At 41.0% G+C, this 144179-nt stretch overlaps 1 pseudogene; it reads left to right on the top strand.

Moving 5' to 3' along the window:
• The first annotated feature begins 57307 nt into the window (after positions 1 to 57307).
• Positions 57308 to 131859, top strand: LOC119543219 (annotated as a pseudogene).
• Positions 131860 to 144179: the final 12320 nt, after the last annotated feature.

Below are 144179 nucleotides of genomic sequence, written 5' to 3'. Positions count from 1 at the left end.
CAAACTGGGTAGGTGGCTTAAAACACAGATATTTATCTTCTCACAGTTTGGTGGCTAGAAGTCCAAAATCAAAGTGTGGGTGGGGCTGGCTCCAACTGAAGGCTCTGAGGGAGAATCTGTTCCACGCTTCTTTCCTAGCTTCTGGTGGCCCGAAATTCCTCGGCATCCTTTGGCTTGTAGACACATCACTTCAATGTCGGTTTCCATCATCACAAGGCCTTCTCCTCTATGTCTCTGTGTCCACTCCTCTTCTTATAAGGAACCAGTCATTAGATTTAGAGCCCACCTTAATTCCAGATTTCACCTCAAGATCCCTAATTATATCTGCAAAGACCCTATTTCCAAATAAGGTCACATTCTGAGGTTCCAGGCAGACATGAATTGGGGTGGGGGGACCTATTCAACACACGATAGACGATATTCCAGTAAGTTGAGAAATTCATGGACCACTTTTATAGGAAAAACAATTTCTCACATTATCGCTTATTATTCTCTAGACCCCAGCCTCTTGCACAATCTCAGTAAATGTTTGAGGAATGAATGGAGTAGGTGTTTTCTACTCTATTGAGTAGGGCAATTTCTACCCAACATCAAATGCATCAAATCCCCCTATGGGTAACTTGTTTAAATTATAATGTTTCTTAAGTATGAATGCACTGAAAACTAGGAATTAATTCCCTCAGCTTAAAGAATATCTACAACTATACAGTTAAAAGTACTTTTAAAATAAAGACAATAAAAATGGTAAAAAGCAAAACTGTTGAAAATTAACAAAATTATTTGAGCATGGCAGGTGATGCTATGACTCTAAAGGTGATTTCTAAGATCCCTGCGGCCTGAGTCTGTCACGTCACATTGCTATATGTGCATGAGCTGCACAGCTGTCCCAACACTTCCCTCTATTCACAGCCTTTGCCTTTGCTTGCACAGCACTAGGTGACAACTTTGGGTCTTCACACAGAGAGAAGTCTCATTGAATATATACTACATAGGTCTCCATTTTTTTTGCAGGAGTGACAGTTAATACTAAAGTCTCTGCTACGTTGCTATGGCAGGACCGTATTGCCACAAGCATGGCAGCAGAGTGCTTATCATCTTCTAATTATTTAATCAATTTCACAATGCAGCATCTCCCTACTTCAGCTAACTTCAGCCCCTCTTCTGTTCTTCTGTTCTGCAAGCTGCTGAAATGCCTCCCAAATCAAAGTTGGAACCAAGGCCCAAACTGTGCAACATTCAGAGAATCCACATGGAGTTTATGTTCTAAGAGCAACACCTAAGGCAAAAATAAAAGTCTAAATTACTCTTAAAATTTTCCTAAACTGCTAATAAAGCTTGAGATAATGTCTTTGTCTATCCAGCCCATCCTATATAGTAATTATTATTTTTACAGAAGTTTGAGAACCACAGGAATAGACTAAAGAAAATAATGAAAGGAAAGTCCTCAGAAGACATCTGGGCATCCCAAGCATCTCACGTCTCAGAAAACTGCAGTCTCCAAAATTGAATGGGGAAACAGAAAAGAATTCTAGGGTGTTATTGCTCATTGGGGGAATTTATTCCATTCTTTTCTATTATTCTGCTTCCAAACTTAACATGTTTTAGTAAATGTGGTTATGCTGTGATGCCTAAACGAGATAATTGTAGAGTTTCCTCTTGGATAAGTGTAAGTGTGATGCAATTCTCCTGTAAATTTCAGTGTTGCACTGTGGGTTGATTGCTCTTCCTTGTCTAGACCCTGTTGTAAATGGAATCATGTCCACCACAAAGAAATGTTCAAGTCCTAACCTTGGGTCTTGTATTAGTTAGGGTTCTCTAGGGAAACAGAACCAACAAGAGATATCTGTAAATATAAGATTTTTTACAATGTCTCACACAACTGTGAGTATGCACAAGTCCAAATTCCATAGGGCAGGCAGTGAACTGGCAACTCCGATGAAGTGTTCAATGAACTCCTCAGGAGACACTAGCTAGCTGGAGAAAAATAGGCAGATTCTCTCTCTTCTCCTTTAAAAGTCTTCAACTGATTGGATTAAAACAGGCTGATTGAATTCTTCCATGGAGGAAGACATGCCCTTCATTGATGTAATCAGTCACAGATGCAGTCAATTAACAGATGATTTAATAAACCAGCCCCCTGGATTATTAACCAGCCACAAATGTCCTTGCAGAAACAGTTAGGCCAGTGCATGCCTGACCAGACACCTGGACACCATCACCTGGCCAAGTTGACACATAAACCCAACCATCACAGGTCTTGTGAGTATGAACTCATTTGTGCATAAGACCTTCAAAGATCCTATTTGGATGAGGCCATATTGATGCAGGGTGGACCTTAATTCAATTAATTCAATGTGTTGAAATCCTTATAAGCAAAGGAAATTGGGCACGGAAGGAGAAGCCAGAGAAGGAGAAAGAGATTGCCGTGTTATGAAGGCAGAGATACATCTACAAGCCAAGGAAGCCCCTGAATTACTAAAAAACCATCACTAGAATATTACAGACTCCAGGAGAAAGCATGACCTACTGACACCATGATTTTGGACTTTCAGCCTCCAAAACTGTGAAGCAATAAATTCCTGCTGTTTAAGCAAACCAGTTTGTGGTATTTGTCATAGCAGCCCTGGCAAACCAAGACAGTGCCATAATTAACTCATGCCAAAAGATATTTCCCTAAAATCCTCTACTTTTCCCAATAATGTTAATTTTATTGAAATAAAGAGTTTTACATGTACTTACCAAAGGAAAAATGAATCATATTAAAAAATCAAGGACAGCCCCACCCCAATCAAAATAGCACGGTAAAAAGTTTCAAGGCTCTATCCCTCCACAGAAACTTCAAACAACCAGTAAGAAGTGGCAGATGCATCTTTCTCAAAACTCCAGAAAATAGTTAGAGCATTGCAGTAATAGGGTGAGTACTAAGTAAAGAAAAAAGCAGCTTAAAAGTTATAGGATCTCATGGCACTCTGGTGGACCCCCCACCTCATCCCCTCACCAGCATCATGTGGAGACAGCCCACCCTCCCAGTGTGGATCCCTGGTCCCAGTTCCAGAGGGAGTAGAAGAACCCTTGACTCTCGTGCACATACTGGGAGCATGTATGCCTGGCCCAATCTCTGGTGGTGGCCTGAGAGACCAAACCTGAAAAGTCATTGCAGGCTCACTATCCCAGAACATGCCCTGCATGTAAAAGACCGCTCACAAAGCTCTCCTACAGAATACTGTGGGTAAAGTATTCTGGAAAAAAACTTAAGGAACAGACATCTCAGAGTCTAAATTCCAGCACTAACACTTGAAGATATTCTGCCAGTTTGGTTGTATTATGTCCCCCAAAATGCCATTTAAAATTTTATGGGGGCAGATGTACTAGTGTTGATTAGGTTGGAATCCCTTGATTGAGTGTTTCCATGGAGATGTGACTCAATCAAATGTGGTTGAAACATTGATTAAATTATTCCCATGGAGATACGGACCCCACCCATTCCTCATGGGTCTTAATTTAATCACTGGAGTCCTATAAAAGAGCTCACAAACAGAAGGACCTCAGAGCAGCTTAGAGAGACATTTTGGAGACAGCTGTTGAAAGCAGGCTTCTACTGATGCTTTGGAGATACTAGCCCAGAGACTGCACTGAGAAACTAAGCCCAGAGACATTTCAGAATGCCATTGTGAGATGTAAACTGGGAGCAAGAAGATGCCAGCCATGTGCCTTCCCAGCTAACAGAGGTTTCTAGATGCCAATGGCTTTTCTCCAGTGAAGGTATACTCATGTTTATGCCTTGGTTTGGGCTCTTTTATGGCTGCAGAACTATAACTTTGTAACTAAATATGCCCCCTTTATAGAAGCAAATCCATTTCTGGTATTTTTGCATAAAGGCAGCATTAGCAAACCAGAACAAATATCAAAATGTCCAAGTTTCAACAAAATATTACAAACCATACAAAGCAACAGGAAGCAATGACCAAGGCAAAATAAAAGTTTAAAGCATTAGATATCATCAATGAGGAAGATCAGAACTGGGACATTCCAGACAAAGATGTTTTTCAAATGATCCTAAATATGCTCAAAGAGTTAAAGGAAAGCATGGACAAAGAACTAAAGTAAATAATGAAAACTTTAGATGAACAAAAACAGAATATCAATAGAGAGTTGGAAATTATGAAAAGGAACAAAACATAGCTGAAGACCACAGCAACAGATATTAAAAATTCCCTAGAAGGGGTCAACAACATATTGGAACAGGCAGAAGAAAGAATCAGTGATCTTGAAGTTAAGACAATTAACATCATCCAGTCTGAGGAGCAGAAAAAAGAAAGAATAAAGAAATTGAACAGAGACTGAGGAACCTGTGGAGCACCATCAAAATATCAATATATACATTGTGCAAATCCCAGAATAAAGAAAGTAGCAGAGAAAATATTCAAAGAAGTATGGCTTAAGATTTCCCAAATTTACTGAAAGATATGAATATAAACATCCAAGATGCTCAATAAACTCCAAACAGGATAAACCCAAATAGACCCACATTGTGACATATTATAATCAAACTGTCAAATGCCAGAGATAAAGAGAGAATTCTGAAAGCCACAAGAGAGACACAACATGTCACACTTAAGGGGGCCAAAATAGGATTAAATGCCTATTTATCTTTGGAAAGGCAAGATGTAAATGGGATGACATTTTAAATGCTGGAAGCAAAAAAACTGTCAACCATGAATTCTTTATCCAGAAACACTGTCTTTCAAAAGTGAAGGAGGTTCCCCCCTACATGGGACCTGACTCCCAGGGGTGTAAATCTCCCTGGCAATGCAGGATGTGATTCCTGGGGATGAATCTGGATGTGGCATTGTGGGATTGAGAACATCTTCTTGACCAAAAGAGGGATGCAAAATGAAATGAAATAAAGCTTCAGTAGCTGAGAGATTTCAAATGTAATCAAGAGGTCTCTCTGGTGGACATTCTTATGCACTACGTAGATAACACTTTTTAGGTTTTAATGTATTGGAATAGCTAGAAGTAAATACCTGAAACTACCAAACTCCAACCCAGTAGCCTTGACTCTTGAAGATGATTGTATAACAATGTAGATTACAAGGGATGACAGTGTGATTGTGGATCACACTCCCTTTATCCAGTGTATGGATGGATGAGTAGATAAATGGGGACAAAAACTACATGAAAAGTAGGGTGGGATGGGGGAATGATTTACGTGTTCTTTTTTTTATTTTATTTTTTATTCTTATTCTGATTCTTTCTGGTATAAGGAAAATGTTCAAAAATAGATTGGGTGATGAATGCACGACTATATGGTGGTACTGTGAACAGTTGATTGTACACCATGGATGATTGTATGGTATGTGAATATATCTCAATAAAACTGAATTTTTCAAAAAAAGTGAAGGAGGGATTAAGGCATTCCCAGATAAATGAAAACTGAGGGAGTCCATTGCCGCTAGCCCAGCCCCACAAGAGATGCTAAAAGGAGTTCTGCAGGTTGAAGGGAAAGGACACTAGACAATTGAACAAAGCCAGATAAATAAAGAACCCTGAATCTAAAAGCAAATGCATAAAATGTAATGATAATTCAATGTTTTGGACTCATAATGTACAAACATGTAATATATGAAGGTGAGAGGACAGACAGATATAAGAACATAAGTTTTGTTTGCTATTTGTGATGGTTAGATTCATGTGTCAACTTGGCCAGGTGGTGGTGTCCAGGTCTCTGGTCAAGCAAGCACTGGCCTAACCATTACTGCAAGTACATTTGTGGCTGTTTAATAATCAGAAGGCTGGTTTATTAAATCATCAGTCAATTGGCTGCAGCTGTGACAGATTACATCAATGAAGGGGTGTGTCTTCCACAATGAGAGAGTTCAATCAGCTGGATTTAATCAAATCAGTTGAAGACTTTTAAGGGAGAGAGAGAGAGTAAGGACCTTCACTACTTCTTCAGTAGCCAGCAAAGCATTTTCTGAAGAGATCATAGCACACCTTCATCAGAGTTGCCAGTTTGCTACCTGAGGAGTTCATTGAACATCTTCATTGGAGTTGCCAGTTTGCTGCCTGCCCTATGGAATTTGGACTCATGCATCCCCATAGTTGCATGAGACACTTTTATAAAATCTTAGATTTACAGATATCTCTTGTTGATTCTGTTTCCCTAGAGAACCTTAACTAATAAACTATTCAAATTAAATTGATATCAAACCAAATGAGATTTTTATATACTTAGATGTTAAATTTAAGCTCCATGCTAATCACAAAGAAAATAACAGAGAATATGCAAACTCTTCAAGACAGAAAGTACAGTACAGGTTAACAGAGGTGAGATCAGGGCAATGGGAATTAGTGCAAAATGAGTGTAGGGTTACTATTTGGGGTGAAGAGTAAGTTCTAGTAATGGATGGTGGTGAGGGTACAGCAATATTGTGAATGTGATTAATCCCACTGAATTGCAAGCTTGGGAGGACTTGGGATGGGAATAGTTATGTTGTGTGTATGTTTCCACAATTGAGAGAGAGAGAGAGAGAACTAAAGTGACAATGACAATTAAATGGAATACATGATCCTAGATGAGATCTAAGAATGGAGGAGTACATTATTGGAATATAAGAAAAAATTGAATATAGAATGTAAGTTTTATATCAAATTTAAATCTCTCAAACTTAATAAATATACTTAAGGTGGCTACATTAGTGAATATCCTTGTTCTTAGGAAATGTATATGAAAGCACTATGTGTTCAAGGAATGTGATGTGTGAAACCTGCTCTCATATATTAAAAAAATATAATATGTGATGGTTTGAATACAGATGTACCCCCAGAGAATCATGTCCTTAAAATTAATCCATTCCTGTGAGTGAGGACCCAATTTAAACAGGACCTTTTGATGAGACTACTTCAGTTAAGTAGTGGCCCAAGGTGGGCCTTAATCCTCTTATTGGAGTCTGTTATAAATAGGATTAAGACAGAGGAAGAAAGAGAAAGCCACAGGAGCAAGAAACTGAAGGCAATGAAACCCAGAAGAAAAGGGAGAGACCAGCAGACATCACTATGTGTCTTGCCTTGTGGCAAAGGAGTCAAGGATTGCCAGCAGCTAGTCTTCTGGAAGAAAGCATCACTTTGATGATGGCTTGATTTGGGCATTTTTCTCAGCCTCAAAACTACAAGCTAATAAATTCCCAGTGTTGAGCCAACTCATTTCATGGTATCTACTTCAGCAACCTAGCAAACGAGAATAGATTACGGTATCAGGAGTGTGGGGTACTGCTACTGCAAATACCAAAAATGTGGATATGACTTTGGAATTAAGTAATGGGTAGAGGCTGGAAGAATTGTGCAGTGCTTGATAGACAAGGCCTAGATTGCTTTGAAGAGACCATTGGTAGAATCTGGGGGCTAAAGGTACTTCTGATGAGGCCTTACACAAAAATGATGAGTATGTTATCAGAAACTGGAAGAAAGATGACCCTGTTTTAAAGTGGCAGAGAACTTGAAAAAATTGATTTCTAATTTTGGATGAATATGATGAACTTGGATATTTAGCTGAGGTGATGAACTTGGATATTTAGTTGAGGTGATCACCAAGCTAAATGTGGAAAGTGCAGCCTGGTTTCTCCTTGTAGCTTTAAGTAAAATGCAAGAGGAAAGAGATAAGTGAGAACTGAACTATCAGGTACAAAGAAACCAGAAGTTGATGGCTGGGAAAATTCTGAGCTTCCAGAAAATGAGTTGCCTGAGAACAATGCTCCATGTGAGGGTTTAACTGAACATGGAACCAATCAGCCATTTCAGAGGAAGTCAAAATTGGAAATGCAGTAAAACAGGAAGGATTTGTGGAAAATTCTTTTGTCTGATGGTTTGGAATCCTGTGTATTACACACAAAACAAGCAAGTTTTTTGCAAGATCTATCTGAACTGAACCACTGATAGCCTGGACTAAAAGGCACAGAACAGGACAGATTGAAGGGAAAATAATGTCAAAGGCAGAACCATGAAAGCTGAGGTCTGGACCAAAGACCAAGAGAGCAAGCCCACCCATATGTGTGGAAAGGATAACACCCAGCCCTTGGAGAGGACAGGCCTGCCACACCATTGTTCAGGGAGACTGCAGCCACTCCAGTTTTCTCAAGTGCCTGGGCACTGCAGAGAGTCGGGCTGCCACCCCAATGCTTAATGAGGGTGGAGCCTAGATCTGGTCATCCCTCCAATGCTTGAAGCAATTGGAACCTTCACCCCAGTGTTCAGGGAGAGCATGGCCACTGCACAAGCACTTGGAAAGGGTGGAGTTCCCACTTTACCAGGCCTGGGGGACAAAACATCATTCTGTAGACAACTCTCAGACCTTGATGTATAACGGAGTTTCAGGATTGTTTGGAACCCATGACTCCTGTCTTCCTTCCAATTACTACCTATAGGAATGGGAATGCTTATCCTATGTCTGTCCCAAACAGATAACTTGTTCTCTAGGTTTCACAGGTTCACAGAAAGAGGGGAATTATGCTCCAGGGCAGACCACAGCTCTAACCAACTTTGATGAGACTTTGTACTTAGCATTGTTACTGAAATGACTTAAGACTTTGGAGATTTTGTAATGGAATGAATGTATTTGCATATGGAAATAACACATCTTTTTAATGTTCAGAGGGTGGAGTGTGGTGGTTTGAAACTGTATGTAACCCAAAAAATCAAGATCTTAAAGTTAATCCATTCCTGTAGGTGTGGATCCATTGTAAGACCTTTTTTTTTAAACATCAATTTTATTGAAATATATTGACATACTATACAATCCATCCAAAGTGTAAAATCAATGGCTTTTAGTATAATTACAGAGCTGTGTATTTTCATCACCAGTCTACGTTAGAACCTTTTCATTACTCCAAAAAGAAAAAAACCATACCCTTTAGCAGCAACCTCTTAATCCCTTTATCCTTCCCCATCCCTACATAACCACTAATCTAATTCTGTCTCTATGGATTTATTTATATTTACATTTTATATAAATGGAATCATACAATATGTAATACTTTGTGCCTCATTTCTTTCATTTAGCATAAAGTTTTTTAATATTGCTATTTTTAATTAGAGAAGTTGTAGGTTTACAGAAAAGTCATGAAAAAAAACATAATGTTGTATATGCCCACCTATTATTAACACTTTGCATCAGTGTGGTATCTTTGTTACAATTGATGAAAGAATATTAAAATATTACTGTTAACTATAGTCCATAGTTTACATTAGGTGTGTTTTTCCCATATATCACCCTATTATTAACACCTTGTAATAAAGAACATTCTTATAATTGTACTATTTACCACAGTGCATCCTTCACAGCAGAGTTCACTGTGTTATAAGTCCCATGTTTTATCTTCTAACTTTCTTTATAGTACCATACATGTTGCAGAACTTTCCCTTTCAACCACCTTCACAAACATATTTCAGCGCTGTTAATTGCACTCACAATAAGATGCTACCATCACTACTAACAATTTCCAAATATTTACAATCAACCTAAATAGAGATTCTGCACAAATTAGGCATCAGCTCCCAATTCTCTGCCCCCATTCAATCCCCTGGTAACCTATACTCTAGATTCTAACTTCATGAGTTTGGTGGAATTCACCTGTGAAGCCATCTGGTCTTTTGGGGCAGGTGTTTGGTGACTGATTCAATCCCTTTACCTGCAATTGGTCTGTTGACGTCTTCCATTTCTTCTAGAGTCAGCGTAGGTTGTCCGTGTGCTTCTAGCAATCTGTCCAATTCATCTATATTGTCTAATTTGTTGGCATACAGTTGTTCATCATATGCTCTTATGATACTTTTTATTTCTGTGTGGTCAATAGTAATGTTCCCCCTCTCATTTCTGGTTTTATTTACTTGCAACAACTCTTTTTCTGTCAGTCTAGCCAAGGAGTTGTCAACTTTATTGATCTTCTCAAAGAACTAACTTTTGGTTTTATCAGTTTTCTCTATATTTTTTTTAGTCTCAATTTCATTTATTTCTGCTCTAATCATTGTTATTTCTTTCCTTCTGCTTGCTTTGGGCTCAGTTTGCTGTTCTTTTTCTATTTCCTCCAGGTGTGCAGTTAGGTCTTTGATTTTAGTTGTTTCTTCTTTTTTTGATGTAGGTGTTTAGGGCTATAAATTTCCCTGTCAGTTCTGCTTCTGCTGCATTCCATAAGTTTTGATATGTTGTGTTCTTGTTTTCATTCATCTGAGATATTTAGTGATTTCCCTTGCAATTTCTTCTTTGATATATTGATTATTTAAGAGTGCATTGTTTAACCTCCATATTTTTGTAAATATTCCAGTTCTCTGCCTGTTATCAATTTCCAGTTTCATTCCATTTGGTCACAGAAAGTGTTTTGTATAGTTTCAATTTTTTTTTTAATTTATTGACACTTGTTTTGTGGCCCAACATGTAACCTCTCCTGGAGAATGATCCCTGAGCACTTGAGAGGAATGTTATCCTACTGTTTGGGGGTGCAATGTTTTGTATGTCTGTTAGTTCTCGTTCATTTACGTTATTCAAGTTCTCTGTTTCCTTATTGATACTCTGTCTAAGTGTTCTATTTATTGATGAAAGTGGTGTATTGAAGTCTCCAACTGTATTATAGAGACATCTACTTCTCCTTTCAGTTTTGCCCATATTTGCCTCATGTATTTTGGGGCACCAATGGTGCATAAAAATTTATGATTTTTATTTCTTCTTGGTCAACTACCCCTTTTATTAATATACAGTGTGCTTTTTTATTTCATAACAGTTTTGCATTTAAAGTCTATTTTGTCTAATATTAGTATAGCTACCCCAATTCTTTTTTGTTTACTGTTTATGTGGAATATCTTTATCTAACCTTTCACTTGCAATCTATTTGTGTCTCTGAGTCTAAGTTAAGTCTCTTGTAGACAGCATATAGTTGGGTCATACTTTTTTATCCATTCTGTCCATCTGTGTCTTTTTATTTGGAAATTTAATCCATTAACATTTAATGTAATTACTGTAAAGGTAGTACTTACTTCAACCATTTTATCCTTTGGTTTTTATATGTCATATCCTATTTTTAACTCTCTTTTTTACCCTTTTAGTTACCTTTACTGATAATCTTCATTTCTACACTCTACTCCAACACTCCCTCTCCTGTCTTTTCCTTTCAGTCTGCAGAACTCCCTTTAGTATTTCTTGTAGGACTTGTCTCTTGTTGATGAACTCTATGTTTCTGTTTAACTGTGAATATTTTAAAATCTCCCTCATTTTTGAAGGACAGTTTTTCAGGATAAAAAAATCTTGCATGGCAGGTTTTCTCTTTCAATGCTTTAAATATACCATACCATTGCCTTCTCTCCTCCATGGTTTCTGATGAGAAATCAGAATTTACTCCTATTGCAGTTCCCTTGGATGTGATAAATAGCTTTTCTCTTACTGCTTTCAGGATTCTCTTTTTATCATTGGCATCTGACATTCTGATTACTTTGTGTCTTGGAATTGGTCTATTAGGATTTATTGTTTGGAGTACATTGTGTTTCTTAGATGTGTATATTTATATCTCTCATAAAAGTTGGGATATTTTTCAGCCATTATTTCCTGAAATATTCTACCCCCTTTCTTCTTATATTTATATTTATATTATTTAATATAATATAATATTTATATTATTCAAGATTTTAAAATATTCACATTTAAACAGAAACAGAGAGTTCATCAACAAGAGACAAGTCCTACAAGAAATACTAAGAAATACTACCCCCTTTCTTCTCCTTCTGGCATATATGACATATGCATATGCATATGGCAGTGTTTCATGCTGTCATTCAAATACCATTCTTTTCTCTATCTGTTCTCCTATTTATAAGATTTTGATTGCCCTGTCTTCTGATTCTTTCTTCTGTCTGTTCAAATCTGCTGTTTGACAACTTGAGTGCATTTTTAATCTCTTCTATTGTGACCTCCATTCCCATAATTTCTGTTATGTTTCTTTTTATACTTTTAAATTCTTCTTTAGGCTCACCCCTTAATATCCTTAGCTCTTTATCTATATTTTCCTTCATCTCCTTGAGTTAATTTAGGAGATTTGTTTGAACATCTTTCATTAGTTGTTCCAAATTCTGTGTCTCCTCCAAAGTGTTAATTTATTCCTTTGACTGGATCATATATTCCTATTTCTTAGTATGGCTTGTAATTTTCTGCTGATTTCTAGGTATCTGATTATCTTGATGAGTTTACTCTGAAGGCCAGTTTCTTTCTCTTGCCCAGGGTTTTATTTGTGATTGGCTTTGTGTTAAGTCTCCTCTCTGTCACTCAGTTCAACTTATTCTAGGTCTTTAGAATTGCCTGTGTTTAACAGATCAGGTTTTTTCAGCTCTTCTTCATGTGATTCTTGCCCTGGATATGTGGTACAATTTTTAAGATTGTACTATTTGTGCAACTGTTTTTTTCCCCCAGGAGAAGGCTTCCTTTCTTCAGTTCCTTCTCTGGGAATCTTGATCTGGGAATCTCAATCTGTTCTGTTTGGTTTTGTTTTGCTGATTTTTTTTTCCACACTCCTTTCATTGCCTCTAGCTGTTTTTTCCAGGAGTGCAAATTCTGGTAGGAGGAGTTCCCTGAGAGGACTTCCTGATGTATTTCCCAGCCAAAATAGGGCCAGGGACCCACAAAGGGGGTGCAACCATCTCTAAAGAGCCCTGGGGAGGGGGTCAAGAAAGGCACCAAAAGCCTTTTTGATAAGTCCTCAAAGCTTCACTTTCCTGGCCTGCCCAGCAGATTGCATCCTTCAGCAAACTGTACCCCACAGCCCTGGGAGGCACTATGTCTCCAAACCTCTACTGTCTTCACCCTTGTCAGGGGTGGAGTTGAAACAATGGCCATGGAAGGCCCTGTAGGGGCTGACTGAAACTGCAGCTCACAGCCAGGACCCGGTGATCTGAATTCACTGATCAAAAGCCATGATGAGTGCTTGACCATGTCACTGCCCTGTCCCCCCATTCTTGGGGAAGAAGACTTCCAAGTCCTTCTACACTCACAGCAACCAGCCAGGAACTGGACCCTGAGGTGGCCTGTCTATAGAGTGGGGGATGGGCACCAACAGCCTGCAAAGTGAGCTACTCACAGCTCTTTACCACAGTTTCTCAGCCTCTTCTTCCCACTCTTCCCTGGATGAGGGCCTGGATGCTGCCATGGCCTCCAGACTTCCCAAACATTTGTTTCAGGCAATTTCTGCCTGTCCACTAGCTGTTTTGGAGGAGGGGTGAGTTCTGGAGCTCCATATGCTGCCTTTTTTCCCTAGAAGTTCCCATATGTAGTACCTTTTGATGAGACTACTTCAGTTAAGGCATGGCCCAGGGTAGGTCTCAAGCCTCTTACTGGAGTCCTTTATAAACAGGACAAATACAGAGAAAGAGAAAGAAAGCCACAGGGACAAGAAGCTGAAGGCAATTAAACTGGAAAAGAAGGGAAAGAACAGCATATATCACCATGTGCCTTGCCATTTGGCTGAGGAGTCAAAGATCACCAGCAGCCAGTCTTTGGGGAAAAAGTATCACCTTGCTAATGCCTTGATTTGAACATTTTTCTCAGCCTCAAAACTGTGAGCTAATAAATTGCCATTGTTAAGCCAACCCATTTCATGGTATCTGCTTTCAGCAGCCTAAGAAACTAAAACAGATAAAGACAGATGATAAATATATAGATAGATGATAATTTAAAGGACAGATAGATAGATATGATAGATAGATGATGGCTTGATAGACAGGTAGATAGAATGGTGTGACAAAGTTGACAAAACGTTAAAATTGGTGGATCTGTGTATCTGGGTGGGGTGGGGTATCTTGAAGTTCTCCATAAGGGGTTTTATATTATTTTTGCAACTGCCCTGCAAGTTTGAAATTATTTCAAATTAACTTTTTTAAATCAAGGATTGTACACTGTATTCAAAGAATCAGCCTTCCTTTGGGCTAAGGATCAAAAGAAATATACAGCACACAAAAGGGTACCAAGTACAAAGGAAAAAAAGAGAATTCTTGGTTATTAAATAGAGAAACTGAAATAGGTAATCAAACCAAACCAATAATCAGAATATTTGGTCTGCAGAATTTTCCAGAAGACATTTTAACTCCCCACATTTGGGTGCTCTTAAAGCAATATGGTGTCTATAAATGTTCAATTACAAGAACCAAAATGCTTGATTCCATTAAATTCTGCCCTGGTTCTACCCACTCAGCTCTGGCCACCTAACTCAAGTGTAATATTTTTCGTGTATTATCTGCCTTTTCCCCTTCTCCAATTGTTTATATCTGACCGTCCCACTCCCTTCAAGATTGATCTTCCTCCAGCAGCCTCTGTGCCAACATGAAGGCTCCATCCACTCTGGTTTCTCCCCTTAGAAACCTGAAAGTTGTCAATGATGTCTCCTCTGTCCTTTACATCCACATCCAAGCAATCACCAAGGCCTGCTATTTACTCCCAATAGGTCCCCAGATGGCCGCCTCTTCACCTACACTGCCACCATCCTTGTAGGACCCATCAACATCTCCTGCTTGAACAACTGCAATATCCCCCTAACTGCATCCACTCATGCTCCCTAATGATCTGTTCTCTGCACCACAGCCAAAACAATCTTCTGAAAATGCAAATCAATTATGTCCACCTCCTTGAACCTTTTATGTGCTGTTCCTGTCTCCCAGGAGCATGACCAAATCCCCCTCCCCTGGCCTGCCAGGTGTGCTACTCATGATCTGACCCCTGTCAGGTTGACCAGGGTCAGCAGGGGCCACTCTCCTCCACTCACCACATCCGGTGTCTTATACCCTCTAAGCTCCCAGGCTCTGGGGCTTCACAGGAGCTTCACATAACCTCGGCCCTTGATCTGGAGGGCCTAACCCTCCTTGAACATCTGGCCAACTCCATCCTCCTTGCTGTCCTTCATCACAGGAAGCCTGACTGTTCCCCTTGCTACGCCTTCTCACAGGGTGGTGGGCAGGATAGTGACCCCCAGAGATGTCCACACTCTAACCCCAAGAAACTGTCGATGTGTTGCTTTATATGGCAAAAGGGACTGCACAGATGTGATAATGGGTGAGGACCCTGAGATGGGGAATTTATCCTGGATTATCTGGCTGGACCCATTTGAACCACATTCGTCCTTAAAAGCAAAGAACCTTTCCCAGCTGTGATAAAAGAATAAGAGGTGTGAGGCCAGAAGGAGGGTTAGAGGGACACGATACAGCCAGCTTTGAAGAATGGAGGAAGGAGACCAGTCAAGGAACGTGGGCATTCCCAGAAACTGGAAAAGACAGAGAACCTGATTCACCCCTAAAATCCCCAGAAAGAAAATAGCCCTGCTGACATGTTGCTTTTAGTGAGGCCCGTGTCAGGCTTCTGGTCTCTAGAACTTTAAAAGAATAAATTTGAGTTTTTAACCACTAATTTGTGGTAATTTGTTACAGCAGTCACAGGAAACTAATACTGTGTTTGGGGTATTTGTCATCACTATAATATTGGTAATTATTTATTTCATGTGGTGGTGAGAAAAAAAGACTTGAGTCAGAAAGACTCCCTTTCTCCCACTCACCAGCCAATGGGTTTTGGGCAAGTTAACCTAACTCTCTAAGCTTCAATTTCCTGATTTGTGAGAAAGGGACAACAATGCTTACCTCCTTGGGTTGTCAGAATTGAATAAAATAATGCAAATGACGTGCTTACCACAAGGTTGGCACATGGTAAGTACTCAATAAATGTAAGCCACAATTACTATTATGGTGTTATTTATGAAATTATTATTTTCCCCATCAGGTATCAGGTTATAAACTCAGTAGAGATAGTTACCATGCCTTTCTTGCTTATTGCTGTATTTCCAAGGACAAACACAGACCTTGACAGAATAGGTATTCAATGAAAAAATGAATGAATGAATGAGTTCATGTTAACTACTTTAGGTAGCAAGTGTTACAAAGATGCATAATTCACCAAGTAGCTCAACAAACATGTACTGAACAGCTGCTATATATGCTAGGCATTATGCCAACTGCTGATCAATGCAAAGGTTAAAAGGAAATAAAAACTTAACCCTTGCCTTCTACGGGCTTCCAGCAGTCCAGGGTTTTTAAAAAGTACACATAAGGCTACAGCAGAAAACAGCATTGGCTGAGCACCATAAAGGTAACAAAGCCAGGGGATACTCTAGAGATGCAAAAGAGGGAACTGTCTCATCCACCTTGAATGAGGCCAAAAGCCTTGCTGGAGGTAGTGAGGTGTGACTGGGCCTTCGAGTCTGGGAGAGGTTTCCACTGGACAAAAGCAAAGAAGGAGAAACATTCTGGAGGTTGGTAAATAGCATCAGCAAAGGCATCGAGGTGGGCAGTTTAAAGGTGCATTTAGGGGTCATTTGACTCAGCCAAAGAATTAATGGTGGGGAATAGAAGACATAAACCTGCAAGAGTAAGTTTGTGCCCATTTTTAGAGGACTGTGGACTGCACCTTAAAAAACTGGGAGGGTCAATGAAGAAAACAGATCCAAAGAGTAATTAAATGAAGTGAGTATATAAGAAAACGGCAGAATTGGGCTGGACAAACTGTTGCCCTTTCTGATACACCACATATTGACTCAATTCCCAACATTAAAAATTTGGGGGAAATAAATGCTAACACAAGGCTTCAGAAAGATGTTAATCTTTACTTTCCAAACCTCTTTGGAATTTGTTCTTTGCAGGGTGTGCCAGTCTGAATGTATTATGTCCCCCAAAACGCCGTTGTCTTTGATGTAATCTTGTGTGGGCAGATGTATCAGTGTTGATTAGATTGTAATTTGTCAAGTGTTTCCATGGAGATGCGCCCCACCCAACTGTGGGTGATGACTCTGATTGAATAATTTTCATGGAGGTGTTACCCCACCCATTCAGGGTGGTTCTAAATTAAATCACTGGAACCGTATAACTGAGCAGACAAACAGAAGGAACTCAGTGCAGCTGTGAGTGACATTTTGAAGAGAAGCTACAGCCAAGAGGGACACTTTGGAGAATGCACAGAAGCTGAAAGAGTAGCTGCAGCTGAGAAACAGTTTGAAGATGGCCGTTGAAAGCAAACTCTTGCTCTGGAGAAGCTAAGAGAGGACAAACACCCCAAGAGCAACTAAGAGTGACATTATTGAGGAACTGCAGCCTAGAGAAGAACATCCTGGGAGAAAGCCATTTTGAAACCAGAACTTTGGAGCAGACGCCAGCCATGTGCCTTCCCAGCTAACAGAGGTTTTCCGGATGCCATTGGTCATCCTCCAGTGAAGGTACTCAATTGTTGATGCATTATCTTGAACACTTTATGGCCTTAAGACTGTAACTGTGTACCCAAATAAACCCACTTTGTAAAAGCCAATCTATTTCTGGTGTTTTGCATTCCTGCAGCATTAGCAAACTAGAACACAGGGCATAATCTGGATCCTTGACCTTGACCTTGACCTTGTGAGTAACACAGTTCATTTGATTTTCAGCCTGGTTAAAAATCATGGTGCTATCACTGACCCATCTTTACCTGGAAAACGGAAGGTTGGGTAGCTCTTCTTTGGCAGGTTTCCTTGGTGAATCTGCCCAACTAGCCCTCCCAGGGTGGTTAACATTTCAGCCCTAGACTCTCTGGCAGTGAGTGTGGCTTTATTCATTGTGTAGATGTTGACTCAGGGTGTTGAGAGTAGAATGGAGGCTAAGGCACATCCTCAGCCGTCCTTTCCAAGAACCCTGAAATCTTGGTCTGCAAGTGCTAGCCTTCCCAACTGTATAAGAGACCAGCCTCCTTATGAAAGCAAATTCTGTCCCATCTGAAGGTGGCACAGACATGGGACCAAAGCCCGGCCTTGTCCTGGGAATCTCTGGCCTCAAACAGACAGGTGCGAAAGAACTTTCTCTGTCCTTGCTTTGTGATGCCACGCTCCGTTATGAAACATTTACTTCAGAAATGTCATATCAAACTGGAATTTATTTCTATTGCAAAGAGCACTCACATATTTCCCAAATGGTTTCTGAAATCAGTTTTGTGCACTTTTTAAAGTTTTAAACGTTTCCAAACTCTTTTGAAATTGTTGTGATTGATACAGGATTTTAAGTTTAGTATTACCACTCATGTCACATTTCCTCTTGATTGCCAATCTTTTGTAGTATCCTTGATTAGTAAGCCATTTGATTTTATCTTTTTATTAAGGGCCTTTGAATTTAGCCAAATGTTGAAATGATTCATCAATCATAATAACAGACTTCAAAGGGATCAAAGTTAAACTTCGGGATTCTGAAAAGCATACTGGGCAGTCAGTTTCTCATATAATTTCAGGACAAGGAGCTTAGTGGAGAATTTTGCTAAAAATGCCTAATGAATGTGTTAGTCACATCTAGAAATCATCTGTTGTCCACATGTTTGCATTCATATATATAATGTACATTTCATCCAATATCCATTTATTATATAACAAGATATGTTTTAGGTTATTCATTTCCACTAATCCATTCCCTGAGCCTCAGAGGTCACTGTGAAAGAAAATACAGTAAATTCCCTAGGGTGGGAAACATGCCTGACCAAAACCAGAGAAACTGCATAGCACTTAATTCAGGCTTTGTCTAAAGAGACTCCAGTTTGAAAAATACAGTTGAAATCCATAAAACGATTATTTCAAATCAACAATTTAGAAATACTTCTCTATCGTACACATATGAATCCAACCATATGTTTTCAAGTTAACTAAGTGTTGGGCTGGATTAAAATTTTAAGAATACCAAAGAGTGTGGGTATGATGTTAATAATGATTTTAGTAATAATGGCAAATGTTCAAATATACATATATTACCAGAAATAAAGAACTCTCTTTTTGAAATGTAAATTTAAAATACATGGTTTTCCATTGATTCCACCACACTTATCAAGAGACTACTAAATGATGCTATTAAGGAACACAAACATCGGTGGAGCCAGTCCCTGAGGCATCCAAAGTCTCACGGAGAAAATAGATGCCTTGGTACCCAGAAGACTGCTCAGAGCATTATAAATAGCAAAATAGGGGCATAAAAATCACCAAGACTGCAGAAGAAGAGGCAGTCCATCTCACTGGTGGAACCAGGAGGGTCTTCTCAAGGTAGTCCCATCTGAGTTAGGTCTCAAAATGCCAAGTAGGATTTCAACACCCAGAGAAGAAGAACTTAATCAAAAAGAGCATGCCCAAGGGCAAAAAGCACAAATGCCATGGCACAGCAGCACAGCAACTGGTAGTGTAAAGGGAAATGGAAGTTTGGGCATCTAGAGATGGCAGCACCTATTGCCCAAATGGTACATTGGGACCAGATCGTAAAGGGCTCCAGATATCGTGTTAGAGAGTTCAGAAACTTTTCCAAAAAGATTTTGAACAAAAAAGTGCTTTAGAAAGATGAATCTGGTGGTAAGGTATAGGATGGCCAGAAAGGTGGGAGAGAGGAGAGAAAAGGTTCATTAGGAGATGAACGCAATGGCTTACAAGAAAATCATGTGGGCTTAAACTCAGAAGGGACAATGGAGACCAGAAGGAGAACAGATCACACTCAGCTGTAAATCAGCATTTGGTAATTAATATTTGGGGGAAAAAGTGACTCAAAACCTTCTAACTGGGGGTGGTGGAGAGACAGTGATGCAATCAAAGAGGATGGAGAACACAAAGAAGATGGAGATTTTGGGAACAATTAACAATTTTTTGAAGTTTCCTTATAAAAGAGGTGACACCTGGTCTGAGTCTTAAAGTCCTAAAGCTCACTGGCTCAAAAGAAAAAGAAAGGGAGACACTCCAGCAAGAGGGGAAAACAGGGACAAAGCCACAGAGGTGAGAACTCTGTGGTGGTCAGAAAAGGCTGGCCACAGGACTGCGACACAAAGTAGGGCAAGAATAGAAGGAATGGTGAAATGGGGCCAATGTGGGACATGTTTAGGAGGCAAAATCCATAACATCTGACAATCACTCAGATGAAGACGATGAGGAAGACAGGCAGATCAAGAAGGTATCTCGGGTTTCATGCTTAAGTGACCCCTGGGATTTTGCTCCCACCATGTGCAATAAATAGTCATGAAGATGGAGACAAATCAAAGAAGATGATTTATGCCATTTTAGCTGTGCTGAGTTTAAGATACCTGGGAGATACCAGAAAACAATTCCACCAGGAAATATAGATACAGAGCTCAACCTAGGAAAATAAAGACTCAGTATAAAGACAAAGATTTAAGGGGCATTGCTCTTAAATAAAACCATGCATGTAGGTGGTCTCACTTAGGGAGAGCATTAGAGAAAGGGAGCCACACAATGTCTTTCTCCAGACAAAACAACCAAAGACTAAATACAATTTAGATTAAAAGAAGAAATAATCTTATAATATAGTAGTGTCATAAAGACACTTTTGACACCAATGTCAAAAGACTAAATAGAACTAAAGACAACTACGGCAAAGGACAATTAACAGATCCATACCTTAGCATGCTGCTTACTATTCCATTGACCATTTTAATCATCTGGTTGAGCTAAAAATTGTGCTTTTTCTTAAAATCATTAATTCCTACCCATAAATGTGGGATACCTGCAGCGACACATCTAGCTTCTGTTCCCATGACCCCATCAGATCAGGGCCTCCCGCATCCAGCATCCCAATACGGTACAGCTCTGCCGTGTTTTTTAGAACAGATTTGGAAGTGACCATCCAGTGTTCTATCAAAGATGAGAGGGCAATTCACCCTAGGACCATATTAATAAAAGTTTAAGAGTCTAGATGTCCTTTATAACAAAAACTTTAACTTTGGGAAAATAAAAATGTCTTTTACTAGAGCTGGCAAAACAGCACTAAGCTACTTCTCACCTCCAGGGATCTCGTCCACAGACTTTTGCATGTTCCCCTGAGCAGCCCAAAGAGCCCTTTTTATCGAGGCTTGCATACCTGCAGAAAGTGACATCACCTTAAACGGGGGTTCTCTGAGAGCTGACACCACTTTTCACAGAAGCCTGATAAATGCTGGTTGCTCAATCACCTGAAATAGACGTGGCAGCTGAACAGGCTTTGTAGGAACTCTCCTTGCTTGAGCTCTATCAAAAAATAAATGTTCAGAATCTTTTTGTCTTCAGTGCTTAAATGGAACAACTTACGTAACCAAAGTCCATTAGCCTCGTGGGCTGGTTGACCATATCTGTGAAGGTAAAATCCAACAGTAGCCATGGGAAGGCGGCTCTGGGCCCCAAGGCCAAGAAAAGGAGCGACAGGAGGAAAGCACTTCTCGCGTTGCCACCAGTTCACCCTTAGTTCCTGGAGAGAGTGGCTCATTCATGGCTTCCCTGCATTTTCTGTTTCCCCTCCCTCTCCGCCTGCCTGCTGCCCCCTGGGGAGGCTGTGTCCTTCTTTCATTTCTTGTGTCAGGTTTCGGGCTGACACGTGGTAATTGATTCCGTCCCGGGTTAGACGGGTGTTAAGTGGGAGGGATGAAGTTTCAGTGAAAACAAATAGCACTTCATGGGCCTGACCTTTCCTCTTGGAGATTGTGTTGTGGTTGACTCTGGGATGTGCAAAGCCTGCGTGAGCCACTCGTGTCGCTGCCTGCTCCTTCCCCGATTCACCTTCGCCTGTTGCAAGCGCACCAGACACAGACAGATTGTCTCGTTGTCACTTCCGGCTTGATGACAGCCAGAGCCTCTGATTCACACCCAAGAAAAATGGCCAGAGGAAGAGATGGCTGAGGATGGCCTGAGCCTTCTAGTAGAGTGTTTTACATTCCTGTGGTTGCCATCACAAAGCACCACAAACTGGGTGGCTTAAAACAACAGAAATTTATTTTCTCACAGTTCTGGAGGCCAGGGGTCCGAAATCAAGGTGTCAGAAAAGCAATGCTGCCTCCAAGTCTCTAGGGAAGAAACTATTCCAAGACTCTTTCTTGGCTTCTGGTGACTGCCGGCAATCCTTGGCATTCCTTGGCGTTCCATGGCGTTCCTTGGCTTGTGGCAGCAGAACTCAATCTGTGCCTCTGTCACAGGGTTGTCTTCTCTCTCTGGGTCTGTGCCTCCTCCTCTTTTCATATAAGGACACTGATCACGTTGGATTAAAGACCCATCCTACGAGTGGGAGACCTCATTTTAACTTGCCTAATCCATCTTCAATGACCCCATTTCCAAATAAGATCACCTTCTGAGATACTGATTAGGACTTCAAGATGTCTTTTGAGGGGACATAATTCAACCCATCACAGATAGCATAAATCATGCAAAAGCTTTACTTTCAGGAAATAGTAAGAATAAACCTTTTACTGATAGCACACCTAGTCCATGTGCTGCTTCCGATTTATGGCATGGTTTCAGCTTCCACTCTATCCACTGAAAGGAGACACCAGAATGGAGCATTGACTCATGAAATGTTCAAAGTTCCCCCAATAAAACAAACACCCTTGGGTTACTGTCATGGATGCTTATACTGCATTTTCCAGATCCCCGTTCAGGACTGAAAGGTGCACTCCCCAGGGCGGGGAAGGTTGTTGTCCGTGAGCTCTCAGCTGTCTGTCCCAGCCAGGTACTGCCATTGGCTGAAAAGAGCCACCTTGCCTAAGATCACACCCCTTTTCTGTGACAGCTGGCATCCAATGAGTGATCGGCAGGTCAGGAGCCTAACAGCCTGACCTCTGGCCCCCACTCAGGCCCACTCTGAAGGCCACACCAACTTCCCGTGGGGTGACAGCAGCATTGTCTACCCTGTCCTCTGCCCATCCTTGCCTCCTGCCTTCCTTGTTCACAGAAGTGCCCCTGAAAATTCTCCAGCCCACTAGTCCCCACCTCGGAGTCTGCCTCCTGGGAAACCCACCTGATGACTGACAGTGCACTGGAGCCGTACCACCGACTGCTCACTAACAATGAGGATCCCACCACAGAGCTCCTGGCTCAAGGTAGCAGGCACAAGGCTAAAACTTTCACCATAGTGAACTGGGAGGTATGTCAGGCCAGGAAATGCACAAGATCCACGCAAAGCATCAGCTATTTGAGAAATATGAGAAGGAATAATTATAAAGACAGTGAAGTTGGATGGCTATTGCTGAGGGCAATTTATGTTGGAGAGAGTGATGACCAAAGGCTGAGGGCATTAACCATTGTTTGGGCTGATTTGTGACCCCAAAAAGATATTTTCAAGTCCTTACCTCCCCCCACCCCCTGCCAGTCCCTGAATGTGACCTCATTTGGAAATAGTGTGTTTGAAGATGTGATGTGTTAAATGGGGTCATACTGGAGTAGAGTGGGCCCTTAATCCAATGACTGGTGTCCTCGTGAGAAGGGCAGAGGACACACAGAGACATGGCCATGTGATGACCGAGGCAGGGACTGAGTTCACTGCCATGAGCCAAGGTACACCAAAGACTGACAGCCATGGCCAGGGCAGCATGGAACAGATTCTCCCCTAGAAACTTGGAGGCTGCATAGCCCTGCTGACATCTTGATTTCAGACTTCCAGCCTCTAGGTCTGTGAGAAAATAAATTTCTGTTTTCTTTTAACATTCCTAGGGAACTAAGTTACCTTGATACAGCAGCCCTAGGGAACTAAGACAACCTTCAATTAAATGCTAGGGATAAAAGCCAGAGGGCCCCTTTTCAGGGCCTAAAGGGACCCTGTATTCTAAGCTAAGGATCAGGCCCAGGACTTAGTCATGAAAATAGCAGAACTCCACAACCCAGGAGTGCTGCCATGGCAAAAACAGGGCCCCAGGTAATTGACAACCATCAGTTAAATGCTAAGAATAAAAGCACAGCCCTGAACCCCCAGAATGCCCTGACCTCTCAGCATGGCGAAGAGGCCCACTCTTCTTCCTTCCTTGCTTGAAGATAATGTGCAGAGGCCTCTGCCCTGCCAGACAGCACACACCCCCTCTGGATCTGCCCCTGCCTCCCCTTCTGGCCACTAAGCCAATAAATAGCTTAAGTTACAACACAATCTAGCCGGGGGAATTCTGGGCTTTCTGGGGAAGGGAACGAGAAGCCCTGAAGGAGCTGCAGGACCCAGCCAACATGGACTGGCAGGAGCCAGGAGAGGTGGAGGGATTGGATTTCCAGAGCTTTTCAGGGAGGAACACAAAGATGGGTAAGGGAGAGTTTATCAACATGGGAACATTCTCCTGTGATACAGGGTTTAACACTCTGACAACGATCCAGGAGGCAGTGTTAGTATGCTGCTGGGATGGCTATTGGGGGCTTGGAGCAAGGATGGCCACACTGCGTGAAAAGAAATGCCAGAATTGTCATGACCAACCGTGGAAGATGAATTGAAGGGCTCAGAGAAGTAGGCAGCTAAAGGGGACACACCACCAGAATAGAAGACAGAAAACCCACCAGATGCTGTTCCACCAGCAGGCCCAGAGAGAAATCCCCTCACTAAAGCAAAAAGGAAAATCTCAGTGGTGATTCTTCTCTGTAATGATAGGCTGATGGTAGGAGACACCATTACAGAAGCAGGCCCACTGGTAACCATGGGGATGATAGGATCCCGAAACATTAGAGGTCAGGCAGCCGTGTTCAACCATCATAAGCCAGTTATCCTGATGAGCTGCAATATCAGAATGAATCCAGGGAAGCCTGGCCCACAAATGTATGAGATGATTGTGAGAAAGCAGCACCCCTTAGAGGCACAGTAGAGACATATTACTCAATTAATATATGCAAAAATCAATGGAAGATGATCAGGAAGCCAAAAACCATCACCCTACTAAAAACTCAAGGTCTTTAACCCAGTTTCCACACCTGAATGAGTTTTCAGGCCTAGAACCCATTGACTGAAGGAAAGTTTGTGCCCTCAAGAAGGAAGACCCTCCAGCATCCAGGGGCATTTATGTGGTCAACCACACTCCGGGAAAGAGGTGACACTCAACTGTTCCAGGGACTGATGAACACAGTGCCTCTGTCGACATTGATTCCTGGATACCTGCAACATCATTTTGGCCTCCCTTTTACATGCTGTTTCCTCCCAGGTAATAAGTAAGATCCCAGCCCAGCTCTGGCCCACAGAGGATCCACTGGATGATGGACCCAGTTCATGGTCATTTACCCGATCCACAAACGTACAATGGGAAAGGATATATTTGATAGTTGCAAAACATCCACACTGATTCCCTGGCATAACAGGTAAGAGTTATCATAGTGAGGAAGGCCAAGTGGAAGCTTCTGAAACTGCTCCACCCCCACCCCAGCCAAGATAGTAAATCAAAACAATACCAAAACCATTGGCTATGGTTAATAGTACAATTATAATATCCTTTCATCAGTTGTAACAAAGATGCCACACTAACACAAGGTGTAAATGATGGAGGGGGGTTGGTATATGATTATCCTGTATTTTCTGCAAAATTTTTTTGTAAACCTACAACTTCTCAAAAAAAAGGAAAAAAACCCAATATTGCATCCTGAGGAGGATGAGATTTTAAAGCTCAGCACTACTCCTAAAAGCCTGAAGTATGCAGGGGTGGCGGCCCCTGTCATATCACCATTTAATTAATCAGTCTGGTCCCTGCAGAAACCAGATAGGTCTTGGAGGATGAAAGAGTCCTGCAAACGTAATCAAGGAGCTGCCCACAGCTGGCACTGACGCCACCTTGCCAGATGTTGGAGCCTTGCTAAAGAGGCTCAGGTGCATGGGCTGCAGCCTTTGATCAGGGGACTCTGTTTTCATCCCTTTCAGAAAGATGGATCAGAAGCAGTTCACATTTGCTTAGAACAGGCAACAGTATTCACTTACAGCCTTGACCCAGGGCTCTGTTAACTCTCCCGCCCTCCATCATAATAAACGAGTCTGAAGAGACCTGGGCCAGCTGGACATCAGCAGAGTAGCATCCTTGGGCACCATATCGACAATATCTTGTAAATCATGCTTGATGGGCAAGAGGAGGCAAGGATGCTGGGGGCCCATGCGATCAAGAAAATGGGAAATAAACACTATGAAGACTCAGGGATCTGCTACAACAGTGCATTTTCTTTTCTTTTTTTAATTAGGTAAGTTGTGAGTTCACAAAACAATCATGCATAAAATATAGGATTCCTATATACCACCCTGCTAATTAACACTTTGCATTGCTGTGGTACATTTGTTAAAATGGATGAAAGCACATTGCTGTAATTGTACTATTAACTATAGCCATGGTTTAACTTAGGGCTCACTGTTTGTATTGTGCAGTCCCACAGACTTCTTTTTAAATGTTTATTCTGCTACATATATGCAACCTAAAATTTCCCCCTTTTTAACAGAATATATAATTAGTCAAATACATAATTCAGTGCTGTTGATCATATTCACAATGTTATGCTACCATTACAACCATTCATCACTAAAACTTTTCCATTGTCCCAAATAGAAACTCTACATTTTAAGCCTTAACTCCCTATTCCCTTCCCCACTGCCTCCCCGATAACCTATATTCTAGTTCTGACTGTGTTACATTGGTTTATCCTAATTATTTCATATCATTGAGATCATACAGTATTTTTTCTTTTGTGTCTGGCTTGGTTCACTCAACATGATGTTTTCAAGGTTCACAGGTGTTATCACACGTATCAGAACTTCATTCCTTTTTACGGCTGCGTAGTATTTCCTGAGTGCATATACTACATTTTATTTACCATTCATCAGTTGATGGACTCTTGGGTTGCTTCCATCTTTGGCAATTGTGAATAATGGTGCTATGAACTTGGGTGGGAAGATATCTGTTCAAGACCCTGCTTTCAATTCTATTTTGAGTATTTACCCAGAAGCAGGATTGACGGGTCATGTAGTAATTCTATACTTACCTTTCTGAGGAACTGCCAAACTATCTTCCACAGTGGCTGCACCAGTTTACGTTCCCACCATCAATGAATGAGTGCTCCTATTTCTCTACATCCTCTCCAACACATGTAATTTACTGGGTTTTTTTTTTTAAGGATAGCCATTTTAGTGAGTGTGAAATGATATCTCATTGTGGTTTTGATGTACATTTCCCTAATGGCTAATGATGTTAATCGTCTTCTCATGGGCTTGTTGGCTGTTTGTATCTCCTCTTTGGAGAGATGTCTATTCAAGTCTTTTGCCCATTTTTAAGTTGGGTTGTTTATCTTTATGTCATTGACTTGAAGGATTTCTTTATATAGCTGGGATATTAAATACTTATTGGGTATATAGTTTCCAAATATTTTCTCCCTTTGTGAAGGTCATTGATTTACTTTCATAATAAAGTTCTTTGAAGCACAAAAGTTTGTACATTGATGAGGGCCCATTTATCTACTTTTTTCTTTTGATGCTTGTGCTTTGGGTATAATATCTATAAAACCATTGCTTAACACAAGGTCCTAAAGATGCCTCCGTATGTTTTCTTCTAGTAGTTTTATAGTTCTGGATCTTTTATTTAGGTTTTTGGTCGCTTTTGAGTGGATTTTTTTTGTATATGGTGTGAGGTAGGGGTCACCTTCATTATTTTACAATTGGGGATCCAGTTTACCCAGCACCATTTGCTGAAGAGACTATTCTTTCCTAATTGACTGGTCTTTTCTCCTTTGTCCAAAATCAGTTGGCCGTAGATGGAGAGTTGATTTCTGAGCTCTCAATTTCATTCCATTGGTCTATATGTCTGTCCTTATGCCAGTGCAATGCTGTTTCGACTATTGCGGCTTTGTAATAAGTTTTAGGATTGGGAAGTGTGAGTCCTCCAACTTCTTTCTTAAAAAAGAAAGCTTTAGCTGTTCAGGACCCCTTACCCTTCCATATAAACTTGGTGATTTGTTTTTCCATTTCTACAAAGAAGGTTGTTGGAATTTTTATTAGGATTGCATTGAATCTGTAAATCTCTGGGTAAAATTGGCATCTTAGCAATGTTTAGTCTTCTAATCTATATACACAGACTGTCCTTCCATTCATTTAGGTTTTCTATTATTTTTTTAGCAATGTTTTGTAGTTTTCTGTGTACAAATCCTTTACATCTTCAGTTAGATTTATTCCTAAATATTTTATTCTTTTAGTTGCCATGGTAAATAGAATTTTTTTCTCAATTTCTTCTTCCAATTGTTCATTGCTAGTATATAGAAACACTACTGATTTTGTGGTATTGATCTTGCATCCCACCACTTTGCTGAATTCATTTATTAGCTTTAGGAGTTTTGTGGTGGATTTTTTCAGATTTAATGTATATATAGGATCATGTCATCTGCAAACAAGGAAAATTTTACTTCTTCCTTTTCAATTTGGGTGCCCTTCATTTCTTTTTCTTGCCTAATTTCTCTGGCTAGAACTCCCAGTGCAATGTTGAATACCAGTGATGACAGCAGGCATTGCCACCTTCATCAGGGCAGGTTGGAACAATGGCCACCCTCAGAGTCGGGCCCCCAACGTCCTGCAGTCACTGATCGAAAGCCATGATCAGCAATAGACCTGTGCCCACCCCAGATCTTGGGTAGGAAGATTTTCATATCCCTTTCTGACAGCAGTCTACACCATGGGCTGAACCCCACAAATGCCTGCCATGCAAGTGGGGGGTGGGTGCTGGTAGCAGCCACATGAAGAGCAATTTACTGGTATTTACTGTAATTTTCCTGCCTCTTCCTCCTGCTCTGCTCTGAATGCTATATACTGTTCTTCTGGACTCTGGAGTTTCAAAATAGTTAATTCTGTCAGTTCCTGCCTGATTAATAGTTCTTCTGGTAGAAAGACTGATTGCTGGAGCTTTCTACACCACTATCTTCCTTCAATCCTACATATACATCAGTGTACTTATTAAAAGTGCAGGTTTTGGATCATGCTTGGACATCTCAGCTAAAGAAAAGGATCAGTTATTGAACCTCTCACCTCCTAAATCAAAGAATGGTACAGCCATATGCCTGGTAGGCTTTTCTGTATTCTGGATAAATTAATTGCCCTCTTGAGAATACCAATTGTATCCATATTCTGAAGAACACAAAAGCTGCCTGTTTTTTCAGACAGGGCCAAAACAGAAAAAGTCTCTACAGAAAGTCCAGTCTGCAAGGAAAATGGACCTATATCTTGGGCCATTTGACTTAGGAGACTCCATGATATTAGAGGTATTAGTGATGGAAAAAGGCACTGGGAAGAGTTTTTGACACTCCAGATTTGGAACATTCTGGATCAAGGCCATACCAACTACAGCAATGAATCATATGCCTTTAGGAAGAACAGCTCCTAGAATGCTCTTGGGCCTTGGAAGTCAAGGAGCACCTGACCATGGGAAACCAAGTCATACAGTTGGACAGGCCTGGCAGACATCCATTGTAAAGTGGAAGTTGTACATCCAAACTGAAGCAGGCAGCCCAGAACCCCTGCATCAGTGCCTCTCCTTAGCTCACACCTATGGCCACAGGAGTGGTCTCTTACGACCAGCTGATGGAAAAGGAAAAAGCCTAAACTTGATTTACACTTGGGCTATGTGAGAATATGGATACAAGCCAAACATACATAACAGCTGTAGAACAGTCCTGTTCTGGGGCTGGCCTGCAAAGTCAGTGGAGGGAGGAAATCTTCCCAAAAGATAGAGCTTTGGTTGGTGCACACTTTGTGTTGAAGTTCCTGGGAAGTAGATATTTTCAGTGTTCAAATATTGTTAGCTACACCTGGATTAGACTTGGGTTGACAGCAACATCCGTGGGTGCTCCACGTCAGTAGTCCCCAAATCTAGCTGAGAATCAGGATCAACTTAGAAACTTTTAAAGACTACAGATTCCTAAAGTCCCACCCCACAATTACTGAAATAATTGCTCAGGAGATTTTGATGTTGCTAGTCCTCAAACCTGGATTACAGAAACATTTGTCTAAGTGATTAGCAATGCTATAGTGAAGAACAAAAACGATAATAATAAATGAAAATACATAAAGCACTGGGTGTGTGTATGTGTGTGTGTATATATATATATATATATATATATAGCCTTTTTAATTCCCACAATACCTTGTGACATATGTGTTTTTATTAACCCCATTTTCTAGATGAGGAAACTGAAGTTGGTTGCCTAGCAAGTGAATTCTGGAGTCATTATTGAAATTAGTCTGACACCAAGGTCCTTGAGTTTAACTATGATGCCGTAGTGGAAAAGGTAGTAAAGGAAAGAGAAGGCGGCTGAAAAATCTGTAACCCAAAAAGCATGCACAGCTTATAGGGCCAATTCCTGTATTTACTTAAAATGAAGACAAATTGTTTTTCCAAATAGTTTAACTTCGATATCAGAACCCATTCACAATAGCGAACGAGTGCCATCTAGTGGCTACATAAGGCTGCTTGATGAGTAACTGCTCTGTTAGGTTAAGCAGGAACTGCTCAAAAGAACCTCAGATTTTTATTTATAAGCATTTTAATATTAATTTTTCTTAAATTAAGGAGGTATAAGTTTCCAATTCCAAAAACAAAGCTAAAGAATTCTTTGACCTTTGGAAAAACGTTTAAAAATTATAGTGAGGACATAAAATGAGGAAAATGATCAAAATGATGAAGTCAATGATAGTGATAGGAATGATGACATATATCAGATTTTTAAAAAATGAAAAGACAACAGTGATAAAACATGAAAGAGGAAAAAGCCATCTGGCAAATCACTGTTAAGTTTCTATCCTTGTAACAACTTTATTACAGGCATACACTAAAAACTTTTCATGACTCATCACCTATTCCAGGGGTTGTCTTCATTCAGCTATTATTATTATTATATTCCAGTTATTAAGGTACTGTCCGCACCCACCTCTATCCTACCTAACTGGAGGAAAAGTCTTGGAAGTTTAGAAACCCAGCCCTCGTCTTCTTTCTTCCTGCTTTCTGGGAGCTTCATTTTCTCTCCAGGTCTGTTGAACCAACCCAGACATCCAGAAGCCGGAGAGCACAGCCTCAGGGAAAGACAGGGTAGACTCTGAATACGCAAAATGGAAGGCAGTCCATTATGTGAGAAGCAGGGCTGGAACGTAGATAGCCACGCCATGAACAGCAGATGATGCTAAGGTGCACAGAGTCATAATTCGGGGTCAGAGCCAGGACAGAGCACAGCCAGAAGGCAGAGGGCGGCTCCTGGACTCGAGTCTGGCTTCCACAGCCTCTGGTCTTTCCACAAGCATTAGGGTTTCTCCCACAGGCTCCTACTCAGCCATAAATAGAAGACAGAACAGCTCCTCAACAGGAATTATTTCAGGGACCAATGTCCTCTTAACAAGGATGAACCACCAAAACACTAAGCTGAGTGAAACAAGCCAGGCACAAAAAGCTACATATAGTATGAGTTCATTTATATGGACTCTCCAGAATAGGTAAATCCCTCAAGACAGAAAGCAGATTGGTAGCTCCCAGAGTCTGGGAAGAGGGGAAACGGGCTGTAACTGCTTAATGGGCACGGGGTTTCCTTTCGGGTGGCGAGAAAGTTTTAGAACTAGACAGAAGTGGTACATGGTGAATATACTAAAATATCACTAAATCATATACTTCAAAATGGTTAATTCTATGTTTTATGGATATACTTCCTTCTATGGCCACTTTCAGAAATGTCACAAATTTTAAACTCTATCTTTTGTTTTAGGATTTTAGACCAGGGTATTTTAAAATGTGAACATTTACTGACAACTATTTATAATATTTAGTTAGAGACCTCAGGCCACCAGACTCTACAGTGAATAAATTGATTAAAAACTTCTCTGAGACCAGATTTGATGGTGAGCACAGGGAGGAAAAAATGAGGCCAGGACCCCTGTGAAGGGAAAAGAGAACTCATCTTTAGCATCAGTACTGGTCTAAAAAGAAGCAACTAAAATACAACCTACTCCAACTTCAGGTCTTTGTTTCTAGCAGGTTCTACTTTCAGATAAGTGGAGTAGATTTCCGAACAAGAATAAAGAAGGTTTGGCCTCATCTCTGGGAAGTTCCAAGTTTCATGGATCCTGGGACAGAAAAAACCTGGAGTCGGGCAGAAACCAGTGCCCCATCTGCAAACCTTTCTCTCAAGCATCAGAAGGAAATCAGCAATTGGCTGACAAGCACAAATTCCAGACACACACCCAGTTAATGAAAACCACACACACACAAACACACACACACACAAATACCAGGGCGATTTCCTACCTGCCTGCAACAATCTAGAGGGGGAAGCAGGCGGAAAACAGCCATGAGGCTTTATTCAGAATACTCTACCTCGAATGGGGAATTGAGTTTCTCAAACATAAAACCTTTCTGTTTACCAACATACTGTTTTTGCCAAAAAGAATTCTTTATTTTAGGTGCTTTGGGAAAACTGCAGAGTCCTCGGGTTTGGGGCCAAAGCCGCCCAAATGTTGCAATCCTAAACCTTTGGCAGTGACAAAAACATGTTTGCAAGTGGAAAGTTTTCGGTGTGGGGCTTTTTATGTTGTTTTGTTTGGGTGGGTGTGTGTTTGCTTGCTTTGCGCCAAAGGATTTCCTCTGCATCTGCCCAGGAGCAGGCGGCCTGGGCCCAGGCTACACTTGGGTTGTTGGCCCCAAACCACCTGCACCCCACCTTGTAGGTCCTATACGGCTCGAGGTGAAAAAGCAGCATCTGAATTTAAGGGTCTGCCGTTTCCTTTCTCGCAAAATCTAAGTTAAGCTTCGGATAGCGCCAGTTAGATGTGGCTACATACAAGTTCTGTCTCCAGGACTGTACATTTCATGAGAACCAAGTGGGTTTCTTCATTATAGTAGCTGATGAACCCAGAGATTTTTTTCCCCTTCTGTCTCATCCTAGCAAGCCACATTTCTCTCTTTCCATCTATCTATGGATACTACCTGTGCCAAGGTAAGCTTGATATGTTAACCTGTGGCTTCCCCACTATTAAGGCTGGACTTTGGGGGAGACCCAGCCATCCAGAATGCAGAGACAAAACAGTGTGACATTTCCAGATAAGCTCCTTATATTTTATCAGAGCAGAGACAATTGTCTTGAAAACCAAGGCTTTTGATTTACAAGACTCGGGTAACTCTGGAACTCACTAGGCTAAGCCTGGTACCAGGGAATAAAGGTTTCACCATGAACTGCAGCCGAGAGAACAGAGGAAGGTCCAGGGATCCCACTCAGACACTGGACAAGGGCTGGCTGAGGGGCGAGGAGACACTGAGGAGCAGGGGGTGGCAAAGGGGGTCTGGGCCAGGAGCAGAACCGAGAGGGGCAGCATAGAGAGACCCAGAAGCAGCACTCAAACCCTATCTGTGGTCAGCCCCGGGGGAGTTGAATGGGAACAAAGCCAGTGCCCCGGTCCCGTAGGTGAAGAACTGCCTTAGCCACCCCTGGTGGCTGAGCATCCCCCACTGGCACTGCTGCTGCACTTCGCCCAAGAGTGATGCCCACCCTGCATTTCCAGAAGCATCCCCTCCTCCCCTGCCCCCAAAGGACGTCTCACAGCACCTCATGCTCAGAAAATGCTCAACAGATGGCCACCTCTGTCCTCTCCTCCACCTCACCCCACTCCAGCTAGTCCCCCTTCCTATCTGGCTTTTCACGATAACAGCGTCTTCTGAGTCACTGCAACGGGCCTGTTGGCGTTAGCTTTCTGTCTCCGTCTCCCTCCTAGCTCATCTGCCAAATACTATGGATACTGTCTCCCTGGCATCTTTTCCAGCCATCCCTGGTTCTCATTACCAGGGCCCCCACCTCCTTCAGGAATCTCATTACATCTCCATTGAACCAATTTAATATTGTCCTTGTACCCCACCTTGTTTCGCCCAGTGAATCCTCATAAAGGTCCATACAAGTTCCTGATCTGGCTCCTGTTTCTCTCCTCTGGCCTTATCCTTCTTTACTTGTCCCCCGCTCCCACCTCTGCAGATGCATCACCCACCCACCCACCTTTGATGTACCAGGCTATACTTTTTTCAGTTTCTCAAATGCAAGGGCCAGAGTTCACATCTTGAGCCTTCATCTAAGCTGTGTTCTATGCTTACACTATTCTCTCCCCTCTCTTCTCCCAGCTAATTCTTACTCATCCTTCAGACCTCGGAGGCATCACTTCCTCCAGAAAGTCCCCCATGCTTTCAGCAATAGGTCACAGACCCCCAGATTCCAACTGGCTGAAATACATCGATGCCAACAAACAGGGGCCTCAATGGTAGAAGGGAGAATTCTGTGGTTCAACGCTGTCATCAAGGACCTCTTCCCTTCACCTTGGTTTTTTTTGTTTTGTTTTGTTTTTTGTTTTGTGTGTGTGTGTGTGTGTGTTTTTTGTTTATTTGTTTGTTTTGCCATCCCTTGCGCTGGTATTACCTTCAGGCCACTAGCAAGATGCTTGCCCCAGTCTGGACACATCCAGGTACATCACAATGTCCAGAGGAAGATGAGTTTTGTTTTCTGTGCTTTCAGGTGTGAGAAAGATTTCAAAAGGATTCCCTCTCCCCCCTCCCCTCCCCCTCTCCCCCTCCCCTCGCCCCTCTTCCCCCTCCCCTCCCCCTCTCTCCTCTCCCCCTCTCTCCCCTCCCCTCCCTCTCTCTCCCCTCCCCTCCTCTTCTCCCCTCTCCCCCTCTCCCCTCCCCCCTCTCTCCCCTCCCCCCTCTCTCCCCTCCCCTCCCCCCTTCTCTCCCCTCTCCCCTCCCCCTCCTGCAGAATTCCCCCTACAGCTTATTGGTCAAAATTAAACCACTTGTCCTTCGCTCAGCCAATGGTGTTTCCGTATGCCGGAGAGAGCGGATTCCTGATCAGAAATTCCCTTTGGGAAGGCGCTGGAGGCATTCAATACTCGCCTTTGCATCCGGTCCCACGTTGCTTTAACTGGTTCATCTTCCGCTCGCTCCTGTGCACACACCAACTTGAACGTGAGATTCGCTAGGCTGCGTCCCCACCGTTTAAGCCCCGCTGCAGAGGTCAGTCCCTCACTGGGCTTTTTCTGCTCCTTCCAGCCTCACATATTGTCCCTCGTGTTTAGAGGTGCACCCTCCTAAGGACACCACAGAGCACCTTGTGTCATCGCTTTTCATGGTGACGTCTTTGTAAGTTCCTCAGTGGCACCGTACTTCACGCATATTCAGGGGGCTATAAATGGCCCTGGGTGGGCACGGGGAGTTCAGCACCAGAATCCTCAGTACACCACTCGCGTCTAAGCTCTCCTGGGCATCTGATGTGTGAAGTGGGGCAGGTTACAGGGAGTCTCAAAAATAAAATGAGGCTCTTGGATCCGATGTTTCCAGGACTCCTTACAGCCCTGTCTTAGTGTCCTGGGGCTGCTACAGTGGATTACCACAAACTGGGTGGCCGAAAACAACAGAAAGTTATTCTCTCCCGGTTCTGGAGACCAGAAATCTGAACTCAAAAGTGTTGGCAGGGTTGTTGGTTCCTTCTGGAGGCCCTGAGGGAAAAACCATTCTGTGCTGCTCTCCCGGCTTCTGGGAGTTGCTGGCAGCCCTTGTAGACGCATCACTGTCATCTCTGCCTTCTTCTCTGGGTGTCTCTCTATGTCAGATGTCCCTCCCCCTTCTCTTATGGACACCAGTCGTTGGACTGAGGAACCAGCCTATATCCAGGATGCTCTCATCCCAAGATCTTTAACTTTATTACATCTGCAAAGACCCTATTTCCAAATGGGGTCCCATTCCCACGTGCCAGGGGTGAAGACTTGGATGTGTCTTTTGGTGAGACTCAATTCAGACGGCTAACTTCAAGCTCTAACGCCGTGGCGTCTACTAGTTCTTCAAGGCTGGTGAGATGTCGTATAGAAAACAACAACTAAGGACCATCCAGGGCTAAAATGTTCCCTTCCTTTTTTTTTTTTTTTTTTTTTTATTACCTGTAGATCTACATTGTGAATCATTCAATGATCCTTTAATTTGAAGGCCCAACAATTTTTTTAAATTTTTCTCTTTTCATTTTCTAAAATACTGTCAACAAACCAGTCTCCAGGTTTCAGATACTGATCCCAACCATCACCTCCGTGCTACAGAACCTATTTTGGGGCTTCCTTTGCCAGTTCATAGCCTAGAAGTCCCCAAAAGCACTGCCTCAGAGGGAATATATGGGTCTCAGCTGCCTTCTCGCTTCCCAACTCAAGATCCCCAGCAATGAAACACAAGGGCCATTAGAAGAATGAGAGGGAGGCACCCATGTTTCCTGAGTCCCTGGGCTGTTTAGAGAGAAGTGGGTGAAAGCCACAAGGACACCAACAGTGTTACCACAGCCACAGACTCACAGAAAGTGCCCCCATCACATGCCAAGCAAATGCCATTTTTAAAGCACATCTGCAGCAGAGAATGACTCTTCTACACCTAGCTGTGCGGCATGACGCCATTGATGAATGAGGTGGCTGAGAAGAAAGGGCAATCATTTTTCTTTCTCAATGGATGTATCTCTGCAGGTTTCAAGGCTGGCAAACCAATCTTATGGAACCTGAATTCACGGAGACAAACCCCACCAGGAATCAACACCGAGCTGTGTGTTGCTCTTACGTTATGTCTGTTTTAAAAGTTGACTTTGGCAGACGCATTGACCACTTGCACAATATGTCTATTCCCAGAAAAGATAAGGGGGGAAAAATCAAATGCTGAATTTTCTTTAAATTCTCATTTGGAAGCAAACTCCTTGGCTTTAAAAAAGGGAGTATAATACTTGTTTCAGTGATGATAAACTAGTTGGAACAAATTGTAAAGGAAACATTGGAGGGATAAATAATTTATTTGTAAAGAACCTGTGTGCTAAAGTATCTCCTGACTAGTGAATTCTAAAGAATGTAAATCTCCAGATTATATTCTTTCTGAAGCCAGGTTTTTCCAGAACTATTGGAACATTTCTAAGTAATGAAATAAACTCTATAATCTTTTAAAGATTTCACTCTTAAATGATATTAGGGGAAATGGATGATCATGCCTTTATGATTGTACCATCAGGTAAAGGAAAGTAAGAGGAAATCTAAATCATCCATGATGGAAAAACCACCACATCCAGAGGGTTCTGGCTCAAATAATCAGGGATGCTTCAATCCAAGGCCAACTTTCTCTGTTAAGATAACGAAGGGATAAAAAAGCATATATTCAAAATGGATCTTCAAAACCCTTTTTAATTTCTACCTATGTCCTACCTCTGCAATCCTTTTCCTACACCCTAGACCAAAACGACAAAATTAAGCTTGATAAAAGTTTACAAAACAATACATTATAAAACCTATTACTGAGCTTCAACAATATATTTTTAAACCAATCACATGAATTTTTCCATGCTGAAGAATAATGTAATTGGGTCACCAAATAAAAAAAGACACAGCTGTAATAAAAAACATTTCGGAAAAGGAAATTCATATTTCAAAACCCCTGACTAATCACAAAGTGATGCAAATTTGAAAGGAAATACTCAGATCGTATTTTTACCCAGCTGAGCCGTCAGATGTTTGGAAATGCCCCGGATTTTTCTAAATATTCTCTGCTGTTAATAGAAAAACAGCTCAGATGCTTCAGAAACAAAGGACACGCTTTAAAACTTTTTCTGTGTATTTTTCTTAATCTCAGCTGCTCCATTCCTGTTGCAAGAGAAGGTCTAGTTGTAAATACCTTGAAGCGAAGGTGTTTACCCTGAGCTGCCATGCTGAGTTATTTTTATGAAAATTACTAAGAGGTGTGAGTCTGAGAAAAGGCGTTGAACTTCAAATGAGAGGATGGAAAAAAGAGGAGGTGATGAAGGATTTAGCACATTTTCAGTTTGTTTCTCTTACAACCTGTGAGAGAACCCAGACGGCTGATAGGATCCAGGGGAAAATGCAAGACGCTGCGTTCCAGGGATTTTGGCAAGGACCCGGGCAAGGATGGGGCATGTGGGAGCTCACCTCCTGGAGGAGGTGGTGACAGCGGCAGCAGAGACACACCAAGCTCTGGCAACCAGCTGAATGGCACCTTGTGACCTTTTCTTCAAAAGTGAAGATGGGGGGAGTCTGGGTAGCCACAGGTGAGGTGGCAAGGCTGGGTGAAGCCTGTGCACTTTCAATGCAGCCAACCCTAATGAAGACCAGACATCGAGAAGTATTTTGCAGGTTTGGCTTGGGCAGGGGTGAGAAGGAGAACCGGCTTGCCTCAAAGTGAGGGTGGAGGGAGAACATGTCCCCTGGGCTCCCCGGGCAAAAGGCAGGATTAGAGATGCAAATTCAAAACAGGCTGCGGGGACTCGGGCCAAGTTCTGTCCTGGGTGATTGCTCGGCCCTTGCCCCTCCTCTCAAAAATAGCACATGGAAGCTGCAAAAAATTGTGCACTGGCCCCTTGGAGACCCTGATTCTGAGGACACAAGGGTGGGAACCAGAATGAGTCCCATTTGCTCAAAAAATCCTTATCACCATTTTCTGGCATCTGTTCCCGGGCTGAGAGCCTGTCCCTAAGAAATGGGGAGAAAACAAGTACCTCTTAGACAGCACCCAGCAGGGAAACCCCAGAGTTCCCACCCCAGAGGTCCACCCCAGGCCTCCTGGGCCCCAAAGAGGCCTGCTCCACTGAAGATGGCAAATTCAGAGGTACTGTCTACAAAAGTGAGGGTCCCGTTCAACACGAAGACATCCACTTTCAAAGATGGTATGTTCGGCTCATCTACTGACTGCTGTAGACTACTTTTTTAGATTAAGTCCAGCATCTTCAGGTAGAAGTTAGGTCAATAAATAAAAACGTTTCAGGCAAATTCTGCAACATAGTTTTCCATGGCAATCTTGTGACCTATAGAAGAACTTACCTATTAATGAAACTTGCATCAGGGAGCATTGGCCATTCTTTTTATTTCTTTGGAGGGAGGTGGGAGCTGAGGGGACCTATATTTTCCTCCACAAAAAGAAACATTATATATATATAAGTTCATACTTCTGACTGCATTGGCATGAAGACAAATGCAATCCAGGCTGCACAATTTTAATTTTTTCCTTTGGATTTTAAAAGAAATGAAAACACATTCATTGGCCTGCAAAAGTCTCGGGGGCCCTAGGCACTGGGTGCCCCCCACCCCTGCCTCATGAATAAGCTGGTCCTATAGGAACCCTCCCTGAAGTCCCTGCTGGAACATACCCAAGTAAAAAGACCTACTCACTTAGCTCTGCAACCCTAGCTCAGCCTGGCACACAGTGAGTGCTCAATAATTAACTGTTGAGCCAATTTTAACTGAACAGATAGAGCTCTAGGGTTATTCAAGGTTTTTACTGAAACATGAAGCAAGAAGGGTAAGAGACGGAAGTACTGGCTTAGACCGGGAATTAATAACTGGAGCCTTAGCTCCTGGTAGCAGGGGTGAGCATCTGGGAGCTCATCCCAGGAAAGTTTAGCTCTTGAAGCTGAAATAAAATGAATGTTTTATGGCCATCCATTCTGTTCCATTTTTTTTTTTTTTCCTCTTCATCTTTAAATTTTGTTTTTTGCTCGCCAGGGCTTGGCGAGGTTTACTTACAGCAGAGCTATTTGCCTGTTTTCAGATGAAGGTTTCTCAAACTCAGACTTTTCCACTGAGATTTTATGACAGTTGAATTGGCCTTTTTAGGCCCGACCTCGCTCACAGTTCGAGGCAAGTTAATAGTCCAGGTTGTTCCTATCTCTGGAAATTTCTACTTTGCCATAGAAATCACAAAGATTTGAGATCATTGCCATATCTCAGCATGAAAAGTGTTTTAGTCTCTCCAGTAAGAACCCACATTGGCAAACAACTGCATGTTCCTGAGCTCTTTTGCCGTCACAAAAAAAAATTTTTTTAAAGAAAAAAATTAATATTCCATCCAAAAGGAAGAAAGATAAAGCAGAACAAAAATTTACAGTCTAGGAAGCTAATACATCCACGTTTGTAATTGTGTATCATAAATTTCTTAGATCATACCCCAGAAAGCATTCAACAGGATGCTAATAGTATCCCACAAGCGAAATGTTCTGTGGGCATAAATTTAAGAAGGTGAAAACAGCTAAACCAGTTCCTATAATGCAGGACTCCTCAGAGCCTTTAACATGTTAATGTGTAATAAGAGTCTTCATGAGACAGATAAAACAACTGACATCTCATAAATTCACTTGACCAAGGAATCCTATGGCTGGGGGTTTGGGGACGTGAAAACAGGGAGAATGATGTCGTTCAAGGGACATGTGTTCCAAGAAATACTCTGGAAAACACTAGCCTGGTAAAGGTATGTTGAGTTTCAAAGGGGAGATACTGTGATATCCGCATCAGAATCCAAAGGATTCACTGTGTGCTGAAGTGGTTGGAAAGCTTGTCTTAAAAGTAGTATGACTCATATCAGTGCTCAAAAAATGTCTAGATAGATCTTTTTTTCAGTAAGAGAGAGGGGTGTAAGAGAGGAGTGTTTGGGTTAGGAAATAGCTGCACAAAGAAAACAATCCACAGTCTGTTTTTGAAGCACACCAGAAGACTGATGTGGAAGGTGTTCTGTGGAAGAGACCAGAAGACCTTGGGGGAGATGGAGAAACACATGGGAAGGAAGTTTAGCATCCAACCCTGGAGGCATTCAACACCAGCTTCAGAAAGCAAGCCTGAACATAAGAAATCAACTTCAAGGCCAAAGCAGGGCACCATGGGTTCTGGAAGCGTGGGTAGCGATGCCACTTCCTGCCTGCTTGGTGGGGAGGAAAGCAGGAGCAGAGGTGTGGAGCTATGAAGTTGGTTCATGGTGAAGACCCTGTAGTGTAAAGCAAATTAGGAAACCCAGATTCCAGACCCAGCACTGCTGGGACTTTGTACAAGTAATTGAGACTCTCCAGGACTCAGTGTCCTCATCTGTGAAATAAGGGCATTTCCGATGAGACCCTACTGTCCCATCCCTCTCTAAAAACCCAAGAGTCTCTGACTGTGTGAAATTCATGCCTATGAGGAGCCAGGCAGGGAAAGCCAATGGGGCATTTTGAGGTTGGACACTACACCCCATTCTCCCGCCATGTGCTTAAAGAGGTGTGCCAGCTGACGGAGCCTCTCTCCAACGGAGTGCAGCTGTCTGGAGTCTGGGTAGCTGGGAAACCAAATGCAGCCACCTGTGCCATCTGGGAAAGGGGTGGGGTCTCCTTTGCAACCGAGAGGCATATGTTCTGAGAGAATCAAGAGAGTCTACTGGGGGTGGAAGGGACAGGGGAATTGCAGGGAGGGTCCTCTTCCCCTTTGAATTTAGGCAAGATAATCACCCTGGCTTCCTGAATCTTAAACGATGGAATTGATCCTGTTCATGTTTTCTAATTCCCTCGCTATTTCCTGAACTACCGAGAACCAATTAACAGTTCCCGAGTCTGTAAAATAGAGAAATTAGTAATAGCTTCATAGGGTTGCAGAGTAGATTGAATGGTGTAGGTTGTTTAAAACACAAAACCGCGTGTCTGGCCCACAGTGACAAGTCAATAAATGTTCTCAGCTTTGGAGTCTGAGCGTGCTGCACTCAAATCTAATGACTTCCAGGATGTGTCACTCATGTGTTGCCTGCTCCATCCCACTCCAACTCTCCCGCACCCAATACTCTGCAGTATCTGCACACCGGACCTGCTCCCACTGCTCACGGGTTCCATGTCTGGCCTGCCTTCATTCCAATGCTACAAAAGGAAGAGTAAGCAAATATAAATCCACACAGGCATCTCAAACCTCTTTTTACTTACAGCCTACACTACAATTTTAGCTAAAGTGTTGGAATAATTTTGTTTTCTATTATTAACATGATTCTTACTTACTAAGATGAAATATGGTTTCCTCTGGTTTTAAAAAATGCCCAATATGTCATTAACAAAATGAAGTAATGCCTAGTAACCTTGGCTGTTTTTTAAAACCCCTTCCCATCGACCTCTTAAGGGACTTAGTTGTAATGTTGATTCATGCCACAGTATGTTTGCTTCACTTCCGGCTTCTGGCTGACCCCTTAATTGGCAAATTAATTGGGTAACATGAGTCAATTAATTAGAATGCATAGCTATTTTTAAGAACTTAACTGCCAGCACACTGATTCATCACATGTGTTTTCATAGTGGTGGAATGACTAAAATATAAGTGTATATTTTTACCTGATATATGATTCCAGAAGTTAAATAATGTGAATAAAATTCATCTATCCATTCATTCAGCAGGTATTAATTATCTATTATGTGCTAGTCATGATTCCAAGCATTGGAGGTGACAGATAAATAACACATTCAAGTCAAGAAGGGGCAATAGACATGGAAACAAAGCCTTATACCCAGATTTAGGATGGAGACACAGACAGGAAGGGCTGGTGCACAAAGTGGGGGCCCCTACCCTTCTGGAGAGTGGGCCAAGATTTCAGAGGGCAGAGTTACATCTAGAACTATGAATGGGGGCTCATCGATGGATGTATGGGGAGAGAAAATACAGTGATAAAAAGGCACTCCAGGTAGAGGAAAATTCCTAAGAAAAGGCCAAAAGGCACCAGGAAGGAGAGTCATTTGGAATGGCTAAAACATAAAGTATGGTGAGGAAAGCAGACATGGTGAGCAGGAGCTACATTGATGACAGATCCTAGAAGGCCTTTTATATGCTACTCTAAGTAATTTGGGCTTCATTCTGAAAGCCATTCAAAATTTCTTGAAGGTCTTAAGCAGAAAGGACAACATAGTCAGGTTTTAAAGGATCACTCTGGAGACAATGTGGCTGATGAATTGGAGAGAGTAAGCAGTGAGACTAGTTCGGAAGCTAATATCAAGGCCCAAATGAGCAATGACAAGACTCAGGGTAAGATGGTAGTATTAGGGAGAAAAAACAGAGAGCAGACTCCAGGTATATTTCATAGATCAAATGAGCAGGGTTTGATCCTGGGTGAAGATGAAGTAAGAGGGAGGAGTTCAGGGTGGGCCCAGAGCTCTGCTCCGTGCTTGGCTAAATGGTGGTTCCATCAACTCAAGTACAGGAGAGAGGAGGAGAACCAGGTGCTCAGGAAAGAACGTGAACTCCATCTCAGCCCTGTGTGTTTGAGGAGTCCGTGGGGTGTCCAAAATGCAGGTGCCCAACAGACAGCTATATATGTGGGTCTGGAGCTCAGGAAATAAGACCAGGCTGGAGAGAAACATTTGGAAGCCATAATTGTTATAGATTACAGTAAGTATGTGACTGATGACCCAGAAGGGGCAGGCAGAAGAAGAGGGGTCTAGAAAAAAGAAAAAGAGCAGTTCAAGGATATCATAGGAAGATAGAGGATGATAAAAAGAAAGGGGATTGTATGTGTCAACATGTCAAATGGCACAAAGAAGTCGGGATGAGAACTGGATGTGTCAATGTTTGCAAATTTCAATTCTGAAGACTTCAATAAATGACGCTGAGTATCTACCATCAACAAGGTGGTGCCAGTTGATATAAAATGAGAGAAGACCCAATGACTCTTGTTTTAGTTTCCCAGGCTTCTGAAAGCAAATACCATGAAATGGTTTGGCTTAAACAATGGAAATTTATTCATTTGTTTAGAGTCTTGGAAAATGTCCAAATCAAGGCATCATCAACGCAATGCTTTCTTCCCAAAGACTGTGGTGTTCTGGGGCTGGCTGCCGGCGATCCTTTACTCCTCTGCCACATGGCAAGGCACATGGCAGTGTCTTCCGGGTTTTGTTGCTTTCAGCTCCTTGCTTCCTGGCTTTTTTCTCTCTTTGTATTTGTTCCATTTATAAAGGATGACAGTAATAAGATTAAGACCCACCCTGAACGAGGTGGGCCACACCTTAACTGAAGTAGCCTCAACAAAAGGTCCTACCTATAATGGGTTCACACCACAGGAATGGCTTACATTTGAGAATATGTTTTTCTGGGATACATATGGCTTCAAACCACCATAGCTCTCAAACTTTCATGTGCCTCAAATACCTGAAAGGTTTAGATAATGGATTTCCTGAGCCCCATCACCAGAGACTTTGATCCAATAGGTCAGAGGGAAAACCCAGGAATCTCCTTTTTTTAACAAGCTCCTGAGGTTTTCAGATGAGTACAGTGAATACACGAAGAAACACTGTGAAAGTGCCCCCCTTGAATCATAGATTCTATAACAACAAATGTGTTTCTCAGGGGTCCATAATATCACAGTTTGTCTCCCAGTCAGAGAAAACCAGGAGACTTTGGGATTGGTTTAATCTTCTAAATGACTTCTACCTTCTAGCCCTCTGTAGCCTCAAAATAAGACCAGAAATTCTCATAATTGGAAGAATAACCTGGGCATTGAAATATAAATACAATTTCTTGGTTCCATCCTACCTCCTGAATCTGGCTTTCAGAGATGGGGCCAGGAATCCAGAGATTTCTAAAATCTCTCCATTGATTCTGTGGTGTATCCAGGTTTAGAAACAACTCAATAGATAATCTCTAATGTAATTCTAACCCTTAATACTCTATGAATTCAACGAGTGATTGCAAGAGGAATTGTGTTTTGGCTGCCAAGATAAGGTCCTAATAAAACCTCCCTGTCAAAAAGGAAGTTTAAGATTCCTTGATGTCAGCAAAGCCTGCAGTAGAAACTGCAGTCCAACTGTGAGTTTTCAGAGTAAATATTATTACAATGATGTAGAATTTTAACTGGCCCAATTAATTATGCAACTGAAGCACTTCAATGGATTAGGTGTGCCATAGTGTAAGCATTTGGTTCAGTAATTGTTACTATCGAGTTCAACAGACTGCTCACATCAGTCAGCAAAGATTTACCACTGTTGTTATAACAACAAGAGGAGTCTGGAAAGAATGAGCCCCTTTGTCAGCTCTAAAATAGGAAAAATCAGTCAGCATATATTTAAGTTGGTGCCAAATAATAAATCCTCTTGTTAATAAGGATTATTAAGGGTAACAGGACAACTAATAAGTAACAGAAGGCTGGTAATCTAAAGTCCTATTTCTCCAGAGCACTGGTAAATGTGACCAATACTTCTGAATGAGCTGATTACTCTTCCTAACCTTTTCCTCTTTCTCCTATAGTGACTTCTCATCTTGTGCAAGTAATCTGTGTCCTCAGACTAGGGGACAAAGAAGAAAAATGGGAAGGAGAATGAAAAACATGGGAGCTCATGACACAAATGAACTTTAAAACCTGCCTGCAAGGTCTCCCTTAGCTGTGTCCAGGATTTACTCTTATATAGTCCCAGGGAGTCAGTGCCATCTCCCTGCAAAACAGAGGAGACCTCCCTGCTTAAAAGCCTCAGGAGGATCCCCACTGCCTAGATAATAGAATCCAGACTTTCCAAGGGGCAAGAGAATTTTTCCACAGGCCCTCTCTCCCCTCATATCCTTCTGGCCACTCTCCTTCTCTTCCCTCCCTCACACCCGTACACACCCTCCATTCCATGCTCACTAAACTTGTTTCTCTCCTGAATCTCTCACTTTCTACAACTCAGGGTCTTTCTCTGCATGTTCTGTAGCATCAGATGCAGTACTTTCTCCTTTCCTCACCTGGCAAACATTGTCCATCAATCAAGACCCAGATCAAACAGCACCTCCTTGGTGAAGTCTTCCTGAATAACCCCAAGCAAACATAGTTGATCCACCCTTGGTGCTTCTAGAGCCATTCATTTAAACTCCTATAATATCACATACCCTGATAAACTATTATTTATCTACTGACCCATCTGACTCTTCCACTATACCATAAGTTGTTCAAGGCGAAGCTCAGAGTAGACTCTCAAAAACTTCTGTTGGGTGGAAGGATGGGTGGAAGGAAGGAAGGGAAGAAGGGAGGGAGGGAAGGAAGGAGGGAAGGAAGGAAGGGAGGGAGGGAGGGAGGGAGGAAGGAAGGAAGGAAGGGAAGGAGGGAGATAGGACAAGGGAAAGAAAGAAAGAAGAAAGAAGAACACTGGACTGGAGTCCGGGCACCTACGTTTCTTCATCAGTAGATACAACAATCTGTATATTGGGAATAACTACCAAGTCCAAGACATTGTGCTAGGCTTTCTGAAACAAATAAGACATGGACCCTACTCCCCACAAAGAGCTCACAGGCCAGCAAAGAAACACAGATAAGCAAGCAATCACATTAAAATCTGCAAGTCAATGGTGGTACACACAGAGTGCTAGAAGACCCTGCAGGAGAAGTAACCAAAATAGTCCAGGGAAGTCAAATTGAAAACCGAATCCTAAAGGATGAATGGAGCTGAAAGCAAATCACATTTCCAATAGAAAGAAAGTATGTGCAAATGCATGAAAATAAAGGGAAACTTGACAAAGACTTTATAAAGAATGCTTGAGGTATATGACAGCAAGCAGCCAGGATGGATGAGACATGGGGCTGGAGAGAGAGGCGGGCTAGAAACAAGTATGGACGTGCGAATAGCCAAAGACGAAGCGCTTGCTGAACCCCAGGACTTTGTATATGCTGTTCCTTCTACCTGGAATAGACTCTGACTCCCCCAGCTCAATCCTACCATCCTTCAGATAGGAGTTCCAGGCACCACACACTTTCTTATTATAATACTCATCAAATTTCATTGAAATAACCTGTCTAAAATTTGGTTTGATGATTCACAAGGAAGTTATTTTATCTGTCTTGTTCATCATTATATCCCAGCACCTAATAAGTGCACAGCCTACAGTAAGCCCTCCACAAATACTGGTCAAATGAATGCATAGTTCTACTGATCAAAGCTTTCAATTGTGGAATCTATTAAATAGTTTAAAAAAAAAAAAAAAAAAAAAAAAAAAAAAAGGCCCATTTGAGAAAATCCATGAGATGTAAAGGATCTTAGAGGAGAGCTGGTCCAAACCCAGCCTCTGATACTCAGGCATAATGTGACCTCCAGCAAGTCATGTCAGCTTGCTGAGCTTTGGTTGGACTCGATGACCGCTAAGGATAACTCTAACTACGAAAGTCTACAATGTCTACATTACTGTAGCCCAAAAGCCATCATGACCCATGGTGAGAAGTTCTTTGGAGCTACTCTGATGGAAGAAAGTATTCAGGACCATTCACTTCCAGGACTGTAGTCTCATTGAATTTGTCCTGAGGAAAGTGGGTGTAAAGTCCACTCTTGACCTTATTAGATGGGAAAACACAGAGATGAAAAGAGAGGGCCCAACTCCATCAAGAGATGGATATGGAGAGCTTAGTGTCTTTCAGTTTCAAGTTTAAAATATCCAAAAAGAGGCAATATTCCTAAAGCCAACACCCCGGCGAAGGGCTTAAGGTGCCTCTGGTAGCTGCAGAGCCTGTAGTCTGCTCTTTGCCTTGGAGAATCCAGAGAGTTGGAAACAAACTGAAGTCAGGTTTTAAGTAATTTCATCTATGTGTTTGCAGAGATTAATTATGTTTATTGCATCTGACACCAGTCAGGGATAGCAAACGTCTTTTGTGAGCCTTACAACAGAAGTTGAAAAGCATTACTCGTAATGGATGGTTTTATTTTATTACATCTGACTCAAAGCCGAAGGTAGACAGCACTTAGAGCTGTCTGGAGACATTAATGTTTGGAAGGCGATGCAGGCAGCTCCCCTCTCTGGCCTCCTACAGGCACCTACATACGCTCCCAGAGTACAGGTGGGTGGGGGAAAGGAGGAGGTTCAACACCACCAGTATTTGCTGTGCAGCCACAGTCTCCAAAGCACAGTGCTGAGCATTGCTGGATCCACCAAGGTGGATAAGTCCTGGGTCCCAGCCCTGCAGAGACACACGGAATGAATAAAAAAAAGACAAAATCACACCTACCATAATAGGGAAAAACAATGGTGAGACAAGAGTATACTGAGAAGGGAAAGATGAGCTCTAGGTGAGAGAAATCAGGAAAGCAAGTGGCATCTGAGATGGGATAGCCACAAAGAGGTATCTGTTGGGCAGACAGAAATGGAAATTGGATTCTGGGTGCCAAGAACAGCATAAGCAAAGATGGGGAACTGAAGAAGTGTGGGACCTGTTCGGGCAAAGCTCTAGATGAAGTGCACCCACATGGGGAAATAGCATGCAGAGGGGCAGGAGAGACAAGGCGTGCCATCAAAGGCCTTGGGTGCTGGCCTGAAGAATGGGCGTATATCTGATAGTAAGACGCATGCATGATTTTGAGCATAGGAGTGACTTGAGAAGAGTTACATCCTGGGGAGACTGGTGCAGGGTAGCATTAGGTGTGCCGGCCAACAGGGGCGTTTAAGAAATTGCCTCCCTCCACCCCAGTTGAGAACCACTGCTCTAGAACAGTTACAGCTGGTGATTAGGGACTGTAGTGTTGCTTCAGTACTACAGAAATTAACATGGTGGGTTGGGTCAATTTTAGCCAGCTGGCCTAGAAACCTATCATGTGTTCATAGAAAAATGCTTTTTGAATTTCCAGCAACTGGATTAGAAATAACCTTTGAAGGCCACCCAGTTGTGTGTTGTAGACTGTCCTCTCAAACGACGAAGCTTTGCCTCATATCTTTAAGGGGTGCTTCCACTTTTCAAGGAGAACTTGCAATCTAGTGGAAAAGATGAAAGCATTTTGGACAAAGGAGCCAGGAGGTCTAAGCATGAAGGTTTTTCATCCACTTGTGCCCCCAAAATCAGGATAAGGACAGAACTAGCCAAACAGTGGTCTGTCTCTACGAGTCTGAACAAAACAACTCAAGAGTGGTATGTTTTTAAAATTCATAACATTTTCACAGAGTTAATTTTACTGGAAAATTGTTCTCCCTTTTTAGAACGTTAGTCTCTAGGGACAAAGTACAGAAGAAAGAAACCTGTTTTTATGAACTTGCTTAAGAAAATTGTTACACCCTAAAACTCAGTCTAGTTATGAAATTCCATTGCATTTGTACCTTATTTGTTTACTCTGAAACCACAGATCTAAATCTACTTGGTCCACTTGACACAAAATAATAATAGCTCTGTTTATTTTCATTTGGCTTTAAAGGGAAAAACTGGGAAAAAAGGGGGGACAAGGTCACAGTTAATGATCAAGGAAATGTGGCAAAAGTTAACATCTCCACAAAATGAATCCAAATTGAACCTTTGTGTCTCTACATTGTCAATGGCTCTTCTCTTTTTCAAAAACAAGACATTTATGTCTTTCTTCCTTATATATTTTCTGGATTCATAATCTAGACCCCATATATTCTCATGCCAAGTATAAATCCTTAAACATTAAAGGAAGTTCTTACTGCTTGTCTTTGAGAAAATACAACTCAAAATATACAATAAAATTGTACAGAAAACTAGTGGGGCTAGTATAAATATGTATATGTATACATTTACATGTCTATTGAGAAATTCATATCCATATAAATATTTTTAACTTTGTATATTAACATAACTTTAGACTTAAAGAAAAGTTGAAGAATAGTATAAGGAATTCAGTATTCCCCTATGCGTTTCACGTGGATTCCCCAAATATTAACAACTACCACATGTGTGTGTATGTATAAATAGATATGTAAGTTGCAGACATGTTGCCTGTTTGCCCCTAAACATAGAATGGTGCATTTCATAGAAACAAGAACATATTCTTATATAACCACAATATAATTATCAAGGTAAGAAAATTAACAATACTATTCTTCAGACCTATTATACACACCTTATTCAAACCTTGTCAATTATCCCAATAATGTCGTTGATAGCAAAAGAAAATCCCAATTACACATTGCATTCATTTGCCATATGTTCAGCAAAGCTGACTGTCATGTGTGAAGAGCAAACACAAATTATGATCATCCTGCAGGAACTCAACAAATATTGTTCCTTCAAACCCTTCCTGAAGAATCTACTAGAGAACATACCTCAGGCAACCAAAATGACTCGAGAGGCATACATATAAGAAGGGGTGGCAAGCATTTTAACATGTGGTTACTTGAAGAACTAAGACTAAATGAAAGTTAAAAGAAAGGCATAATATTATAAATGGCTATATGGCTACAGGTCTGACAATGTAGCTATAGTACAACCATGAAATATGCAGAGAAGGGGATGGGATGGAGGAAAGGGGGTGGGATGGATAACTACACCAAAAAAATAATTCATCAGGAATTTTGATTGGTGGTGGTTGTTCTATGTTGTTATTCTGAGACTGTTGTGTTGTACTGTGGGATAAAGAAAGCAGTTAGTTATGGGATGTTCTAATTCTATCATACCCTATGTACTTGAGAACTAGGATACGTGATGAGAAAAGAGATACAGACGTAATATAAAGGAGGCAAATGAAAACCCTGTAACCTTGAATTTGAATTAGAAATCAGTGTGAACACACAAGGCATTTTATCTTTATGTATATGTATATTTATATGTACATATATGTATCACATACAGAAAGAAAGAAAGAGAGAGAGAGAGTATGCATATTTTCCTAGATCTGTCCACTAAAAATGCCTGGATACAACCCTGTAGCAATGAGCATCCCCACTGCCTAGATTGTAGTCTTGAAACACCATTTTCCATTAAAAGAAACTAGAGCTTCTTGGAAAAATACGTGGTTCCAAGTCTGCGGCAAGAAATAAATAAGATGAGCCTGGAACTTTGGATGTAACAAATAGAAAGAAAGCTATCAAAGATCTCCGGGGTCATGTCAAAAAGATTCAGGAGTGAAATAAGCCAGACACAAATAGACAACTGTCATTTGATCTCACTAATATGAAATAATTAGAATAAGCAAATTCATAGAGTCAGAAACTAGAATACAGGTTATCCAGAGGAAGGGGTGGGGGTAGGGAATAGGGAGTTATGCTTAATTAGTACAGAGTTTCTGTTTGGGGTAATGGAAAGGTTTTGGTAATGTGTGGTGGTGATGGTAGCACAACACTGTAAATGTAATTAACAACACTGAATTATAAACTTGAATATGGTTCAAAGTGGAAATTTTAGGGTGTATATATGTTACTAGGATAAAAATTTTAAATAAAATAGGACTATACTACACACAGAGAACCCTAATCTAAACTATGGACTATAGTTAATAGTATAATTAAAATAATATTGGTTCATCAATTGTAACAAAGGGACTGCACTAATGCAAAGTGTTAGTCAGGAAAACTGTGTGTGTAAGTGGGGTATAGGGGAACAATATTTTCTGCATCATTTATCTATAAACCCACTTCTCTAATATAGAAAAACAAATAAACAATAACAGCAAAAAAGAGGAGTCACGAGAAAACTTGAACTCCCACGGGTCAAAGATGGGACAGTTTGAACTCCCATAAAGATGAGCACTGCAAGGGATTGAAACTCATCAAATGTGTTTAAATCCATGAGTTCATAATGACACACATATTTTTAATTAATTGGTACACTTTTGAGGATGACAGGGAATTAATACATTATCTTGAAAACTAAGTAAATAAGAGGAAAGAACCATGAATTTATCTTACTTTGCTACATGAACTATACCACTGAATAACCAAATAGTAGATGAAGGGAAGTATTTCATTGTAAAATTATTGCAGTTAATAAGAGAAAACAAATGGATAGAATTAGAACAACGTCATTCTGCAACCTCGATGGATTACAGGATCCGGGCCATGTGCATCACAGTTGCAAATACCAAAACAGAGAGGGAAACAGGCAGGAGCCCAGTGAAGGAGCACGGCACCACCTACGATCTTCTAGCCCGTGGAACTGAGCCTGAGTCTGGTGCCATCTCTGACGCAGCTGCCTCTTTGCAGGAGAACAGAAGTGCATGTGGAGCCACACCATGAGTGTGCAATCGCAGATCTACATGGTTCAAATGAACACGAGTAATGTCCGGAAGCTGTGGCCCTTGCCCTAAGGGAGCTGGCAGTCTGTGAGTTCCATGCCTCCAGAAGGAAACAGGTAGTCAGAATTGGCCATAGGTTCTTGGTTTTATTCAAAGTGAATACCCAGACAAACTCATGACAACTGAACCTCAAATTTCAAAGCAGATTTTATCACCCAAATATTCTTATTTCAAACATTTAAAGTTAAAAATCCTATTGTCTTAAGTAGTCCTGATACAGCCTAAAATGCTCCAACTTGACATTCTATAATATCAAATTGATAAAAAATATTTCCAGGCCTTAAATCCTACCCATCCACAAATACATAAATGCAAAGTGGCAGAAAACCTATTGGTGTAATTACTCAGCTTGCCCCATATAAAAATGAAGGCAAGTTGGAGAAACAAAGAGTAGCCGGTTGAAAGGGAATCTGTTAACAGAGATGGTAGAAACCTGGATGGGAGTGACAGAGCTGGTTTCAGAAAAAATAAGCCAGGGCAGAAATTCAAAGAATGGAACAACATGACAAGAATGCTAGAACATGGAGAAGACGTGCCAGTTATGGGGGGAGGGCAGGGCTAAGAGACCAGAGTGGAACGTTCGTTTCGTGGCCTTGCCAGTATCTCTCACGGCTGATTACACCCTGATGGCCTATAAATTCCTCTGATAGTTTTCAATGAAGAAACTATTCTTCTACCCATCCCTGCAATAATTAAGTGGTGTAGTTGGTTTAGACTGGCTTCCAGAATCACCCAAGTGGTGTTGATTTTCAATGGTGGGTGTGGACAAGGCAGAAATCAAGAATGCATTCTTCAAGCACCTTCTGGGCAAAAAGTGCCATGTATGATAAATAGCAAAACCAAAACAGAAATTGTCTCTATTTCCCAGCTGAAACAAATATCTGAGGAATGTCTCTTCTCTCTCCCTCTCTCCCTCTCCCTCTCTCTCTCCCTGTCTCTCTCTTCCCACTTCCCCTGCCACCACCCCAGCCTAGGCTCCAGTTTGGACACTAACTTCTCCTACCAATCTACCTTCAAAGTGCATTTTTCCAAGTCAGGAGATGTATCTTTCTCACCATGGAAAGGTTTTAGCTCCACATGTCAGTTAAGAAACAAACATTCAGTGTTTCAGAGAGAAAAGGTCATTCACCTCCAATCAGCCACTTCTTTCTCACCCAGCATGGTTCCGAGAGGAAGACAATAATCTTAAGCATTTGTGGAGTGCCTTCATCTTCAAGGTACTTTACAGCCATAGTGCAGGAGAGGAGGGGAAGGCTGATGGACCACCTCCACAATCCAGATCATGGTTTTTGAGGTGGCTCTAGGGAAAGCAACAGAAAATAAATGATAAAATATGTATCAAGTCACTGAAAGTAAAGCCCGCTTCTGCTAAAGGTCACTAACTTTGAAGTCAGGCACAACTCATTTCAAATTTTTATCCTGCCACTTACTAGCTCTATAACAAATGTGATTAACAATGACCTCATCAGAGAAATGGAGAAATAATAACACTGCCTACCAAACGAGTTTTAGTGGATTCATGTCCAAATTGACAAAAACTTTGAAAAGTAACAAATATTTTGCACTTCTAAACTATTTGAGGGTTGCTTTTTAATAGTCATTAGGGCCTTTGTGGTTAATAAAAAGGCATTATTTGTGTAGCATGGGAGCATGAGCTGAGCTCCTTGCTAGCTGCTTGAGTAAAGATATCTAGGAGTGGAAGATGCACCAGGTTAAACTCAGGCTACTTCTCAAACGGTCGACTTGTTTGCCACCACTTATTTCCATTTTGGAGTGGATGGAATGGGGTAGTGTCATTTGTAGAAGGAATTTCTCCAGGACACAGGGAGCCTTGTGGAAAAGTCCTGATTTAAGAACTAGAAGTTGTTTGTTTGCTTGTGACTTTTATGGGTGGAGATAGAGGCAGAGTGCTTGAGGCTCAGAATTATTCTCACATCAACAGAAAATTTAGACACATGAAATCATCTCCGTGCTTTACAGATGTAGGACAATGTTCCTACTTAAATACAACTCATCAGACTAGGTTTGCTCAAAGAAATTTGAATGTCCAACTGGAGAATTCTCTGATAGCTTCCCAATCTGTACCTCCAGCCTAGAAGAGAGCCTATGAATTCCTGATTCATAAATTCCACATGGTCATCTCAAATTCCCCATGTCCAAATCTGACCTTATGACCTTCTTCCCCAACCATGGCCTTTGTCTCCCTCCTCCTGGGTCTCCTCTGTCAGTGAATGGTTCTTCCTGTATCTGGTGGTGTTTCTTGGCACCCCCTTCTCCATCTCCACCCCACACACACATGCGCTATATCCAATCCATCAGCAACTCCAGTCTGTTTTCCCTTCAAATAACAATCACATTTCTTCACTTCTCTCCAACTCCTTGGGCACCAAACTACAAGCCTAAGCAATGGACATTTTTTGCATGAGCCAGTCCTCCGGCATCCTCCCAGCCCTGCCCTCATCTCTTCCCCACCGTTGGCAGAATGATCTTCTCAAAACCCAAAGTTCCATCTTAAATCCCTTCTAGGATTCCCATTGCCCTCAAGTAAAGGGAAAAACAGTGAGTACACCTGGAGCACTAGCTGTAACCTAGCCTCTGTGCTCCAGCCAGAAACTCCTTTCACGTATATGCCCACTCCTGCCAGTCTCTTGTCACATGCTCTTCCCTTGTCAGAACCTCTAAATCCCCTTCACTTGGACAATTCCTACTTGTCCAAATCTCTGCTGGAGAATCACTTCCCAAGAAACTGTCTTGGTCAGGTGCACATGTTGCATATGCTTCATAGTGTTCCACAGATTCTTAGAACCATATTTTTTTCTATTCTTTCTCTGTTGTGACTCTGTGTTACATCAGCCTCCCTACTGAACTGTAAGCTCAATGGGAACAAAGATTGTACCTGGTTTGCTCACCATTATATCCTCTCTCCCACACCCAGTGCCCAGTGAAAAGTAGGCAGTTGGTAAATAGGTGTTGAATGAATGAGTGAATGAGTGAAAAAGTGTATGTTACATCTAATAGGAGGGTAGGGAAGATTTAAATACAAACTTAAAATGGCCTCTGGAGGGCAAAACCCCCAGAGCATGGCAAAGCAAGGACAAGGGGTCCTTATGCCTGAGGTGCCCATCTATGGGAATACCAACAAGATCCTGGCCTTCATTATTTCTAGCAAATTCCATAGGAAGAGACACTGCATAGCCCCGAGGGCCCTCTCCTCATATCACCACTCTGAGAGTCTCAGGTTTCACACAGAGAGTCAACAGCAGAAGTGGGGATATGTGAAAGAAAATATGTGAGGGAAAATGTCATTGCAAAAAATTCTAAAAAATCAAGACAGAAATGTAAATGTGTCAGAGAATACAAGATAGAAATTGGGACTAACTTTACCCTTGGAAGATAATCAATGATATTTCATAATAACCATGTTATTTATAACCCTTACGAATTTACATAGCCTCCCCATCTTTTAACTACTGGAAATTTCCAGTTAATAGGGAGATATATAGTCCTCATCCTTGACTTGAAGATGTTCAAGGAAATGAGGTTAGACAGAGATTCACACATGTCGCAAAACCCATGGCCATGTTTCAAAAAGGAAGATGGGAAGATGGGATGAGCTCTGTCCTGCCCAGCAACACAGAATCCTTCAGCTGAGAACAGCTACTAGATCTCCTCCTCGGCTAAGAACCCCACAGATGTTTTCACAAAAGCTAAGCATACTCCAGTTGTGTGATTTCCCCATTTTGATAATTCCTTGACAATAAAAAAGACATAAAAATTTACCTTTCTCTCACATGGGTACATAAGTTGAAAATAAGATTTTCCCGAGGCATCTTAATGAATTGTAAACCTAAAAATGCAAGGGAAAAAACCGTCCTTCTGCAAAAAGACTGGCTCCCTCCAAAGAAGTTCTTTCAGTTCTTTTCAGCTATAGAGCTAAAAGTTTGTTTTTGTTTATTTTTTACTTAGTATGACTTCAATTTTAAAGGGGTGTATATACTATTCTAACACTGCATTTCAGGTAGAACATCAGCACTCTAAACGCCATCTGTATATAATGCACTTTATATAAGTGGACAAATGACTGGCTTCTCTTGCCTCAGCTTATGTGATGCTGTGCATTGAACATCTTGAGAAAATGTTCAAGGACCTAATCCCATGAAACATGCATGGCCTTGTCATGCATCCAACCTTCTGTTACCTATTCTGAATACCCCATCTTTATTGCTCCACCTGAACCACCTCTAAGCCAACACAGAGCTCTTTTCTTCTCAGCTTACCAAACCTCAATCTTTACAACCTCTGACATTTTCCTGCCTTGGCAAAAAACCCTAAAGCTTTCAGGGTGGTTAACAAACAGTAGATGTCAGCCTAAGGGTTAAGAATTCATGCTCCCAGATGATAATCATCAGTATATTGTTCTGGAAAATTAAATACACCTGGGCCAAGTTTCTCAAGGCTATACTCTCTGGAGATGTTTCAATTTTTTCAAAAAGAAGAGACAGTTCAAGAATGTGAACTTCATTTCTCACGTATATTTTCCTAGGCTTCTTTTCATCTTTTTGGTATTTCATTATCTGTTTTGGGTTTTCCCCAGACTTTTCCCTACCCCTATCCTCTTTAACACATCAAAAAATGTACTTTATTCTGCCACCTTAGTAGGGGCATCAAATAATAGAAAAGAAACTGATCATTCAAAGGGATCCTGACTGCCCTACCATTAGATTCAGAGTAGTCTATCTGCACAGACCTCCACAGGTGAGGCTGAGCAGCACTTGGGTAATTCAATGGGTGAGCACAGTCTTTCAAGAAACACCTACTTAATACCTATTATGCACCAAACATTGTGTGTTCACTGAGCCTCCAGGAAAACAATAAGAAATTCTGGTTCTCGAGGAATTTACATCTGTTGGGAATGATGGACTAGGACAGAAGTGGACACATGTTGCAGAAGGAAGCCCAGGAAATGCAGGATGTGATGTGGTCACTCATTTGCTAGATGGTGAGGGATGGGCATTCCATCCCATGTTGGGCATTGCGAGTGGAGAGAGCAGCACAAGCAAAGGCATGTAAATGTCAAAGGACATAGGGGGATGGAGACAGGGACATTTCAAGGTGGCTGGACTGGCAATGGGAAAGAGTGGCAAAAGTGAAACCTAGAAATATTTGTTGAAAATAGATTGTGAAAGCTTTGGTGTGTCATACCAAGGAGTTTGGATTTCTCCTATATTGAAAGGAGGGCATGGTGAGCTTTCAGTCTGGAGAGGGACTCAATGAGCATACAAACAGCTATAATAGGAAATGTAAGATAATATAGGCCATAGGAAGAGTGTGAGCAGGAAGAGCAGAGAGGCGAGTGGGAACCTTTTCAATTGAGGAGAACTTGGGGGGACTTCAGGAAAAGATGGCCTTTGAACATAAAAAGATGAGCAGAACTTAGACTGTTAGTGATGAGGAAGGGTGTCCCAATCAGAGCAAAGACACAGGTTGATGAATGTGTGGAATGTTCAGAAAGGAGCGTGGGACCTGTGGGGTTTGAGCAGAGACCACCTGAAGGCTACAGTAGAAGACAAGCTGGAAAGTTAGACTGGAATCAAATTGTGAAGGCTTTTGAAAGCTTGTTAAGGAGGTTGTTCTGAAGGCAACAGAAAGTCTGCTGTATTGTTGTCTTAGAAGTTCACCTTTGCAACACTGGATTGCGTGTGGAGAGAGACTAGATGAGGAGACCAGTCCAGAAGCCACTGCAAAATCCCAGGCGAGCAATGAAGCTGGGCATCCACCTGGACCGTATCTCCAGCCTGCCTCCCTTGCAGTTGGGTGTGCCCATGAGGAACGTGAGCCAATGTGATGTGCTCCACTGCCAGACATGCCCACCACAGTGACCTCTGAAGCTCAGTGAAGGCAGCTGAGCCTCCATCAGCCCAAATCCTGAATGGCTGGTTAAGTGGACAGGGCCACCCTGAGGGCCAGCTTAGCACCCAGTACTGTTACATAATAGAAAAATAACCATCCATTGGTTTTGTGTCATTTTATACTTTGGGATCTATTTGCTAGAGCAGTTTCCTACCTTAACTAACATCAGCCTCAACTAAGATGGCAGCAGTGGAATGGGAAGAGGCAGCATCAAGAGACTTTGCAGAAAGTGACCCTAAAGACATTGCTATCAATTGTAAGTGCAACGTGGGCATGAAGAGTCAAATACGGCACCAAAATTTCCATCCCAGCTGAAGGGGACAGTTGTACGGCCATTAATGTGAAAGAGTGACCACAGAAGGAGAAGGTTTAGAGGAAGACAATGAGATCCATTTGGGATGCTGGAGAATCTGTGGGAGAGCCAGGTGAAACTGTCCAGTGGGCAATTAGAATTACAGGTGGAGCTGAGTCCTGGGAGAACTAACAGCCAGCCTCCAGAATAGCAGTGCTGCCAAGGAATCCTCCTTCTGCACTTTTCTAGCACTGAATAGAAATGTTGCAAACACACAGATTATTTTAATCAATAATTTTAAATATTATGGTAACCTTTTAAGCTGAACATCAAAAGAGTGATGAATGGTAAAATGTTATGGGTTAAAATATATATATATATATATATATATATATATATATATATATATATATATCCACCACTTTAATCTTAATAAACTCCTAAGTAGTTACTATCACTTTCCCCTTTACAAATAAACTGAAGCCAGAGAGGTTAAGTCACTTGCTCAAGGTCACACAGCTGATGGTGAAGCTCAAGGTCATGCAGCAATGGTGATGCTGTTATGGCCCCAGCTGGCTGATGGTAGCATCCGAGCTCTTCCCTGCCACATGACACTATGCATGGCAGACCGCTCATCCTCAGAAAGCACTGACTCCCCAAGAGCAACAAATGCCAATCAGGCAAAGTAATAATCCTTGGCTTATACAACACTCTTAATTTTTCAAAGCATGTCCACAAGTCACATCTCATTTCCTCCAAAGGAGATTGGGGCACATGCCATTCAAAGGTTTAGGAAGGAGAACTGAGTACCTTTGCAGAGAAGATGTAAAGTGTCACTCTTGAGAGAACATGCTTACTGCCTACTCCTTCTCCTTCTCATCTTGGATCTTCATGAGCTTAGGAGGCTGGCAATGGGGTGAGAAGCAAAGTACAATGGGGGAGAAGGTAGAAATGGGTCATTTCAGTTGCTTTGGTCTTGGGATGGATTGCAGGATCCTCCTCATTTGTAAAGAGCCCTTGCTGAGAAAGGGACCTCACAAGAGGCTGCTGACGCCGACCTTCCCATCCATCTTCCACTTCCAGGCTGTTCTATCACATGCTTCACTCTGGAGTTTGAGGTCAGGCTGAAACGCAGGCTCTGCCACAACTTAGTGAATGTTCAAGTACCAAGAGACTAAACCAGAGCAGCAGGATGACACTTGGGAAGAGCCTAGGACTTGGAAAATTGTGAATCCCCAAATGGTGAATACAAGGTGCCATCTTGTCTCTGTGTTATTATTAAAATACTCCAAGCTGTTTCAAAAATGAAGAGTCTGGAGTGCTTCTGGGCAGTTTCTGATACCATCTGCTGGAAGCTCTGCAGGACTCCAGTGCCCTGAGCTTCTCCTCTGATGGTCCATGCTCAGCATCTCCCTGACACTCACCCCTAGCCCCCCAGGGGAGCCACGGCACTGTGGCCTTTATTCCAGGGTGCACAGTCGGTCTCAGGCCCCTCCCAGAATTTCATAGCACGTGTTCTCCCCTCCCAACCCCCTGCCAGCTACAGCCCTTATTCTTAAGTCTCAGTTCCCATCATGCCCTCCTTGCAGTGCTCATCTTCCTTGGAGACTGTCAGAAAATTCCATTCACAGAAGATACACAAACTCATAGGGCTGGCAGTCATGGGCATTTTTGGAAAGCTGTCCAGGGAAGATCCACTGATTCAAGCCCTTCATTTTGCTGATGGGGAGACTGGCCAAGAAGCTTACAAGAGTTGCCCAAAGTCACTCTGGACAAAGAGTGAATGAAGCCTGATCACCCCTCCCTCAATTCAACAGGGATGCTAAACAGCATTTGGTTATGATCAGGTCAAAGCAAAGGACAGTTGGTGAAGCAGGAGCACAGATGCAGAGATGGGACATCTTGAGATATGTTAATGGGGACACTGAGCAAGCAGTTCAATTGGCCAGACATAAGGCAGATGAAAAAGAATGATGGCTGAGAACCCAAGATGGTGGCTAGGTGAGACAGGGCAAAAAAACACCTCCATGGAAAATACTAGATAAAAGCCAGAAAGTGACCCAGAACACCAGTTCCCAGCGATGCACCAGCTGGACAAGGTCTGCTAAATCCACAGGGACTGTGCACTTGGTGAAATCGGGAGTCTGCATTCTGAAACAAGTGAGTGAGCCTGCTGAATATCCGGCAGCCACGCTGCAGTGTGGGGAAACCGTGGGTTGGCGTTTGGAGACGGACTAGTTCCTTTATAAAAAAAAAGACCCGGGAGCAGCTGCGGTTAAGACAGTGAGAACCGCGCAGTGAAACACGGCAGGAGCAGACTGTGCCAACGTCTCGGTGTCTGGCATGGAGGATAGCCTGCTGCTGATTGTCTCAGGGCCAGGGGGGGCAGAGGGCAGCCAAAAGGAGAAAAAAACCACACCCCTTGTAGCCATCTCCCCGGCGGGCGGGGGATGCTCCTGCCCAGACCCGACCCACAGCCCAGAGCCATGCCAAGAAACCCAATGTGACAGGGAGTCTTTCCCACAGCACCGTGCACACACCACAATATTGACCGTGGTCAGTGGTCTTTGGTGCACCCACAGCTGGTTGTCCCGGAGCTGGGAAGGCAGAGCTGTGTGAGGAGCAGGAGATTAACACACACCATTCAGCCATCTTTACAGCAGACTGGGAGTGCCCCTGCATGGCCCAGCGGCCCAGGGCTTCCCTGGCTGACTGGCGTGCACTTGTGATGTGGCACAGCCTTCCCTCAGCAGAGGTCCTGGAAGAGCACGGCTGAGGAGGGAACCCACTCAGAAATCCCAGGGACCCTATGCAAATGCCGGGGACTTGTGGGTCAGCGGCAGAGACAATCTGTGACAAGACTGAAATGAAGGCTTAGACTCTTGCAACAGCCTTAAACCTCTGGGAACACCTGGGAGGTTTGATTATTAAAGTTGCCCTGCCTCCCTAACCACCCAAACACACGACCCTCATTCAGGGCAGACAGGACCAACAACACACCCAAACTTAGTGCACCAATTGCACCCCACAAGAATCAGATCCCCACACACCACAAAGACAAAGTTGGGGAGAAGTGACTTGAGGGGAATAGGTGACTCACAGACACCATCTGCTGGTTAGTTAGAGAAAGTGTATGCCACCAAGCTGCAGATCTGACAAATTAGAGATCAGTATTTTTTATATCTAGAAAGAATCCTATTAAGTAAAGCAAATGCCAAGAGGCCAAAACAACAGAAAATCTTAAAGCATGTGATAAAACCAGATGATATGGAGAACCCAAACCCAAACACCCAAATCAAAAGATCAGAAGAGACACAGTACTTGGTGCAATTAATCAAAGAATTAAGGACAAACAATGAGAGCATGGCACAGGATATAAAGGACATGAAGAAGACCCTAGAAGAGCATAAAGAAGAAATTGCAAGTGGAAATTAAAAAAATAGAAGATCTTATGGAAATAAAAGAAACTGTTGGCCAAATTAAAAAGACTCTGAATACTCATAATACAAGAATAGAGGAAGATGAACAACTACTCAGCATCCTGGAGGACCACAGAATGGAAAATGAAAGAACAAAAGAAAGAATGGGGAAAAATATCAAAATGGATCTCAGGGATATGGCAGATAAAACATCCAAATTTAAGAATCGTTGGTGTCCCAGAAAGGGAAGAGAAGGGTAAAGGTCTAGAAAGAGTATTCAAAGAAATCATTGGGGAAAACATCCCAAACCTTCTACGCAATATAAATACACAAAGCATAAATGCCCAGTGAACTCCAAATAGAATAAATCCAAATAAACCCACTCCAAGACATATTCTGATCAGACTCTCAAATACTGAAGAGAAGGAGCAAGTTCTGAAAGCAGCAAGAGAAAAGCAATTCACCACATACAAAGGAAACAACGTAAGACTGAGTAGTGACTACTCAGCGGCCACCATGGAAGTGAGAAGGCAGTGGCATGACATATTTAAAATTCTGAGAGAGAAAAATTTCCAACCAGGAATACTTTATCCAGCAAAAGTCTCCTTCAAATTTGAGGGAGAGCTTAAATTTTTCACAGATAAACAAATGCTGAGAGATTTTGCTAATAAAAGACCTGCCCTATGTCAGATACTAAAAGGAGCCCTACTGACAGAGAAACCAAGAAAGGAGAGAGAGAGAGAGAGAAATTTAACAGACATATATAGAACATTACATCCCAGATCACCAGGACACACATTGTTCTATAGTGATCACAGATCTTTCTCCAGAATAGACCATATGCTGGGACATAAAACAAGCCTCAATAAATTAAAAAAAAAAAAAATTGAATTTATTGAAAGCACATTCTCTGACCACAATGGAATACAAATAGAAGACAATAACCATCAGAGACTTAGAAAACTCACAAACAACCGAAGGGTAAAAATGAGGGGGAGATGAAAACATTCCCAGATAATCAAAAGCTGAAGGGCAGGCGGGGCAAGATGGCAGATTGGTGAGCTGTATGTTTTAGTTACTCCTCCAGGAAAGTAGGTAAAAAGCCAGGAACTGCATGGACTGGACACCACAGAGCAATCTGTCTTTGGGCATACTTCATACAACACTCATGAAAACGTGGAACTGCTGAGATCAGCGAGATCTGTAAGTTTTTGCGGCCAGGGGACCCGCGCCCCTCCCTGCCAGGCTCAGTCCCGGGGGAGGAGGGGCTGTCAGCTCCAGGAAGGAGAAGGGAGAATTGCAGTGGCTGCTCTTATCGGAAACTCATTCTACTGATTCAAACTCCAACCATAGATAGACTGAGACCAGACACCAGAGACTCTGAGAGCAGCCAGCCCAGCAGAGAGGAGACAGGCATAGAAAAAAAACAACACGAAAAACTCCAAAATAAAAGCAGAGGATTTTTGGAGTTCTGGTGAACACAGAAAGGGGAAGGGCGGAGATCAGGCCTTGAGGCGCATATGCAAATCCCGAAGCAAGGCTGATCTCTCTGCCCTGTGCACCTTTCCTTAATGGCCCTGGTTGCTTTGTCTATTAGCATTTCAATAACCCATTAGATCTCTGAGGAGGGCCGTTTTTTTGTTGTTGTTGTTGTTGTTTTTTAAATCCTTTTTGCTTTTTCTAAAACAATTACTCTAAGAAGCTCAATACAGAAAGCTTCAAAGAATTGAAATTTGGGCACGTCAAGTCAAGAGCAGAACTAAGAGAGCTCTGAGACAAAAGGCAATAATCCAGTGGCTGAGAAAATTCACTAAACAACACAACTTCCCAAGAAAAGGGGGGTGTCCGCTCACAGCCACCATCCTGGTGGACAGGAAACACTCCTGCCCATCGCCAGCCCCATAGCCCAGAGCTGCCCCAGACAACCCAGTGTGACGGAAGTGCTTCAAATAACAGGCACACACCACAAAACTGGGCGTGGACATTAGCCTTCCCTGCAACCTCAGCTGAATGTCCCAGAGCTGGGAAGGGGGAGCAGTGTGAATTAACAGAGCCCCATTCAGCCATCATTTGAGCAGACTGGGAGCCTCCCAACACAGCCCAGCAGCCCAGAACTGCCCTGGGGGGACGGCACTCACCTGTGACATAGCACAGTCATCCCTCAACAGAGGACCCGGGGTGCACGGCCTGGAAGAGGGGCCCACTTGCAAGTCTCAGGAGCCATACGCCAATACCAAAGACTTGTGGGTCAGTGGCAGAGACAAACTGTGGCAGGACTGAACTGAAGGATTAGACTATTGCAGTAGCTTTAAAACTCTAGGATCATCAGGGAGATTTGATTGTTAGGGCCAACCCCCTCCCCGACTGCCCAGAAACACGCCCCACATACAGGGCAGGCAACACCAACTACACACGCAAGCTTGGTACACCAATTGGGCCCCACAAGACTCACTCCCCCACTCACCAAAAAGGCTAAGCAGGGGAGAGCTGTTTTGTGGAGAACAGGTAGCTCGTGGACGCCACCTGCTGGTTAGTTAGAGAAAGTGTACTCCACGAAGCTGTAGACCTGATAAATTAGAGATAAGGACTTCAACTGGTCTACAAACCCTAAAAGAACCCTATCAAGTTCAGCAAATGCCACGAAGCCAAAAACAACAGAAAATTATAAAGCATATGAAAAAACCAGACGATATGGATAACCCAAGCCCAAGCACCCAAATCAAAAGACCAGAAGAGACACACCTAGAGCAGCTACTCAAAGAACTAAAGATGAACAATGAGACCATAGTACGGGATATGAAGGAAATCAAGAAGACCCTAGAAGAGCATAAAGAAGACATTGCAAGACTAAATAAAAAAATGGATGATCTTATGGAAATTAAAGAAACTGTTGACCAAATTAAAAAGATTCTGGACACTCATAGTACAAGACTAGAGGAAGTTGAACAACGAATCAGTGACCTGGAAGATGACAGAATGGAAAATGAAAGCATAAAAGAAAGAATGGGGAAAAAAATTGAAAAACTCGAAATGGACCTCAGGGATATGATAGATAATATGAAACATCCGAATATAAGACTCATTGGTGTCCCAGAAGGGGAAGAAAAGGGTAAAGGTCTAGGAAGAGTATTCAAAGAAATTGTTGGGGAAAACTTCCCAAATCTTCTAAACAACATAAATACACAAATCATAAATGCTCAGCGAACTCCAAATAGAATAAATCCAAATAAACCCACTCCAAGACATATTCTGATCAGACTCTCAAATACTGAAGAGAAGGAGCAAGTTCTGAAAGCAGCAAGAGAAAAGCAATTCACCACATACAAAGGAAACAGCATAAGACTAAGTAGTGACTACTCAGCAGCCACCATGGAGGCGAGAAGGCAGTGGCACGATATATTTAAAATTCGGAGTGAGAGGAATTTCCAGCCAAGAATACTTTATCCAGCAAAGCTCTCCTTCAAATTTGAGGGAGAGCTTAAATTTTTCACAGACAAAGAAATGCTGAGAGAATTTCCTAACAAGAGACCTGCCCTACTGGAGATACTAAAGGGAGCCCTACAGACAGAGAAACAAAGGCAGGACAGAGAGACTTGGAGAAAGGTTCAGTACTAAAGAGATTCGGTATGGGTACAATAAAGGATATTAATAGAGAGAGGGAAAAATATGGCAAACATAATCCAAAGGATAAGATGGCCGATTCAAGAAATGCCTTCACGGTTTTAACGTTGAATGTAAATGGATTAAACTCCCCAATTAAAAGATATAGATTCGCAGAATGGATCAAAAAAAATGAACCATCAATATGTTGCATACAAGAGACTCATCTTAGACACAGGGACACAAAGAAACTGAAAGTGAAAGGATGGAAAAAAATGTTTCATGCAAGCTACAGCCAAAAGAAAGCAGGTGTAGCAATATTAATCTCAGATAAAATAGACTTCAAATGCAGGGATGTTTTGAGAGACAAAGAAGGCCACTACATACTAATAAAAGGGGCAATTCAGCAAGAAGAAATAACAATCGTAAATGTCTATGCACCCAATCAAGGTGCCACAAAATACATGAGAGAAACACTGGCAAAACTAAAGGAAGCAATTGATGTTTCCACAATAATTGTGGGAGACTTCAACACATCACTCTCTCCTATAGATAGATCAACCAGACAGAAGACCAATAAGGAAATTGAAAACCTAAACAATCTGATAAATGAATTAGATTTAACAGACATCTACAGGACATTACATCCCAAATCACCAGGATACACATACTTTTCTAGTGCTCACGGAACTTTCTCCAGAATAGATCATATGCTGGGACATAAAACAAGCCTCAATAAATTTAAAAAGATTGAAATTATTCAGAGCACATTCTCTGACCACAATGGAATACAATTAGAAGTCAATAACCATCAGAGACTTAGAAAATTCACAAATACCTGCAGGTTAAACAACACACTCTAAACAATCAGTGGGTTAAAGAAGAAATAGCAAGAGAAATTGCTAAATATATAGAGACGAATGAAAATGAGAACACAACATACCAAAACCTATGGGATGCAGCAAAAGCAGTGCTAAGGGGGAAATTTATAGCACTAAACGCATATATTAAAAAGGAAGAAAGAGCCAAAATCAAAGAACTAATGGATCAACTGAAGAAGCTAGAAAATGAACAGCAAACCAATCCTAAACCAAGTAGAAGAAAAGAAATAACAAGGATTAAAGCAGAAATAAATGACATAGAGAACAAAAAAACAATAGAGAGGATAAATATCACCAAAAGTTGGTTCTTTGAGAAGATCAACAAGATTGACAAGCCCCTAGCTAAACTGACAAAATCAAAAAGAGAGAAGACCCATATAAACAAAATAATGAATGAAAAAGGTGACATAACTGCAGATCCTGAAGAAATTAAAAAAATTATAAGAGGATATTATGAACAACTGTATGGCAACAAACTGGATAATGTAGAAGAAATGGACAATTTCCTGGAAACATATGAACAACCTAGACTGACCAGAGAAGAAATAGAAGACCTCAACCAACCCATCACAAGCAAAGAGATCCAATCAGTCATCAAAAATCTTCCCACAAATAAATGCCCAGGGCCAGATGGCTTCACAGGGGAATTCTACCAAACTTTCCAGAAAGAACTGACACCAATCTTACTCAAACTCTTTCAAAACATTGAATAAAATGGAACACTACCTAACTCATTTTATGAAGCTAACATCAATCTAATACCAAAACCAGGCAAAGATGCTACAAAAAAGGAAAACTACCGGCCAATCTCCCTAATGAATATAGATGCAAAAATCCTCAACAAAATACTTGCAAATCGAATCCAAAGACACATTAAAAAAATCATACACCATGACCAAGTGGGGTTCATTCCAGGCATGCAAGGATGGTTCAACATAAGAAAAACAATCAATGTATTACAACACATTAAAAACTCGAAAGGGAAAAATCAATTGATCATCTCAATAGATGCTGAAAAAGCATTTGACAAAATCCAACATCCCTTTTTGATAAAAACACTTCAAAAGGTAGGAATTGAAGGAAACTTCCTCAACATGATAAAGAGCATATATGAAAAACCCACAGCCAGCATAGTACTCAATGGTGAGAGACTGAAAGCTTTCCCTCTAAGATCAGGAACAAGACAAGGATGCCCGCTGTCACCACTGTTATTCAACATTGTGCTGGAAGTGCTAGCCAGGGCAATCCGGCAAGACAAAGAAATAAAAGGCATCCAAATTGGAAAAGAAGAAGTAAAACTGTCATTGTTTGCAGATGATATGATCTTATATCTAGAAAACCCTGAGAAATCAACGATACACCTACTAGAGCTAATAAACAAATTTAGCAAAGTAGCGGGATACAAGATTAATGCACATAAGTCAGTCATGTTTCTATATGCTAGAAATGAACAAACTGAAGAGACACTCAAGAAAAAGATACCATTTTCAATAGCAACTAAAAAAATCAAGTACCTAGGAATAAACTTAACCAAAGAGGTAAAAGACCTATACAAAGAAAACTACATAACTCTACTAAAAGAAATAGAAGGGGACCTTAAAAGATGGAAAAATATTCCATGTTCATGGATAGGAAGGCTAAATGTCATTAAGATGTCAATTCTACCCAAACTCATCTACAGATTCAATGCAATCCCAATCAAAATTCCAACAACCTACTTTGCAGACTTGGAAAAGCTAGTTATCAAATTTATTTGGAAAGGGAAGATGCCTCGAATTGCTAAAGACACTCTAAAAAAGAAAAACAAAGTGGGAGGACTTACACTCCCTGACTTTGAAGCTTATTATAAAGCCACAGTTGCCAAAACAGCATGGTACTGGCACAAAGATAGACATATAGATCAATGGAATCGAATTGAGAATTCAGAGATAGACCCTCAGATCTATGGCCGACTGATCTTTGATAAGGCCCCCAAAGTCACCGAACTGAGCCATAATGGTCTTTTCAACAAATGGGGCTGGGAGAGTTGGATATCCATATCCAAAAGAATGAAAGAGGACCCCTACCTCACCCCCTACACAAAAATTAACTCAAAATGGACCAAAGATCTCAATATAAAAGAAAGTACCATAAAACTCCTAGAAGATAATGTAGGAAAACATCTTCAAGACCTTGTATTAGGAGGCCACTTCCTAGACTTTACACCCAAAGCACAAGCAACAAAAGAGAAAATAGATAAATGGGAACTCCTCAAGCTTAGAAGTTTCTGCACCTCAAAGGAATTTCTCAAAAAGGTAAAGAGGCAGCCAACTCAATGGGAAAAAATTTTTGGAAACCATGTATCTGACAAAAGACTGATATCTTGCATATACAAAGAAATCCTACAACTCAATGACAATAGTACAGACAGCCCAATTATAAAATGGGCAAAAGATATGAAAAGACAGTTCTCTGAAGAGGAAATACAAATGGCCAAGAAACACATGAAAAAATGTTCAGCTTCACTAGCTATTAGAGAGATGCAAATTAAGACCACAATGAGATACCATCTAACACCGGTTAGAATGGCTGCCATTAAACAAACAGGAAACTACAAATGCTGGAGGGGATGTGGAGAAATTGGAACTCTTATTCATTGTTGGTGGGACTGTATAATGGTTCAGCCACTCTGGAAGTCAGTCTGGCAGTTCCTTAGAAAACTAGATATAGAGCTACCATTCGATCCAGCGATTGCACTTCTCGGTATATACCCGGAAGATCGGAAAGCAGTGACACGAACAGATATCTGCACGCCAATGTTCATAGCAGCATTATTCACAATTGCCAAGAGATGGAAACAACCCAAATGTCCTTCAACAGATGAGTGGATAAATAAAATGTGGTATATACACACGATGGAATACTACGTGGCAGTAAGAAGGAACGATCTGGTGAAACATATGACAACATGGATGAACCTTGAAGACATAATGCTGAGCGAAATAAGCCAGGCACAAAAAGAGAAATATTATATGCTACCACTAATGTGAACTTTGAAAAATGTAAAACAAATGGTTTATAATGTAGAATGTAGGGGAACTAGCAGTAGAGAGCAATTAAGGAAGGGGGAACAATAATCCAAGAAGAACAGATAAGCTATTTAACGTTCTGGGGATGCCCAGAAATGACTATGGTCTGTTAATTTCTGATGGATGTAGTAGGAACAAGTTCACTGAAATGTTGCTATATTATGTAACTTTCTTGGGGTAAAGTAGGAACATGTTGGAAGTTAAGCAGTTATCTTAGGTTAGTTGTCTTTTTCTTACTCCCTTGCTATGGTCTCTTTGAAATGTTCTTTTATTGTATGTTTGTTTTCTTTTTAACTTTTTTTTTTCATACAGTTGATTTGAAAAAAGAAGGGAAAGTTAAAAAAAAAAAAAAAAAAAAAAGAAAAAAGACAAACAAGGAAAAAAAAAAAAAAAAGATGTAGTGCCCCCTTGAGGAGCCTGTGGAGAATGCAGGGGTATTCGCCTACCCCACCTCCATGGTTGCTAACATGACCACAGACATAGGGGACTGGTGGTTTGATGGGTTGAGCCCTCTACCATAAGTTTTACCCTTGGGAAGACGGTTGCTGCAAAGGAGAGGCTAGGCCTCCCTGTATTTGTGCCTAAGAGTCTCCTCCTGAATGCCTCTTTGTTGCTCAGATGTGGCCCTCTCTCTCTGGCTAAGCCAACTTGAAAGGTGAAATCACTGCCCTCCCCCCTACGTGGGATCAGACACCCAGGGAAGTGAATCTCCCTGGCAACGTGGAATATGACTCCCGGGGAGGAATGTAGACCCGGCATCGTGGGATGGAGAACATCTTCTTGACCAAAAGGGGGATGTGAAAGGAAATGAAATAAGCTTCAGTGGCAGAGAGATTCCAAAACGAGCCGAGAGATCACTCTGGTGGGCACTCTTACGCACACTTTAGACAACCTTTTTTAGGTTCTAAAGAATTGGGGTAGCTGGTGGTGGATACCTGAAACTATTAAACTACAACCCAGAACCCATGAATCTCGAAGACAGTTGTATAAAAATGTAGCTTATGAGGGGTGACAGTGGGATTGGGAATGCCATAAGGACCAAACTCCACTTTGTCTAGTTTATGGATGGATGTGTAGAAAAGTAGGGGAAGCAAACAAACAGACAAAGGTACCTAGTGTTCTTTTTTACTTCAATTGCTCTTTTTCACTCTAATTATTATTCTTGTTATTTTTGTGTGTGTGCTAATGAAGGTGTCAGGGATTGATTTAGGTGATGAATGTACAACTATGTAATGGTACTGTAAACAATCGAAAGTACAATTTGTTTTGTATGACTGCGTGGTATGTGAATATATCTCAATAAAATGATGATTAAAAAAAAAAAAAAAAAAAAAAAGCTGAAGGGCTTCATCACCAGTTGATCAGTCCTATAAGAAATGCTGAAGGGAATTGAGCAGACAGAAAGGAAGGGACACTAAACAATTGACTGAAACCACGTGAAGAAATAAAGACTTGCAGTAAAGATCACATGGTAAATATAAATACCAATACTACTGTATTTTTTATTTGTACTCCACTATTTACTTCCTACAGGATCTAAAAATACGTAAACAGTAATGATAAATCAGTGGCTTTGGACTCAATGTAAAATATGTAATTTTTGACAAGAACTTCATAAAGGTGGGGGAATAGAGGAGTATAGGAACATAGTTTATGTGTCCTATTGAAGTTAAGTTGGTATCAAAGAAAAACAAGATTGTTATAGATTTAAGAGGTTAAATTTAAGCCCCAAGGTAAATACAAAGAACGTAACAGAGAATATGACCATAGAGATGAAAAGTAGAGTATGGGTTACGAGAACTGGGGGAAGGGGCAATGGGGAGTTAAGAAATGAGTGTAGGGTTTCTGTTCGGGGTGAAGGGAAATTTCTAGTAATGGATGGTGGGAAGGTGTTAGCATTGCAACATTCCACATGGGATTAACCCCACTAATGGAATGCTAGGGAGGGGTTGGAATGTGAAGATTTAGGCTGTATATATGTTTCCACAATTGAAAAACAAAAAAAACAGTCTAAACAGATAATGACAATTAAATGCCAAGGATGATCCTGGATGGGATCTGAGGGTGGAGGAGAGGAGAGTCAAAGGGACACAGTTGGGACATAAGAAAGGAAAAAAAAAGAAACATAGAATGTAAGCTTTGTGTCAATGTTGAATTTCTTGAACTTCTTAGCTGCGCTTAATGGGATTGTGTAAAAGAATGTTCTTGTTCATGGGAAATGTATATGTGAATTATATTGTTTGTTCAAGGATGTGTGCAGCTTGCTCTCATATGTTCAGAAGACAGAGCAATAGATGATGGATGATAGGGAAGGAGGGAGGGAGGGAGGGAAAGAAAGAAATGGTGTGGCAGGATGTTAAAGTTGGTGGATCAGGGTATCAGGGAAGGGGGGGTCGGGGTATGCTGGAGTTCTGTATATGGGGTTTGTATTGTTTTTGCAACTGTTCCTGTAAGTTTGAATTTATTTCAAAATAAAATTAAAAAAAAAAAAGAAAAAGAATGACGAGACACAGATTTAAACAACTGGTTTCCTTATAGCTATTCTTTGAAAATAATTAATCACTAATGACATTAATATGTATACAGAGATGTAAGTCCCATCACTTTTTATTCTAGCTTATTGCAGTTTCAAGTACTCTCTACCCCAAGAACAGTGGGAGGGATTCAAGTTTTACTAAGCATAGGAGGTAGATATCATTTAAAGAAGAATTTCCCGATTACCGAAGTGCTTCATAAAAGGCATGAGCTGCTGACAAAGTAATGAGCTTCCCGTTGCTAGATGCATTCAAGCAGGGGTGGGATGACCAGCTGACAGGGGGGTCAAAGAGAAGGTTTCTGTTTTGGCAGGAGGTTGGATGGGAGGACATTTAAGCATGACAGTTTGTGGTCTTTCCAGCAAGAACTAAGGATCCACCTGGGATTTGAATCCCAGCTCTGCCCCTACTAGCTGGGCGACCTGGGGCAATTTAGCTAGGCTGGGTCCCCATTTCCTCCATGGTAAAATGGGGGTAAATAGTGCTGAGTTCTCAGGACTACTGTGAGGATTAAGTGATTTCCTCCATACTGAGTCTGAAACAGCATCAATGCTTCATCAACGTTGGCCATTGTTCTCGTGACGGTGCTATTGGACTCGACTTTTCATCCTCTTTCATTCTCAGGCATCACAGGAGCCCGAATAAGTAGGTGTCACCTGTGGTAGGTTGAATCCTATACCCCCAAAACACATGCTCTTATTTTAATCCCCACTCCTGTGGGTGGGAACCCACTGTAAATAGGACCTCTTGAAGATGTCATTTTTAGTTAAAGTGTAGCCTTCCATGTTACCAGAGGCCTTATGCAGAGAACCCCACAGGAAGAGGCTGGAAGTCAGCGGAAACCTGGACTATAAAGGAGAGGACATAGTCATGGGGCAGGAAGCAGGGATTCACGGTGAGGAACCCCAAAGATTGCCAGCAGCCAGCTCCAGAACACTACAGATTTCAGGGAGAAAGCAAGCCTGGCTGATATCTTGATTTTGGACTTTCACCTTCGAAACTGTGAGCCAGTAAATCCCTGTTGTTAAGCCAAACCAGTTGGTGGTATTGGTGATCACAGCTCTGGAAAACTAAGACACCACTGAAGTGCACTACACAGCATACGCCTCCCTCCAGGCACGGACCCTGCACGACAGGCCCTGTTCCCTTCTAATGGTGCTTTTTTCTTCCTTTTTTTATCAAAATGTTTTTCTACCCTCAGCCCTTTGAAAAACACTTCTGGTGGGGAGGATGGAAAATCAGAGAGGGGACCCTTCCTGCATTTCCACCCTCACTCCCCAGTGATGCATTTTTCAGAAAAGTTTACCTTGAACTTGCCTGCACCTCCCCCTCTCACCCTCCTGCAAACTCACACAGAGCACCTTTGTGAGCAGAGTCGGGCCACAGACAGAGCACAGAGAAGGCTTGTCAAGCCAAGCCAGTTGATTCATGTGCAAAAATCCCCCAACTGCATTTACCAAAGTAAATTGGAAAAACTGTCAGCTGCTTCTGGTTGAAAATTCTACTCAAACACTTCATGGGTGCCCACGCTTTCAGCACATACATTCTGAAGAGCTTGCACAATAGTCCACATGAGCAAGCACACGTGCTCACTGGGCCTGAGTGGCATGTGGTCTCAAGATGTGTGTATCATCTGATGTCCATTGGGTACCTGTCTATTGGCTATGTGATCATATCCTGTCCACTGATGTGCTGGAGCCCCAAAGTTTAACAAGATTCCTGTTAAGCAGGCACTTGATTTTGAACTTGAGGGCACTGTCATTTCTTACTCTTGGAGTAGAAGAGAAACAGTTGTGAACCAGCTGTCCACATTGCATAGGGCAAAGGTGAACCGCTAGCCACATGTGACTTTTGAGCACTTGAAATGTGGCTAATCCAAATGAAGATGTACTGTAGGTGTAAAATAATTTTAGAGACATAGTAAAAAAATAATAATAATAATGCAAAAGATCTCACTAATAACTTTTTATATGGATTATATGTTAAAATGATAATACTTTGGCTCTATGGAATTCAATAAAATATGTTACTAACATTTCATTTGTTTCTTTTTATTTTTTTTAATGTGGCCATTGGAAAAAGTTAAATCACATACGTGGCTCGTGTGATATTACTATCAGACAGGGCTGACTTAGAGTACTTACTAAAATCAGAATCCCCATGGTTAACAAGGACCCAGATGATTGGCACACATCAACATTTGGGCACTTCTGTAGTGACAGTCACCCAAACCATGAGTCCGGACACCTGGATACCAAACTTCATTCAATCATCCATTGTTTTGCTACCAGATCAAGTTCCTCCTTGGTCCCTGTCTCCTCATCAATAAAATGAAGGCCTGGATTAGAACTGGAAAGGCTTATGACTTAAGGTTTATGATCCCATGACCTGCTGATGGTATGTCCATCCACCCTTGAACCCAGGCCAGCAGAGATCCCCAGAGACTGGCTGGACCCAGATGGATCTGGATTCAGGCCACTGTGACCCTAGAGAGGTGTCCATGGCCCTCCATCACAGGTACCCCTGGGGACCCTGAGGGGAAGGGTCATCTGAGGGTTCCCAGAGGAAACCAGCTGACAGTAGCTGAACTAAATAGAACCATATCCACATCCACATCACCAGCACCACCACCATCTGACCAACACCTGCTTCATGTAAAGAAAAGGCCCTGGGAGAATCCTAGAGCAGATTTGCACCCTTAGGATGCCCCTAAAAGTGGCCAAGATTCCATGGACCATGCGGGAGCAGAAACCACCACCACCCCACCACCCACCCAGTGAAGGTCACATGACCGAACAACCCACCAACCTATTCACCAACCTGTTGCCTTTTCAGACAGGGAGTAAAGAACCCATTTTTTTTCTTTCCTTTACTTTTCTTTCTTTCTTCTTTTTCTCCTTCACCTTCTCCTCCTTCTCCTTGATCCCCTTCTTCTTATTCATTTTTTGCCTAATGGTACTGTCAATTTCACCTCTTCAAGAGGGCTATGACAAGAATTACTAAACCGTTTTCAGAAAAAGGTTATCCACTGGGGTGAAAGATGGCTCTTTCAAAATAAGAATATGTCTATTTCTAAAAATAACAACTAAAATAGCTTCAATAAGTGATGCCATGTGATTTCTGCAGCAGGAAATATAGGAAGCAAAAAAGGAAGTGGGTAAAATCTACCCAAATCTAAAGCCCTGAATGCACTAAAGGAAGGGGCATGGGAAGGTCTCACATTCCTCACTCAGCAGTGGCTGGAGACTGGGACAACAGCGGGAGGATCTAGATTTGAGATTGTAGTATTTCAAATAGATGTTTGTTGACTCATCTGTAAGAAGATTCACCAAACTGCCTTAAAGGAAAAGCTCCTGGCCCAAACTTGTATTATTTGCAAAAATCCCCATTTTCCCTCATAGCTTTATTAGCACAACAAAAAGAAGAGTGAAGGACCAGCAACTGGCCATCCTGCACCCAGTTAGACGTCCATGCAAGGATCTTCTGGGAAACGAAACCTATTATGTGTATGGAAAAGGCTTTTCTTACCTTAAATAATGATTCATAACAGAGCTGTTATGCTAGAGATCATTCTGAATATAAAACACTCATAGGAGACCAATTCCTAAATTTTGCTATGGTAAGTACTCTCACATTTTTAGTCACAGACCTTCTTAGATTACTTTTTAGGATTAGTTAGTATTCTCAGGCTTGACCTAAATGCCAGCTTCTGACCAAGCTTACCTCTCCCATCAGAACCTTACCATCCTAGCCAGACAATTCTTGCCAGTAGGCAAGAGGAGGAAGACAAACAAATTCATAACAGGTTTGATAAATGGAACTGAGTCCCAAATTATGAGCTAAGACCATGAATAAACACAAATTCCAGGTAAGCCAACGCTTCTGTTTAGAGTGGAACAGGGCGTTCTTTCCCTGGACTTCTCCTCCCGGTTTATCTGATTAACAGCTCCTCTTTCATATGATCTCCTTGTCAAGAGTTTTCCTTTGCCACATGCACAGGTATAATGGCATTTTGCACAATAATATTAGCTTGATCAAATGGAGGCAAGATGGCTATAGGTAATTAGCTGCATAAATTGCCATAGAAGACCTCCAGTGATAGTCCTACCTGGTAAGGCCATCTAACAGTTATGACCACCTTTCTCTCTTCTCAGAAAACAATTTATTTATCCTTTTAGATGTTCTTGGATCCCAGCACAGAAAGGAGCATTTGAGTATGACTGAAGTACTGGGGAACCACCAGGAATCTATGGTAATTCGCAGTCAAAGAGCTTCCAGGAAGATGGCCCAATAACCAACCCTAAGTCGGCAGTGAAGAAGTGACCCTGAGTAGACCCTGGAGCTCGGTCTGTCTCCTGAGCCCAGCCCAGCCCAGCCTGCCATGTATGGAGACTGTAACTGAAAATGGAGTTTGTTTTCACCAAGAGATCTCTAAGGCTTTGAGGCAAGGGCAGCACTACTTCAGCTACTTCCAGTGAAGTATGAGACCAAATGAAAAGAGGAATTCTCTCCATTTCTCCACAGAAGACATAGAGCTGTGGGAACTAAGGGTGCCACTGCACCACCATCACAAGCAGAGGAAAAGACATCCAAGGGAAACAGCAGGGAGCCAAGGAGGGGAGGCAGCACCCTTAGGAGGGACAGCAGAACTTGGCGGGATGGTCAGGGCTCACCTGTAGACATGGATGGAAGTGGCAAAGTCCCCACAGACAGCTTCCCAGATATCAGAGGAATAAAATGACAGAGCTGCCACATGGTAACTAAGCCCATGAATAATGAGGAGAAACATTTCTGTGTGTCAAGATCCCGTGTTAGTAAGAAAAATATGGGTTGTGTATTCTAGTGTGGACCTCTTTTAAACTCCATGGGTGGTGTGAACTTGGAAACCAGTTTACAAATTCAAAGCTTTTCTGGGACTCTAAAATCTTAGACACATTATAGGGTGGTGGTTCCTCCAAAGGGCAATTCAGATAGAGACCTCTTCTGCGCTGATTTCCCTTCAGAATCAAGCATCTTAGCTGACTTAATCTGAAACTTAAGAGTAAAATATATCACAGGCAAGTAACTGGGCACAGCAGGATGGACATAGTTAGCTGTCATTAAAACCAGTGCCACAGGGGTTGGGCCTGTGGGCTACACCTGTCTAATGGATGGTCACCTTTTCTGAGGAGGAATAGGAGAACATAAAGAATCCTGACTTTGGAATCACAAATATGTGGGTTCAAATCCCAGTTCTGCCACTTGCTAATAGTCCAACTTAAATTAGGTCACCTCTCTGCACTTTGGATACTGCAACTATCAAATGAGGATTTTAATTCTAATAAATATCTTGCAGGACTTTTTTGAGGGTTAAATTGAATATGTAAAGCTCTAATGGAGTGTTAGGAATAGAAGAGTTGCTTTAAAAACAAAGTAAGTACTGCTATTAACTAACCAATTCCAAATGGCCTCCCTTATACATAAAGAAAGCATAAAAACAAATTAAAGATTGGCTCCACTAATGGAGAGTCAGGAACATCAAGTTCATCTGTAGAGCCATAGAATTCAAGAGATAAAATCTAGCAGATTACATTGTCCAACACTTTGTATTTTAGATACGGAGTCTGGGATGTTAATTGTCGAACTAAGACCTCACAGTCGATGAGGGAGAGAATAGAATAAAAATCCAAGCTTAAATAGTTCCCAAGATACTGAACCATAATGCTAGTAGTGTTCAAATTCTGTTCCACAGTATCATAAGGTCTCTTTGAGAGAGCAATGTGCTGGAAAGTGTTTAACAACCAGCTTTCAAGTGGGGGTCAGGGGAGCCCTAATGTGTAGTATTTGCCAATTCCTATGGTGTCAATACTCCCACCACTTTCCGTGATGTGGATACTCCCACCATGTCTGATTTCAAGCTACCACAGGGTATTCACTGAACACAGGGTTGGGAAGAGCTGCATACAACCAGCCCTCACGAGCCAGTACGAGCCTGTTGGGAGGTACCTCAGAGGCTGCCGGGGGACCAGGGAAAGGCCGAAGAAGCAGTACCCCAACGCCCCTATCCAAAATAAGACTGTGTATGTGGGAGCCACTCAAAGTGTGAAACCCACCACTATAAAGCATGCCCCTAGTGGAACATGTCCACTTCTTTTCTCAACCTGCAGTTACAGATGAGTGTCTCTGGAGTCCTCAGATAAGTGTCTCTGAAGGTCCAATGGCTTTTGGGGTCACCCCTGGGGGCTCTTTGTCAGAGTCACCCTCCTCATTCCTGGCCTGTACTTCCTGTGATTTAAGGTCACACAGCTTTCCACAGAGCAGAGGGCCAAATTCTTTACCAAAAAATTCTCTTTGGGGAAAAAATTCCAGAAGAATCTTCATGTGGATACTGGGTCCAATCTGACCCAGAGCTTGAAAGGCATTTCTTCTCCTGGGCTTGCTCTCTAGGTCTGTATTGTTGAATTATGTTGTCGATGAGCCTCCACAGACCAGTTCATATAACAGGTCTCAGTGTTTATTGCAATATCATTGAAGCTGCTTTGCCAAGATGATGGCCTCACCCAAGTTCAAGTGTTTCTAATAGACTAAATTTGTAGACAAAACACAGCACATAATAATGGTAAATGGGCAAGAGTTAGTGCAGCTGTCCCCAACCAGGGATGACCTTGTCCCCTGGGGGACACGTAGCAATGTCTGGAGACATTTTTGATGGTCACAACTGGGGGAGGGGGAGTGTCACTGGCTTAGAGTGGGTGGAGGTCAGAGACGCTGCTCCCATCCCACGATGCACAGGACAGCCCCCACCATAAAGAACTATCTGGTCTAAAAGGTCAATGGTGTGAGGCGGAAAACCCATGGATTCGTGAAATCAAGAGTCCAGAACACATTGAAATATACAAAGTTTCAGTCCCTGTCTAACGTGCTGACCAACAAGATAGTGTCAGAATAACGGCAGATCTTGCATATTTGACACCTGGAGAAGATCCTCTATATCACAAAGTTATTTTCAGTAATTACACAATTATAAGTGATAGTCATCATTTTCTTGATTGATTCTTTTATTTTAAAACAATTAAAATTTTTAAAAAATAATAAATTTCCATTTTAAATGTTGTATTCAAATTTGGGAAAATATTTCACATATGAACTAAAATTTGAATTTATCAAACTAAAACTTTTTGCCTTGTGGCTCTCATTCTTTCACTATTTTAAGTTTAAACATGCCACAGGAAAAAAAAAGAAAAAAAAACAGAAAAACCCCACCTCCAAGTGGCAACTCAAGTTTCATTTCTTCATCTTTGCCATCACTGTACTAATATTGTTTATTTTGGATTGTTGTTTAAAGGCAGAATGTGTCATACCGGGGATTGGATACACAAGCTGCACCCAAAGTGAGCTTGGAATCGTTTTGAACTTAATCTCAGAAAGAACATGTGCAGCTGAGTCATGTGGGTTGGGGGCTAACTACAGAACTGGGAGTTCTTCAAATTAACATCCATGAAAAATAGAGTTTACCCCTGAGCTGGCCTTGGAGTCAAATACCATCCACATTCTGTTGGCCACATAGACCGGCCCTCACTGTGGGAAGGGGCTACACAAGGACGTGAAAATCAGGAGAAGGTGAGGTCACTGGAGGTTGGCTACCACATTTGGCAATTCACTGGTAGTTGTCAGTTTTACTTGGCAGGAACCCCAAATACACAACTGCAAGGGACATTTTTGTTTCTGTCTCTCAAAGCAGGGCATCGAAAGGATTTCTTACTGCATCATCAAATGTTCTCAGTGCCCTTTTCCTATTCTGCTGCTTCACTAACAGCCAGCTCTGTTCTTACAAGAGAGAAAATGAAGTTGATTGCCAAGTGAACCAAACATGGTTGTGATGGACAACATATTATGATCATCTTGGACAACTCCGATTAGCAAGAAATATGAGCAGAGACTGGTTCTGAATTGGTACAAACACTTAGAGGCAAGCGTGATTTTGATGGATGATCAAATTCAGTGCCTGAAATAACGGGACTACGTTAGGTCACATGCCCTACACTCAATCACTCATTCACTCATTCAGTGAACCTTCTCCCTTTGCATCCAGCACTTAAGCAGTTCTTAAATACTTGAATAAAGAATATGATCAACAGCAGAACACATATAATAATTTGACATTTTCACCCTAAATTTCGCAAAAATAATTTTTAAGTTATAAAACATCCACGCAACAGAATATTATATAATCATAAAAAAGTGTATATATTAAGATTAAATAACATGAGGAAATAACTGGGACAAAGCAGAAAATAAAAAATTGTTTTAATAGCATTTTTCAAACTCTGAAAAAGCAGCCAATGTAAAAAATGTATTCTGGATGAATATGTGGTAATTATACATATTGATTCTGTTTTAGTGTTAGGACTAAACTGGTATTTTTTTTTTACATTTCTCTTAAAGTTCTTCATGAGGTTTCCAGCAATATTTTTTGCAGGGTGAGATATTTAGTTAACACTGTACAATGAAGTAATAGAAGAAGCAAAATAGCATAGTAGAATGAACACCTGCTTAGGTGTCAGAATTTCTGTGTTCTGGGAACAGCCCTGTTGCTAGCAGGCAACACGAAGGCTTTTTACTTCGCAATTCCTTTATCTGGAAAGGAGGAACAGAGAATATTAAGCACCTCACGGATGCGTTGTATGGATTGAATGAGACATGTGGCACTGCTTTAATTCCATACACATTGAACATATAATTCCTATCTTTTACATATATCCGATTTGTTCTGGTGTTTTAGGTAAAAGGATTTGCATAAAGGATTAATAAGGGACAGCTTTCAGAGTTTCGGAGTTGCTTTTATTGTAAAAAGCAAACTAACCTAGAAAGAAATAATTCCCAAAGCCCTCCTTTTTGTTGTTGACTCAGTTCAAGAGATTACTGCCAGGTGATTTATTTTTAAAGTTTGTTTTTAAAGTTTAAATACTTTCTTTGTGTGCCATTGTAACTGCCATGCTTCCCAGACAAACCACCACTGGCCCTGGACACCTGGGTCTGATCGTGGGTGGCACTCCTGAAGTGCTGGCACGCCACATGAACCACAGCTTAGGGCCCAGGGATATGCACCCAAATGGAAAGCAGAGCATACAAAGAAAGCTCCAGAAGAACTGAGAACCCATCTCTCTCTTTCCAGTTGGTCTATTCCTATTTTGTTTTGTATTTCCCAGATTGTATCAAGAACACTGGATCACCAACAACTCAGAGCCCAGCAGACTGACCTTCTTACTGGAGAGCAACAACTCTGTGAGTAGTTTACTCTGTTTTCCTACAAAGAATGGAGACTATGTCAGAACTCAGGGATGTATTAACAGGATGTCATCATTTAAAGGAGAGAAGTCATCAAAGGGAAGTCTTCAAGGTGCTCTGTCTCGGGGAATGGAGGAATAACAAGAGGAATTTTATAAATAAAAAAAGGCTGGTGTAGAAGGGTTAATTCCAAGCACCTCTCACAAGTCTTCCAATTCTAAATTTGGAAACAGGAAAACCGTTTGAAGCTAGGACTGTGGCTTTGCACGTTTCCTGATAAGAGCTGCTTGAGAGTGGACGTCCTCAGATGGGAAGCCCATCCATCTCAGACGGGTGGAGGTCCTAGACATGGGCCCCAGGGTGGGAGGAAGGAGAGTATCACCTGGGAAAAAAAACACAAAGGTAGACAGTGTCATGGTTGCCAAGGAGAGGACAGGAGAACAAATCAAAGGTAAAGCAGGAAGGAGTTCTAAGAAAGATAGGTGATCATGTGTGACAAATGTTGGAAAAAGGTTAAGGAAAAGAGAAAGAGGACTGAGATACAGCCAATAGTTTTGTCAATTAGGCAGCCATTGGTAACTTTGGGTTACACGCTTGTCCTAGAGTGGTAGGTCCAGGAGCAATTACAGGTAGGGGACAATCACTAGAAATCACATCTCATTCTGAAACATTAGGCAGTGAAGAGAGGCCTCACATGAAAAGGAAGATTAGCAAAAGTAGGAGGGAAAAGTTAGACGGTAGGAAAAATTGCATCCAAAGGAGTGTGAGATTTGGAGATAGGAAATGTATGGGCAATGGCTGGTTAGCTGCAGTAGGACAAAAGAGAGGTGAAAGGGCCCAACTTAGAACTTGAGAAACTAGTTGGGATAGGGGTAGGGTAGATGATAGCTGGGGGGCAGACCCAGCCTCAGTCTCCAATTCAGCCCAATCTCCAAAGGAGCTGGCAATATCTAACCAACAGTTATCAGGGAGGCCGTCGGCATGGAGGTCAACATGGTCAACCATGGAGTTCTCCAACACATGAACTAAACCAGGATCAGGAAAGAAGAAGAAGCAGGAACTATTCTAGGAAATGAGCAGAAAGGCAGCCAAACAGCATCAGAGAAACAGGGTAGATTACCGGGCTCCTGCCAAAGAGCCATAGTCCAGACTCTGGGATAAGGGTGGGGTTCTAGCAAAGACAAGCACAAAGGCCCAGGATCCATACAAGAAGGGGAAGACTGAGCACTGGGTAGGTTCCCAAGACAGGGAGCAGGTCCCTGAGACTGTGTGCAAGCCAGTGAGCAGACCTGGGGCACGAAGTCAGACCTGATAGGGCCACAAGAGTGACTCGTGGCTGCAGCCCAGAATGCCAGGCCAGGTTTCCTCAGCTCCTTCCTCTATCAGAGCAGAAAGGACTGGAATGCGAAGCTCGGCTGAGCTCCCCAGTTGGGTTCAAAACATCTCAGCAGAGGAGGACTACCAAGGCTGAGAATCAGGCAGGGCCCAGAGAAGGAAGTGCTTAAAGACAAAGTAGAGTTTATCTTCTAAACTGAGAAGGAAGAAGGCATGGTAAGGGAGAGTCTACAGAGAAGGTCACGAGGAGTGTTTTGTGGGAAGGAAACCCAGGAAGAAGGTGGAAAAGGACAAAATTCCCAAGGAAAGCTTGACCTTGCTCTGCCCCACTCCACCCCCCACACCTAATAGTCACAGAGTCTCAGCTCTCACAGAACAATCAATAGTGAAACACAGTGTACCCCCCAAATGCACCAACTCAGAAGATGGGGATTGGTCTGCTGTGTGAGGCCCAAGAAAGAATTCCTTGATTGTGAGGACAGAGAAATTCCCATGCCAGCTCCCCAAGGAAGTTATGGGATTTCCCCCTCTAGAAATCACTTTTTCTTAACAGAGGCTCACATATGCTGAGACTCCTTGAGTATGGTTCTAACTGAAGGCCAAGAAATGGGTTTGACAACTTCCTCTGGAACTTGGGGGAGTTGGAAACCTCATTCTTTCTCCTCCAAGCTTGCCCGACCCCTCCCAGCATCCTGTTTTCAGTTTTGCAACTCTTGAAGTTCAGATTTATAGCTTAGTCTCCATTTTAGTGGAAAAGTATGTTTCTTCCTAGCCAAACAAGGGCTTTCAACTCATCAATTCCATTTTGAAGCTTTTTCAATGGCCTCAAATTCCAAAGTAACAATGGTTCTTCAAAACTTTCCAACTTTAAGTTGCTGCCTTAAACATCGTATCATTGGTCTTCCTTGAAGGGCTGATATCTTGGATTTCTTTTTGTTAGCTTCAACTAAAAGACCTGCATCTTTAGATTAATATCTTAACTGAAAGAATAAATGGCTTATGCTACCTCAGCTGCAGAGTCCAGGGACCTTGGGAATGCTGGAAAGCAAACCGAAGAGACCTTGCAGAGGGAGAACTAGCCCTTGGCAGGCTCCTGGTTCTCTCCAGAGATGAAATCACACGTGTCCCCTGGGGAACCAGACTGACCTTGATAAAAGATCTAGGTAAAGAAATGAGAAGGACACACTGACCCAGAAACCCTCTGGCCTACACATCAGTACTATGGGGAGGAGGAGTGAGGACAGGATTGGACTGAGCACCAAAGTGACAAAGCCCTCACTTCTCTGAATTGTGCTCTTTCCCCCGGAGAACCAGAAGCTTGAACCAGATACCTGAAATTAAAATAAAAAATAAAAATAAAAATAAAAAAAATTCAGCTCCGAAATCATGGGTCATTTTCAAGTTCCAGTGAAAACAATTCATACATGACATTTCTGGGATTTCAGAATCAGGCCATGGGAGACATATATGCTCTTTCTAAATCCTTTTTTCCCCCACTTAAGACCATGTATGTAAGATGTCCCATTGTGGGCAAAACACACCAACAGAAATGAAATAGGCCCTTTCTGTCGTTTATAACCCTCATACTTCTACAGACCAGGAATCATCTCTCCATTCTTTCTTCTTCTTGCCTCACTTGACAGAATTTTACCTTCAAAAAGACCCAGGAGGGCAGTGACAGTCAGCAGGGAAAGGACACAGATGAGCCACAGCTGCTCTGGAGTCACTCACATAGGGTCACTCCACCAGCCCCTATATCAGCATCTGCCCGTTCCTTCCTTTCAGCTCCCCTTATCCCCCTCTGCTGTTCTCTCCACAGGAATTCCTTCTTTCCGTGATCGCAGAAGCATTGTGGGATTTATGATGCAATAACCCTGAGTTCAAATCCTAACTCCACCCCATCAAAACTGTGTGACTCTGAGCCAGTTAGCCAACCTCAGAGCCTCAAGTTTCTTGTCTGTGAAATGAGCTTATGACACCCCCTCTTAAGAGTGCTATGAAGATAAAGATTGTATATGGAAAGCACCCACCATGCTTGGTGCTCCACTAACCCAAGTTCCTTTCCTTCTCTGAAAGGAAATTCACTTATAAAGTTAACTGAACACCCAAGGAATAATTTTTAAAGTTCTTAGGGTAGTTCCTTTCCCCCAAGAAACACATAATGAGTTACAGAATGTTCAAAGAAAGATAAGGAAAATGTTCAAGAGAATGAAGAAGTTCCCATGGGGAAATGAAAGAAAACAAACTTCTGATCTGGAACAGCAGATGGAGATTCATGTTCAGATGCTACCAAATCGAATCCACCAAGGCCAGGCACAGAGTAAACATAAGGACGTTAGTGTCAAGTCCTGATCTACTGGAGCTTTCCCTGATCTCTCTAAATCTCAGTTTCTTCTTCTACAAAATAAAGATGATACCACTTTCCTCAGAAGACTGTGGAGAGGAATAACTTTAGGTAATGAGCATAGAAAACTGAACATGATAATTTTGTATTACTTTCCTATTACTGCTGTCACAAATACCACAAAGTTAGTGGCTTAAAGCCACACAAATTTACTATCTTACAGTTAAGGAGGTCAGAAATCCAAAATAGGTCCCACTGGGTTAAAATCAAGGTGTTGATGGGATTGTATTCCTTCTGGAGGTTCCATAGAGAATCCGTTTCCTTGCCTTTTCTGGCTTCTAGAGGCCACCCACATTCCTTTGCTTGTGGCCCCTTCCTTCATCTTTGAAGCCAGCAGACAAACATCTTCCTACCTCTCTCTGATTCTCCTCCTCCTTTCATTTATAAGGACCCTTGTGATGATATTGAGCCCACCCAGATAATCCAGATCTCAAGATGCTTAATTTGATCACATCTGCAAAGACTCGACTGCCATGTAAGATCACATATTCACAGGTTCTGGGGGCTAGGATGTGGACATCTTCCAGGGCATTATTCTGCCAACCATAGCCTGGCACATAGAAGGTTCTCAAATACATAAAAGCTGTGATGACAGTGATGACAATAAGGAGGAGGGAAATGTAGAAGTAGTAGTAGCTGCTGATAATAAAAATAAAAGTAACTGTCAGAATACAAAAAATTGATTCAAAAAAAAGTTCAAATAAGTCCTCAGATGAAACATCTAAAGAAGTCCCTATAGAAAAGCTGGGGATACCTGTGCTATGTCCCCAGCTTTCGAGGCTGACATTATGGAAAGAAGAAAGCCCTTCTTTACTGAATGTGCTGGTGCCATTTAAAATCACAGGAATCACAGAAGCATTTTTTAACCACGAACAGCATTTATAACTTGAAGCCAATCTGTGGGCCACAAATTGAGAGACTCTGGGTTTAAATGATATCACTTTTGTAAAACATTCTGCCCATACCATGAATTCATGAATGCTGAAGGCACAATTTCACATCTAAGCGTGGGAATGTGGTTTTCTGGCACTAACAGAGGAGTTGAGGCTTTGGTGCTCTGATTTGAGACAGGTCTGAGGAATCTGGCAGAAAAAAATGATTAGCATGTGTCCTAAATCAGTATTCACCAACTCAAACCAACTCTTGACCACTGTGATGGTTAGGTTCATGTGTCAACTTGGCCAGGTGATGGTGTCCAGGTGTCTGATCAAGCAAGCACTCGCCTAACTGTTACTGCAAGGTCATTTGTGGTTGGTAAGTAAACCAGAAGACTGGTTTATTAAATCATCAGTCAATTAACTGCAGTTGTGACTGATTACATCAACGAAGGACGTGTCTTTCACAATGAGAGAATGCAATCAGCTGGATTTAATCCAGTCAGTTGAAGACTTTTAAGGAAGAGAGAGAGAAGACTATCACTTCTTCAGCTAGCCAGCAAAGCATTTCCTGAGGAGTTCATCGAACACCTTCATCGGACTTGCCAGTTTGCTGCCTGCCCTACAGAATTTGGACTCATGCATCCCCACGGTTGCATGAAACACTTTTATAAAATCTTATATTTACAGATATCTCTTGTTGATTCTGTTTCCCTAGAGAACGCTAACTAATACAACCATCCTCTGTCAAGATTAAGGGTGCTAACAAGTGGCAGAAGGGCATATTGTCTCTTTTCCCAAATAATAATAGATCCATGTGCTTTGGATTCCAAAAACACAGGTGAAAAGTTAATTATAAAGTTAATTTTCATACTATAAATGAAAGAACCTGGCCACTTGCTCCATTGTTCCTGTGGGTGAGCTACTGGAATATATGCTGTAGACACAACTGTTCTTGGAAGGTCACCTTGGATTTAGTCAGAACCCCACAATGAACTCAGATGGAAAGCCCGGGCCTCTGCACCGAAGACATAGGAAGGGGAGAGCTTAGATTGGAAGATTTTTTAAGGCAAATGTAGACATCACTAGCGCCACCCTACAGCTGTTTTATGTAGCTCCCAGAGAACCTCTGACAAAATGTTTCCTAATGGGCCTCCAAAGATAAACCAGGGGCTATTACTCCCAAGAAAACAAAATACTTTGACCTGTTGGATGGCAATATTTAGTAATTCTGTCTCTCAATGCTGAAGATGCCATGCTAAGAACTATCCTATCTTTCTGACATTCATTTTTGAAGAAATAGTATTATTACAAACAAAAACAGCTAGTGTTTACTGAGTCCTTACTTTCTGCCCTTCACTAATTTTATATATTTAATTCATTTTATTTTCACCAATCTGGTAAAGGGGTTTCTATTTTACATTTTATATAACCGAAGAACACAGAGGTTCAATTCCTTACTCAAAGTCTTGTAGGTGGCAGACAAAAATTCCAACCAAAGCACTCTGCATCCTGGGCCTAAGCTTTTAACCACTCAGCTCTATTCCTCTCTGCAACCACGAGATCGATACATGGTTGTGCCGGTTTGGATATATTATGGCCCCCAGAAAAGCCATATTCTTTAATGCAATCTTCTGGGGCAGATTGATTAGTCTGTTGATTAGGGTGGAAACATCTGATTAAATTATTTCCATGGAGATGTGGACCCCGCCCATTCAGGGTGGGGCTTAATTAAATCACTAGAGTCCTATAAGAGAGCTCACAGACAGGAGCTCAGAGCAGCTGAGAGACACTTTTGGAGAGATGCTTGGGAGCTGACAGAGATGCTGAGAGATTGTTGGAGATGTCTGGAGATGCTAGCCCAGAGTTTGCCCTGGAGAAGCTAAGAGAGACCCAGAGACATTTTGGAGAAAGCCATTTTGAAACACAACCTGGGAGCAAAGGAACAGTATTTGCCAGCCACGTGTCTTCCCAGCTGTCACAGATGTTCCGGATGCCATTGGCCTTCTTTCACTAAAGGTATCCTTTTGTTGATGCCTTAGTTTGGACACTTTTATGGCCTTGGAAGTATAAATTTGTAATTGAATAAATCCCCTTTATCAAAGCCAATCCATTTCTGGTATTTTGCATAACAGCAGCATTAGCAAACCAGAACAGTGGCTCTATGTATCCTGTCAAGCATAACCACTTTTGCCCTAATATATTTTGTATTTATTAAAGTTAACAGGGCCCATATACTTGGATTTTCATATATTTCATCTTTCAGAGTGAGGACACAGGTTCACTCATTGTTTTAGTGTCTTGCTACCTAGAATCAAGGAAATAAGATTTTATTTATTTTAACAAAAGACAATGGTCAACAATAGAAATACAAATGGTCTCCTCGTTCAATTATTGCATTACTGCCTTGCCTCTCTTGGGCTTCCAGCCACTACCTGGTTACCTAAGAGTACATAGACTGTGTCTTCACCTTCTAGATGCCTTTCCAAAATGCCTTCAAGCATCCTGCCCCAAGCTCAAGCTAGACATTTTCTCCAAAATATTAATGTCATAAATTTTTCAGATACTTTGCAGGTTACATGTGTGTTTGGAAAAAAAAAAAAGAAGAAGAAGCTTTGATCATAGCATATGCCCCAACCAAAAATTTTCAGTCTAAACTCCAGCTAGAACATTGCTAAAAATAAAATTGTAAAGAATTTCCTCTTACAATGACAACCAAATAGAAGCTGTTGGAAAAACAGTTTTAGAAACTGGGCTACATGTCTAGGCCCTACAACTAATTTGATCGGGCACCAATTTCCATAATGATTACATAAATCTTTAGAGACTGTAGTGAACAACTTTGCCATGCTCTTGGCTGCCCAGAATCTTAACCCCCTTTCTGTGTTTAGGGACTTTTCCACACAAAAGCTGCCACTGCCATAGCCTATCACTACAGAACCTGGAAATACCACCTCGCTGCTTGCACCTGTCCCAGGTAAGGAAGGCTGACCGCATGACCTCCAGGGGTCAATCGATACTTTGGCTGGGACTTTGACCCTGGACTGGGTGACCCAGCTTTATTTTTTTTCACCATATTTATCACTACCTTTATTGATTATTTTATCAATCCCCAATCAAATGTAAGGCTCCATGAAGGCAGTAAATTTTATCCACTGCTGTATTCCCGTGCCTAAAATAATGTTTGGTTCATAAAAGAAGAATGGTAAATATCTCTTGAATGAATTAATAAATGGATGGATAGTTGGATGCATCTCCAAAGACAGCCTGATTTACTATTCCCTTTCCCACAGTATCATACATAATACATTCATTCATTCATTCATTCCTCCAACCATTGTTTTTAAGAGAAAGACACAATGGGGCAAAACAAGAATATTTTCTGGACATTTTTTCTGCTTGCTTTAGAGTAGCGTAAGTGTGCAATTCAGGCCTCAATTTTGCAACTTGTTCTCCTTGGGAAAAACTCTACACACTCTTTCTCCTGGTAGTGCATAATTTAAAATGATGTTTTCCCTTAAGGTGGTTTAGTATGATTTTGATGATGACTTCCAAGAAAAAGAAAATAGCACGTAATTTTCCAGACATACCAGGTTATCAGCCACTGTTGATCACCCTAGAAGACAAGAGGAGGTGCTTTGTAATGGAGTTAGGAAAATATTGTCCTGATATTTTAAAGGAAAGGAGAGTAAGAGAGGGAGAGAGAGACAGAATTCTTGGAACAATACACCACAATGCTTTATTGAAACCCTTAGAAAAATCTAGAGTGGGTTAAGAAACACCTACCATAAAATTTGATTATTTTGATACACACACACCCTAATCTCCCCTGAAATTTAGTTTCTCCTTGCTCTTCTTGGGCACAGAGAATGACTATATTTCTGAGCTTCCATTGCAGATAAGATGAGATCATGGAACTAGTTTCTAACAGAAAGGGATTAAAATATGTTTCAAATTTTGGAAATATAAGAGAGATTATCATAGCCATAAATTAAGAATCACCTATTATATAAGAAACTCTAAGGTTTGGGGAATTTTAAATATTGATTGAGTAAACTAGACCACTCACTGAGAGAACTGGAGGAAAGTTCACAGTTAGTGCATTGGTGAGCTGGAAAATTGAGCCAAGGGATTATTTAAGAATATGTCACCAAAAGGAAAAGACATAAAATGCTGATCTTCATCTAACGAAAATTCTAAAAATAGGGAACAGAGATGATGGAAAGGAACAAGTAATCAAGGAATGAAAAGAAGATTTTCCAGGTCTAAAGAAAAGTGTGCATTAAACATTTCCAACCCTTGCTAAAAGACCTATGCTTTGACACACTTTTGTCAAATTCAGAAGCTCAAGGATAAAGAGAAAATCCTTAATACTTCATGAGAGGCAAAGCAAGCTAACTAAAACGAATGAGAATCTGACCAGCATTAAATTTCTCCTTGAAAATGGCTTATGATAAAAGACAATAGAGAGACACTGCTACCACTGTTCTGTGAGAGGTGGCCCATCTGCAGACAGGATCCTGGTGCCAACCAGACCCTTCCTCCTGCCACTTCCGGGGCTCCAGTTTGTACAGCCTCCGTTCACTCTGGAATGATGGACCCACAGCTTAATACTCTGCAATTTTAAAGAAGAATGGGTAGTCAACAGCACAGCATAGAATCCCTCCTACTTAGGGGTCTCTTGCCACACGAATGGATTAAAATAACATGATCAGTGGACTATTTCCACATTGTGCCCTGAACTGGCTGCCATTCAGAGCAGCTCCTGAATCCATCCAGAGAATCTCCTGATTTAAGAGTTCAACTTCCCCACCCTGTAGGTAATGCAGCTGCAGATGCTGTAGCGAAACTCCACAACCTAACAGCAATGATGCATGAGGCGACCGAGTGGCTGCATCAGAAAACTGAGCACTGAGGCTACCAGATCCTGTGGAAGCTGGTGCAGCAGTTTCAGCTGCCTATCACCCAACAGGGTAGAGGACACTAGCCCCTCCTGCTCACTGTGATGGCCCAGAATGCTTCCTCACTGACTTGGACCCATCAGCTGAGACCAGATTCCTCTCACCTGGTGGCAAGTACACTATATTGACCCCGTTCCTCTGTCCTAAGGGGCAAAATACACCTTCACCACTGTAGACACAGCTACAGAACTGCTGCTGGCCTTCCCAGGAGGTAAGGCCAACTAGTGAGCTACCATATGCAGCTTAAAAAAAGAAATTAAGTACCTTTTCCAGGGTCCCCACATACAAGGACAGCAATGGGGGACCCCCTTCACTGGGCGCTTAACCCAGGCCTGGGCTACAGAACATGATGTCCTTTGGACATTTCACTTGCCCTATAATCCCACAGCAGCTGGGTTAATTCAAAGAATGAATGGCCTTTTAAAGGAACACTTAAAGGATGATAGAAACTCCTTATAACAATGGACTCGACGACTGCACCAGCATTGACTCCAGACCCAAAGCAGCAGCTCCTGCGCCTGTGGAAATGGTAACCACGGGGCCCATGCAGGCCTTACAAATTCAAATAAGGGGACCAGCTGCCTTCAAGCCACAGCGAGACAGCGATAATATGCTCTTGCCTGTGCCACAAACACTAGAAATTGGGGAAAATAAGGTCATTTGGCTCTGGTTCTGGCCCATGCAACCAACCTGGTTAAGAATCCGAAGCCCATGAAGTATTACGCCAAAGGTTATTTGTATTCCCCATCTGGGATCCCCACTCCGCAGGGAACTGTGTAACTTTGCAACCCCAAACTAACTGTAGATCTGACCCCAAAGGGCTCCCCACAGGGGGAAGAAAATATGGCATTTAAAAACCCTCACCTGGAACTCTTCTATCCACTAATGAAAACTCAGCTTATATATTGTTCCTACATGTGCTATTAATTCTTGTTTAAAAAAACTGTATAATGCATTAACTAAAGTGTTGTGTTTAGCATTATTCTAACAAGTTTTAATTTTAGTAGTAATTGTATGCTGTAGAATGTCTGCTTGAAAATGGTTTTCAAAATTATTTTGGTAACTTAAGTATAAGAGGTATAAAGAATGTTTTGTATGAAAAGGAAAAGGAAAGTAGTTTTGTCCTAAGTGACTGGTTGTTTCAGAATGGAAAAGAGAAAATGTAGGACAAAAACCTAGATGGTTATAGAAAGTTGAAGAAAGTTTGCGGAAAGGGAAATTTATTTCTGTGGACAAAGTTAGGGATTGGTAAAAAAAAAAAAAAAACTAGATATAGAATAAAGCAGACTGTTTTATCCTTTAGCTTTTTTAGCCCCAGGTGTACCTGTGCTTTAGTTAATATTCAATGTTGTGTATATGTACCCGATAACTCACAAAATGTAACACAAGCTCTTGATTACATGCCAGATCATATTGAACATTTAGCTGATAATCCTTTGTCCAAATGGTATAATTCTTTAACTTGGCCATGGTGCCATGGGGATTACTGTCCATATGTACTGGTTTACTTGTACTCTGCTGTTTGCTGTATTGTTGTTGTGAATTATGGATGCAATATCTGTCCTATGGTCAATGCAAATCACTGTGTGAGGGTGGAATGTGGGAGCCGCTGGCCCCCTAGTGTCTTGAGAACTGCACACAGCATTTTGCTTGACCTAGGACAGCTGAGGTTTAACCTATTCTCCTTGTAGCATCTGATGCTAACTAATCTATACCTGAAACTACCTCCTCCCTGAGACTCCCTGAGATGCTATCTCTATAATCCTCCCCTCCTCCCTGTTGATTACAATCAACCCCTCCCTACATTGCACTGCACGACCCCCACTCTCTGCCTTATGCTCTCATACCCATTGGAATGTCGAGCCCTTATAACCAGCTTATTCAGCCCCCCAAAGTGCGAACTATTTCCACGTTGTGCTCTGAACTAGCCACCAGTCAGAGCAGCTCCTGAATCCATCCAGAGAAGCTCCTGATTTCAGGGCAATGTGACTTGACTTCCCCACCCTGTAGGTAAGCCCTGTAATAAAAGCTCATGTCTCAGAAAAAAAAAAAAAAAAAAAAAAAGAACATGGTCTTTTCTGGGGTACAATACAGCTTCAAACTATCACAATGGGTGCAGGGTTTCTGTATGGGATGATGGAAAATTTTGTAAATGGATTGTAGTGATGGTAGTACAATTTTATGAATGTGATTACACTGAATTCTATGCTTGGATATGGTTGAGATGGGAAATTTTATGTTGTATATAAGTTACCACAATTTTAAAAGAGAGAGAGAGACAGAGTCTAAAGAGACAATAACAATGAAATGCAGTACTTGATCCTGAAATGGATGTAATAATGGAGAAGTAAATGTCCAAAAGGAAAGTATTGGGGCAATTGACAAAATTGGAATATGGACTGCATGCTTTTTATCAACATTAAATTTCTTGAACTTGATAACTTTACTTAATGTGTCTATATAAGTAAATATCTTTGTTCTTAGGAAATATACACAAGTAATAAATATTTAAGTAACCTTATGTTTGCAATCTACTCTCAAATATTTAGAAAATAGATAGATTGAAAGAAAGAACAAAGAATGAACGAATGTGGAAAAAGTTAAATCTGGGTGTATGGATATGGAATATAATTGGTATTCTTGTGTAGTTTTAAAAATAATTTTTGCAACTTTTCTGTAAGCCTTTATTCAAAATAAAAAGTTTAAAGTAGAAGAACAACAAAATAGTACAATCCCAAGAAGTCATAAATGAACCCCCAAAACTGGAATGTGTGATGATGCTAGTTTTGGTATATTTATCAACTAAAAATTCATCATTATTCTTGAGAATATGTTTTTATAAAATAGCTTTTTCTTTTAAAAGAAGCATAGAAATGTGCCAGTCAATGAAAGCGGACCCTAATATAAAAAAAAAAAAAAAAAAAAGACAATAGCTTTTTATCTTAAGAGTTCTGAGGGTGAAATTACTTTAAAACTAAAACCTTATTCCTATTCAAATTAGCATCCAAAGGAAAACACAAAATTAAGATATTTTGGTAGCTATTCAAAGATGCAGAAAGTTAACCTCACCACAGATCTTCTCTAATAAACTTAATCAAGCAAAAGAGAAATTAATTCAAAAAGAGGAAGATGTGGGACCCAAGTGTCATCAGTAAACAGGGAAATCAATTAAATTCCAGGAGGTATCAAATGGGAGGTGAGACAGTGAGAGCATGCTAAGGTTCTAGTTTGCTTTGGGATTTGCAGGAGAAATAGTTACTCACAGATTCCAGATGACAATTAATAATCTACCCATTAGCAATGGATCATTACTGTAGATATGTGTTTTTATTAAATAAAAGCAAACAAGACTATATAAAAATAAATTTGACAATCTCAAAAAGGGCATGATTCTTGATAAAAAGCTATGAAATCTGAATAGATCAAAAATCTTATTAAAATTGAAAATGTAGTCAAAGCTCTAATCCTTAAAAAAAAACATTTTTTTAAGGCACCATGTCCAAATATCTTCATGGGATTTCTACTCCTTGAAGCCAGTGATAATCCTTAAAATATATATCTGTCTGAAAATACACAAAGATAGAAAGCATCCAGACTCTTCCTATAGAGTTAGCATAACCTTGATTCCAAAACCAGACCAAAAAAAAAAAAGTGAACCCTTAGGTCAAACTTACCTATGAAAATAAATTTCAAATACTAAAAAACATGTTAACAAATCAAATTCAGTAACTTATTATTTTTTTATCATCATAAAGTTGTACATTTATCACCATAAGAAGCACTTGAACATATTGATTACTACAAGAAAAATTGTTTGTTTTTTTTTTTAGCAATAAGAAAAAAATGATAAAAAGAAAAATAACATGTCATACAATACAATATACTAGTAAGGACAGCAAATAACACCACTACCAAGAATCCCATATTCCTCCCCTATATCCCCCTCATGTACATTTAGCATTGACATATTGCCTTTGTTACATTTAGTGGAGGTATATTACAATGCTGCTGTTGATCATAGACTCCAGTTTGCTTTCATTATGCTTTTTCCTGAATACCATCCCCTTTTCAACTCTCTACATGGTTGACATTCATTTGCTTTCCCACATGCAAAAACATTTTTATATTTGTATATTTAGTAACAGTCATTGGCCACTCCAGTTTTTGCCAAGTTATACAGTCCCAGACTTTATCATCTTTATTATTATTTTTTAATGTCAAGACGTAGCAGAGTTTACCTAGAAATGCAAAAGTGGCTCGAGATTAGGAAATGTATGATGTAGTTGACAACATTAACAGATTTAAGGACAAAAACATGTTCATCTCAACGTATATCAAATGCACTTGATAAAATTCAACAACCTTCCCAGATTTAAAAAAAAAAAAAAATAGAGAGAAAAGAATAACCTTTAAGATACTAGGAAAGGATGTTCTGGTTTGCTAATGCTGCTGGAATGCAAAACACCAGAGATGGACTGGCTCTTATAAAGGTGGTTTATTTGGTTACACAGTTACAGTCTTAAGGCCATAAAATGTCCAAGGTAACACATCAAAAATTGGGTACCTTCACTGGAGGATGGCCAATGGCATCTGGAAAACCTCTGTTAGCTGGGAAGGCACATGGCTGGAGTCTGCTCCAAGTTCTGGTTTCTAAATGACTTTCTCCCAGGACGTTCCTCTCTAGGCCACAGCTCCTCTTCAAAATGTCACTCTTAGTTGCTCTTGGGGTGTTTGTCCTCTCTTAGCTTCTCCAGAGCAAGAATCTTCTTTCAATGGCCATCTTCAACTGTCTTTCATCTGCAGCTCCTCTCTTAGCTCCTGTGTGTTCCTCAAAGTGTCCCTCTTGGCTGTGGCAAGCTTGTTCCTTCTGTCTGAGTTTATATAGGGCTCTAGTAAACTAATCAAGGCCCACGCTGAATGGGTGGGGCCACACCTCAATGAAAATTATCCAATCAGAGTTATCACCTATAGTTGGGTAAGTCATATCTCCATGGAAACACTCAAAGAATTACAATCTAGTCAACACTAATATGTCTGCCCACACAAGATTGCATCAAAGAACATGGCTTTTATCTGGGGGACATAATATATACAAACCAGTACACCTAGGATAAAAGGATTCCTATCAAAAACTCAAAGAAGATATTATATTTAATGATGACAGAGTAGAAAGTTTCTATTAATGTCAAGAACAAGACAACCAAACCTATCATTATAGCTGCCATCTGTCATTGTTGTATAGGCCTTATCTAAAAAGAAAGAAAAGTAAAAGAAGTAAGAGGCATAAACTGTGGACAAGAAGTTATAAAAATTACCCTACTTGCATTCAATAATGCTAGCCCAAAAAAATGGACAGAAATATGATCTAAAATAATAACATACAAAATCAATAGCTTTCTTATAAACAAACAGTAACAAATTGAACACCTCTCATATTTTCTTCTAATACTTTTATAGTTTTGCTTCTTATATTCGGTTCTTTAATTCATCTGGAATTTATTTTGGCATAAGGTGTAAAATAGGAATTTAACTTCAACTTTTAATACTTTAAGGTATATCATTAACAATAACAATAAATAGATGCACACTAGACATAGAAATAAGCCTAATGAAAATGTGTAAGAACTAAATCTAAAAAAAAAAAACTGTACAAGAATAGTTTTGTTCCCTGAGTGCATATTAGAACCACTACAAGACTAATTAAATCAAAGTCTCTAGGGTGACCCAGGCATTGGTATATGCAGCCAGGATTTAAAAACCTTTATTATAAAAGCTAAATGATCCTACTTTTAAAAAAAAATTATATAAATGCAGTCATTTTGGATGGAAAGATAAAAAACTATAAAGGTGTCAGTTTGCCCCAAATTGATATATAAATTCAATGCAGTCTGATTGACATCCAAACAAGTTTTCTGCAGAACTAGCTAGCTGATTTCAAGTTCATCAGGAAGAGAAAATACATAATAACAGTCAAAATGTTTGAAAATATTAAAGGAACTCCTATCAAATACCAAACGTTCTTCAAGCCTACACTAATGAAAACTTTATGCCATTTGGTATGAAAAAGGACAAATAAGTAAAACAGAGTCCAGAAACAGGCCTTGATATATATTTTGCTTCTTTTAAAGCTTCAATTCAATGGGAAGAGGATGGACAACTAAACAATGGTGTTGAGACAATTATATGTTTACTAAGAAAAATTGTTAGACCTCCCTCCCTCATAGCATACTCCAAAACAAATTACAGATAGGCTAAAGAGCTAAACATAAAAAAAAAAAAAAAAAACCTATAAATATTAGGAGAAAATACAGGGAATACAGGGAAATCTTGGGGCAAAAACAGGTGCTCCTATTTAAGACAAAATGAGAAGCCTTAGAAGCAAAGATTGAAAGATTTGTTCTCATGAAAATTTAAAGCCTCCACAAGGAAAGGACTCCTTAAGCAAAATTAAAATACAAGCAACAGCCTGGGAGAAAACCTTTGCAACAATTAACTTGAGTACTATCTAGAATTTTTAAAGAACTCATAAAAATCCACAAGGGAAAAAAAAAGATTTTTTTTTTAAAGATAGAAAGCCGGAAAACATATAAACCAGGAACTGTCAAACAAACATATGCAAATGACCAATAAGCATATGAAACAATCTGATAATCAGGAAATTGCAAACTAAAACCAGACTAATACTTTACTCTTTCATCAGCAAGGCAAGGACTTAACAGATTGATAAAGCCAGTGATCGTAAGCATTGGAAAGTGGGCTCTCTCACACATTCTTAGTAAAAGCACAAATCGGTAAAGCTTTTCTAGTGATATTTCTAAAGATCACACTCGTAACCTTTGATCCAACAATTCCCAAAAAAAAGACTCACATATGTGTGCTGTATATATAAAGATATCTGCTGCAACACTGTGTGTCATAACGAAAAGTTAGAGACTCAAACAGTGGATTCTTCATTATCTGGGGCTGCTGTAACACAATATCACAAACTGGGTGGCTGAAAACAACAGAAATCTATTGTTCCTGTTCTGGAGGCTAAGATCTGAAATCAAGTCGTCAGCAGGGCCAGGCCTTCTGTGAAGTCTACAGGGACTCTCTGTAGACTTGTTGGCAATGCATGGTGTCCTCTGCCTCAGTTGTCACATGGCGTTCTCCCTTCTGTCTGTGCCCAAATCTCCCTTCTTCTACAGACACCATCATATTGGGTTAAGAGCGCACCCTACTTCAGTTTGACCTCATTTGAACCTGCCTAATTCCATTTCTAAGGACCTCATTCCCAAATAAATTCACATTCTGAGGTCATGAGGATCAGAACTCCAACATATCTTTTGAGGGGACACAATTTAATCCGTAACAGGGAGCAGTTTAATAAATTATGATCATCAATTTAAAATAATAGGCCCAGATATATATATAATAGAGAAAAATGAGGAAAAGGTAAATCAGAAAATATAGTACCCTACCACTTCTTATTAAAAACTATACACATAACCTCTATATATCTGCAGGTAGAAAATGTAGAGAATGAGAACTGGAAGCAAAAATGTATCTCTTCACTTCATCTCTCACAATGTGTAATACACAATAGTTTTAGCATGCATGATAGTGAACTGTATTTATTTGTTTTCACACCTGTCACTCCGTCTAAGCTATTGCTTTTTTTGTGGAATGTCTAATTTATTCTTATCTCCATAGAAGATAGTCTATACATAGCTACTAGAAGGCTGCAAATTAGATATTGCCAAGTTGGAATCCCAACACTGCCATTCACTACTTGTATGACCTTGGGGATGTAACTTAAATGCACTGGTCCAGTTTCCTCATCTATCAGGAAGAAAAAATGGTGCTTACCTCACATCGTTGTTAGGGGGATTAAATAAGAAGGTATACGAAATTCTCTAGCTCAGTGCCTGGCACTGCTCCATTATCTATTGCTGTGAAACAATCAATTGCTGTCCAAACTTACTGGCTTAAAACAACAATGATGTATTGTTCTCATGAATCTGATTTGGGGCAGGGCTCTGTGGGGACTACTTATCTCTGCTCTACCTCGTATAAACTGGTGCAGCTGGAAAGAGGCCGAAAGATCACTTCCAAGGTGGCTCCTTCACAGGCTGGTAAGTTGTACCGGCTGATGGAACCCCCACGAGAGCCTCTCCACCAGACAAGGCTTCCTGTCAATACGGTGGATGGATTCCAAGAACAAGCATCTAAAGAAATGAGAAGTAAAAGCTGCCACCTTCTTAAGACATGAGATTGTCACTTCCACCATATTCTATCAATCAAGCAGTTACAGAGTCCAGATTTCAATCCGCCTTCTAGACAAAAATTATTTACACCCCTCACACATGCAACATACATTCACCCTTCCCAAGACCCTGCCAAAAATGTCATCCAGTAACAGAATCAAATTCCCAGTCAAAGTCCAGATCTTGTCATCTAAATCACGCCCAAATGTAGATGAAGCTCCCTGAGTGTGGTTCCTTGAGTACAACTCATTGAGTACTGTTCCTTCCCATCTGAAGGCATGTGAACTAAAGAGACAAGTTATCTGTCCCCAATATGGTCCACATACAATAGTGAGGCAGGCATAGGAAAAGCACAGAAGACACCCCTGTTCATGAGGAGGGCAACAGAAGGCATGTAGCTAGCACTCTCCAAAGCAATACTGCAATCCACCAAGCAGATGCTGCAGTTTCCCTTCCAGGGTCCAGCACTTTCCAGAGTCTCTTGATTCCACCCTCCTGACTCATGTTTCTGCTGAGTCTTACTCTTTTTCCATAAGAACACTGAGTTGATGACTCTATAGCCTTCCCAGCCTACTTTCTGCCCATAGAGATTGGGGCTGTACCTCTGTCTCTTTCCATCTACCTAGTGGTGCTTCCAGTCAGTCAACAGTGGCCATAATTGTGATTGGTATGAAAACCTGGGTAAAGATAGGATACTGCTTCACCAAATAGGTAGTTAGCAAAATCTTGCAGAAATAGTAATACTTTTGGAGTTCAGAATTAAATTAGTTTAAGCCCAACAAGATTAAATCTAGAAAGGGTAAAAGGAAGCCCGGCATTTAGAGTTCATAAATCAATTTCATAATAACAGGATGGGGAAGCTTTGGTTTGATGGCATGGTTGTCTCCCCGACTAAGCTGTAAGCTTTTTGTGGAAGAAAATTGGGGGGGGGGGGGGGAGCGGACAGCAAGCTTACCATGAAACCAAAGCTTGAAAAGACACACATTTTAAACGGAATCCTGACAATGTAGCTTATGATCAGGATGGTGAGCAGTCTAAAACCACATCACAAAATAACTTTTGTGAAAAAGAACAACTCTACCTGGAGAAGAAAAGGCCTTTGGGAAATGTTGGTGCAGGTGATCTACCTCCATATGTTTGAAAGGCTGCCACGTGGAAGAGGAGATGGACTCAGCACCAGAAGACAGAACTAGCATGGATGGGTGATGGTTCCAGGGAAGCTAATTTTGGTCTGTATAAGAAAACACTTTCTAATACTCAGAATAATTCCTCTCAACCTGCACTCTGGCATTCCCTGAGAGCTTTAAATAGGACTGATGTCCGGCCCCAGCCAGACCAGCTCTATCACAGATGCTGACCGTGGGACCCAGGCAACAAAGGATTTGTCAAGTTTACCAGGTGACTACATTGAGTTGCTGTGACTTTGTATATTGTACTGAACTGGAGCAGATATCAACAGATGAGCAGACTCACAAAGAACTGACTTAGCCATCAGCAGAAGGTTCAAACATGAGCCTAACAACGACTTACTGGAGAGACACCCTGCATCAAGTGAGAGACTAGAGCAGATGAGCTGTAAGGCCCAACTTTAGGACTCTCAGATCCAAGAGTTGAAAGTGACTCAAACCCTTAAGCAAAATTAGGTCTCAAAGATTCCTAGTGGCCAAGGGAGCTATTTCCACATGTTCAGGCTGGGGTCCTTTTCCTCCCCAACCTCCTGGGACACGTAGACAGCTGGATCCCCTACTCTCCAAGATGGGGTCTCCTCAGAGTGGACTTCCTTGGCCAAAAATCTGTTTAGAGTGGTTAAGAAAAGGGAAAGTTGAGGATAGAGGAGGAGGATCAAGGGGTACTTAAAGCCCATGACCTGCATATTGTAATTTGATGTTCTATGGCCTATTTCAACAAGGAGCCTCTCCCGTCTCCCTAACATCTGCCCATAGTCTCCAACCCAACTCCAGTTCTTCGCGTCAAGCTAAATAATGCTCCTTTTTTGAATTGCATTCCTTCAAGTGTGTGCAGATAGCTAGTATTTCCCACTATCTGCTATTCGTCAGTCAAAGTCCACATAAGGTATTTAGTTCTTACAAATGTAAATCAGACCCTGGAGCCTCAAATACCTGATTCTCAGCCCCTCTCTGAACTCTCTCCAATTCTATTTCTACACCTTTCTATTATTGAAGTGCCAGAAACATAATAAAACATCCCAGCTGTTTTACCAGCAGCCCTGAACAAGAAATAAACCACACTGATCTTACCCCTGAGAAAACTGTATTTTACAAGCAGAATCCTTCCTCATTTTCTTTTAATTCACATCATAAAAGAAGACAGCACCATATCCAGAAAAAGCAAATTTGTAGCACGTATCGGGTGGATATCTTGCTTTTCCATGAGATAGTGTGTTCAATTGTGGTTCTATTTAAAGATACATGTGTCCTTCACACCAGGCATTGACCAAGACGGGTGGCCAAAAGGAGAGAGCATTTTCTTGTAATGAAAATCTAGAGTAAAGAGGGAAAGGGTGGTATAAATCATGGCACTGAGTTCCAAAGGCCAAATGAAGATTCTAAAACTTTTCCAGTTCATTTCAAGTGACTGTTTAGTTCATCAATGCTTTATTTGTAAAAGTCCATGGTTTGCCTTACAAGACATCTATTCAAACCTCAATGACTCAGAATTCGGGGACTTTCCTGATTGTCTGGAAGTCCTGTTTGTGGTACAAATGCCTGGTTTATAGAAGTCTGCCTTCCACGCGTCAGGGATCTTTATGATCTTAAAGAAAGTTGCACTGGCTGCATTATTTGTCCTTTTGCTATGTAAATGACATTTTCATGGTTTCATTGTGCTAGAGAATAACCAATCCTGTTTGAAATAGGCCATCTTCCTTCACCCATGGGCTCCCATAGGATTTTGAAAGAATGTTTCCCTTCAAAACACAAAAATGCACAAGTGTATCACAGAAGGCTGCCTTTGGAAGCTGGAGTTTTTAGGGTATGTTTTTACTCTCTTGGGATGTTTACACCTGCTACTTGCTACCTGGAATCTCTTTCCTATGTCTTGTGTGGCTGCTTCCTTCTTGATATTCAAAACTCACTTCAAATGTCAGCTGTCTCTGCCACCTCACCCCATCTAAAATAGCCCCCATCTCTTTGTGTCCCATCATCATCTTACTTTCATCACTGAGCTCCAATTCTTCTGGTGGATACTAGTTCATTGTCTCTCTCCCCCAAACTAGAAATCTTTCCCAATGTTTAGCAAAGTGCCTGTTCATTCTTTCTGTTAATATTTACTGAGTACCAACATGTGGCCGTGAAATTAGCCAGGAGGTTGCCCAGTTGATAAAGGGGAAGACATACTACTGTGGCTGCCACAAGCTATTTTCAGGGTGCGTCCCATTGCCTCCTTGTTGTGGGTTACCAGGTGGGGTGGCATGGTCAAGGGCAGGAGCTATGCAAAGAGCACCACCACTGCTCTAGGTGCAGTCATAGCCTCACACGGGCCAGGAGAGCCTCCAGGAGGAGGTGGGGATAGAGATCACCATTTTGGAGACTGACTATATTGTTTTAAAAACAACAGATGCCTAGAGACATAGACCAGATATATATCATTATTATTATTATTATTTCACTTCTAGAAACCAAACATCTTTACTTTTAAGGGTTTCAAAAGAAGATCCCATCTATGGCTTAAAGGAAAGCCGACACCCCCTGCTTAACCTAGAAGGATTACATTTGAAAACCACTGAAACTCCCAACCCAGGAGAACAGCTAGTACATTCAAGTAACCAGTGACTCGAAACTAAAATAATAGGTTAAAAGTTTAAGATGTTGTTTCCAAGAAGGATCTGACCCACAGTGCAACTACAAACACCTCAACTGTATCACAGTAGTAGAACCAAAAAGAACTTTGAGAAAAGTGTATATAAGCATTCCCACTGTAATTAACAGATAGAAGATAGATAGATAGATAGATAGATAGATAGATAGATAGATAATAGATAACAGATAGTTGATAGATAGATAGAGATGATAGATAGATAGATAGATAGATAGATGATAGATAGATAGAGATATCCAATTTTTATGTTGTGCTAAACCAGCCAGAAATGCACTATACCAGAAATGGATTGGTTTTTACAATGGGGGTTTATTAGTTCACAAATTTACAGTTCTAAGGCCATGAAAATGTCCAAATTAAGGCATCAACATGAGTATACCTTCACCAAAGGAAGGCCAATGGTGTCCAGAAAACCTCTGTTAGCTGGGAAGGCACGTGGCTGGCATCTGCTGATTCCAGGTTGTGTTCCAGCTCCACTCTCAGCTTCTGTGCATTCTTCAAAATGTTCCTCTTGGGGTGCTTTGCTCTCTCTTAGTTTCCCTGGAACAAACACTGGGCTGGCATCTTCGAAGTGTCAGCAAAACTCTGCTTTCAGCAGCTGTCTCCAAAATGTCACTCTCAGCTGCTCTTCAAAATGTCCCTCTCAGCTGCTCTGAGGTCTTTCTGTTTGTGAGCTCTTATAGGGCTCCAGTGATTAAATCAAGACCCACCCTGAATGGGTGTGGTCCACATCTCCATGGAAACAATTCAATCAAACATTTCACCCACAATTGATTGAGTCACATCTCCATGGAAAGGAAACACACAATCAAAGGATTCCAACCTAATCAACACTAATACATCTGCCCCCACAAGATTGCATTAAGAATATGGCTTTTTCTGGGGAATATAATATATCCAAACTAGCAGAAATAGGTTTGCCCCCATAAAATTGGATTAAAAGAACATCATCTTAGTGGATTGTATACCATGGATGATTGTATGGTGTGTGAATGTATTTCAATAAAACTGAATTTAATAAAAAAAAAAAAAAAAGAACATCGTCTTTCCTGGGGTACATAATAGGTTCAAACCAGCACATATATATATAGATACATGCACATAGAGAGAGTCTGTAGTCTGAATGACTACGTCTACATCGCTTCCCCTTCCCACACTCTACCTTCCAACCAAGCTATCAAAGCTATCAAAGAGTGTACAGTGTCTATAGCCACGAGGGAGAAACCAGCAGATTCTCATACTCCTTGGGAATTTATTTGGTTTCATCAATGCCTCACACTGCACACAGGGAGAAAATTGAGCAAGTGCAAGGGAAGTGTTTCTTGGATCCTAAATCTGGAAACAAAACCTATTGATATGAAGCTATGAAAAGCCTGAAATGACAAATGAAAAACCACAGCCACGGGTCTCAGGATTAAACATCATTATCAACTTTTTGTAGGTCCCCAATGACCCCTTAAAACTCCATTCAACAGCAAACCAAAAGTATGGTTGGAGCTGAAGAAGCTCTTAAAATCAGTGAGTCCTGGATGTGGGTGCGATCTGCCAAACTTGTAAACCTCTTACTTGGCTTCAATCCAGCCCCTTCTCCCAGCAGTGTGGGCACCTGCAGACTTCACCCACACATGACTCTGTTCAGCCACTCTACTACCTTGGCAGCCTCTCTGAGCCTGTGGCCAAGGTTCTGGGCTCTTTCAGTCAACATGACCAATTCCACATCCTTTTATTAATTACCAGCTATTTCCCCTTGAAGCCAGTCCTGAAATCCCTGCTTTGATCTGCCTGACATGTCACATGGTGTGTGCTTCTGGACGCAACCCCTCCCAAGGCTGACATAGTACTGGCAGGCGTGACAAACACACATACAAGCAAGAAAGGCACTTCTTGTAGATGCTAAGAAAAAAAGGGGGATTTATATAAGGAAATCAATGGCCATAAGCAGAGAATGTATTTTGTTTATTCACTCAGTATTTATTGATTGATAACCTATTGGCATATGCTGAAGAGCAAACCAGTAGTGGCTGTCCACAAATGTTCTTCATTCTGTCTGCTTATGGGGAGGCATTGGGCAAAAGGTTCTTGCTCTGTACTCAACCTGAGAGGAGAAGCAGAGAAGGGAATATGATTTTTCTAAATGCCATGAGGTGTCCAAGTAAAGGGAACATAATTTATTAATTCAAAAAAACCACAATTTCTAGGCCAGCACTTTGATCCATGCACACTCATGAGATACAGACTTAAGAACTTCCTAAATGCCGGTGAACTGAATTGGGTCATTAACCAAGAGCCCTCACCAAAGGGTCCTCTTGAAGCTGCCATGAACTTTTCAAGAGGCATTGGGCCATCTGCAGATGTCGACCACAGTCAGAATGGCGGCAGTGATGAAGAGTTCGTATTGTCACATGACAAAGGATATGAACAAATGTTCTTCATCCAGACCCACTTTCTTCCTTGGACCACTTGTCATGTAAACAGACTTTCTATTATTTCAAATTGGCATGACAGTAAGCCTAGACCATTTGCAAGGACACACATACAAGTCAGTTCTCTTCCTTGAGGCTGATGGTAGATGCTCCCAAGGAAATCTGAAGGCAAGCACTATGCTTAATTTAACTAAAATGGTTGAATATTTGCAGTCTACCCCAAGTATTAAAAAAAAAAGAAAAGAAACTAGTCCTTATCAGACTCAAGTTGGCTGGCAAGCATTCAATCTTACACAAGCTAAAATTGACCACATGATTAAAAACATTAAATAAGTAATGATTTGCCTTTATTAAATATTCAGCCCATTTATATTTAACTAAACAATGAACTTTTTTCATTGCACAGATTAAGATGCAGGTAAGCTAAAGATCATGTTTATCTCCTCTTGGCAACCCCTACACATATATCCAAGTTGGCAATGCCTGTCCCACTGCAATAAAAAAATACCACATGGAACTCTGCTTCTGCTGAAATAACCCTCCAGTGTGAAGTTCAAAGGGGTCTTTTCCCCAGAAGATTACCTGACTGCAGTTCCCTTGCCTATCAATGTGGTCTCAACAGCTTCTATTTGTCTTCTGCTGCTCAGTAATAAGCAGTAGCCTAGGTCTTCCAATGGTGGGATTGGGCTTATAATAAAAGTAATTGCCAGTACATGAAGTCATCTCCAACCAAGGAGGAAAATACCCTCCAGACACACTTCTCAGACCCACATGAAGAGATTGGAATGAAGTCATAAAAGAAAATTATCCAGTCCTGTTTATACGACACCACTCAGACCAACAGGCTTTTTTTCTTTTTATTAATGGCTTTCCTATAATAACAAAGCTGGGTCACAGACTATGGAAAAGAGTGTCTGTCTGCTTCCTCAGACCACCAAGTCCTTGACTTGCTATGATCACCAGAAGGCAGTACGTCCTTATTGCATTTCACCTCTCTCCAGGGTATTTGCAGGGCTGGGTTGTCTTTGGGAGTCTACCTGTCCAATGATGGGTCCAGCTGGGTTCTTAACTGAAACGGAAGATGCATGAGATATAAGCCAAGTTTCATCTCATCTCTTCACTACATTTTCCGATTAAACTTGATCTTCTGTGGTTATTGCAGAATGACAGGAATGGCAAGTTCAAGAGATACAATGTACATAACAGTTTTGGTCTTATTTCTTACTAATAAAGTCAGTTGTATAAACTAGTCTGAATAAGTATTAACACAAGCATTTTAAATATAATACCTATTAGTTTCCATATCACTTCAGAATTACATGTATATGCATGAATATAATTTTATGTGATTTCACAGAAATGGATTTAAAGAGGTGATATCTTAGTAATAAAATATTATCTCATGTTAATTTAATCAAGCAATGTACATCTACTTTAAATTTATATGTCCTTGGAAACACTAGGTGCTGACTTGGGTTTCTTGTTTCTCGGGTCTACACTCTCTCTTCTTCATTCTCTTCCAAGATTCCCTTACCAAGCAGCCTCTTGTTAGGTTCTGCCAATGTGAGGCACCATTAGCAACCGGTGAGAAAGAAATGTTTATTTCACTTTCTGATGGTGTCCGTGGCAATGGTGGCAACAGAAGCAAAGACTGGAAAATGTGGCTTCTGGGTTCCTGCTCAGTCAGCTCAGTTTTATCAGCAAAACCTTAGAGGCTCAGTAATCAAAAGCTGAGGATACTATCATGTCCCCTTTGGTGTCTTCAAGCCTAGGGGAATAGTAGCCTCCTGTAGTTACTAATCTTTGAGTAAGCTCACCTCCCCATTTTTGTTCCTTTCAGCCTCTCAAATCATGTATTACAAATTCTCTGCATTAAATTCCTTCTTTGAAATACCTGCAATGGTTTCTAAACAGAAAAATGTCCTGATTTGGCACTGACTGACACAATTTGTTATACAAATAATTCATCCCCCTAAAGAGTATTTACGATGAAGCAAACCAGATGGCTTAAATATGATGCTAAGGCCTCATAAGACCATTTGATTTAATCTTCAAATCCATGGCAGAATTAGGAATAATTCTAAGACTGTGAAGTAAGCATATGAGTAGTCCAGTCCCTTCTCCACACAGCATTGGTTTGGATTCTGCTTGATGGTGTTTGGCTTACCCATGTGATCACTGTGGTGGCTTGGAGTGAGATCTCAGGCACAGTTGCTCAGGCCACATGGCTATTCCCCAAACTAACACGCAGGTGTTGGCTGCCAGCACTTTGATCCATGCACATGCACGAGATATAGACATAAGAGCTTCCTAAACCAACAGGAAAGGGTCCCACTGGGAATACTCTGCAGCATATTAATCAAAGTCAAATGGCAGAGCAAATTGAACTGGTTCATTAATTATGAAAATTCTTTCACAAAGTGACATCTTGTTAACTATATGAACGCTTAGCATGTTTTCACATGGCCCTTTTTGTATCCTCTGATCTAAAATGTCTTATTTAGCATTGCATTGAGATTTTTCTTTTCCAGATTTAGAAATAAAAAGCTATTTTATAGCTAACCCACATCTTAATATGTGCTGTATGTTTACAATACGCCTGCTATGTGGGTGAGGTGGCATGTTGGTAAAAGGAAGTTTACAATGCCAGGATTTGTTTTACAAAGATGTATAGGAGGAATTGGGAAAATAAACATTGGCCATTTCAAAACCTTAGAATCCCTGTCAAGGGCCTGGAGAGCCCAGGCTAACTGGGCAAATTCTGCTGTATGGAAAGCTGGCTTTATTTCTCTGCAGATGTAAGCTAAATTCATGAAAAGAATCTGTGTCTTTTAATCACATTCAGATATATAAAGATATTTCAGTGCTGTTAATTACGTTCACAATGTTATGCTACCACCACCACCATCCATAACCAAAACATTTCCATCATTCCAAATAGGAACCTGTACATTTTAAGCCTTAACTTCCCATTCCCGATCCCCACCCTGTCCCTTGGTAACCTATATTCTAGATTCTGAGTCTATGAGTTTGCTTATTCTAATTATTTCAAACATGGACTATAGTTAATGGTACAGTTATAAAAATGTGCTATTATCAATTGTAACAAATGTTCCACACCAATGCTATTTGTTAATAATAAGGTGGTATATGGGAATCCTGTAATTTATGCTTGGTCATCTGTAATCCCATAATGTCTCTAAGAAAGAAAAAAGAAAAAAAGAACCTGTCTTCTCCCCACTCTAACTTAAAGGAATTTCAGTTCCTTGGGTCTTTTCTTCCCCCAAAATAGGGACTGAGAACTCTAAGAAGCTCACCAAACGTTCCCTTTCAATAGTCAGGGGGTCGCCTTTTATATAAACTGAGATGGTCATTAAATACCATTTGATTTAACAAGCTCCTAAAAATCTCACCATCCCAATCCTATAACAATACCTGATCACTGAAAATCCTTTCTTGATCATTAGGTTACTGGTTTGGCTGCCATAACAAAGGCCAAGGCAATGGTTACTTAAACCAATAGAAATTTCTTCCACCTGACAGTCTAACCATAAGCATTAAAGAGTGTTACAGCACTCCATGTGGCATCAGGGTCCCAGGCCCTTTCTGTCTTGTTGCTCTGTCATCCAAAACACATGGCTTCCATTGGGCCAGCTATCCACACCTGTATACCTGGGCCAGCTATCCACACCTGTATACCTGGGCCAGTGCATAGAGGCTGAATAACAGCCCTGCACAGAGCCCTTGAGGTCACATCTCCTTGGCACATGTCACTACTCGCTGCAAGGGAGGCTGGAAGACACAGTCTTTATTCTGGATTGCCACGTACTCAACATTACCAAATGAAGGAGGAAGGTGACAATCCAGCTCTGCCACATTTTCCTTATTGTTAGGGTAAAGTGTATGGCACACAGAAAGCACAAAACAAATACATTGAATTAATGAGTGAATTAATGAGTGAATAAAATCCTTAAGGGAGGACTAATTAAAACAGATACAATGACAAATTGCTAGGATGTTCATGGTTGGCTTTTTCATCAGTTTCTCAGAAGTGAAATTTAGTTTTAACTAAATAATTACACTGATTTAAACAGACATATATTTGTATATCAGAATCAGAAATAGCAACGTAGATATCCTCCAACATATTCTTCACCAGCATTTCCCAAACCCCGATGGTCATAGAACTCTTTTGGCAGAGAACATCCTTTAACAATTTATGGGATGTTCATGGAAACTCTGCTGCCTAAAAATCTTAGCAAAAAATATAATTCAAGGGAGATTCTGGGAAAATGGCGGCATAGAAAGAAGTGGAAGACTTAGTCTCCCCCAGAACAATTCATAAATGAACAAAAAACCAATAAATAACCTGGAATGGTAGCGGGGAGACAAATGTGACAGTACACTCAACATCCACTGACATGACTTGGGAGGAATGCCCGAGATCACAGCATAAAATCTGTAAGTAAAATTGCGGACCTGCGCTGAGAGCCGAGAACCTAGAGCCGAGCACCCCTCCCTCATGGAAGCTGCGCCGTGCACTCTCTCAGCCCAGCTTCAAGTGAGGTTTTAATAACAACTGCTCAATACAGACAGCGAATCCTCAACAAGCAGACAGAGGCTTTTGGTGACAACTGACCTTGGGAGAATCGGGGGAAATATTCTGTCTCTCGCTCTCTCTCTGTGGAGAAAACCTCAGCTGCTCTCAGCCCACAAGGTGTTTCAGTAAAGACAGCCTCACACATTCTGCATTCCAAAACAAGCTGAGAGCCCTGCGGCACAGCCAAGTGGCCCAGGGCTTCCCTAGAGGGATGGCGCACACTGATGACGTAGCACAGCATCCCCCTCGGCTGAGGGAGGATCGCGGCTGGGAGAGGGGATCCGCTCGGAGAACCCAGTGGCACTACACCAAGTCCGGTGGTTTATGGGACACTGAGAGAGAGCTGCCCTTCCTCCCTGGCCACCCGTGCGTGCACCCCACATTCAGGGCAGGCAACTCCAGCGGCGCACCCAGGCTGAGCTCGCCAACTGAACACACAAGAATCATTTCCCCTCACTACGTGGGAAAAAAGGTTGAGAACTGACTGTAGGGATATAGGTGGTTCACAGACGCCATCTGCTGGTTACTTAGAGAAAGTGTACATCACCAAACTGTGTCTCTGAAAAATTAGATCGATATCCCTTTTTTTTGATACAACTTGAAAGAACCCTATCAAGCAAAACAAATGCCAGGAGGCCAAAAACAACAGAGAATCTTAATGCATATGATAAAACCAGATGATATGGAGAATCCAGCTCCAAACACACAAATCAAGATTTTGGAAGAAACATTATACCTCGCAAATTTAATTAAAGAACTACAATCAAAGAATGAAAACATGGCAAAGGATTTAAAGGACATCAAGAGGACCATGGCCCAGGATATAAGCGCCATAAAAAAGACCCTGGAAGAGCATAAAGAAGACATTGCAAGAGTAAATTAAAAAATAGAAGATCTTATGGAAATAAAAGAAACTGTTGGCCAAATTAAAAAGACTCTGGATATTCACAATACAAGACTAGAGGAAGCTGAACAACATCTCAGTGTACTAGAAATCTACAGAACAGAAAATGAAAGAACAAAAGAAAGAATGGAGAAAAAAATTGAAAAAATCACAATGGATCTCAGGGATACGATAGATAAAATAAAACATCCAAACTTGAGACTCATTGGTGTCCCAGAAGGGGAAGAGAAGGGTAAAGGTCTAGAAAGAGTATTCAAAGAAATTGTTGGGGAAAACTTCCCAAACCTTCTACACAATATAAACACACAAAGCATAAATGCCCAGTGAACGCCAAATAGAATAAATCCAAATAAACCCACCCCAAGACATATTCTGATCAGACTCTCAAATACTGAAGAGAAGGAGCAAGTTCTGAAAGCGGCAAGAGAAAAGCAATTCACCACATACAAAGGAAACAATATAAGACTAAGTAGTGACTACTCAGTGGCCACGATGGAGGCGAGAAGGCAGTGGCATGACATATTTAAAATTCTGAGAGAGAAAAATTTCCAACCAAGAATACTTTATCCAGCAAAACTCTCCTTCAAATTTGAGGGAGAGCTTAAATTTTTCACAGACAAACAAATGCTGAGAGAGTTTGCCAATAAAAGACCTGCCCTACTTCAGATTCTAAAGGGAGCCCTACCAACAGAGAGACAAAGAAAGGAGAAAGAGATATAGAGAATTTTAACAGACATATATAGTACCTTACATCCCAAATCACCAGGACACTTATTTTTCTCTAGTGATCACAGATCTTTCCCCAGAAGGGACCATAAACTGGGACATAAAACAAGCCTCAAGAAATTAAAAAAAAAAAAAAATTGAATATACTCAAAGAACATTCTCCAACCACAATGGAATACAAATAGAAGTCAATAATTTTTGAAATATAACTCCACTATTTACTTCCTACATGATAAAAAATACACAAACTCTAAGGACAAATCAATGGTTTTGAACTCAATGTAAAATATGCAATTTTAGGCAACTATATAAAGGTGGGGGAATGAAGGAGTATAGGAACATAGTTTATGTGCCCTACTGAAGTGAAGGTGGTATCAAAGAAAAACAAGATGATAGGGATTTAAGAGGTCAATTTTAAGCCCCACAGTAAACACAGAGAAATTATCGGAGAATATAACCATAGAGATGAAAAGTAGAGTTTGGGTTAAGAGAAATAGGGGAAGGGGCAATGGGGAGTTAAGAAATGAGTGTAGGGTTGCTGTTTGAGGTGAAGGGAAATTTCTAGTAATGGATGGTGGGAAAGAGCATAACATCATTCTAAATGTGATTAATCCCACTAATGGAAGGCTAGGAAAGGGGTGAAATGGGAAGATTTAGGCTGTATATATGTTTCCACAATTGAAAAAAGGAAAAAAAAAAAGACAGTCTAACTAGACGACAATTGAATGCTAAGGATGAACTTTGATGGGATTGGAGGGTGGAGGACAGGTGGCTCAAAGGGACACAGTTGAGACATAAGGTAAAGGAAATATAGAATGTAAGCTTTGTATCATTGTTGAATCTCTTATACTTCTTAGCTGCGCTTAATGGAATTACATAAAAGAATGTTCTTGTTCATGGGAAGCGTATATGTGAATTATAGTGTATGTTCAAGGGTGTGTGCAGCTAGCTCTCATATGTTCAGAAGACAGAGAAATATATGATGGATGATAGATAGGGAGGGAAAGAAATAGCGATGTGACAGCATGTTAAAGTTGGTGGATTGAGCTACCGGGGGAGGGGGGGTCAGGGTATGATGGAATTCTGTGTACGGGGCTAGTATTGTTTTTGCAACTATTCATGTAACTTTGAATTTATTTCAAAATAAAATTTAAAAAAATCAAAAAAATATATATAATTCAACCTTTCATCCATTGAGGTTGGGATCTTTAAGAAGTCTATTATATATAGGTAAAATGTATTTTTTTAAAGTAGCTACAGCAAACTCTTTTCTGAGTACATGAATGATAGTTCCTTGGTACCTCCCATGGCTTACTCCATGCTGTAAGTAACTAGATAGGTTAACCTGGCACCTTAACTCATTTCCCCAATGATTTCCCAACAATATGGAAGATTAGAAATGGTGACGACCTTGAAATGTCATCAAATCCTTCCATCTGCCTTCAGATCTTGATGTTACTGCACTACTGAGGGAAAACAGCATCAGAACAAAACTTCATGACATGGTCTTATTTGTACCCAGGGTCTGGATAACATCACTTCCACTTAAAGCAAATGCTACAAAGAGGTTATCCAGACAGACAGTCTTAGATGTGCTATATTTGTGGGCCAGGGGATTGTAACCAGCAGTCCCAGGAAAACTGACCTTTGTTCAGAAAACTGACCTTTGGAATTTGAAAGAGTCTGCCTAACACATTCAGTCTATGCCCAGGTGTCTATGGGATGCACACTCACAAAGAGGATGGGATTGTGTTAGAAATTATGATTGACGTTCCATTCATGCTGCAGCTCTTCCCTAAAAGGCAAGTAAGTCTAGTTCTCCTTTGCAAAAAAGTTTCCCAGTAGCAGGTGATCACCAACCACTCCAGCATGGCTGTCTTGAAATTGCAGTGTTTTATAACGATTCTCCCTTTATCCATTAAAGGGTGTGAGGATAAGAGCAGAGAGGGTAGAATATCTAGTTGATAATAGTCTCTTCTAATGACAGAACTGATAGAGTATAGAGAGACCACTCATTTGTCCCATCTCAAAGAAATCTTATCAAACATTAATGAAAAGCTCATGCATGGAGAGTCCCCTATAAGCAGTGAGGAATAGAGGAGGAGAGATGAGAAGGAAAAGTTGATCAAAAATAGTTTAGACCAATCTATCAGCCTACTAGCTCTATTATTCCATTGGTGACTTCTGAGTCTTCAGAAATTATAGAAAGACTGTTTCTCAAGCTATCTTGGCAGAAATATATTTTAATGAAGCTAAAAGTAAGGATTGAAGGAGGCTAGATAGCAAGAAATAATTGTGCTAATTTTTTAAAAACAAAAAGAAAGAGTAAGGTTAAGGTTGATTAAAACAAATATTAATGAAAATTTTGTGTTATTCAGTGAAGTCACTAAATGGATGGAAAATGTTTTCAAATATGATTCATTCTAATTGGAACAGGAAGGGAAACAAAAACATCAGCATCAGCATCTGACAAGACCATTAAATGTGCCCCTGTAAGGAGAAAACTGCCCTCCTTCCCACTGGGAGCCAAATCAACTCCCTCCAGCCAGGGTGACCTAGAGAAAAATCACACCCTCTCTCACACAGTCATACACACAAACATATGCACACATGCACACCCACAAACTCAAGACTGAGTGCCTGGTTCAACAATAGCCAGCCAAAGAGTATGAAAGAGAAAAGGCTATGCCAACCCCTTAAAGACCCAGGCAGCCAAAAGACATCATTAAAAACGGAAAGGAATTAAGAAAAAAAGTTGATGGATGAATGAGGTTAAAAATCATGTTAGGTTGAACAGTTCTCTGGATTCGTTGATCCTGAAAGAAAGTGTGAATGAACCTAAATATCAGTCAGAGAAGGGTATGAGAGGACATTGGTAAGGAGAGGGAAGGAGGCCCCACAGGATTAATTAAGCAAGAACTAGGTCACTTAAATACAAGCTGCATGTTCAAATGTGCAGGCCCTGGGAACTTGCAACTTCAAGAAAATGGTCAAAAGTCACAGCAGAAAATTATTTCTGATGTCTAAAAGAATGTACAGAAAATATATGCTTCTCATAGGGGGAGAAAGGGGGTGCAGGACAAAGGGGTGATCTTGGCATCTAAGAGTCTATGCTCCTACTTTATTTGCCTTAACTAGAAAAATACTGAAATGAAATACTAAAATAAAAATACTAAACTCTGTAAATAATACTTTTTAAATCCATAAGCAGAGACCTAATCAAGAAATATTCAGACTGATGTGGCAGAAAGCAAACACTCTCGAATTTACATAACTTCCTTCTGAGAGAAGCTACAAGCTCCATGTTAGAGTAAAATGGGTATCATTTCTTTTAATTTGTCAAGATTTTTATTTAATCTAATCAAGATGTTGGTGGGGAGGGAGAAGTAAACTACCCTAAGAAGACAGATAGTTATATACTTGGGGTGCAACTAAAATCTAGTCATCTCCTCCTGACTTGCCACAACTCAACCTCACACATCCAGCTGCCCCCGGACCCTCCACCAAGAAATCCCAAAGACACCAACCACCCCCAGCCCCCCACCAAAGTGTGCACAACCAGACTAAACTCGGCATCTTCGCTTCCTTCACTCAACTTCCTCTTTTACTTGCCTCTCTCCTTCTCCTTTCAACTTCCTCTGTCACCCTTTTCTAGACCTCAGTTAATGGTCACTCCAATCCATCCAATTTCCAATGTTAGGAATATTTTGGCACACCTCTGCTTAAAATGACTCTAACCTCCTTCAACTATAGGATAAAATCCAAAGTTTTGCAGCATGGTATACAAAAAGCCCTTCAGAATATATATATTCTGGCCCCAATTACCTTTAGAACCCATCTCCCTCCCCACCTTATGCTCCCAACACACTGAAGCATCCTCCAAGAACCCACACCTGACCACGACCCAGTGTGCACACGTTATTCCCTTCAACAGGTGTTGAGGATTGAATCACATCTCCCAACAAAAGGCATGGACAGGTTCCAACCCCTGGTCCTGTGGGTGTGAACCCATTTTTTTAATATGATCTTTGACGATGTTATTAGTTAAGGTGTGGCCCAAACTGAATGCGAGTAGGTCTTAATCCAATATGGATGAAGTCCTTTTAAGCAAAGGAAATTAGACAAAGAAAGAGAAGCGAAGCCAGGGGGAGCAAGCAGAAGCTAGAAGCCAAGAGAAACCAGAAGAGAAAGAAGATGCAGCCATGTGCATTGACAAGTGACAGAGAAGCCAAGAAACCCCCCAAGATTGCCAGCAACCAGAAGACACACACCCCAGGCGGAATCAAGCTTTCTATCCTTTGAAATATGAGCCAACAAATTCCTGTTGTTAAGCCAACCCATTGTATGGTATTTGTTTTAGCAGCTGAGAAACTGAACTGCCACCAGTACCCTACCTGCTCTTCTTTACCTGGGGATCTGCTATCCCACTGCAAGACTCTGCTGAAACCTCACTTCTTCTGGGAAGAGCATCCTAACTCCCCAGGCAAACTCAGTCTTTCGACTTCCTGTAGCCTTGGGTTTACATAATAGAACTTATTGTAATGACTGATAATTTTTCTGTTTTTAAGAATCTCCTCCTCAGTGAGCTACCGGGGGGCAGGGAGATGTCTTATTAATCTGCGTATGGCAACACTAAGCACCTTAGTTACCTTACCTAAATCTGCAACATGCACACACACTCCCTGCTGTGTTTTCTCCATGCCACCAACATATACTTTGCTTGTCTATTTGTTTATAACCTGTCTCCCCTCATTAGAATATGAGTTCCGGGAAAGCAGGTATTTTGTTCAATTTCCTGCATCACCATTGCCCAGAATAAGTCTGGTACATGGTGGACACTTAATAAATATTTTTTTAATGAATGTGCATCTGGAATGATTAGCAGAGTGTCTAGCAAATGAAGAAGTTCCATTTACTCCCTAGAACTTTTTTGAACATCTCCCACCTCCTCTGAACACCTACGGTAGTGACAGTGAAGTCCCCCAACAGTCAGCACGCTATTCCATTGGCGTATTTTAATCTTGTCTCTCCTAGGAGATAATAGAAATCCCAAAGGCAGGAGCCATGTCTTGAAAGATAATATTAAGTATAAATAGCACCAACTGCTTCTGCATTTATTGTATCACTTAATTCTCTCCCAAACATCCTGCAAAATAATTTCATTATTCCAGTTTGGCAAATAAGGCTACTGAAGTGCAGTTTTACCCAAGCTCACTTGGTCTTTAAATGGCAGAATCATGATCCAAACCAGCTCTAACTTCCTTATTCTTCCCACTACCAAACCCTGCCTTTTTTGTTAATATAGCACATTGTTAAAATTTTCCAAAAATATAGAAAAATCAAAAGAAGGAAAGCAATCACACACAAACTCATCATCCAAAGACAATCACTATTAACATTGGTTCTAAGATCTGGTCATTTTACTCTACATATTTTTAAATAATTGTAAACATACTGTACCTAGAGATTGGTTATAACAATTTTTAAATTAATATTTTAAGCTGTAATCTCATTTCTAAAATCAATATTATATTGATAAAATAATTATTGTTTGGTTACCCATGAAAATAAATGGTTTTTCATGTATTTTTTAAATGCGTGTTTTTTCATTCATGAATTGTCTATTCTTTTCCCGTTCATCTTTCAGGGTTTAATAATTTTCTTGTATGTTTACCTTAAGAATGCTCTTTCTTACCCTTTTTTTCTGAATACTTTTTATATACTACTTCTCAACTATTTCACCCAACAAGTACCGAGCATTGTGCTGAATAGGAAATGGGTATAGCAAAATAATGTTGATTGATTGTTAAAAATTCTTCACCCAAACAAGTAATCAAGGTTAACGTTGTCAGTCATAAGTCATATTGATATCACACACCCCTGATATGATGTGACCAAAAGAAAACTTCTTCTCTGTGGGGTTCTCCACAAAAATTTCTAATCCCAGTCTAATCATAAGCCAACAACAAAGTCAAACTGAGGGACATTCTACAAACTATCTGACCAGTGATCTTCAGAAGTGCCAAGGACATAAAAACAAAGAAAGGCTGTCACAGATTAGAAGAGACAAAGGTGAAATGATTGCTAAATGCAATATAGGATCCTGGAGTGGATTCTGGAACAGAAAAAGAACATTACTGGAAAAACTGTTAAAATTAGAATAAAGTCTGCAGTTTGATTAATAATATTGTACCAGTGATAAATGTCCCATGTTATGTAAGATGTTAACATTGAAGAGAGCCTGGCAACTAGTATATAGAAACACTCTGTACTATTTTTGCAACTCTTCTGCAAATCTAAAATTATTTCAAAATAAAAAGTTTTTTTAACGATTCACTCTGGATACATAACTAATGACATTTCACAAATGACCCCATGTTTCCTCAATGCTCTTTCATCAGTAAACATAAACGGCACAATAAAAGAACTATTTATTTGGCTTTGCAATAAATTAGAAGATAGCTAAGGTCCAGGGATACATATTATGGATTGGATGTGTTTGCTAAGTAGGAAGAGATCAGTAACAACAAAATTAGGTCAGTAAACAGGTCAATAATCACTTTCTGGAAGCAGAAAAAGTGGAATGCATGAACTGGAGACAAGTTCTCCTGAACAGAAGGTGTGTTGGGGAGAGATTAGGTCCTGGAGCTAAATCCGGGCACTGATTATCTCTAGTTAGTTGAGAACAATAGGAAAGTCAATAACCTTCCAGAGACGTGGCTTCTTCATCTTTGAAACTGAAATAACGTTTCCTTTATGGGGTCCTAGAGCCGAGGTCAGCAAACTTCTACAATGAAGAGTCAGATGGGAAATGTTTGAGGCTTTGTGGCCATGTAGCCTCTGTAGTTCGAGAGTGGTCATAAATAATAAAGGAAGAGGTGATAGAGCCATAAAGAAGAGGCTCACAGGGCAGGAAGAAGACGAAGGGAGAGGAGACTGAGAGCGCGTATGTTCTATGGAGCCTAAACTTCCCCCAAGTCCATAGCAAGGATAGTAGCAGGAGGAGCAGGGTCTACAGAGCCCCTACTTTCAAATGTAAATACAGTTCACAGAAAGAATCAGGAGCCCAGTAGCTGTAAAATGTGTTTCCTGTATTCTTTGAAAATATTCAGCACTGCTGTAAAAGACAAGAAAAAGAGATGAGTTGAATGTAATTCAAAGGATATGGAATAGATAATAAGTAAACTAGTGGCTTGTAGGATGTAAGTGAAACTTGGGAGATGTGTTAAGTAAACTAGTGTGTGAAGCATAGACAAAGATTAAACACATGGCATAATCCATGAGATGCATTACCTAAAAGTCTTAAGTCAGAAACATGTAGGACACGTGAAAGAATAATCTGAATTTAGGATTTTAAAACAGTTATGGAACAAACATAACTGGCTATTGTAGACAGAATGGGAGGGAAAGGTGATGTCATAAGATACGGCTCATGCCCCCAGGCTGACAGCTTTGTCATCCTACACTGGTCACTCATGGGTGACACCCTTTTTAGGATTCCATTCTGGCCTCAGGTGTGCTCTGCCCTGAAAAGAAACATAGATAGAACCCACAACCACTGTATTCCTTCCCTATTACTGCTATAACAATTACCACATACCTGTAGGCTTAAAACAACACAAATTTATTATCTTTCCATTCTAGAGATCAGAAGTCCAAAATAGGCACACTGGGCTAAAATCAAGGTGTTGGCAGGAGGGCATTCCTTCTGGAGGCTCTAGGGGGCAGTCTGTTTCCCTGCCTTCTAGAGGCCGCCCACATTCCTTGGCTCGTGGCCTTTACCTCCATCTTCAAAGCCAGGAGTGTAACATCTTCAAATCTGTCTCTTTCTTTCTGGCCCTCTGCTTCCATCATCACATCTCCTCTCACCCTAACACTCCCACTTCCCTCTTCTTGTGATGACATCAGACCCACCCAGATAACCCAGGATCATCTTCCCATCTCAAGATCTTTAAAGTTATCACAAATTCCTTTTGCCATGTAAGGTTACATATGCTCAGTTTTAGGGATTAAGACCTGGACATCTTTTGGGGACCATAATTCTCTCTACCACAGTCGATCAACAGGTTAAGTGGAGAGCCACAGCTATTGACCAGACATCCATGTTCCTGGGTGCCTCCAATGGAGCTGTGTGTACTGGTTCCAGGCCTCTTCAGTCTGGTGAGCCCTTGGTCAGCTCCAACTCTGGTCCTCGAGACCACATCACCAGTGGGGAAGGCTGACGCAGCAGGGAGCAAAGGAACGTGAACATGGCATGGCTCAGAATTCAACAAGTCATCCATGAGTGCCTGATCTTAAGTGTATTAAGTGCCCCCAACAATTTCCCCTTGCTTCTTGTGGTATGTTTTGAATTGATTCACCAAACCATGTGATCTGAGTCTTTTAATTTGCTCTCTGAGTCTTCTGTTCCATGATCGCTGGGACACCCTACCTGGCGGGGTACTGGAAGACACCACTGCACCAAGGTAATTCTCCAGTGTCATCAGCTTTCAGATACTTGAGTCAACAGAGCACGGTGAAATTTAGTGAGGGAGGGTGTGATCCTGAGCATGGAGCTTTGCTAGGAGAGGAGGGACTGGCTCAGAGAGGATGATGAGTAGCCCAGAGCCTCCTGAGCCCTGAGCAGCTGCGGGCTGGGGGCGGCAAGCAGAGCACCCCGCACCCACAGGAGGACGCTGCAGGTTAACCTCTCCCCTCCTGCTCTGCCCGGACCAGCCCTGCCTGGCAGCGGCCCAGGCTCCTGGCAGACAAGACTCCCACCACCATGGTGGGAACCGGCCTCGAGGCAGCTATACACACTGAGTAGCATGCAAAGATGTGGGAAAACTGGTGGTCAGGACGCAAATCCGAGAACCAGGGAAGGAACAGCCAGGGAACTCTTGTTTCTTCTTTCAGGTTATTTCAGAACTATGACTTCCATAATACATGAAATCCAAAGGGGAAGAAGAGAAGTAAAAGACTTGGGCTTCTACAGGTTTAAAAAACTCCCTGCCCTTTTCCCCAAACACCAGAAACAAAAGCAATCCAGATTTCAGAAAGGAAATATGTATTTAATTTAATTTAATTTTTCTAAAAAGGAACCCCATTTGTAAGAAATTAAGAGATGTTCTTATATACCAAAACCTGACTCTTAGGATAATTTAATTTTTATTTTAAAAAGGTTTTAAAAAGCTAAATTAATAGTTTTAATTCAATGTTTATCTCTTCAAAATGATGTTTCTTTAAAAAAAAACGGAGAATATTTTTTAACAGAGATTGAAACTGAATGCTGTCACACTCTGACATTTTGGATCTCTTATTAAAATGGGAATAAAATGGGTCCTGCCTGATGCCAAAATGTGGATAGTTATAAGGACCATTAGAAGAACACTTCTATTCAGATTCCAAATTCCAAATCAGGATAAACCCGCATGTATCAACCTACATTAAACCCACCACAGTGAGGGGGATGAAGTGTCGCAGTGAGTCACAGACATTCTTTATCATGCACAAGTGGCCTTCAGTGGGTTTGTCGAGGTGGCAGAAAACCTTCTAAACCACCAGCTTCATTCACCAGGGTTATGACAGAACCTTCAGACTTCCACAGACAGGAGAGAGAAGACACTGATGGATGTCAGGCAAAGAGAATAATAGTCTATTTCCAAACAGAACAATCTGGGATTTATATCACAGACATTGTCTTATGTAAAAAGATGCTATGTGAGAAACACATTCCAGAACTCACATAGTATCCTAATCTCTAAGTCCCCTCATCCAACCCCAAGGTTATATAACCAAAAAGGTAAAGAGCCCTTCCTGGGAAAGTCTGCATTTTGCTTCTATATCCAGAACACATTTGTCCTCCCCTTAATTCCTATTTTAGAAATTTATTCTAAGGAATTAATCAGAGATGTGAGAAAAATGCACATATAACAATATTTATTTCAGCCTCATTTTTTTTGAACATTTTCATTACCACACACACAAAAATAATAAGAATAAAAATTAAAGTGAAAAAGAACAATTAAAGTAAAAAAGAACACTGGGTGTCTTTTGTTTCTTTGTTTGTTTGTTTGCCCCCATTTTTCTACTCATCCATCCATACACTGGACAAAGGGAAGTGTGGTCCACATGGCTTTCCCAATCACATTGTCACCCCTCATAAGCTACATTTTTATACAATCGTCTTCAAGATTCAAGGGTTCTGGGTTGTAGTTTGATAGTTTCAGGTATTTACTGCTAGCTATTCCAATTCATTAGAACCTAAAAAGGGTTGCCCATATTTGTGCATAAGAGTGCCCACCAGAGTTACCGCTCAGCTCTTTTTGGATTCTCTCTGCCACTGAAGGTTATTTCATTTCCTTTCACATCCCCCTTTTGGTCAAGAAGATGTTCTCCATCCCACGATGCTGGGTCTAGATTCCTCCCCGGGAGTCATATTCCACATTGCCAGGGAGATTCACTCCCCTGGGTGTCTGATCCCATGTAGTGGAGAGGGCAGTGATTTCACCTGCCAAGTTGGCTTAGCTAGAGAGAGAGGGCCACATCTGAGAAACAAAGAGTAAGCCTCATTTTTGAAAATAAAAAATTTGAATCAACCTAAATGCCCATCCATGGGAAAATGAGTCAATAAACTGCAGCCAAAAGATGGAATAACATGTTGATATTAAAATCAGGGTTTTGAAGGGGATTTAATGATATGAGAGTGTTCATGATATAATATGATATGAAATTATAAATACAATACAATTTCAATTTTGGCTCTAAAATGATAAGAATTATTGTTCTCATGATAGTTTTCTATATTTTCCAAATTTTCTAGAAAGGAAATATATCACTTCTATAATCAGGGCAGGGAATGGGGCAGGAAACAATACAATGTAAAGAAGTGGATTTATCCCAAAGAAAACTCTTTTGCAGCAGAACTATTTTTACAATAACCTAGCACACGAATATGAGAAACAACTACCAGGAAAGCTGCGATGACCACAACCCTTTAAAACTTTTTCCACCCACACCCTAGCAAGGAATCCTCCCTTTTTAAGGCTAGGTCTACACCCCAAGGGGAAATGCTATTACAAATATCCTAGAGAACTAATCCAACTATAACTTTTCAGTTACAAGGACGGGTTCAAAGTTTGTCCACAAAACAGCATTAACAGAATAACTTCTGTCTACCAAGAACACACAACTCTACCCCCACTAATCACAGATAAGGAGTTAAACAAACGCACCATCAGCCCAAACAAGATTCTCAGGGTTCTAGCACTCTCTGTTATGGTACAGCCTAATCTCCCTGCCAAAGTGGGCAGGGGAGGGGGGATGTGCATGCACGCATGGGTGTATGTGTGCGCATGTGTATATATAAGTTCATATTTACACAAATGGCTACAATCTATGTCTGGCTAATGCAAAAATTAGCTGCCTATAAAATTTGACTAGCATGTCCAGTAGATGGGAGAATAACATCTCAAGTCTCAAAGAATAGCCCCTCTGTTTCTTCTTCCAACGTCTTAACCTTAACATCACCAGCCTTGTTTTATGCCTCTGTGCACACAGGTAGTCTAGAGTGTGCAAAACTGTGCCAGAGTTGAGCTGTTTGAGCAGACTTTCGCAGCCTGAGCAGTCTTACCTCCACGCATTAATGAATTCGCTCCTGAATGGTGCTGTAGCCTGGGCAAGCAGGGACACCTAGTGGCCAACTGGGTGAAAAACAGGGCAAAGTACAGGCCCCACGGAGGAAGCAACAGATCATTCACCTACAAGGATTCCTTACTTGAGAAGTAATTATTAAACTTCTAATGTATGATAGTCACTGTGCTATATTTGAGGGATGCAAGGAAAAAGACAAAAATCTTTCAACAAAAAGAAAGGAAGAATTTCCCCTAATTTAAATCTAACGGAAAAATGTCTTAGAAAACCTTTCTTTGTTGACTCTATTTACGAGGGACAAAGCAAAATTCCACATTCAAAAAAGAACAGCCTTCAAAGGAAGACCAAATCATTTGCTTTCCTAGAGTTAGAGGATGATTTTACAAAAGCTACAGAAATAAAGTAGTATTTCTATGTGAGTAATTCCAAATTTGTACTATTTGCAACATGCTGTTCCTCCCTTTGATTTTTGTAACCACTTTCCCATATTCCCTCTCCTGATCCAAATGACTGAGTGTGTAGAAATAGTGCTTTTAAAATGAGTTAAAATTAACTTTGTTTTGACAATTTTAGAAATTAATTTCATAACACTCCTTTAGTTGACCTTACAATAGGCTCACAAGCTAATCAAAAGCAAATATAAAACTGCAAAATTCTGAATTCAGGTCTCCAAAAACTTGCATGCAGAAACATTTTTATGCTAATGATAGAAAGGAAATCCATGTGTTGAGGTTTTTCCTTTTTTTAAATCCTCGACTACCTACCACCACTAAGAAATATCAGAATGGACACTTTGGAGTGTATTTAGAATTCTATCATAATGTATTGCATATGCAAAGTGGCATATTACAAAACACACCATCGTACATTTCTTTTCAGCTAAAAGGGAAGGAAAATACTTTAGGCAAAACATCATCATATACTGAGTACTTAGAGATGTTTATGAGCAGAAAGAGGGTTGGGTAACTTTCTTTCATGGGAGTCGATGTTAATCCAAAATCACCCAATCACATAAGACATATATGAGCAAAAGCAGCTTAGAGTTTATCTTATTTAGGGATTTTGGAGGGAAAAAAAAGGATATTTCCATTTACTTTAAAAACAAAGACTAAGAACTATTAAGTTATTTGGTAATCGCAGTAAGTAAAAAGAAGCTTCAGTTCTCAATTATGGACGTTTAAGGGAAAAAGGTAATGATGGGGGGGGCAGTTCATGATAAAACAGAGAATATGAGACTAATGTGAATTTTATCATTTGCCAAATGTCCGAAAGGCAGGCGTCTCTACTTGGGAAAATCCCAACCCTTTGATTAAAGGATGAATAAATATTACTAGAATTTCTTAATTAGAAAATATTTTTAACCATTGTCATTGTACATCTTCATCTCCTTCCCAAGTCTTCAAAGCTCAGCTCCACGCAGCCTTCCCAAACCCCTCCAGCCCAGAGCCGGCGCTACCGCTGGGAACTGGTTGGGCCTTTGCAACCTATTTTACAAATTTAGCTCTCAAACATGAAGTCTCATAAGTTCTCTTCCTTTGCCATACTGAATTGACACTCTCGATTTGATGGCTGATTTGATTATTTTTTCACTTTGTTGCTAATTTTTTCACTTTGTTGCTAGTAATCTTTTTGTTATCATTTATTCAAAGCTCGCTAGATGATCTTAAGGTATTGTTATTAATCATTACGAAAGTAATTCTAACTTCAACCATTTACGGAGTGAGTACATAGTGGCTAGAACACTACACATAATTCTCTGATTTATAGTTTCAACTGACCTAATACTTTTTCAGATCCTACAACCAATGATTTATCTCCTAGATATAATACAACACACATCATGCAACACTTTTATTATTATAATTATCGTGTATTAAAGTACCTACTATGTGCTTCAAGTAAAGAATCTGCATGATCCATGCTATTGTCCATTGGTGAAGAAAATAAAGGCCCCCAATATTTAACCAACTCATCCAAAGCCACACAGCCAGTAAGCTGTAGAAGCCTTCTGTCTTCTGCCTTCAAATACGTTGAAATCTAATGCACATCAGAAGGACGTCATGTATAGTTAACAATATTCATCTATTTATTGGGCCTTAACTAGTCTGTCTTAGAAAATAATTACCCTAGAAGGTCAGAGAAGATCCTCAGTGTAAGCAATCATTTATGAACACTTTCACAGAGGCTCAATTCAAAATTTACATATGGAAAACTCAAAAGCATCATTATTTGCTCCTAATCATTAGTGACTGTAAATGAATCACTAGAAATGCCATTTAGGCATAAACAGGTCTTCAGTTTATAAGTGCCATCATTATTCTTCCCAACTGTGGGCATGACTCTAACACTACATGGTAGACACTCAACAAATATATATTGACTCAATCATTAACAGAAAAGGGAAACATTTCTCAGGCCTCATTTGCAGGCAGCAGGGCAGGGGTGGAGAGCTTGGGCTGGAGGTTGGACCACAGCTCTCTGAAGCCCGCCTCTACCCTCTGATTAGCTCTTCAACTTCAAATAGTCACTTAACCTCTCTGACTTGGTTTCCTACCCTGAGAAATGGGGCTAATAATAACGAACCTCTGAGCATTGAAAGTGCTTAATGCAGCACCTGTGACCCAGCAAGCTCACGATAGTTACTTTTGTCTAACAAACACACACTGTGCTTGCTAAGTACCGGGTCTTGTTCTAAGTACTTTACATATATTAATTTATTTAGCCCTCATAGCAACCCTATGATATAGATGCTAGATGCTAGTAGTAGCTTTATTTTACAAGTTAGGATTGGATGCACAGAGAGGTTTAAGAAACTTGTCCAGGGACCCACATAGCTCGTGACCATGGCCACCCAATCAGGCTGGCTCTAGACTCTACACTCTTCACTGCTGTGCTATGTTGCTATCATTCCATTTTCCTACATTGGTTGAGCTCACAAATGGAATCATTAGCACTCGTGAGGCCAAAATCTCAGTGGGGCTGAGTTAGAAGCTCCACAGGCAGTGTCTGGCATGTAGACTTGAACACAAGGAGGGTTCCTGTTCACTTCACACACCAAGAAAGGACCACTTGAGACAGTGAGACCACTGACGGCCACAGCATCCCATGTTAAACCCAGAGGTTTCTGCAGCGTTTTCTATTGCTTAAAAAAAATGACTTCTCGTTGTTCTTCCCTTTGCATACATGGACACGAACAGACACACAGAGAGATGAATCCAACAGCAGAGGTCCTCAGGTAAGGCAGCAATGTCCAATTTTCCTTTAAAATGGAAGCATTTTTAAGGGCCCAGCTGCTTTCATTTTTAGAAAGGACAAGTAGCTCAAATTTCACTTCAAAGATATGTTCCATGATGTGGTGGTTTGACTCTATCTGTACCCAGAAAACATGTTCTTAAACCTACCTAATCCATTCCTGTGCGTGTGGACCCATTGTAGGTAGGGCCTTTGGATGAGGTTATTTCAGCTAAGGTGTGGCCCACCTCAGTCAGCATGGGTCTTCATCTATCCTGGAGTCCTTTAGAAGTGGAATGAAATTCAGACATAGGGAGAGAAAGCCACCGGAAACAAGAAGCTGAATATCAGTGGAACCCAGAAGAGAAAGGAGAGTCCAGAAGAGGCCACCATGTGCCTTGCCATGTGACAAGGTAAGGCCAAGGATCATCGGCAGCCAGCCCCAGAGAGCCAAAATCTTTGGGGAGAAAGCACTGCCTTGATACTGTCTTGATTTGGACTTCTTTCCCAGCCTCAAACCATGAGCAAATAAATTCCCATTGATTAACCCAACCCATTTCATAGAATTTGTATGAGCAGCCTAGGAAAGTAAAACACATGGATAACTGCAACTCACTGATAGCTTGAAGCCCTTCCTGAGATCACTAGGGTGAAAAGTTGGTGGAGGAGGGAGCTCATCCCAGAAACCTTACTGGTGAAGAACTGAGGGGCACCCAGGAGCCATAAACATGTGCAGAAGTTGGAAGCAAGATCAGCAGGTCCCCATCCTTGGTCACTAGTGGGTCCTTATGCTGTGAGCAGAGTCCTGATTCTACAACACCCACTGTCAATGGCAGAAGCCAGGCTGAGAAGCACCCAGTTACCCCATTTCCCCTAGAGGAAAGGTCAAACCCCACAGCTCAGCAAACATTCGCTTCCCCTGTCTGCCCTCCCAGCTGACTTGCTGACTGCAGAAACCCTAAAGGAATGGCCACTCTGCCTCACTGGAGTCACCTGCCCAGTGGAGCCAAGAGCATCCTCCTGCTGTCCCCACCCAGCTCAGCTCACCCAGGACAAACAAAGCCCATTGTGCCATTCCCTCTATTTCGAATCCTTGCATCCTTTCCACTGACAGTCATCTCTATTATCCAGCAGGTCTCTTGATGTCCATTTCATTGTGACCTGGGACAGCCCAAGGAGACAAGACAGGCATGTGTCAATATGGGTACACCCCAAATTAGATTATCCTTTCACCTAATTGGCAGACGCATAGCAAATGAAGCCAGTCTAAACTGGGGTTGTTATGCTGAAAAATCAGAAGACCCTCCCCATACACTCTTCTTTGTCCTTGATCTCAAGCCTTACTTTACAAGTAACTTATTGAGCTGTGCCCCCTAAAGTCTCTGTGCCCCCTCTGGTCACTTGCCTGCTTTACATACTATTCTGCCCCCTTAAATCCTAAACCCTCCATATCCTCGGTGACTACTGTTCTGGGTCCAGGGTCATGGAAAGAAGAGACGCATACAATGTATCAGACATGATTTGAGCTCTGTAAGATATTGCATTTCCACTCAACACCCACTTGAGATAAACCCTTCAGACTTGTAGAAATTGCTTCTCTTACTGAGCTTTAATTACTTCTGTGATTTCAGACTACTAGGAGAAAAAGGAAAATGCTAGGGACACAGATAACTCCCTACAATTTCTTTCATATAAAACATACAGACTCTAACTCTCCTCAGACAGTCCTTGCCCTGAAGATGAAACAGAGATGCTTTGATTGCTAATAAACAAATGGGAAAAGGATCTTTTATGCAATGTTGGCTTGGAAGCCCCAAACATCAAGTTAACCCAAGGATCAAATAACCTTAAATTCACCAATTAATGCCTTAACTGTTCCTAGAGTAATCAAAGAGTATTCATTAACATGGAGGAAATATTTATACATCAATGTTAAGGGGGAAAAAAGCAGAATTCAAAATTATGTATTATCCAATGTATATGTAATTATACAGAATGATCCTATACCTGCATAGAAAAAAGCAAAAAGGAAATACTTCAAATAATGGTAGTTATAGCTGAGTTATAGCGTTTCAGGTGATTACTGAACCTTTCTTGTCTTTTCCAAATTTGCCAAAATGCATTTCCATTCCTTATTTAATCAGAAAAAAGGCAGTATCTTATCCTCACCATTATAAGTATAATAAGTAAAAGAATAATGGATTACTTCTTCATTCAAAGCTGTTAGCCCATTAAGCAAAATTTTATACCAGAACCCAAAAGTCATTACAAATTGTGTACTGTAACTCATAGAAGTTCAAGATACACACCTGTAAACAAAAATTAAAGAAAATGTTTGGGTTGTTATCCCTCCAGCAAGGATGGTTTTTGATAACTGATTCTGTTCCCATTTGCCACTAGAAATGTATCCTCTTCACTTATGTCCTCCTTTGCTTTCTCTGGGTGTATAAAATGACAGCTTATGCAGAAATCAAGCTGAGGTCAAATTACCAATATTCTATGTGTGACTGAGGTCAGAATTGCCTTCATAAAGTGCCGTGGGGCACAGAGAATTTCTGCTTTTTCAGCATTCTTCATCCCAATCTTGACCAATAAAATGGAGAAAAGGGCAGAAAATGTTCCCCAGGCTCAGGGTTCAACCCATTAGACAGAGTATGAGTTAGAAGTTCCTTTTATTTGTCAAGGCAAATGTTTGATTAGTCAGATTCAGTTGAACAATCCAGTTGCATGAAAAATGAGTGAGAAGAAACATGCACACTGTCAGAGAGCTAAGAAATCCTTGATGTGTTTTGTGGGCTCCCTGTATTTTCTTTTTTATTTAATGGGTGATTACAACATGCACCACACTAGGAGCACAGGATGCCAGGATGAGCAAGATGTGGTCCAAGAGCCTCAGAAGAGTGTAGATAGTTCGTTCCCATTTGTTGACCATTTTTCTTTTATTATTTTTGGTTCTGGTGTATGCTATCCCAGCACAATTCCCCTTTCAAGAATACCTGGTAACTAACATTGGTTTAATTATTTATAATGCTTACTACAGCTTCAACAAAAAGGCATCTAGATTATGGATTCCTATAAAGATTGAAAACTCAGGCCTTCCTTCCTCCATTCCCCTTGCCACAACTCTTTGCTGCCTCGTGTGAAGACAAACATTTTTCTGGTTTATCCAGGATAGTAGGGTGTCATTCTTAGTAAGCTGGTCCCAATAATTCTTTTTGCTTTTGCACATACCTTGATACTTTTATCTCATTTGTGCTTCACAACATCATGGAAAGATGGACAGAAAAGGAAATGTGATGTGGGCTGAGATGTAGACTGTTTTAACGCCTTGCAACCTAAGAAGAGGTTCCTCTTGGGTACTTACTATTTACTCCCTGTTTCCTCCACCCTTGGCCCCCTCCAACCCATTCTCTGCCATGGTGCCAAAAAGATCTTGCAAAAATTCAAATCTGATCATGATATCCCCCTGATTAATCTCCAATGGTTCCACTTACCTACCAAGAAAAGTCAGAACTCAGCATGTATGCCAGGCCCACATGGTCACCCCTGCTGGCTGCTTTCCTCCTCCTGTGGCCAATGTTACAGCTCCATAAAAGCCTCAGAACATGCTTTCCTCTCAACCTCAACCTCCCTCACCCTGCCTGTTTTAGTTTACTAAAGCCGGCAAAATGCAGAATGTGCCAGAAATGGGTTGACTTTTACAATGGGGATTTATTAGCTTGCAATAAAGTTTACAGTTATGAGGCCTTGAAAATGTCCAAATCAAGTCATCAACAGGTGACGCTTTCTCCCTGAAGACTAGTTACTAGTGATCTGAGACTCCTCTGTCACATCTTAACTTAAGATCCTACTCACCAAAAGATCCTACTTACAATGGGGTCACACCCACAGGAATGAATTAAATTTAACAATGTGGTATTCTGAGATACATACAGCTTCAAACCATCACACTGCCTTGTCCCCAAAACAGTAACTTCTAATCATCCTCCAAGTATAAGTTCAAGCATTCCATCATCAATGAAATATGCTTCTTAGAAAAACTCAGTTTTAATTAAAAGACATTTAAAACAGTATCTTCTTTGAAAGGAAGAATGGTCTTGATCTTGGAGAGAAAGTTACAGCCAACCTTAGAAAATCTGTAGCTCTGCTTTTTATTTCAAACAGTGTCCAAGAATTCTTGAACTGGACTCTGTACTATGGGGAGAAGCCAGGTGGATTTCACTAATACAGCCCCAGGAAATGAGATATTCATAGAACCAATTAGAGCTGGCAAGGTCTCATGGAAAATAGGTATAGAAACAAAATATACAGTTTGGTATTTTCAGTCCTTGGGAATACAATGAGATCTTCCATTTTCATCACTGTTCCCAAGAATTTTGGGGAAAATAAGGTGGCTAATAAGAGTTAAACTGTAAAACCATCAGTTAGTAAGTACAAAGGCAAGTTAAAGAGAAAGAATAGCTCCCACACCAGCAAGATCCACATGGATGGATGAGCGTATCTATGCCAGTTTGGATCCAGTATGTACCCCAAAAAGCCATGTTCTTTAATGCAATCTTATGGGGGCAGATTTATTAGTCTTTGGTTAGGGTGGAAACTTACAATTGAGTATTTCCATGGATATGTGACTCAGCCAACTGTGGGTGATACTTTTGAATAGATTTTTTCCAGGGAGGTGTGTCCCTGACCATTCCAGGTGGGTCTTGATTAATTCACTGGAGCATCTAAGAGAGAAGCTAAGAGCTGACACAGACCCAGACACTTGCTAATGGTTAGAGGTGCTTTGAAATGCAAACAGAAGGCCATTTGGAGATGCTAAGCTTAGAGGTGAAGGCCAGAGTGTGCCCCAGAGAAGCTAAGAGAGGGCCCCCAGATGCTTGGAGAGAAACGTCCTGGGAAAAAGAAGGAAGGACACAGAAGAGCTGAGAGAGAGGAGCAATACAGAAGCCCAGAGACATTTTGGAGAAAGCCATTTTGACACCAGAACCCAGGAGAAAAGGACCAGCAGATGCCAGCCACGTGCCATCCCAGCTGACAGAGGTGTTCCAGACACCACTGGCCATCCTTCAATGAAGGTATCCTCTATTTTATGCCTTAGTTTGAACACTTTTATGGCCTTCCATCTGTAAATCTGTAACCAAATAAATCCCCTTTATAAAAGCCAATCCAGGGATCCTCCTGGGGAGGCTGGGCCGGGGAGAGGGCGCGGGTACCGAGTGGCGGGGGCAGCGGGTCGGCGCGGCGACCAGGGCAGGGGCGGGGACCCAGGCAGCTACCGCGCCCCAGGCCCACCGCCCCCTCCCCTGTGGCCGAGGGTGGGGAGGGTGGGGAGGGTGGGGGGCCTGCTGCGCCCGGCGTGCTGATGCTCAAGTGTGTGGTGGTCGTCGACGGGTCGGTGGGCAAGACGTGCCTACTCATGCGCTAAGCCAAGGACGCCTTCCCGGAGGAGTAGTGCCCACCTCTTCCACCACTACGCAGTTAGCGTCACCGTGGGGGGCAAGCACTATGTCCTGCGACTCTATGACACTGCGGGACAGGGGTCTCATCCAGCAGGAGGGAGCCTCAGGGCTTCACCCAGGCTGCAGAGAGTGGGAAGGGCCTTTGCCTGCAATTCCAGCCCTTCTTCAGCCTGAATCCCTTTTTGGAATGTCTACCCAGCAAATTGTCTACAGCCTGCAATCCAGAACTTGGTGTCATTTATGTGAAGACTCTGACCACCTGAGGCCTTTATCCTATCCCATGACTGATGTCTTCCTTATATGCTTCTCTGTGGTAAATCCAGCCTCATTTCAAAATGTGAAAGAGGAGTGGTACCAGAACTTAAGGAATATGCACCAAATGTACCATTTTTATTACAGGAACTCAGAATGATCTCCGAGATGATCCCAAAACTTGAGCAAGACTGAACGACCTGAAAGAAAAACCCATATGTGTGGAACAAGCACAGAAACTAGCAAGAGACAGGAGCGTGCTGCTATGTGGAATGTTCAGCTCTAACCCGGAAGGGACTGAAGACTGTTTTTGATGAGGCTATCATAGTCATTTTAACTCCAAAGAAACACATAGTTAAAAAAAAGAATAGGATCAAGATGCATAAATTGTTTGATTATGTGAGAAACATCTTCAGTGGCCAAGGAAGCTGTCTGTTTCTCTCAGAAAGCATATGAATGCTACAATTATTCTCAGACCTCTTCTAAATAATGAAAATGTTTAAAACTTCAGGGGAAAAAATACAAAAACCTGCCCTCAGAATTCTATACAGTTAAGAACGTTTCTTAAAGGTCTAAGAAGCAGCAAACAGCATCTGAAGCCACAATCTATTACAGACACTTTATTTCAACTAGAAGCTACAATCTCTCAGGGGATTCATAGTTTAAAAAGCTGCAATCACATCATGTAACTCATTTAAAAAAAAAACAGAGCTGTAAATGGAACTGCTTGGCTTTGACTATACACGTTTCTGCACAGTCTTTATGGAATCTGCACAAAGAAATATCTTCTCCCTTTGCTCCAACTAATTGTCCTTATATGTAAGTCGCTTTCTATTCCAGTATGTCCAGAGTGGTGAAGTAACAAGGCCAGCCACACAGCCAAAGGTCGCTCCAAGCATACAGGAGATGAGGACAGAATGTATGAGGTCAAAAAAGAGTAAATGTTTTATTACTTGAGCACAAGTTAAGTGTAACCTAAATATTTCTACATTAAAGCTTAATGTGGTTTCTTAAAGAATGCCAAAAGTGTAACAAGATCATAACTGCATTCACCACGAACACTAAAAATGTACACATTTTGTTAATGTGCATTAAACTGTAACAATGCTTTTGGCAATTGTAGATTTAGTCTGATGCTCCCCAACTTGCATGAGATATATGCTAAAATTACAAATTAAAATTTCAGGTCAGACTTTGCCATAACCCTGGACTCAATTTAGCTCTCTGAACTAGTTGGTAATTTTTTTTTAATTCCCACATTAATTAATTTTTTTAATGCCCCAAATGAAATGAGAAGTGTGTATGCTGATGAAATTACAAAAAAACTTTGTTTAAATTATGTTAAGGAGAAAAGACCTGGAACTCAAGCATGTTACATGGAACTTACAACAGTAAAACCAATGTCTATAGTAAAACTGATGTCACCTTTCAGATGTAGATATTAGAACCATAACAACTTATAGAACTACCACTTATATATACACCTAAAATGTAAGTTAAGCTGAATACTGGCTTCCAAATACACATTTTCTTCAGCTATATAACAATTCAAAATATTACATCAAGCCAAAAATAATGTTGATTTGCTTCATGCATAGCCGTACATGTTGGTCCCTAGGTGAAAGGCTCTGCTTAAATTGGACACAGTGTTTTCATGTTCTTCTGTGAAGCTTATATAGTATATGGAGCCATTTCTAATTTTTCTCTGGAGGTAAAGGACATTTAATGGTGTTAGAGGTGAACCTTAATTATTAGTTCTGTTGCCTAATTAAGCTTCCTCATTTGGTTTGTGGATCTGTCTTATTCTGAATGCCGTGCAACAGAGAGCAGTGTTGTGAGACAAAGTTTCAGTTTGCACAAATTAATGCTGTTTTATAGAGACACATTATCTAATCCATAAACTTTTCCAGCCTTTCCCACATTTGAACTTTCTTTATGTCTTTGGTAGGCTTCTGTTAATTTCCATGACTTGAGCCTCTAGCTATGTGTACTGCACAGATTGGGTACTGGAACACTAAACTTTTGTACTTGAAAATGACAGCCTTAAATGCACAAATCTGCAACAAATCTAGGATGTACTGTCTTCTTGTATGTGAGCTTTGTAGAAATTTTTAAAACTGTAAGCACATCTTCCCCATTGAAGAATGGAGAGCCTACTGGATTACTAGTCAGATGCTTTCTCTATGAACTGGACATTGGATGTCTTCTTTTTCCCAAGAAGTGGTGGTCCACATTAAATGTCATGGCCTTATGTATGCTCAAATGGAATCTTACGTAACTTTCTTATTTAATTTTGGTCTGCTGTTTTTTAAATAGAATTGAAAGGAATTGTATAAATCATTGAGTATACAGTGAAGTTGTCCAACATATGGTATAAAATAAGTAAGACAGTAAAATATTATACACATTTCTAGCTTGCCTTTGGGGATTTAATGGGGGTACCTCCCTCCTTCTCCCCAATTCACATCTCTGAAACATGATTTGCTAGCCAATGAGAGTTTAAATCTAGAATTTGTCCTGTCCTAAGAGAACTGGACTAGGAATCTGAAAACAAACTCTGATGTCACCTCAAAAAAAAAAAAAAAAAAGCCAATCCATGTCTTGTATTTTACATTATGGCAGCGCTAGCAAACCAGAACAATATCTAAAGACAAAATGTGTTTCTTCTAAAGGAAATTGACCAACCACAGAAGTTATCCAGCCCCCTAGGCAAATGCTGGCAGGGTCCATCCAAGCATAGGACAGAGAAGAAGGGGACTGACCCAGGGAGCCCCCTGCCTGGCTTAGGGACAGCTAAATCTAAGTGGAGAGTGTCTTAGTTCCCTAGAGCTGCCACAACAAATGACCACAAACTGGGTAGACCTTAAAACAACAGAAATTTATTCTCTCACAGTTTTGAGGCCAGAAGTTGGAAATCAAGGTGTTGGCAGAGTTGAATCCTTCTAGAGGCTCTGAGGGAGGGTCTGTTCCATGCCTCTCTCCCAGCTTCTGGTGGCTGCTGATCAGCCTTGGCTTTCCTTGGTGTCTTAGTTTGCCAGGCTACTATGAGGAATACAACACAATGAGTTGCTTAAACAATAAGAATTTATTGCCTCATGGTTTGGAAGGCTAGATGTCCAAGGTCAAGGTATCAGCAAGGCTATGCTTTCACCCCAAAGTCTGTAGTTTTCTGGTGCTGACCTGTGGCAACCCTTGGAATTCTTTGGCTTGCATCTCTGCCTCCTGTCACATGGCCATCTCTCTCTCCTTGTGTCTGTGCTTCCAGTTCATGCTAACTTCTGGCTCTGGTTCTTCCCTATGGATTTCTTCTGCTTATAAAGGACTGTGGTAATACAGATTAAGGCCCACTCTGATTCAATTGGGCCACACCTTAACTAAAAATAACATCCTCAAAAGAAAGTCTTATTTACAAATGAGTTTACACCCACAGGAACACAGATTAAGTTTAAGAACATGCCTTTCATTGGGGTACAAAATTCAGCCTACCATGGAGGATCTAAGATGGTGGCCTAGAGAGGAGTGAAAGCTAGTTAGTCCCCCTGGAACAACTAAAAAAAACCAGAAACAACTAGTAAATAATCCAGAATAACTGCGGGGGGACAAACATGACCATCCACTCATCATACACCAACCTGAAATGGGAGGAATGCCCAAGTTCGCAGCATAAAACTGCGGCTTCAAGCTGGGAGACCTCTCCCCCCACAATCCGAGCTGCAAAGCCTTGTGGTGCTAGACAGAAGCTCTTTCCCAGCAAGCAAATATAGCTCAGCTGAGCCCCAACAGGGGTTTTAATTAGTGAGTGTAAACTGCTCACTACAATCTGCAAATCCCCAACAAACAGACAGAGGCTTTTGGTGATGACTAACCTTGGAGAGCCAGAGGATTACCACGGACTAGCCCTGAAAGAGACTTTCCGTTCCTTTTTCAGATCAGTGGAGAAGGACTCAGCCATTTTCAGTTCCCAGTGCTCTGACCCAGACAAGGCTGGAGATAGCACAAGCAGGAGAGATCACTGAAATGCTAATGACCTCCCCCTAGGGAGTCTGTCTTCTCTAGGAGGAAAGGGATGGGGCCCAGCTCTACTACCCACCTTCCATTCAGAACCAGACCCCAGAGCCTGGGGGAAAATAGCCACAGGCCACACCTCCTTACACCAGTTTGGAATCACAGGCTGACAGGTGCCACCTGCTGGGCAGAAAAGCACAATAACCTGAGAAATCACAGGGTGTACCAAAACACACCCTCAGGGAAACTGGATACTGAACAGTTCTTCCTTCTGGGGCCTGAACCCATTCTGGTCTGGGAAACTTGATTGGGGTAACCAAGGAAACCATGCCAAGACAGCAAAAAACTACAACCTACACTAAGAAAAATGAAGTTATGGCCCAGTCAAAGGAACAAACTTACACGTCAACTGAGATAGAGAAATTGAAACAAATAATAAGTCAATTCAAAAAGTTTAGGAAAGATATGGTGAACCGTATATGAAAACACTGGATGTACATAAGGTAGAAATTGAAAATTCAAAAAACCAACAGGCAGAATCTATGGAAATGAAAGGCACAACACAAGAGATGAAAGATGCAATGGAAACATATAACAGCAGATCTGAAGAGGCAGAAGAAAACACTCAGGAACTGGAGAACAAGGCACCTGAAAGACTACACACGAAAGAACAGATTCAGAAAAGAATGGAAAAATATGAGCAACATCTCTGGGAACTTAAGAACAAAATGAAAAGCAAGAATGTATGTGTCATTGGTATCCCAGAAGGAGAAAAGAAGAGAAAGAGGGTAGAAGCAATAATAGAGGAAATAATGAAAATTTCCCATCTCTTATGAAAGACATAAAATTACAGATCCAAGAGGTGCAGTGTACCCCAAACAGAATAGATCTGAATAGGCCTATGCCAAGACACTTAATAATCAGATTATTAAATGTCAAAGATAAAGAGAGAATCCTGAAAGCAGCAAGAGAAAAGTGATCTATCACATACAGAGGAAACTTGATAAGACTATGTGTGGATTTCTCAATAGAAACAATGGAGGCAAGAAGGAAGTGGGGTGATATATTTAAGATATTGAAAGAGAAAAACCACCAACCAATAATCCTATATCCAGCAAAACTATCCTTCAGATATGAGGGAGAGCTTAAAATTTTCTCTGACAAACAAACAATGACAGAGTTTGTGAACAAGACACCTGCTCTACAGGAAAGACTAAAGGAAGCACTGCAGACAGAAAAGAAAATACAGGAGTGAGAGTTTGGAAAACAGTTTTGGGAGATAGTAGCACAGCAATGTAAATACACTGAACAAAGATGACTGTGAATATGGTTGAAAGAAGAAGGCTGGGACCATTTGGGACATCAGAACAAAAAGATGAAGGATAAAGACTGGGACTGTGTAACTCAGGGAAACCTAGGGTGCTCAACTATTCAATAAAAGGTACAGATATGTTTTTACATGAGGTAGAACAAATGAATGTCGACTTTGCAAGGTGTTAAAAATAGGGTGGGATTGGGAAGAACATACAATCAATGCAAACTAGAGACTATAATTAATAAAAACATTGTATTATGCTTCCTTTAATATAACAAAGGCAATATTACCAAAGCTTAAATTCATATAGGGGGGTGGGGAATAGGGGAAGGGTATGGGACTCCTGGCATTGGTGACACTGTCTGACTCTTTATTCTACTTTAGCTTAATGCTATCTTTCCTTTTGTCACTTTCTAGCTATCAAGTATTGGGGTTTTTTTGTTTGTTTGTTTGTTTTTCTCTCTTTCTCTTTTCTTTTTCTTTTGCCTCTCTGCCTTCTCTGACTCATCCTCTGTCTTTTTGGAAGAAATGGAGATGTCCTTATATAGAGAGTGGTGATGGTGTTGAATACATAAATATGTGACTATACAGGGAACCAATGATTGTTTACTTAGGACAGAATGTATGGAGTGTGAACAAAACCATCCTAAAAGAAATGGGTTTGATCATATGTTGGGACATAAAACAAGCCTCAATAAATTTTTTTTTAAAAATTGAAATTATTCAAAGCACATTCTCTGACCACATTAGAATACAATTAGAAGTCAATAATCATCAGAGACTTAGAAAATTCACAAATGCCTGGAGGTTAAACAACATGCTGCTAAATAATCAGTGGGTTAAAGAAGACATAGCAAGAGAAATTGCTAAATATATAGAGACAAATGAAAATGAGAACACAACATATCAGAATCTATGGGATGCAGCAAAAGTGGTACTGAGGGGGAAATTTATAGCACTAAACGCATACATCAAAAAGGAAGAAAGAGCTAAAATCAAAGAACTAATGGAGCAACTGAAGAAACTAGAAAAAGAACAGCAAACCAATCCTAAACCAAGGGGAAGAAAAGAAATAACAAGGATTAAAGCAGAAATAAATGACATAGAGAACAGAAAAAAACAATAGAGAGAATAAATAATACCAAAAGTTGGTTCTTTGAGATGATCAACAAGATTGACAAGCCCCTAGCTAGACTGACAAAATCAAAAAGAGAGAAGAACCATATAAACAAAATAATGAATGAGAAAGGTGACATTACTGTGGATCCCAAAGAAATTTTAAAAATTATAAGAGAATACTACGAACAACTGTATGCCAACAAACTGAATAATGTAGAGGAAATGGACAATTTCCTGGAAACATATGAACAACCAGAGAAGAAATAGAAGACCTCAACCAACCAATCACAAGCAAAGAGAACCAATCAGTCATCAAAAGCTTCCCACAAATAAATGCCCAGGGCCAGATGGCTTCACAGGGGAACTCTAACAAGCTTTCCAAAAAGAAGTGACACCAATCTTACTTAAACTCTTTCAAAACTTCAAAGAAAATAGAACACTACTGTGCCAGTTTGAATGTATTATGTCCCCCCAAATGCCATTATCTTTGATGTAATCTTGTGTGGGCAGACCTATCAGTGTTAATTAGATTGTAATTCTTTGAGTGTTTCCATGGGATGTGCCCCACCCAGTTGTGGGTGATGACTCTGATTAGGTAATTTCCATGGAGGTGTTACTCCACCCATTGAGGGTGGGCCTAAATTAAATCACTGGACCATATAAATGAGCTGACAAACAGAAGGAACTCAGTGCAGCTGTGAGTGACATTTTGAAGTGCAGCTGAGAGTGACATTTTGAAGAGGAGCTATAGCCAAGAGGGACACTTTGAAGAAAGCACAGGAGCTGCAGATGAGAGACAATTTGAAGATGGCCATTGAAAGCAGACTCTTGCTCTGGAGAAGCTAAGAGAGGACAAATACCCCAAGTGCAACTAAGAGTGACATTTTTGAGGAACTGAAGCCTAGAGAGGAACATCCTGGGAGAAAGCCATTTTGAAATCAGAACTTTGGAGCAGACACCAGCCATGTGCCTTCCCAGCTAACAGAGGTTTTCCAGGCACCATTGGCCATCCTCCAGTGAAAGTACCCAATTGCTGATGTGTTACCTTGGACACTTTATGGCCCTAAGACTGTAACTGTGTAACCAAATAAACTCCCTTTTATAAAGGCCAATCCATCTCTGGTGTTTTGCATTCCAGCAGTATTAGCAAACTAGAACAACTACCTAACACATTTTGTGAAGCTAACATCAATATAATACCAAAACCAGGCAAAGATGCTACAAAAGGTAAACTACAGGCCAATCTCCCTAATGAATATAGATGCAAAAATTCTCCACAAAATACTTGCAAATCAAATCCAAAGACACATTAAAAAAAACCATATCCCATGACCAAGTGGGGTTCATTCCAGGCATGCAAGGATGGGTCACCATAAGAAAATCAATCAATGTATTACAGCATATTAACAAATCAAAAGAGAAAATCAAATGATCATCTCAATAGATGCTGAAAAAGCATTTGACAAAATCCAACATCCCTTTCTGATAAAAACACTTCAAAAGGTAGGAATTGAAGGAAACTTCCTCAACATGATAAAGAGCATATATGAAAAACCCACAGCCATCATAGTACTCAATGGTAAGAGACTGAAAGCCTTCCCTCTAAGATCAGGAATGAGACAAGGATGCCAGCTGTCACCGCTGTTATTCAACATTGTGCTAGAAATGCTAGCCAGGGCAATCCAGCAAGACAAAGAAATAAAAGGCTTCCAAATTGGAAAGGAAGAAGTAAAACTGTCATTATTTGCAGATGATATGATCTTATATCTGGAAAACCCTGAGAAATCAATGATACAGCTACTGGAGCTAATCAACAAACTTAGCAAAGTAGCAGGATACAAGATTAATGCACATAAGTCAGTGATGTTTCTATATGCTAGAAATGAACAGTGAAGAAACACTCAAGAAAAAGATACCATTTTCAATAGCAACTAAAAAAATCGAGTACCTAGGAATAAACTTAACCAAAGATGTAAAAGACCTATACAAAGAAAACTACATAACTCTACTAAAAGAAATAGAAGGGGACCTTAAAAGATGGAAAAATAGTCCATGTTCATGGATAGGAAAGCTAAAAGTCATCAAGATGTCAAGTCTACCCAAACTTATCTACAGAGTCAATGCAATCCCAATCAAAATTCCAACAACCTACTTTGCCAACTTGGAAAAGCTAGTTATCAAATTTATTTGGAAAGGGAAGATGCCTTGAATTGCTAAAAACACTCTAAAAAAGAAAAACAAAATGGGAGGGCTTATACACCCTGACTTTTGAAGCTTATTATGAAGCTACAGTAGTCAAAACAGCATGGTACTGGCACAAAGATAGACATACTGATCAATGGAAGCCAATTGAGAATTTGGAGATAGACCTCCAGATCTATGGCTGACTGATCTTTGATAAGGCCCCCAAAGCCACTGAACTGGGACATAACAGTCTTTTCAACAAATGGGGCTGGGAGAGTTGGATATCCATATCCAAAAGAATGAAAGAAGACTCCTACCTCACCCCCTACACAAAAATTAACTCAAAGTGGATCAAAGATCTCAATATAAAAGACAGTACTATAAAACTTCCTAGAAGACAATGTAGGGAACATCTTCAAGACCTTGTATTAGGCGGCCACTTCCTAGACCCTACACCAAAAGCACAAGCAACAAAAGAAAAAAAATAGATAAATGGGGACTTCTCAAGCTTAGAAGTTTCTGTACTTCAAAGGAATTTGTCAAAAAAGGTGAAGAGGCAGCCAACTCAATGGGAAAAAATTTTTGGAAACCATGTATCTGACAAAAGACTGATATCTTGCATATATAAAGAAATCCTACAACTCAAGATAATAGTACAGACAGCCCAATTATAAAATGGGCAAAAGATATGAAAAGACAGTTCTCTGAAGAGGAAATACAAATGGCCAAGAAACACATGAAAAAATGTTCAGCTTCACTAGCTATTAGAGAGATGCAAATTAAAACCACAATGAGATACCATCTCACACCAATTGGAATGGCTGTCATTAAACAAAGAAGAAATTACAAATGCTGGAGAGGATGTGAAGAAACTGGAACTCTTATTCGTTGTTGGTGGGACTGTATAATGGCTCAGCCACTCTGGAAGTCAGTCTGGTAGTTCCTTAGAAAACTAGATACAGTGTTACCCTTTGATCCAGAGATAGCACTTCTCAGTATATACCCAGAAGATCTGAAAGCAGTGACACAAACAGATATCTATGCACCAATGTTCATAGCAGCATATTCACAATTGCCAAGAGACAGAAACAATCCAAATGTCCTTCAAGAGATGAGTGGATAAATAAAATATGGTATATACACAGGATAGACTACTACGCGGCAGTAAGAAGGAATGATGTTGTGAAACATATGACAACATGGATAAACCTTGAAGACATAATGGTGAGTGAAATAAGCCAGGCACAGAAAGAGAAGTATTATATGCTACCACTAATGTGAACTCTGAAAAATGTAAAATAAATGGTTCATAATGTAGAATGTAGGGGAACTAGCAATAGAGAGCAATTAATGAAGGGGGAACAATAACCCAGTAAGAACAGATAAGCTATTGTGGGTAAATTTAACATTTGGGGAATGCCCAGAATGACTATGGCTTGTTAATTTCCGGTGGGTATGGTAGGAACAAGTTCACAGAAATGTTGCTATATTAGGTTATTTTCTTGGGGTAGAGCAGGAACATGTTGGAAGTAAAGTAGTTATTTTAGGTTAGTTGTCTTTTTCTTACTTCCTTGTTATGGTTTGGTTTGTTTGAAATGTTTTTTTTATTGTATTTTTTTTAATTCTTTTTTTATATAGTTAATTTTTTTAAAAAAAAAAAGTTAATTAAAAAAAAAAAATAGACAGTGAAAAAAATATGCAGAGTCCCCTGAGGAGCTGGTGGAGAATGCCGGGGTGTTGGGCTTCCCCACCTTGATGGTTGCTGATGTGCTCACAGACATAGGGGACTGGTGGTTTGATGGGCTGAGCCCTCTACCACAAGACTTGCCCTTGGGAAGACTGTTGCTGCAAAGGAGAGGCTAGGCCTGCCTATAGTTGTGCCTGAGAGTCCCCTCCTGAGTGCCTCTTTGTTGCTCAGATGTGGCTCTCTCCCTCTAGCTAAGCCAACTTGGCAGGTGAAATCATTGCCCTCCCCCTATGTGGTATCTGACACCCAGGGAGTAAATCTCCCTGGCAACGTGGAATATGACTCCCGGGGAGGAATCTAGACCCGACATCGTGGGATAGAGAACATCTTCTTGACCAAAAGGGGGATGTGAAAGGAAATGAAATAAACTTCAGAGGCAGAGAGATTCCAAAAGGAGCCAAGAGGTCACTCTGGTGGGCACTCTCACGCACAATATAGACAACCTTTTTAGGTTCTAATGAATTGGAATAGCTAACAGTAAATACCTGAAACTATCAAACTACAACCCAGAACCCATGAACCTTGAAGACAATTGTATCAAAATGTAGCTTATGAGGGATGACAATGTGATTGGGGAAGCCATATGGACCACATTACCCTTTGTCCAGTGTATGGATGGATGAGTAGAAAAGTGGGAGGGGAGAAAAAGGCACCCAGTGTTCTTTTTTAATTTTATTTTTATTTTTTAATTTTAATTTTTAATTGTTCTTTTTCACTTTGATTTGTATTCTTATTATTTTTGTGTGTGTGGTAATGAAAATGTTCAAAAATTAATTTTGGTGATGAATGCACAACTATACAATGGTACTGTGAAAAACTAAATGTATACTTTGTATGACTGCATGGTATGTGAATATAGCTCAATAAAAATGAATTTAAAAAAAAAGTAATGGGTTGATGAAGAAACCTTGAGGACACTATATTGAGTGAAATAAGACAGACACATAAAGGCAAATATTGCAGGATCACACTGATATGAACTAATTGTAATATGTAAACTCATAGACATGAAATACAAGTTACCAGGATATAGAATGAGGCTAAAGAATGGGGAGCGGTTGCTTATTATGAGCAGAATATTCAATTAGGGTCAACTTAAATGTTTGGAAATGGACAGGGGTGATGGTAGCATGTTGTAAGAATAACTAACAGTGCAGAAAGGTGTGTGAAGTTTGTGGAAAGGTTAAGGTCAGAGTCACGCATGTCACCAGAAGGAAAGTTGGAGGTTAAAAGATGGGAATATGTAAAACAGTGAATCTTGTGGTGGACAATGTCTGTGATTAACTATACAAATATTAGAAATCTCTCTCACGAACTAGAACAACTGTATGACAGTATAACTAGAAGTTAATAATACAGAGACATATAGGGAAAAATTATATACTTATTGCAAACTATATATTACAGTTAGTAGTATTTTAATATTCTTTCATCAACAGTAACAAATGTACTATACCAAAGCTATGAATCAATAATGGAGGGGGGCATGGTTAGGGGTATGGGAAGATCTGAATTTCCTTTTTTTGTCTTTGTTTCTTTTCTGGAGTAGTGAAAATGTTCTAAAAATTGAAAAAAAATTAATTGTGTTGAATGCACAGCTGTATGGTGGTGCCATGGGCAATTGATTGTACACTTTGGCTCTATGGATAGTTGTATGGTATGTGAACAATCTCAATAAAAATATATATATGTAAAAAAAATTCAACCTACCAATTTGCAGTTGCATAACTACAAGTTACTAATTGTGCATAACTACTCTTCATATGGCCTTCTCCTCTGTGTGTCTGTCCTCCTCTGCGTGCCTCTTAGAAGGACACTTGTCACTAGACTTAGGGCCTCCTTCATCCAGGACCATCTCATCTGAGGATCCTTAACTTAATTACATCTTCCAAATAAGGTCACACTCACAGGTCCCATGTGAACATATCTCTTGGGGAGTTACACTTGAACCCACTACAAAGAGCATGCATCACACTGATTCAAACCTTGTCACTACCACCCCGATTCTGAGTCCCAGCTCACCACACTTCCTTATGATTGTGATTTCATTCCCCAGGTAGCTTGACCTGCATGGAAGACCCAAGAATCCAGCCTCTCTGCAGATATATTTCTCATGCAAAGCCAATGGGTCAGAATTCTGGTTTTACACTTGAGTCCTGTGAGTGATTGTGTGTCTGTGCCAGAGAGAGAAGGGACTACCTCTGAAGGTGTTGACTCAATCCTCTTTCTTAGCCTAGTAAATTCCCAGAGGCTATTCTGCAATGGACCCTCCACTGTGCCTGGTCAGGAGAGGACTGAGAAGCAGAGAGAACCAAGATCTGAGATGAGCCAGTCATTTCTCCTGGTCCTCCCAACCCTATTTTGGGCAGACCAGTGGTTTTGCTCTTTGGTCTGGTGCTCTCCAAG

This window comes from Choloepus didactylus, chromosome 1 (assembly GCF_015220235.1).
Source record: "Choloepus didactylus isolate mChoDid1 chromosome 1, mChoDid1.pri, whole genome shotgun sequence".
NCBI lineage: Eukaryota > Metazoa > Chordata > Mammalia > Pilosa > Megalonychidae > Choloepus > Choloepus didactylus.
Note: the sequence above shows the minus strand (reverse complement) of the source record. Positions and strands in the feature narration are given on the sequence as shown.